Source organism: Thunnus thynnus, chromosome 22, assembly GCF_963924715.1.
Source record: "Thunnus thynnus chromosome 22, fThuThy2.1, whole genome shotgun sequence".
Lineage (NCBI taxonomy): Eukaryota > Metazoa > Chordata > Actinopteri > Scombriformes > Scombridae > Thunnus > Thunnus thynnus.
In genome coordinates this window covers 15,226,114-15,334,527 of record NC_089538.1, presented here as the reverse complement: position 1 = coordinate 15,334,527, position 108,414 = coordinate 15,226,114, and the positions used below count along the sequence as shown (strand labels likewise).

Here is a 108,414-nt window from a genome sequence, read left to right as displayed (position 1 = left end):
ATGCAAATGTAACATCGGTATACAAGATAGATTCTCATCTTCTGATAGTCTAAAAATACACTCTAATGGCTGGAATCAAAGATTTAAATCAGCACCAACATGTTATCACTTGTTTCTTGACTCTCGTCCACCAAATTTCATGGAAATCTGCTCGTCGTTATGAGGCAGCAAACTAAGAGCAATACAAAGTAACTGGCAAGGGCTTAGACATAACTTTCTTAGTAAAAGTCAATTATGCTTTCAAGGAATAAACATGTGGCGACATGTCACTTCTTTGTCACCAGCATTCATCCGGTAAAAATGAATCACGCCGAGCTGCTGTTTTACCCTCATGTTCATATGAAATGTACAGTACAGTGGGGATGTTCTAGGTTTACCTCAAAATGTCCCAAATTATATGAACTCAAAGCATCAACTAACACTGAAGTCACACCCAAAAGCAGCGATATGCAGGAAAATAGCCCACATGAAGCTGGAAAGCAAATCATTTGTCATGTTATCAAGAGGAAACACCTGAGCCAGCACTGAAAATAAATTAAAAATCTGACAGTTTGAAACACGAATATGCACACATACATGAAGCGCTATTATAGTTTCTAATATTAAGCACTTCACATTCTAAAAACAGTTGTAATAATCGTAATTCATCTTGCTTGGCTGAACTCGTCTACGTGTCCATTTATAACATGCTAATGGATGCAGCATTGTGATCTTGGCCACTTGGCCCATGAGATGTTTTACTGCTGTTTATTAGCTCTCTGGCCTGAACTCACTGAAGCTTATTGAGGGCGGTTCACTGGTTGGAGGGATTTGTCCTGGTGGAAATTTACCCAGATGAGTTCTCAGAGTGAGTCTGAGCCCGTTGGTCAGAAATCACCCAGGAAACAGTCTGTGTAACAGCAGGCACGTTTCTAAAGCCGATCCCGTACTGTGAACTGCAGCAGGGACTTACCCGCATGTAGATGAGCTGTTTATGGCGTTGATAACTCATGTAAATGACATTTAAAGTGGATGCACATGCACAAGTTGTAATTATGAGTAAAAAGATGACATCTTCCATATATTTTGCGTCATTGCACTGTTCAGCAGATGCTACTTAATCATATTGCATGCATATTGCAGCATGTTATAGCATAAGCATATAGCATAAGTCACAATATTACATAATTCAGTTCTTATGCAACAAAAGCTTTCCAGTTAAAATCCGCAGAGGTTCTCTGAAGTGGAATTACAACATACCATCGGTATTTTCCCACATTCATTACCATAGTTTGACCCTAAAGGCACGGACAGACATCCTGTTTGTTCCTCCAAATCTACATGATATCAAACCAAATAAATTAATATGAACAACCTTTTTAAACACAGTGTAAGATAAGATGCTTATTAATTTTACATCCTGCATTTTTCTGGCACTAATTTTAGGTGTCCTGTGTGCCAAATTTGAGGTGAAAACGCTCTTAAGTGCTGCTAAGCTAGTTACCGTTAGCAGCCTGTTAAGCTGGGTTTTCTCCATCATGATTGGGTGTAACTTCTGCCTCGTTTAGTTATGTGGAATAACTAACTGAATTAAAATGTTAGTTCATCAAAATTGGTATTTCTCATTTACTTGTAATAGCTAAATCAATAAGTAAATTTAGTTTTAGCTTAAACTAAGGCTAGCTGTGGCTATCTCACCAGCTAGCTACAGCTCCCTCTGTTGCAAAAAAATAAAAAATCAACATTTAAATATTGGTTCCAACTTGGATATTTGCAAAATCTGTTATTTAGACTGACATTGAAATGTACTGAAGCTGATCTTTAACAGCCTGTCAGTGTTAAAAGGTTATAACCCTAACTGTTGCACATATATTCAAAATGTCTGCCTTCTCTTTCACGCTACAAGAGCGTGTGAATGTCCAGTCTTTCCTGCAAAGACATGCATTTGTATTCATGCAGTGCATGTTCACAGTCACTCATACAGATTTATACCTGCAGATGTGGGTGAAAGGCAGACATACTTCAGTGGGACATTGTCTCTAATTTTAAATCAACCCCATGTGGATGATTAACAGCAGGGCAACAGATTTTTTTTTCTTTTACTTGGTCCTAAACTGGTGTATAGAGACATTTCATGAGGAAAGAGGAAATATTAGATTTTATTTCAAAGTATAGACTAATTCTTTTTTACTTTCTATAATGAATAGTCTCATATAATTAAGACTTTTGAAAATTTTTTTAGTTATTTCCAACTTTTTTCCTTATTTCGCTCTTTGTTTTCATAAACTGAAAACTGGGACAAATTGCAAACTTGAGCAGTCGGAAAAAATAAGAATAATTTTGGGTGGCAGAAATGGTTTTTCTTCTTCTACCCTATCTTGAAAATCTTTATGCAACGCTTCAAATTGGTCTTACAACCCCCTTATGTTGTCCCAACTCAGGCTGGAAACCACTGCTTTAAATCAGAGGATGATTTGTCTTTCCCAGTCAACTTATTTTATGTGAACGGTCTAGAGCTTACTGCTTTTTATAATGAACAGTCTCGTATAATTCTGACTTTTACTCTATTTTTTGGGGTATTTCCAACTTTTTTCCCCTCTTTGTTTGTTATTTCATAAACTGAAAACTGGGAATTACGTAAGCGTATTAAGCAATAACTCTTTTTTCCAAACTTGCTCTGAGGTAATTGTCATGCCTTCACAGAGTCAACTGATTCCCTCTGTGCGTTCAGACACTTGTTCCTCTCCATGTAAGGTGTCCCTGCTAGTCTGCTGGTGGCTCAAGTATGATTATGAGCCAACACATTAGCTTCCTGTGAACCCATGAAGAGGCTCAGATATCAGGGACTGAATGACACTTCAAGTGCCACCGTGATATCAGACACTTTCAGCCAGGGGTACAAACTGGATGGCGACTGGAAAGCTGCATTGTCATAATACTTACATCATCCCTTGTGGATTTTTTGCCCCTCTGGTAATGTAATCCCTCAGTACTTCTGCTCCACTGGCCCAGAGACAGGAATAGCAGGGCTGTGACTGTGCAGCAAGATCGAAGACAGAAAAAGAAAGAGACAGGACAAGGTCACAAGGGTGACCTAAAGTCAAATTAGGTCTTCAATAATCAAAAAATAATCAATCTGAGGTAAGATATCCATTTAAATGTTTTGTAAAATTATAGATGTATATGTCTTACAAATGTAGTGGAGCAAAGTCTGCTGTACAGAGCAGATTAGCCATTTATTATATTGGGTTGGTGGTTTGATTCCAGGCTCCTCCTGGCTACATGTTGAAGTGTCCTCGAGCAAGACACTGAACCCCAAATTGCTCCTATTGTAAGTATGGGAGAAAACAAAACAATGCTTCTTGGGAGGGTGTGTATGTGGTGGAAAATGTAAGTTGTTTAGGTCAAATGATCAAAAAAAATGTGATGTAGTGAATGGAAGTAATCAAGTTAAATGTCAAAATCTCAAAACTGTAATTAAATAAAGATATTCAAATGCACAAACACTGGTGTTTTGAGGAAGAAAGGGTTCAAATTTCCAACCAAAGAAGCTGGAGAAGTGCACAAGTTAAACTAACTTTTAATTTAACTATTAATCACTTGGCTTATTCATGAGTACCATTAAAAAAAGTCTTCATCAGGGTTCAAAGCAAGAGAAAACACCTCACAATGACCTTTTTATACACTCAGTGAATAAGGGATGTGTTTTGATTGGAGGACTGGGACAACAGGTGGTGACCATGAGTTTCATTCAAACCCTGAACTCATCAAAAATGAAAACAAAAAGTAATCAAAGGTCTGAGGTCCTGAAGGTATCAAATATGTATCATGTAGGAATTGTTCTGACACTGTTTCATCAAGTTTAAATATCCAAAAACTTTTCTCTTTGGAAATGTGAGCAATTGCATTTGGTTAAGGAAAACTATTTGGTTAGTTTACAGCTTGAATCACAGGTTTATGATCTTTGCGGGTTGTAACCCTTAACAAGCAACCTTCCTCACAGTTTTTAGCCAAAAAGGTAAAACCCCCTTATGTTTTCCCAACTCAAGCTGGAAACCACTGGTTTAAATCAGAGAACGATGTCTCTTCCCAATCAACTTATTTTATGTGAACGGTTAAGAGCTTGCATTGCATCAGAAAAAACATCATTTACAGTCCACAGGGGGGTTTATGAGTTCTAGTAGCTCAAAACTGTAGTCTCACACCCATCTAATGACATCTAAATCAAGGTTTATTTGATTTTTAATTGCTTCCATACCTTTGAGACAAATATATGAATGCAGGAACTTTTAAAAGTGGCAGGGAAGGTCACCATGCAGGGTCGTCGACCTGTAAAAGCTGTTAGACTTCAGTTCATACTAAAAGCATTACAATCAGAGACCTATTATAATAATGTATATAAACACCTTGAAATCAAGTTATTGCAGGATCAAGCCAGCCTGAGCCTCTGTGTGAATGTTTACTGCTCCCCACCCAGATTCCCTGTTTCCCCCTCTTGTCCCCTCCCGCCTCTCTCAGACCTCCAGACATTCCCACACCCAGGGTTTGTTGATTTTCTGTTGATGTTGGCATGCTTGTGTGGAGCCGGGACCGGGACTGACTGGCTGAGGTCGCTTCGGCTGGTTCCAGCCTCTGTCACTCCCCTTGTTCTGCTCCTCTCTCTGTGCGCTAATGTCACTTATCTCGTGCTTCTTTACCGTGCCCTGCTTGGATTGCAGCCTCTTTTTGTACGTCATCAAGAGAAATTCTTGTATAATTATTGTTCTTAGTGATTACATTAAAGTGCACAGTGGAAGGGGGCGTAATCACTGTTGTTTCCTACATACCATGCAAATGAGCTGATAAAGCTGGATGTAGTAAATAGACAATCAGAGGACAAAGAGCAGCAGACTGTCTTTACTTCTCTGCCTTTTTGCCCAAATTCTTTTTCAAAGTCTCAAAGTCTCCATAAGAAACAGTCCTTAAAAATATCAGAAAGAGAGTATTTTCAACATAATATTACAGAGGCAAATAAGGAAGCAGTGAAGTTGCGAAAATAGTGTTTAAAGCTTTAAGGCTGGCAAGGAAACTGCATACCAGATGGAAAAGTTATGATTCATATGCCTTTTAAGGCTAATTATTTCACTCCCAAAAATCATAACTCCCAAAAAATGCAGATATTGAACTCTGGCTTTGGATATTCTTCAGTAGTATTTGCCAACAACATGTGTTTTTCTTAGCTCAGTTCTCTCTTTTGACTAGTTTGTTTAAGAAAATACATTTTATCTTGATTGTAGCTGGGAATTAAATGCATCATTCCTGCTACGTGTCTGTCAGTCCATCTACAATAAATGTGTATTATGAAATGTACAGTTTAACATATTAAAATATGTGATTTAAAGTTGGCTTAACCAAATCAAATACTATGAATTCAAAAGCCGTGATAGCACTTACTGAAATCTGCTAAGCTAGTTACCGTTAGCATAAAGTTTAGCTGGGGTTTCTCCATCGGGACTCGATTTAGTTATCAATCGATCAATCAGACTTTATTTGTATAGCACTTTTCATACAAATATGTTGTAACACAAAGTGCTTTACACAATTAAATAAAAAATAAAATTATAATACAAAATTGAAGTGTGAAAAAGATAATAAAATACTAAAAAAAAAGAAGAGATGTATTAAAGTGAGTAAAACCAGAAATAAAAAGTAGGGTATAAAAAGGAAAACAATCAACAGAATAAAAATAGAATAAAAGGATATACCAAGAAATAAAACAGGTTAAAACATATAGATAAAAGATGGATAAATGTATAAAATAAATAAAATTCAATTAAAAGCCAGGCTAAAAAGGTAGGTCTTGAGTTTGCTTTTAACAATATCAACATTCTCTGCTGCCTTCAGGTCTTCAGGAAGGCTGTTCCAGAGATGTGGACCACAGTAATAAAAGGATGCCTCATTGTAGGTTTTTGTTCTAACTTTAGGGATCGTTAAAAGGCCACTACCAGAAGACCTGAGCGTTCTAAAAGGTTCATAGGATAAAAGCAAATCTTAGAAACAGGTAGGACCAAGACCATTAAGAGCTTTATAAACCAATAAAAAGATCTTGAAATCAATTCTGAAGCAAACAGGCAGCCAGTGCAGAGACTTTAAAATTGGTGTAATGTGTGCTCTCTTTCTGGTTTTCATCAACACACGAGCAGCTGAGTTCTGAAGTAATTGTAATTGTAATATATTCTTCTTAGGGAGACCAGAAAGCAGAGCATTACAGTAGTCAATCCTGCAGGTAATAAAGGCGTGCAGTAGTGTGTCTGTATTGGCTTGAAAGACGAACGGTTGCGCTGATGAAATGCATTCTTAGTTATGTTTATAATGTGTGGTTCAAAACTGAGATCTGAGTCAAAGATGACTCCTAAGTTTTTCACCTGTTGACAGGAGTTTAATGACAGTGCTCACAGTTTCACATTGAGTTTCTCTCTCTGAGCTTCAGTACCAATGACCAAGACTTTAGTAAGTTCTCAGCCATCCATAATTTGATATCTAAAATATAGTTAAAAAGGGCATTGACTGGCCCTGAGTCAACAGGAGATTCGGAAATGTAAAGTTGAGTGTCATCAGCATAGCTGTGGGAATTGATGCTGTGCCTACTGATAATGTTTCCAAGTGGCAGCGTATAAAGATTAAAAAGAGTAGGACCTAAAATTGAACCTTGAGGAACACCACAATTCATTTTATAGCTTTTAGATGAACATTCATCAGTGCTTACAAAAAATTCTCTATCGTTATGTGGAATAAGATGTTAGTTAATCATTCACTTACATATAGTTAACAGATAAGGAAAAGTACATTTCATGTTAGCTTAAGTTAAGGCTAGCAGATCTCACCATAGACAGGTCTTAGCTCAATTTTGACCAAATATGTAGTTACTGTGTTTTTCCTTTCACACGCATGACTTGATTTAACCTATTGGACTTAAACCCCTCAGCTTCATGCATGCAAAGCAGAACTAGTGGATTTTTAACTCAGTTCTGTTGCACTTTGCCTGTTTCATGTGCAAGCTGCCATTAAGCAATGATGTAAAACGAAAATTGTGACATTATGTCTTGTTGGTAATGTGTGGTTTGAGCGTTGAATGTCACGTCTCAGTGCAAGTAAGGCAGGTACTGTCAGCATTTTTAAGCAATTATTACAACAGAAATTGTTCTTCCAACCAGCTCAACTCATATCACGAACTGACAGAGAAGCAACGTCTTCATCTGATGATACTTTATGTTTTTGTTTGTTTGATCCAACTGAAATGATGCTGATAATAAGTTTTGATGTTGGAAGCATAGACTGTGTATAAAGAAATTTATAAAGATGGAAGCAATTAAAGGAATGTAGTCAACATTTTGGGACATACACTTATTTGATTGGAAACAGGGGGAAACAGCGAGCCTGGCTCTGATCAACTCTGTCCAACTTTTTCCAACTTCCCCTGTTGCTAAGGTAAGGTAACTGGCTGCCGGCTATAGACCTATATTTAGCGAGATATATATTTAGACAGATATGAAAGTGGATTGATCTTCTCATCTGACTCTTGATATTTCCCAAAATGTCATTCCTTTAAGTCAAGTCAATGTGCTTAGGGATCATATATAAAAGTAACACATGTTGACCAAAGAGGTTAAAAGTACAGCTAAGTAAGTAGAAAGGTAAAAAGGTACAAATTTAGCTTGAAAAATTAATTGATTTTGGACTTGTTGGCTCACACACTTGTAGACAAACTGCTCGCAGACCTGCTGAATGTGCCTGACTGTCTACTTTGTGGCGTGGCTCGGGCCATTCGTAGTGTGGTTGATGTAATAACAGGGTGGTGGACACTGCTGACTTATCAGTTACGTGTGTCTGGGTTGAAATTTGTGTTTGGCCACCGGTTAAAGCATGACTGTTGCTTTTGAATGAGGCTGCGGTTGTGTTTGTGCTGAGGAGATCTCATCCAGAGATGAGACGAGAAAAGTAAAAAGGGAGCACAGTCATGCTATTGTACGAGCAGCAGGTTAATTAAAAACATAATAACATTATCATCATCATCAGCTGTGCTGTACAGTCGTCCTTCTCCGTCTAAATTCTGTTTAAACTATTCCAGTCCATACCGGCCAGTTCTGCCTCAGTGTCCTGTGTTTCTCTTTCGCCTCCAGTCTGTTTTGTTAGTCAAGCCTGAAAAGGGGGGATAAAACAGAGAGGAGGGGCTCGTTTTTGGGAAAGGGGTACATTTCTAAATAATGGCCTCACCACAGGGTCTAAACGAATTTCACAAGGCGAATAACAAGAATTTTGTGCTGAAATGACTGTCCTTTTGACCTGTTGTCATTCTTTCTTCGTCTTCTCCTCTCTGTTTTTGGGGAACCTCCTTCAAGTCTCAGCGCATGTGTGCACTTATATCAGTGTTTGTCTACCACGCCATTAAACCGCACTTTCTTTGCCTCTCTCCAGATTCTTTCAGAGTGGCTACGATTTGCATGAGAAGTGGCTGAGAATGGGCCCCCTTCCCATTTTCCTCCCTTTGTCCTACTATTCTTTTATTCCAAATTCTTCTCACTTATGCTCCTTCCTCGCTTTGTGCTGTGCATTATATAAGAGAGCTGCACCGGCCAATCAGTCAGCTAAGGTGGTCACAGTGTCGTGCACAGGCTTTTTTTTTGTTGTTGTTTTTACTCAGCAACATAATTTTTCTTCCTGTCCTGGAAGTATGTGAACACAGACATCATTCTCACTTAAGATCTGTGAGGAACTTTTGAATTTTAAAGCCAAACGGGGAACAGATGATTTCCTCTAAAAGAACATTTGTATGTCCACCAACCTGATTCACCTGGCTGCACACACAAAGCTCCTTCTTGCTGAGTCTGTTACTGAAAAAGGGTAAAAAATGAGGCCACTCAAGCAGTATTAATCTGTATTCCTGGGGAGGTTAGGCTTTAGCTTTGAGCCACAGCTTTGGGCTATTTGGTGTCTCTCATCTCACACTGTGTCTATATTTACCTGGGTGCAGCTCCGCAACAGGCGTTTAACTTGAAAGTTAGGTAACAATTACCACGAAGTCGCTCCATGGCAACAAAAGATTATGGGCTTAACCTGGACCTATGCTAACAGGCGCTTGTCCAGATTGTGTACTGTTTATGCAGCTGCAATGTTCTCGGTGTCCACAGGGGGCGTTCTGACCTTTGACCCTGTCTGGACGTGCAACAATCCTGTTAGATCTGGCTGTCTGGCTGCATGGGCACAGCATGAGGTGATTAATTTACAAAGAGCCTGATTCTGCAGAAGTTCTTCAACTAGATAATCAGAGTTAATGAGTGTGTGTGAAGGCAAATAACAATGGCAAAGTTCACATCTTGAAACAGTTTTTTAACTTGAACGACTAATTTGTTGAGATCAAGTTGTCAAATAAATGCAAACCATCATGTAAAAGAACTGGTTAGAAAGGTTTTTAAGGTTGACAGTTACACAGAATTGAAATAACTTGACTCCCCATGAGAAATCTCACTAGTCGTCCACAAATCCAGATGTTAAAACTTGGAAAATACTAAATAATGTCTTTTTATGTATCAGCTTTTATTGTATTGTTATATTCACCTGACATACAATAACTCAAGTTGGAAAGTGTATAAAAGAAACATAAAGGATTATTTACATCTACAGTTTAGTTCACCTTTGGTCCTATTGGACACTTTCAGAATGGAAATTATTTATTAATCCAGTGATTATTTAAGCAACACATTCAACCAAAACAAACAAAATCAGGCAATACACACAAACCTTCAGCCACAGTAAATACACACAATAATGGAGTAAGTAGTAAGGTAAGTAAGATCTCTAAGACACAATTAATGTGCGACAAATACATCAAAAAGTATCATGGAGAGGTTTCCCTGAATGTGAATGTTGGAGAATGAATGAAGTGCTGAAATGCGTCCTGGTCTTCGTGAAAGTACAGCAAAGTGATCCTCTCCAATTTCACAATCCACCGTCATCCTGCAACAGGTCAGAAGTCACGTGTTTATTTCATGTTTTGGACAGGAAGCAAGCTCTTGGATGACTGACAGAGCTGATAATAAATGTGAGCCGCGTGTTAATGTGTAGACATTTGTTGATACAATACACATGTGGATGTGTCTGTTCAATATTGTAGTTATACACAGAAGCCTGTACTGTAACTGCCATGTCCTTCAAATCAACATATGTCTTTTTAATTATATTTATCTCCATGATTCCTTTACTAGAGTGCATATATGTGTTGAAATCTATTTTACAATTCTGCAAATGAAAAATTAGCAATCCACGTCACTATATGTTCAACCATGTGTTAAATCTCAGCTTAATCTTCAACCTGTATGTGCAGATATTACAGTTCAAAAGTACATGTATACAGCTCATATGTAGGCATTTTTCACTATGCCAGTTTACTTATTGTTCCTGTAAGAAGGGTTGAGGTTAAAATTGGTCACCATATTGTGTCCTGTTTATCTTTAGCAAATCATCAGATTTGTTATAGTGTATGGGAAGGAATTTGAAAATATGATAAAGTTTAATGTGAGAAGCAAAGTTTCTTGGAGGTAGAAGAAAGCATAAAGCATCTCAAATACTATATCTTGGTGGTTCTAGTTTAAGATCTGTGTCTGACATCCAATAAGAAATTTTACTATGGTAGAGGTAAAATGGTACAAGTACTATGGTACTATTATACAGATACCATGGTATTTTTGCAAGTTCCACAGTACATTACTTAGGTTCCACTTTCCGTACATACCATTGCAAACAGTATGGTATGTACTACAGTTTACCATAATATGTACCATGGAAACATTTCTTTTGGGGTTTATGTGTGTACAGTTACTGATTGAAATAAAATGTGAATTCTTTAAAGTAATAATACGGCATTTTGGGAAATACGCTTTTTCGCTTTCTTGACAAGAGTTAGATGAGAAGATTGATACCACTCTCATATCTGTATGCTAAATTTGAGGCAACACCAGCGGCTGGTTAGCTTAGCTTAGTACTAAGACTGAAAACGGTGGGAGACAGCTAGCCAGGCTCTGTCCGAAGCTAACCAAATCCACCTTCCAGCAGCTCTAAACTCACTTAAGTCTTGTTTGTTTAACCCATATAAAAAGAAAAATGTAAAAATGACAATGCTACGGTTTTAAAATTTTCCCAAAACACCAAACTATTTCTTTAAATGAGTGCAATTCCTTTCACAAGTAGGAGCAATCTTCCTGTTTAGTGTTGCTACTCTGTTTGCAACAGTCCCATTTAAACACTTCCTTGAATGTTTTATCAACATGCGATCAAAACTACACAGAGCAAACTTTTCCCTTTTCCTGTTTCCATCAGTGGGAGACCTGACAGAATCCCAGGATTGCAATCAAAACAGCAGTAAAGAAACACTCATCTTAGGAAGCTACTGTAAGGCCAAGTCACATATTGAGCTACAGAGTATTTGGCTCACTCCCAGCAGCCAAACCAGTTACTACAGAACATGTTGGTTCATGTTGGCTTGGTGCAGTTCTAATGAAATAGTTTATTGTAAAGTTGTATTGTTTCACCCTTTTATTAACTCTCCAGTTAAGGTTTCATGACCTCCAGGGCTCAGAAACACCATTCATATCTCCTTGTGTGCATGCATTCTCTCATCCTCTCCTATCTCAGTTTACTTTTTTAGAGTTTTTCAGATTTTTTTAGGGTATGTTCACTTACATCCTTGCTGTCCCGACAGTCCCCGCACACGCATCCCAAGCAGCCATTGACCACCTGGATGCCACAGAGCACCATCTGCACCAAACCCATAGCCAGCAGTATGGAGAACAGAACGACGTGCCACTTCACTGCATTCTTGGGGAACACACAGATGTCCCACTGATCTTGGTTTACAAGGTAGCTGCCGTTACCCCTGCGAGGGAAGACAGAAGTAGAGCATAAGCTTATACAGGACAGCATTAATAAAGGTTTCGGGGCGAAGCAGGCCTAGTTTGGAGTGCAGGAAGACAATGTGTGATGACTGAGTTGAGGAAAAAAGGAGGTAAATGTAAGGAGGTAAGGAGGTAAATGGAACAAGTGAGGAGTGGAGAAAGAAAGCATGTGGAAAGTAGAAAGGAGAGGAAGTGATGGGAAAAAAAGAGTTTTGTTGGACATTTTGGGAAATATGCTGATTCTGTCCAAAGGTAACTCCTTTGTTATAATATTGTAATCCACGCAGAAACTGTTGAGGTTTCTGTTAAGCACACATGGTAGATAAGTCAGTAAAGTAGCCAAAAAATAGAAAAAATTTTCAACATCTACAATTGCACTACAACACAACATTACAACTCCATTGGCTGATGAATCATGTGATCATGTGGTATGATTGGAAGCTCCAGACACCTTGTGGTGGGAATATTTTGTTGTATTATTGATAGTTTAACAAACAAGACCCAAGTTCAATATTTTGCAAACTGATATCATTGATAGATATGATCCTTGAATGAGATTAGGGCTACAACCAACAAATATTTTCATTAGCAACATCTCTCTCAAGCTCTAGATTTCATTTTTTTGTCTATAAAATGCCAGAAAATAATGAAACATGCCCATCACAATGTCTTAGAAGCCAAGGTGACATCTTCAAAATGCTTGTTTTTGTCCAATAAACAGGCCAAAACATAAAGATATTCAGTCAACAATGATATAAAGCAACAAATCCTCATTCTTGAGAAGCTGAAACAAGCAAAGGTTTTGCAATTTTTCTTGATAAATGACTCAAAACCACTGACAGTAGAAAAGGAGATCAACATAGCAGAGGACTACATAGAAAAACAGAAACAGAAAAAGGGGAAACTGAGGTTTAATATAGGAAGGATAAGCTGAGGTTCAATATTAATATACCACCATGTATTGTGTAACCAAACTTGTTTCCCTTCCTGTAAACACTGGTGCCCTTTAAACTGCTGTCATCATGGACTTCAGTAGCCTACATATTAACAACATGTATTAACAAATCTCCCAATCAAATGTTGGCCCACTATCAGGTGATTCACTTTTTCCTGCCATCACATGCAACAAGGTTTACCTCAGTAAGCATATCTTAATGTTTTGGAGCCAGCAGCAAAGTCACAAAGTATTTACAACATCAACTGTCCCTCAACTTAAAGCTGTAGAGTAATGACCTCTAAGCAAGCTAGAAGAGGGTTAAGGTTTTAAAGCTGAAGTGTTAAAAACAGAAGAAGACTTTAAAAGAACAGTAGTAGCTTGTTCTGAGCTGCCAGGCTCATTGTAACAGATTTTTTCTATACGAAGCTGCCGAATGCCACTAAATGAGACAGAGCGGGTTCAGTCTGCCACCTACTGGAACTTTATGCTATTACATTATTCTGTTTGATAATCAAGAACTGAACCTGTTGTGCAGCTCTAACAAAGATAAGAGAGGTAAATATGACTGAATAGAAGATAGCACAGATAACAGGGAAGTGTGGGTACACGGCAAACCTCAAAGAACAAGGAAGGACTGCAGTGAGAGATCAGAGATTTTTAGTCTGGTTAATATAAGGTTGCATGCCTAGAAAAAGCACATTTAAATGACTCGTGCTGGGAGAAACACTCACGTGCCAGAGTTTTCAAAGGGGTATGTCCATTCGCCACCCTCGATCTGACACTTGGGTCCAATAGCCAGACCAGCTGAGGAAACACTGTTGCAGTAGATCGCTCCGACCAGGCCGAAAGCAGAGGAGAACACTGAGTTCAGCATCTGGGGGAGAGATGGGAACACATTGTGACATTAATACATTATTTATATTATTTGGATTCTCTCTTCTGGGATGTTTTTCTAGATATTTTTCTGTTTTACCATTATGTTGTTTTCTTTTGAGTATTATTTGCCTCATCTGTCAATATTTTCTTGTCTAATGTGGGCCTATGATGCCCTTTAAGGCTGTTATTGTGATAAAAGTCAATTTTTTTTACTTTTTCTTGACTTGACGTGATTAAGCACAGACATAAACACACTTACATGCAGCCTGGTTTCATTAGTAGAAAGATCTGAAATCACAACTGAATTAAATACACTTTTAGTGTGTTGATACTGTAAATACAGTGGTGGAAAGAATAGAAGTACTGGTGAGATAAGAGAGGTAACTTTTGATCTATCTCCCTGACAACGAATCAAACTCGGTTGAAAGCTCCAGAAAAAGCTAATAAGTGGATGATGAGTTAATGTTTTAATTTTTTCATGGTCGAGAATGAATTTTCATGCTCAACAAGAATGTAGAAAAATGTAGAAAATTAAAGAGATAACAGAGTTCAAACTATATTTCGTTCAGAAAAACTTGAACATTTCAAAATGCAAAGTAGTAATGCAAGTAGTAAAGGCACATTACACTGTTTTTTTTCTTTGCTGACTGTCCATTCACTGTTAATGGCTTAACAACCCGCAAATTAGCAGCCCGGTAGTTCCTGATAATTCAACAGACGTAAGTAATTTTTCACTCTATAATTGAGGTGATTTATTATTGAAGTGAATGTGCACTGTACAGCAATAATCCATATGTTTTATTGCCAATAAAACATACATGACGCTAGTTTGTCCTCGCCTTTGCCTTCTTTCACCCATCATTATCTAAATTGTGCATACACCCTGTCCAGTCCCTACAGCGACAAGTACAGTGATTGTAAATCTTTCAAATGACTTTACTCACCCGGCAACGGTTGCCACAGCAACCTGTTCCGCAGCAACCCTTGCCCCCGGCCCTGATAGCTGAGCAGCTCGGGCACAGCATCTGAAAAAAATTGCAACAAGGAAGTGGTGACTCATTTATCAAGGGAGAAAGTTTGGAGTATCACAAGTAAAGTCCAACTTTTAAGTATTTTAAATGTAAGTTTGAGCCTCTCAAAAGCATTTAATATGTAAGTATAGTGTGTGTGTTTCACTCTCATACATCTGTGAGTGTCTGTTCTCTTATCTCTTTAGCCAAATATTTGTGAATCCTGCATCGAATTTTACTGTCTTGTCCCAGAAGGCAATGACATCCACACATAGTTGGACCAGGGAAAGGTGAGTAATTAATCTTCCTGGTGACTGTTCCTAACTGTGATAACATGGTCATAAAAATGTACCACTCAGACAGACAAAGGTCACTTTGACGCATTTATGAGCTTATATATTTATGAATTATTTATAGTCGTTGTTAAACTTTCAAAAGTTGATGTAATGTTGGTGCAAGCCCAGATGATCATATCTGTGTGGGAGGAACTACGTTAATGTTTTAATAGTCAGTGGTTTCAAAATTTCCCAAAAATTTCTCACACACAGATCCTTTACTAGAGTAAAAGCAGAAATAAAATAGTTTAAAAATACTCCTGTACTAGTAAAAGACTTGTAAATGTAAGTAAAAGTATGTAAGGATTATCAGCAACATGTACCAAAAGTATCAAAACTAAAATGTACTCCATTAAGAGAAATGGCCATCTGTGAGTGTTACTGTATATTACATTATTTAGTCATTCTAACCATTAATGTGTAAGTTGCATTTTACTGGTGTAGTTGGTTGAGGTGGTGCCAATTTGATCTGTTTTATATACAGTATGTTGGATAGTTTAATCTTACGCTCTAACAATGCAACATATTTTCAAGGTTTAATTACATGTTTTGTATGTAAAAGCTTATTTTGTAATGCGAATAGTAACTATAGTCGACATATGAATGTATAGAGGAGTAAAAAGGACTCACTATTACAGTAAATGTACTTTGTTACACTTCTGTACATATAGTGTCAATTTTCTTGTTTCAAGTATGTCACAGAAGCAAAATCTTGCTTTTGTTAAGTTTGATATTCATTTTCAAGAGGGCTTTTTGTATGACAGCATCATTATATGAAATGGAAAATCCTCAATACCAAATTTGAAATAAAGTTTTCTTAGTGTGGACTTTGCTTGACTGCTCAAAACGTCTTTTTTAAAAAATATGTAGTTTAAGTTTAAGAGTTATATAAATGAAGAATGTGGCAGTGAAATATTTATACTCCACATGAAGTCAAAACCAAGATAAGGCAACGGTTGTTCCCCCAGAAATTACAATACTCAATAAAAAAAGCACTTAGACTTTACAGGTTTACACAGAGCCAAGTTAATGGCTTAAAAACTCAATAAAACACACAATAAACCATCAAACCAGACTTTGTAGATGTACACAGAATCAGAATTACTCACAAATAGGCCTCCTCCGATGAGCCCCCCCATGAGCCAGGCCTGGAGGGAGATCTGGTCATTGTCCAGTTGCTCCCCGTTAGGGAAGAACAACAGCAGGTTACAGATCATGCAGACGAACGCTGAAGGCAGCAGGATCAGGCCCACCAGGCGGGCACATTTCCCCGTACAACACATGGTTTTTTATCTTTCTTTTCTTTCTTTTTATTTGAGAGCTTTTTCTGTCTTTCTCCTCTCCTTTGGACTATCTTCCCCTTCACTCAAAGTCAAAAGGAAATCAGTGAAAAGCAGGTGAAACAACAAAAAGGAGGCGAACAAGAAGGAGTCCGCTCACCACTGTCAAGCTCACCCTTTTACACTGCGAAAGTTAAATACAACCAGTGACAGTCACAGCAGGGAGGAGAGAAGGAACAAAGGCCACGTGTTGGTGTGGCTGCCTGCAATCTGATTTCAGACCTGCGTATCTTCTTATAGGTTTCAGATAAGGATGAAAAACTTGGGTGGACAAAAATTGCCTCCCTCAGCAGTGTCAAAGTTAAATGTAGGACAAGTACAAAACCTAAACAAACTAAAGACCATAGAAATGAGAGCGGTACATGTGTGTGTTTGTGTTTCAGGGCTCTACTATTCATCTGGACGCCCTTTGTTACCTGTAGATGATGATACCAGTCTGTTTGTTCTATTTGTGGCCTACTGCAAACACGAGAGAGACCTTGGTTTATACAGGGCGGCTTAATATGAACTAAAAATACAGCAAACGACTATCTGGTTTGGTATAAGAGCTCATGTGTGTATATGATTGATTTTAAGCATCAGGGGTGCGAGAAACGTGCAAACGTTTACTTTATCTGCGATCAATACACTAAATTAATGTCATAAATGTCTCCTCCCCTGGGAGAAGTTAGTAATCAGCTCTTTCGGTGTGTTAAGGGCTGGGCAGGGGATGCAATATAATCATGTATAAACATCAATATTGTGATGACATGACACATCATTTTGTCATTATATAAATAAATACTGTCCAAGCAAGCTAGACTGTAATTATAAACTGACAAAATGAGTTATTTCACTTTTTGTTTTGCATATATTAACGGATCGGTCTTGTGTAATGCATAACAGAGGAACATGGTTTATTTATTGAGGTTTGGTACTTCACTAAAGCACAATATAAACTAAAAGGATACAGGCCTTGAGATGGCTGTTGTATCTTAATACTTTCATTATTTCAGGTGATCTTACTGTTACTTACTGCTCACTGTGCCTAGTCCTCAATAAATCTGTGTTTACCACAGACTAACTGGGCAGGTAGACGTCCAGCTAAGGAGTGCTGGTTGAGGAAAATACAACAAGGCTGCCATGTGTACTGCTGCCACCACGATAAACACATATTTGCTCAGTTTCTTGTTATAACGATCCTTTTCATGTTATAACAAGTTAATTTCATGTTATAATGACATAATTTTCTGGTTTTTACTAGATACTAGATATAAGAAACTTTTTATCTTCTTATATAGCAAAATGTTCTTGTTATTTCACAAAATGAACGTATCTCATTATAGAAAACTTTTCTCTTTATGACATGATAAGTTGTTAACTTGTCATAACAGGACTTCCATATATCATTAAAACAAGAAAAAATCCACTCAGTGCTATGATATTATAGCCTACATCAGCTGGAAAAAGTGAAAATTACAAAAATCTATATCATGAAAACGACCATGTTAAAATGAGAAAAGTGTCTCATTATATAAGAAACTGAGGAGGGGGCCCGCTGCTTATTTTTGCACTTAGCAGGTTATTCCAGCACTACTCAGTACGTCAGAGACATAAACTGGTGAAACATCGATAATACGTACATTAATGATACTCATACCTGATCATCAAAAGCAACACTGACTGTGTCTTTTGCCATAAGAACCCTGTAGTTGTACTCTGAAATCAGGTCTGTTTTCTTATTTTGTTATGTTTTAATAACACTATTTGATGAAGAATTCATCTTTTCTCAAGGTTAATGGAAACGCATACAACAACCACTCAGCCTCTTCTACTTGAAGCCTGTTTTTGACATGCTGGTTACGTTACTGCCTAAAATAAACAAATGCTATTTTAATCAATTTGAAGTAAAAAAAAATCTGCTTTTGGTCTCTTACACAACACTCTCCAGCTGCAATTCTTAACTTTGGGGAATTTAAGAGGGAAAACAAACTTCTTTTTTTAGCTTTGCTTGAATTAAGAAAATGAATTTATGTACTATTACTTGGATCATGTTTGACTCATTATTGTATTTTTCATTCTCTAAAGCAGCTCCATATTCTGACTAATTCACTCTCTGACTCTGCTTCCTTAATAATCTCAACCCGAACACATTTAATTGTAACGATTCTAAATGTTCTTGATTTTGGTTGAGATCCAGTACATATAAAATCTCTTTAAAGGAATCATTTTACTTTCACTTTAATCGCAGTGTTGACGTGAAAGGCACCATGTAAACACGCTCATCCTGTTCAGTGGCAAACCCTGTATCAAAACATCATGTGTTAGAAATCCCCACTTGTTCCCGTAAGTCTCTTTTTAGCTTAGTCATTTGACAAATTGTTCAGGAGGAGGAAAGTTCGTCAGCTGCAGCAGCAATGGCAGGTAAATGAGTGTTTCTACGATTGTAAATATATCTTTGATATCAATATTCACTGTTACTACTTGAGTAGTTATCTAATAATACACAATATTCAGATTAGGAGCAATGCACTAAGTCAGTGATTCGCTCTTTTCATTTGTCATTTCATTTGCATATATTTGAGTCTTAAATGAGCCATGCACAGTCCCTCTGTTTAACCTTTAAGAGAGATCTACAGAGATCAATGATGTCTCATCTGACAATAAATCATCCAAGATAATTTTACTCTCCAGTGAGAAAAGTCATATCATAGTTAATAAACAGCTCACACTCGCTTTCACTTTTAGATTGAGCGTGAATGTTATAAGAGGATATAAGATAAGATATAAAAGGATATAATAAAGACATTGTAGTTGGTTATATAACGATGGTAGTGATTGTGATAACAATACTGTACCTGTCATCTCATTAATGATTAATAGAAAAAAAAGACAATGCTGTGTTTCTATGTCCCTCCCTCTTCTCTTTTTTTTCCTTTCAGTTTCTGGCTTCTAACATGAATTTCAATCTATTAACGAACTGTCTCTGTTGTTTGTTTTCCCTCACAGTTAAAGCAGATTCTCACATTTCTAATTCTTTAATCTAACTCTTCTGGTTTCATTTAGATATTTTTATTATGAATTCTTAATACATGTCAATCAATCAATCAGTTTTATTTAAAGTGCAGAATCACCATGCAGCATGGTCCCCAATGCATTTTACAGTTAAAAAGAATACATAGGACAACATACAGCAATCAATTTACAATAATGAAAATTAATGTTAAATAGGTGTTAAAAGGTGATAGGTCTGGCTTAGTTTTAGGGGAGGTTGTAATGTAGTGAATAAATATAGGTTTTCAGTGCTTCTTTAACATGTAATGGAAGGCCATTCCAGAGAAAAGGGGGCACGGTAGGCAAATACTCCGAAGCGAACTGAAGGAATGACCAGGAGACCAGCATCAAGAGAGCGATGAGGGCGTGCTGGTGTATATGGTGTAATAAGCTCAGATAAGCAAGGTGGTGCATGCAAGACCTTATAAGTTAAAAGAACCTTAAAATCTGTTTTTTGTCATGTGAAAACATTATGAAGAATGAAAGAAGAGCCATGCTTAAACTCTAATGAAACTGAATCATTTTATCTGTTTATTTTGCACCTTCATGCCTTTTGACCATATTATGTTCATGTGTAACATGTCTACAGTGCAGCAGCTGTGGGAGGAGAATTTAAACTAATCTGAGTTTTGCTCTCTAGCCCCCTCTGCACGCCGCCCCATGACAGTAACTACTGGTATCGTATGGAAGTTTCAACTGGACCCCCCACCACCAAAACCCCCGACATTAACAGGCAAGTATCTGAGGGTGTAAATCTGTAACATACTTAAGTTACAAAATGTTTTAACTATTTACATGAAAATAAAAAGTAGTGAGATATGGAGTTGAACACATCTCATAATATATAATAAATACCAATTACTCAACTTAAAGTATCTGCTGCCTGTTTGAGTTATATTACAATTAACTGGCCGTCTATTTAAAGGTGAAATTCCCTGTAATTAGGCTGAAGTTGCTGATTTAAATCTGAAGTTTTGTTTTATCTCACTCTATTAGTTGCTGCCACAGTATGTGCTGCCGTTGTGATTCTGACTCGAACCATCTTCGGTCAGTATGCTCTTCCTCAACTACATGTTTGACTTTCAACAACCCTCATCTGTTCTGAAACTAAACATTTCCTGTCACTGCAGGTGTGGTGTATTTCAACGACTGCCCTCAGCAGCCGAACATCCCCAACTACCTGTTAGGGATGGCTTTAATACCTCTGATAATGGTCCAATTTGTGACCTTCCCCTGTGAGAGAGATGCACCTCAGCCATACCAGCGTCCTGGTGTTCTCAAAGCCTGTCTGCATTTTTTAGCAGCCGTGTCTATCCCTATGTGGATCCTGGCAGGTAAAGATGAAAAAATGCTAAAAGAGTTTTTCTAAAACACACAAAATCCTGATTACTCTTTTATAGCCTGGATGCTTTATTTGTATGAAGATGATGACATTTTTCTTTCCAAAAAAGGACAACAGATTACAACTAAATGTTTTTGCCCCCCCCCCCCTGTCCCTCATCTGCACCCACATACAGGTGACATCTGGATCTTTTCGATCTACCAGCCCAACTATGATCCTGCAGCTGCTGATGGTCTTTACTGCAATAAGACCCTGTACACCTTCGCTTTCTGGAACGCAGTGTGGGAGACGTTTGTAATGTTCGCCTTCCTGGTTAAACTCTGCAAAGGGCTGCTGTGTTACGTGATAATGAGTCCTGCACCAACGCACAGAGAGTTTTATGGGAATGTGTAAGGCATGGACGGAGTAGGAGTGTTTAATGATCTACACGATTATCTGCGAGCTTTAAAAAAGATAAAATACTATGCACTTTCAATGTGAAAATCAGTGGTTAATCTACAGTTTTATTTGGGACTGTTATTTTCTATACATGGATCTCAGGTTTGATCTAAAGTAGGTGCATCACTGTTTCCTTCTTTCTTTGCGTTAAAGGGTAAAGCTGCTATTATTCTGTATTTTTCATATTGTCAACAAATCCCATGAAAAGACCGACAATGTGTTGTCTGTCTCTCAATGCTTACCAAATTTCCTTCAGCCTTTTTGTCACAAATCAGGTCACAAATATACGGTTTCATCCTTTAAATTAAGCAGTTTATTAAAACAGCAGGGTACTATGTCTTTATCAAATGTTACTCAAACAGGAGTAAACTGTGCATTTGTAGGGACTATTTTCAGCTGTGGAGTTTTCATTCCTGGGTAGTAAGTATTATTTCCTAAATGCTTATGCTTGAAAAGTATAAAAAATGACTGTTATTCCCTTCAAATTTTGCTTTTGTGACCTGAACAGTGATATTTTGAAGGGAAAACAGGCAAATTTGCACATTTCCATTCACATAAAGTCAGAAAAACAACATATGAATCAAAATTAACATGTATTTATACTAAAGTTATAAAAAAAAAAGTCACCACAGAAGATTTAGGAGTGAGTGGGTTTTTTTTAGATTTTACTGTAAATCACTTTCACTTTCACAAATAAGGCCCCAAATTTAGTCTCACATCATCGTATTCAGTGATTCATGTTGTTTTTTCTGAATGAAAATGTGCAAAGTGACCCATTTTCCCATTGGAATTAGGTACATTTTTAAAATATCACTGTCCTGGTCACAAAAGTTAAGTTTGAACAGTCATTTTCTATACTTTTTAGACTTAAGCAATATAACACTTACTACCCAAGAACAAAAAAAAGTAAAAATGTGTTACACAGGTTTATTGTAACACACATTTGGTGCTGGTGAGTCTTTATGGTAGCAGGATGTTTATGTGGGAATAACTCAAATTATCTGGTTTTGGCCATACAGACAATATTTGTTAGTCTGATCAATTCACTGCTGGTTTTGGTCTTTTGTTGTTGTTTTGGATTTGTTGACATTAAGAAAAATAATAAGAAAAACTACTTGTTTGTTTTTTCCCCCAACCCTTTCTTTTTCAAAACAATTGTAATTATTTTTTTTATTATTTTCATGTAGGTGTTGACTGTTTTGACCTCAGGAAGTTGTGCAAATCTGCAAAAAAAAAAATTTGCTGTATATTGATATAAAATTGTCTATTGCTTGTCTTATTATTTATTTTACATTTGCTTGAAAATTTCTTGTTATTTTAAATAAAATTGTGCATTAATGTAAATGGGACAAGATTGTGGTACCGGAAGCCTTCTGATTTCCGTTTGCCCCCTTACCCGGTTGCTCGAAAATTTCCTGTAACATGTCACAACTTGTAACTTGTAAGTTGTGTCCTACGTCAGTGCAATTTTGTCTTAGTAGTGCAGTTATTTTTTGTCAATATATGACGTTATATTGTCATAATATAGCTCCCTCGTGTTGCAACCAAGTGATTTTCAAATTTTTTTGGCTGCAGAGTGGTTTTGTCATCGTTACCGTTAGTTCAACAACCGTTTTTCTCGCGAGAAACTTTGATAAAACACAGCTGGTCCCATCTGATACGGTCACAGTTCAGTCCCAAACTGGTCGATGACGCTGCGTCCAGCCGGCCAATACCGTGAAGGTAAACAATGCGCGGCCAGCTGGTCTCGCTCCGGTCAGCAAACTTGGCTGACTGAGTCCACATCAGTTTTAAAACATTAACTAGTAGCCTGTCATCCATTTGTCCATCACATGACGCTCCAGTTTGTCAAGGTGACATTAGTCCAAAAACTATCCACCGTCTTCTTCTGCAATGACAGGCAAGTCCACTTCTCTCCACCTCAAACTTGTTTATGATTGCAGACTTTTCGTTTCATTTGACACATGATGTACTAACTGTTAGCAAACCTTGACTTGTTAACTCATGGTGGTTTATTTAATGCGTAGATAAAGTAAAAGAGCTCGTTTCCAAGTGCCTGCAGGCCCGGGATATGGCATACTGCCCCTACAGTCGTTTTCCTGTCGGTGCTGCCATATTAACAGCAGATGGCGCTATAATCACAGGTAATAACCCAACTGGTGACTTCTTGCTTCCTATGGTTTAAAGGACAGGTTCACAGATTTCAAGTCTGTCTCAAGACAACAGTCCGGAGCCCAAATAAACATTGAAATAGGTTTTTCTTGTTATAATAATTCCTCCTGTTCATACTGACCATTAGAAGATCCCTTTATAATGCACTTACAATGTAAGTGATGGGGGGCCAAAATCCACAGTCCTCCTTCTGTGCAAAAATGTATTTTAAAGTTTATCTGAAGCTAATGTGAAGCTTCGAATAAGTCAAATCAAGTAAAAGTCCCTCTTTTTGTTACTATACTTCCACCGCAGCTCAACAGGGAAACACAAAGACGGAATTTGATGCTAAAAAGACTGTAAATGTGGCAAATATCCACTTGATATGACTAACTCAGACTGCTGAAGCCTCATAAAAGCTTCAGATAAACCTTTAGATGCAATTTTGTGGACACACTGTGGATTTTGGCCCCCATCACTTACCCCTGAAAGCACATTTGAAGGGGATCTTTTAATAGCCAGTATGAACAGGAGGAATGTTTACTTTAGTACAATTTTTATTGCAGTACTTGTTATGGAGTCATTTTAAATTGTAGTTTTAGTACTTTTATTCAAAGAAAAGTAAACGTCTTTCACCACTGAAGTACACCCATCAAGTATATTAATTTACTCAAGTACTATACTATTGTACTATAATAGTAACTGTATTTCTCATTACTATTAATGTTGGTGTACATAGTAATTACTATCGTATTTTTGTGTTTTTTATGCTTCATTTTGTGTATAGTAAATCCTCATAAAGTCCATCCAGTTACATATTCATATCAAGTTACTTATCCTCACTATGCATCTGCTCTGTGGGATCAATAAAGTTTATTCTATCTCATTCCATCTTATTGTATCAGTAAAAATTTTGAGGTGAACGATGTGTTGTCACACAGTAAATTCAACTACTCAAAAGTATATAAAATAGTTCAAATTAGCTCCATCTCAACCAGCTATAGTATTAAAACCCTGTGTACACATTAATGCTTCAGTATTAATAATTCAACAATGTATATTAACAATTTTTACTTTTGATGCTTGCTGATGATGCGTCTGTGCTTTATTTATTTTTCTTTTACATGGTAGTATTTCTTTTTTAAAGAGTCTGAATTGTGAAAGAGTCCAGTGTCTTAAGTATTTCTGTATTTTCAGGCTGTAATGTGGAAAACGCCTCCTACGGTCTGACAGTGTGCGCCGAGCGAACGGCCATCCAGAGAGCCGTGGTGGAGGGACACAGGCAGTTCACCGCCATCGCTGTGACATGGTGAGTAATGACATGATGAGACATTAACATTAAAAGTTTCACGCAGCACGTTTTCTTATCTGTTCCCTCTGTCCTCTCCTGTCTGTAGTGATATCAAAGACCGCTTTGTCGGGCCGTGTGGAGCATGTCGACAGGTTCTTTTGGAGGTGAGACGCCTCTTTTATGACCAGTGCAGACAATCATTATCTCATGATAAGTATGATACACTGTAAAAATGTCACAGCTTATCAAGACATTCTGTTGATAATTGCATCCTAAAAATCTTATTAAGGATGCAGAATCTTGATTTACAAAATACTTGACAGAAGATTTGCTTTTGAAACAGGCTGAAATATTATTTCTGGACTTTTTACACTTTTTTAAAAGAGAAATAAACTTTACGAACTGAATTACAAATAAAAATGATTTCATAAAAGTAGATTTTGTAGAGTTTATAAACAAGAAACACTTACTCGTCCATATCAAACACATCTTTGGATATTGCAGCAGGCAGTGGTTGGGCTGTGTGTACAGCAGGAGCCATTGTATTTTACAGGCATGTTAAACATTGACATAACTAATAACCAAGCACAGTAAAATCTGATAACTCTCCTATAAAGAAGGGCTGCTTTGGTCAGTAAATTAAATTATCATTTGAGGCAATATATCAAAAATTAATATGATTTTATTGTCTTTTTCCTCCTATCATAATTAAGTTAACTTCAATAGGCCAACAAAAAAGTCAATTTTTTCAATCATGACTAAGCAAAACTATATAGAAGGAGGCTGAACACCATTCAGAGAGATTTTTAACATGTCAGCCCCCAAATTGTTCTTGTTATGGAATTATAACTGATCAGTAAAGCAAAATGAATCCATTAGTTACAACTTATTTTAAAGAAGTGGTACCCATAGCTCAGCTTGTTGGGGGAAAAAAATGTACATTTACTTATTCTATATAGCTTTCATGTCTGTATTCACAATTGTGCATCACTCTCTCTTCTTCACTAGTTTGGAACAGACTGGATTGTATACTTGACCAAGCCAGATGGATCTTACAAAGAAACCAGCCTCAGTGAACTGTTGCCGCTAGCCTTTTCACCAGCCCACCTCGCAAAGAACTGATGAAGCCACAACAGCCACATTAGGGCTTTTTTTTAGTATTTTTAGTGTTGTACTGTAATGTTTTACCCGCAATGTCTCTGGAACTGTAGTTATAGCAACATTGAAAATTTGGTAAACAATAAAACATTTTTTCCCAAAAACATATGTGAGTGTTTATGTGTATTATTATTATTATTATTATTATTATTATTATTATTATTATTATTATTATTATTATGAAGAAGAAGAAGAAGAAGAAGAAGAAGAAGAAGAAGACAGACGTTACTAGAAAGCTCTAAAGCGACGTCACGTATCGTATGTCACGTGGTAGGAGTGGGCGGCTCCGAAGCCTGTTTCCGGAAACATGGAGGCTGTGCTAAGTGATGTGGTGGCCCCTGAAGACCTTTTAGTAAGTTTTCACGTTATTAAACCTCTTCTTCCTTACATAAAACATACATATCAGCTCCAGAGCGACTCACACTGAGTCGCTCACAGTATCTATTTCACTTAATAAATGCGGAAAGTTTGATTAAAACGCGACGTGTCGGAGCGTACTGTGACGCGTCACTTAGCCAGCTAATGCTAACGATCATGTTTTTGATCAATAACTGATCACAGTGTCGTCGTTATTAACTTTGACAGAATTACTCATGTCTCGTGGTGACAACAGTGTCGGAATAATGTGTAATTATGTGAGATTGACAGTAAAAAAGAGCCCGATTACACAATTAATGTCACATTTGCGAAATCACACGCACTTAGTATAATGTAATGTTATCCAAAGCAACATGTTTCTGTTTTACTTTCATGCCCTGATATTGTTATTAACTATTACACAAATTCAGTTCTGCGGTCGCTTCATGCTTTGTTTTGTCAGAAATTTGAGAAGAAGTACAACAGTGAGCTGGCGAAGGGAGCTGTCTCCAAAGAAACAAAGTTTGAATATGCTTGGTGTCTGATCAGGAGCAAATACACAGATGACATCAAGAAGGGGACTGTACTCCTGGGGGGTAAGTTAATTTAAAAAAATGCATGTTTTATTGGAGTATTTTATTATTGCTCGAAATGGATAAATTCCTACTTGTAAACTCCAAAGACTGCTTTCCCATAAAAAGTAAAACACTAAAATCATTATCTGTAATCACCTCCATAACTGTATTTCATTTATTACTTTCTGTTTAGTGTAAAGTAATGTAACGTACTGAGTTTCTGGTGTGTAAATTGTGGTTTTCTGTAGGGTTGCAACTAATGATTATTTTCATTATAGATTAATCTGTTGATTATTTATCCAATTAATCAATAAGTTGTCGTTGAGTTGTTGTTGGTCTATAAAATTTATTTGCTATTTCCCAAAGCCCAAGTTGACGTCCTCAAATGTCATCTTTTGACACAAAGATGTTCAGTTTATTACCAAAGAAGACTGAATCAACCAGAAAACATTCACATTTGAGGAACTGGAATCAGAGAATTTGAACATTTTACTTTAAATAAAATGATTCGAGATGATTAATTGATTATCAAAATAGTTGGCAATTTCATTTTCTTTTGATTGACTTATCGTTGCAGCCCTAGTTTTCACTTTAAAGGGGACTTATTATGCTTTCCCTTGTTTTCAGTCATATATATGTTCAGTTCAATTCAATGCAGATTTTATTTTGGACACAACTCATGGGGGGTCCATAGCACAATAAAACACAAAGTGTAAAACGAAACAAAAACAAGTAAATTAATAAACAATCTCTCAAAAAAAAAAAAAACACAACAACAAAAGGCATTCCACAATTATCAGGTATTTGTATTTAGGCTAGATTTCATATTACAGCAGAGCAGGTAGGTATTCCAACATTAACAAACATTTAGCTTGCACTGCAGCCTCTTAGAGCTTTAAACAGCAGCCTCATACTGTCATTATAAGCCACTGTGAGTCTCTGCATGCTGTCTTTTCTGTAGCAATGCCACAGGTGGGCAGTATATACTGTAGTGGGGTACAAAAAGCTTTAAAAAGAGAGATCTTCACAGTCACTGAACACATACTAAATTTACAAGCCAACATGTTTGCTTGTGCGTACAACTTTCCACACTGTCTGTAAATGTCCCTATCATCATCATCATCATCATCATCGCCATCTGATAAATCTTTAGTTATATAATGGCCCAAATATTTATCCTCATTATACTCTTTAAGGGCAATGCCAGACAGGAAGAAACCAGGAAATACTAATTTTCTGTCTTCTCTATTTCTGACTATCATAATATTACTCTTATTTTCATTATATCTGATGTCAAAATCTATACCATATTGTGAGCATATCCTCAATAACTGTTGAAGACCAGCACTACATGGACAGAAAATCAAATCATCTGCGTACATGAGGTGGTTAATGATAGAATTGCCAACTATAGACCCTGTTCCACATCTTTTCAGCTGCAGTGACAGATCATCCATATAGATGTTAAAAAGAAAGAGACAGAATACTGCCTTGTCAAACTCCATTATTCACATGGAACTGAGCAGATACAGATATATAATGTTACAATGTCAGATGTTCATATTAAACGTGGCCAAAGTGTCAAATAATGAGGTAAATGTATGTAGAAGTAATCCCTGTGAGCAAAGAGGACCAGCTTCAGACTATCTCTGAACACTCGGTTTCCAACTGTTTTTTCTACTTTCAGCCCGAGCCAATGTCGGCTTGTGATGGATTTCTTCATATGGTCATCTGCTCCACGCACAGCGTGCGAATGCACTGCTTTGCTCCACTAACATTATAGCATATTTCTATTGTTTTGGGGGTAGTCATGCCGAGCGATGACTGGAGTCAAGCTGCCACGCTGTGAGTGTTTTTCCATTACACAGCAGGGCAAAGTAAAATAAGTTGTTTACCTGTTGGAGGTGTGCTGGTCGTCTGCAGCTTTTCATCTCACATCTCACTGTGGCTGTTTCTGCTTGTACTATTCCTCCCTGCATTATTTCCAACTGATTGACTGAACAAAGTAAAGGTCAGACACTAGACGTCTATAGATCTACACATATATTATTGTTCGGGAATAGGGTAAATCATGTTTCCTGAGAGCCACTGATTGTTTTGTCCTAAGAAAAGTCCAAAACCTAAAGATATTCACTTTACTATCACAGACTGCCAAAATAAAACAAAAAATATTTACATTTACAAACATTTAGCATTTTTCTTAAAAATTAACTAAATGATGATCATTTATTGTTGTTCATTCATTTTTCTGTCAATTAACAAATCAACAAACAAATCAAATCATCTTGTTGTTTCAGCGTTACTTGGTTGATGTATTTAATAGTGATTATATTTATTTTTGATATTGTATTTTTGGTCTACTGGATGCTGTTTCAGAAGGATTTGAATTGAAATATTTTGAATAACAATTACTGTACAAACAGTTTAATGCATAGAACAGTAGAAACTTGAATTTTGTGAATGATTTTACTGGTAAATATCACACAATGTACATAGCAGCTTCACTGTTTGTAAAGTGATGACTGCTGTAACATATTAACTTGTATTTTTTCATAACTCTCTGTTGTTGTTGTTGTTGTTGTTTTGTCTTGTAGAGCTTGTTCAGAAAGCATCAAAGGACGACTCCCGCGACTTCTTGTTCTATCTTGCAGTGGCCAACTACAGACTCAAAGTGAGTAGCATTTCTGAAGCCATTACAGATGATTACATCTACATTGTTACATTGTAGGGGTTTTTTTTACATTAACACCTTAATATTGTTAATTAATTTAGCATTTACAGTCATAACATCGGTTCAAATGAAACCGTGCACACATCTGAGAGTATTTTCTATTTTTGTTTGAATTACTCCTTTTTTTGTCTCCCTCTCCCCTTGTTCTTCTTCAAGGAATATGAAAAAGCTCTGAAGTACATCAGGACTCTTCTAAGGAACGAGCCGGGGAACAAGCAGGCTCTGGAGATGGAGAAACTCATCGACAAGGCTTTGAAAAAAGGTAAGACAGAATAAACCGCTCGCTCAGGTCGGGTTATTTAACTCTGCTATTCGAGCGAATAAATCCAGACTGCTGACCCTCACATGTTGTCATCTAGATGGCTTGGTCGGCATGGCGATCGTCGGGGGAATCGGTCTCGGTGTGGCCGGCTTAGCGGGCCTCATCGGCTTGGCCGTGTCGAAGGGAGCTGCCAAATCCTAACCTGGACATGAGACGGCGTGTCTTCATTTTGCTGGACTGATACACTGATACACCCTCTCCCCGCATAATACATTTAAACGCTGTGGAGAAAGCTTGAAGGATGGAACATTTTGAAGTTTAATAAGTACTGCTACACATTAAAGGGTTTGAATAATGCCAGTGAATAACCTGTTTGCATATTTTAACAGGGTTGAGATTCACCATACATACGACATTACTCTGTTGTCTAGTCACAAACTAAAGCATGGCACTTTCTCTGTATTTGTGTAAATAATAACAATAGACAAGGTGCAGCCGACTTTTATGTAATTTCTTAGTTATTATGCACCTCAGCCTAAACTTTCTAAGTTGACATTTACATTTTGTAAAAAAATATATCTCTTTGAAAGTGCAGTTGTGGTTCTGTAAATGCCTGTTTAATTATTTTTGCCATTAAGAAAACACATTGTTGAGGAAAGTGTTATTGGTGCAGTGGGACGTGTAGCTTGTAACGCCAGAAAGCAACAGTGTGTAGTTTGTTTGCTGGTGAAGTTGGAGTGACTCTGCTGTAAGAAGTACTGTACGTCCAGCTGTGAAGGCCACAACCACGCAGAGAAATTTAATTTTGGACACGAGGTTTCTTTGTATTTGTGCTGATTGTAAGTTGAAAGTAAGGAAGGGAACACACTTATTGGGAATTAATACATTCACATGTCATGTGAGGCGAATTTCTGAACACTTACCTGTGCTACATTTAATGGGCTGTGTTTTCCATATTGTTAAATAAAATGATTTTGAGCTGACAGGAAATGATTGTGGAGCTGTTGAATGACGACCGCCTCGGTGTTTTGAGTGTCACACGCTCAGGTACGTTTCTCTCCACAGATCTCTGAGTGCCGCAGAAGAAACAATCAGACATAATCATAAATAGGTGTGACGTAAGTTAAAAGTTTTAAATCTCCCAGTTCGATGAGACGATCAAGTTTTAAAATCCCTTTTTGGCTCATGCGGTTTATGTGGTGTAAATACTGGGAAGCTTTATTCCCAAGATCAGTATTTACTCCTGAGGTATCAAAAGTTCTTCTGTATCAGCTTTATCAACAAAACACTGTGGTTCTCTTTTTGTTCTTGTCTTGTAAGGACCAGCCCACTTTTTTCATAAAATACAGTGATGAAAACAATCTTTACCTGTTGTAATTAAACACAAAGTGCAGTGGTGAACTGCATCTAGTTGTTTTAAAGTGGGATGTGCCGCTTGTGAGTACAAGACGTATCTATAGTTTATTTGAATGTGTAGAATAGACGGTGTCTCTCTACTCAGAGAACACCATCCTTCCATGTTTGAGTGTCACACGCTCAGGTACGTTTCTCTCTACAGATCTCTGAGTGACGCAGAAGAAACAATCAGACATAATCATAAATAGGTGTGACGTAAGTTAAAAGTTTAAAATCTCCCAGTTCGATGAGACGATCAAGTTTTAAAATCCCTTTTTGGCTCATGCAGTTCATGTGGTGTAAATACTGGGAAGCTATATTCTTAAGTTCAGTATTTACTCATGAGGTAAATACTGAACTTTTTTCATAAAATACAGTGATGAAAACAATCTTTACCTGTTGTAATTAAACACAAAGCGCAGTAGTGAACCGCTTCTAGTTGTTTTAAAGTGGGATGTGCCACTTGTGAGTACAAGACGTATCTATAGTTAAAGCATAGATATGTTCTCTATCATATCTCTTCATTTGAATATTTGGGATAGATGGTGTCTCTCTACTCAGAGAACACCATCCTTCCATGTTTAACAAAACACAAATAAATAAGCATTATGAAATAAATCATATGAATAAATACAGACAAATATATAATATGGACATGGAATTGTGAAATAATCCTGCTTCTCTTTGCAACACTATTTTTCCTCACTTGTCTTAACTGACAGACAAAGCTTTTGTAATAAAAATGACCCGATGAATAAACTTGACCCAATAATAAGCTGAGTTTTAAATAAAATATTGGATAATTTCACAATTTCATGGTTATATATTTTGTCTGTATGTATTCCTAGAATTATTTATTTCATAACATCTTATTTATTTAACTGATATTGAACATTTTGGGTCTCTATATTCTGATAAAACAAACCCATCTTTCATCTCGTTCTGAGTCGCTGCAAATGATGATAATGTTTTATTGTAAGACTGTGATGGATGAATTCACAGAGAACAAGTTTTATTGTTTTATTGAGTTTTATTGTCAATATCCAGAAGACACATTTGCAAGTGCAGATGTTCCAGTTCGCTATGTGGAAGAGATACTGTATGAAGTTCGCTGTTGGTATTTGTACATACAACCACATAGGTCACGTCACCCTAATATGTTTCTTTTAATTAATCTACCTTCTCTTTGGGGAGTTTCTCTTGGTCTTCTGCCTTATCTGCCTGTCCTCCCTAATACCTTTCTCTCTCTGCCTCTTTTCTAATGAGCAGTAAGGTTACAGTGACCAAGAGCTCGCCTTTAATGGTACCTGTTAGGAACATCTTCATACAGGAAGCAGAGATCATAAACTCATATAATGTGCTTTGACTTTAAGGCAATAAAACATAATTAAAAGACATTAACACAAGGGTATAAGTTTCCATTTCAAAGACAATATAAACTAATTCCCTGATTTTTATAAGATTCAACAAATTAAATTTCCCTCCAGACATGACAAGACATATAAAAATACTCTGTTTTGAATAGTAATTTGTGTCTAATAAGGTTTTTTTTTCGCATACTGGACCACTATTAGCTTCCAGACTAGTTGTGACATTGCAAATCCTGCTTGTAGTTTCACCCCTTTAACTCAGATTTACGTCGAGCTCGGAGAAACTTTCTACCTTTAGCAGATGAACGTGAAAACAGCTCTTTAGTGTCAAACTGTGCACAGTGAAGCTCAAACATCCAGCTGTAAGTAACAATAACTAAAACTACATGTATAAATGTCTATATTGACTTTTCGGTACACGTTCGGTACAAGGCGGACTGTAATCTTGGTAATCTTGAGGACAAGAGAGAGTTATCAGTCTCATAAAATAACGCTGAGTCATCCACATATAATATAGATAAGTACGTCTTGTGTTTTCGCTTCTCATGAATGACCAGGAAACTGTGATTTTCCATTTGTGTAAACGTCGATTTATCAAAGTAATTTTCCTACGAAAGTTTTATTGATGGAGCAAAGTCCAGTATACTGTAATCCCATTCTTATCACTGTCATTTATTGACTATTAAGTTTACAATTAGGTTTTAATGGACACTGTGTAGGAGGATGTATTATAATCATTATCTATGTTTGAGTCTTTCACACAAATACGTTTGTTTGAACAGAAAAAAAAAGTGCCCGGCCTAGTTCACTCCCTGCCGGTCATCCTCTCATCTTGACTCAAGATTCAGACACCTTTTTTTTTTTACAACAGGAAGACTTATGGAGGCTATCAGTTGTGTTTGGTGTTATCAGCCTCGTGGGATGTTACTCATTAACTCACCTGACAGGACCGAAACTTTGCTGGAAACGTATCAGTGAAAACAATAATCTTCTTTGGTGTGAAAGAGGTGAACAAAGAGAGAAAAACCAACAGATATCAGGGCTGGTAAACACCCCCTAGATAATTTATCTAATATCCAGACAGAGGAGCAGCATATAAATTTAATATCTAACCAATGTCGCAGTTGTCTTAAGACTTGTCTCTTGCACAATTTAAACACCCTCTTAACAGCAGCGTAATTCAGATCAGCTTCAGTGAGTTTCAGTTAAGAGGGCCAATGTTCATTGAGTATCAACTGGCTTGCACACGCATGGCTGAGGGATATTAATGTGTAATCACCGAGAAAGTCTGGGAACACCGTGTATTGGTTGAGTTACACCCTGTATACATGTCATAACACAGTAATTGGAAGTTATTGTATAATCCAGGAGAACAGAAGTTTATTGTCTGTCACCTTAATGTTTCTGCTCACCGCCTGTCACGTTCTCATACGCAAGCTTTGATTGTTTAGTTCCATCTTATCATTGTACTGTCCTGACGTTCGAGTTTATTTGCAGAGCGTCAAGGCTTAAAGAGGAAAACAACTTTAAAAGGTTCTGTATGCATTCAGTGGATTAATATCCATTCACTTGTTAGACTTCTGGATCTGACTGTACACAAAAAAGATCTTTTAGGAAACATGAATTTTGTGATCTTCATGAGCACAAAAAGAGATCTTTTGAACAGTTGACATGCTTTTGCAGGGTCCAAATTCTCTCAGACATGTCATGAAGGTGTGAAAGAAAACTTTAAAGATCCCATGAAATCAAGTTTAAACTGTTTGCTCATAGGTTTGTGGGAAACAGCAATTTCCCTGCGTTTGTCTGCATGTTTAAGCCCCCTGACTCAACTAAATAAGCAAGAGTCAAAGTTAAAGTTTGGGGAAAAAAACATCCTTATTTATTGTTTATTTAGAGTTTAACACTAAATTTAGTCAATTATATGCACAGTCACTTTATTACACTATTAATTTAAACTGGTCCCGTTCTATAGTGTTCATAATAACACATTATTTTCCTTTTTGGAAAGAAAATCCATTAATTTTGTTGTCTCTCTAAAAATGTGTACTCTAACTAATTTGAAGCCTTGCTGAAATAAACTAGACAGTCCAAACGGCTCCGAACCAACGTTTGGATTGTCAACTAATCAGCTTGATCACATTGTGTGGGTGTTGTTTGATCAGATCTGATTGACATTGACCTGACAATATACTTAAACAACCTCACAGCTGTCATCAGATTATCATTCAAATGTTGCTAAAGCCTGATTGGTGCATGGGACTTTGTGACATCATGTTTTTCAGCTGAGCCCCACCAGCTTTAAACTAGTGAGAGAGGCACAGAGGAAAAACACAAATAGAGAAATCTCTCAAATGAAATAATCAAAATTGTTCCAACTTTGGCTGAAAATTGTGTGTTTGTTAAAATGTCAAATTCGGGGTTACATCTTAAATGTTTTCCTACAACAAACACCTGAACACAAAGTTTCTAAACCATGAATATTTTATGAGTTGCATTATTATAGTTGCAGAACAATAAAATCAACCTTTGTGCACTTTTTAAGAGACCTGGACTACAAGATGGTTTCTACATTAAGCAAAAACTGTTCCTATCTCTGAAAACAGCTGTTTCAATTTCAGTTTTTTACATTAGTTCTTCATATCCCCTCTGTAAATAAACCAGAATACACAGACATCCTTTTTCTAATCTATTCTGTGCCATCTTCCGTGTTGTCGCTCCTCGTCACATGTCCATCCAGCGTCTCTTTAATGAGTTTTTCCTGGAAAGCACATGAAAAACTTCTTTTCAGGTAACACGTTAAAAAAAATCACATAAAGTTTTGTTTTCACAGACTGTGACATTTACATCTAATAACACAAACACATCAGGGACCGAAGCAAATGCTCAGTAAAATGGGTTTTGCAAACAGTTTGGCCATAAAATGAGACATTTATAGTGGGGCAGGGTCCACTTTTCATAGGACCTCAGGTGGAAGTGAAGCAGATGAAGCAGGGCACTGAGTTTAGATTCATCTGTGAGTTCGGATTTCTGCTTTTCTCTCACTGATCAAGTGGCGAAAGAAGGCTGACCTTCAAAATGACACCTGACGTATATCCCACCGATCTATATTCGTGAACATGGATCATTTTTTCTCCAGGTACTCTCATGGCGTCCATAGTGTCTGATTGCTGAAACTGATCAATTTTCATGTCACTGATATGTTAAAAATATCAAAACAACAAAATCTTTTTCTTATTGTCAACAAATCTCATGTGCAGAGCCAAACCAACAATGAATTGATCAAGTATTGTGTGAATATCCAAAGCCTGATATATCTGATTTATCTGTGTAGACTGTAGACCTCTGAAGTCTAAAAGCTATTTAAAAACATGTGAGTGAGCCACACCGCTGCACTGGGTGCAATGTTCCTTCACCACAAAGAGTTTGAGCACGGTAGTTTGTTTTGGAAACGGCTCCAAAGACAGCAATCACGTTTTCAGTCTCTGGAGAGTAGTTCAGTGTTTGTACAGTTCTTTACAATTTAGCACAAAGTTTTGATTTTTAGCATAACAAGCTAGCAGCATTATAAACACAACCGCATTCCTGCACATGCACAGTGAACTGCATTTTTTGGAATGGACTGCATTTATAAAGCGCCTTTCTAGTCTTCTGACCACTCAAAGCTCTTTACAATACATGTCACATTTACGCATTCGCGCACACATGAATACGCTGATGGCGGAGGCTGCCATGCAAGGTGCCAACCTGCTCATCATCTAATCATTCATACACACACTCACACATTGATGGCGCAACCTTAGGGAGCAATTTGGGGTTTAATATTTAGCCCACTTACTCAAGGGCACTTCGACATGCGGACTGGAGGAGCAAGGGATTGAACCACCAATCTTCCGATTAGTGGACAACCCACGCTACCTCCTGTGCCACAGCTGCCCTGTAGTTGTCCCGTAGATGCCCCATAAATGCCCCGTAGACACTCCCTTTAGATGCCCCAGTGGCATCTACAAGGAACTACTCTCCTGAGACTGAAAACATGATTGCTGCTTTTACTTTTTTGAACTGTTTGTAAACAAACCATCATCTTGGTGGCGAAGGAACATGTGACCCAGTGCAACAGTGTGGTTCATTGACATGTTTTTACCACTTTTTGGACAATAACAGAGGTCTACAGCCGAGAGGAATAAGATATATTGAGATTTGGATACACATACAATACTTGTAAGTAGGATGACTTCATTGTTGGTTTGGCTCTGCACATAAGATTTGCTGACACCAGCCAAATACCTCTAAGGATGAATCAATTTTTTAACATTCTGAATACTTGATTCAATCGCTTCCATTAACAGTTTTACAATTTCAAACAATGATAGAGACAAAAGAAACCTGACCTTTACTAAATCAACAACACTGCTGTTTGTGAACTCTGTTTTTTTGTTTTTCCAATATATCTTTAAGAGACATATTGGATAGATTTTTTAAATTAATGCATATTTGCGGCACAATAATTGTTCTTTGACTGAGACGAAGCCTTCTCGTCTTTCCATAATGTTTTGTTTAGCTAAATGCTGAATGTAACTTACTCATCCTTGAAACAAGACTGAGTCTACAGCCATGCTAACTGTTCTGTAAGTGCAGAAGTGCTTTGAAGATAATGCTAACGTCAGCATGCTAAGATTCAACATTCAAGAAACTTTATTGTCTTTCACATAGTAACAGAAATTCCTCGAATCTAATATGCTCACAACAACAAAGCTGAGGTGTAGCCTAATGTTTACCATGTGCACCATCGTAGTTTTGTGTGTTAGCATGCTAACATTTGCTAATTTCCACTAAACTAGTTTCACAGTTTAGGGATGATAAACATACTCCAAGACCAAAAAAGAAGAAAGAAAGAAATCAAAGAAGATAAAAATTTAGAAAAATCTTGTGTGCAATCATGTATACGAGGTACTTTATAGACTTGTCTGTCAGTTATTTGAAAAATTTAATTAAATTTCACAAGACAATCAACAAAGACAACAAAGACAATTACAATCAACAAACTTCCTTTGCTCCCACTTCCTTCCAGAAAGCTGATGAACAGCTTGGGTCAAGTTTACCTTTAATGAATTGAGTCTATTTTTGGAGCCTCGGTCATCACCTTTATACAAATGAGTTTTGCCAGGTTACAAATCTCCTCACCTTTAAACCCAAAGGCTTTGTCTGACATGCAGGCTAATATTTATCTTAATATTATCAGTTTGGCGAACCCAGTGTGACCTGGATTTTGCAACGCTACCCAGCTATCAGGAGGATTATTAATCAAGACACACAAACACAGAAACTACGGGATGAACTGCCTAACTTAAGACCATTGTCATTTGCTTGTAGCTGTGACGTCCTTGAATTAAACCACATGTCGACATCTTTCTAAAAACATTATAAAATGCTGGGTGTGACGCTCAGTGATTGTGACCTTGAGTCTCATGGCCTTGAGATCATTTAAAACAATAAAACTTACATGTTGCAGCTGGCTATATTACAATGACTTCAACACAAACTGTATGAAATTTTAGGTTTTAAGACACAAAAACCAACATTTTCATGATGCAATAACACAAAAAAACATTTCATAGACAGCTTATAATGTTCGATTGTTCTTCCAATTGCATCAATTGTCAAAATCTGCTCATATTTCTGATCAAACCTTTGTGATCGAATGCATTTTAAAAGAAGGTACATGCACTGCTAAACATGACTGAAAACATACACAGCACAGTGTCATTAAGAGCAACAGATGACCATTGGACCTTGGGTAAGCCGATAAACACCTGTTCAGTTTCAGGGGTGTAAAATGAAAAAAAAAAAAAAAAAAAAGTGTGAGGCGAGAGGGGTGGAGAGAAAGCAAGTCATATAAATCATTATAGATAACTGTTGAGCTGGACACATCTCACAGTTGCAGACCAGACACCAAACTTCTCAGACACCCACAGACTTTCTGTCACAACAAAATCGAATATTCTGGCTTATATTAAAAAAAAAAGTTTTATTGAATTATAAAAACCGAGATCTGGATACATTTTTGTTTGGCTGCTGGACTGAGGGGGGGTCATGGATCCGGTTGTGGAAGTAGTGGCTTTGTTGCTGGGGTTCATTTCCTGGGTGATGGTAGGGATCGCCCTGCCGAACCGTTACTGGAAGACCTCCACCGTTGATGGGAATGTCATCACCACCTCCACCATCTATGAAAACTTGTGGATGTCCTGTGCGACGGATTCGACGGGGGTACATAACTGCAGAGAGTTCCCCTCGTTGCTCGCTCTGAATGGTATGTCGACCCATCAGTGACAAAAAAAATCTTATAAGTATGCTGAAAAGTTTTTAATTTCTGACCCATCAATTGTAGATCATTTTAAGTTTTAAAAAAAGTTGAAAGTAGCTAAATTACATGAAATGCTGATGTTGTTTGTAAAGAAAAAATGCTTATGCAATGATGAGTGACTGTTAAAGGAACATTTCAAGATTTTAAAAGTTTAAATATTCTACTTTAATTGCTATTAAATTGATTGCCAGGCATGTTTATGGGCAAAAATCTAATCTTTCAAACTGGAAATTATCTGATGACCCTTGTGATTATAAACTGACAGTGAATTGGATGGTTTATTTCCTTCCTGTGTCCAGGTTACATCCAGGCATCTCGTGCCTTGATGATCACATCGATAGTGCTGGGCACCTTTGGACTGCTGGCGGCCATGATAGGAGTACAATGCTCCAAGGCTGGAGGAGAAAACTTAGTCCTCAAGGGGAGGATTGCTGGCACTGCTGGAGTCCTTTTCATACTTCAAGGTAACAAAAAGACAAATAAAGTGCATAAATAAAAGTCCAAAAAGTGTATTTTTGGAGTAGTTGAAGCAGTGAAGTGGAGTCAAAATGGAGAGAAACATATTTTTGATACAGAAATGTACCTGCTTTTAGCTTGTAGCCTTTCTGTCTGAATTATAATGACTCTCTAATATATTACCCTATAAATACCTAAAGGAAAATCCAACTAAATTATGATTTTTATTACACGGTCAAATAAATCCTTCATGAATTTTTACTGGCTTCTTGCATCACTGAATCTGTATCTGGCAGCTTCCCCACTGCAATGATTAAAGAATATTTGTTTTTCTTTTTTCTTCCTCCATCAAAAGGTGTGTGCACAATGGTTGCAGTGTCCTGGTACGCTTTCAACATCACACAGGAATTCTTTGACCCTTTCTATCCTGGCATAAGGTAAGATGGTGGAGGTGGTGGTGGTGGTGGTGGTGGTGGTGGGACTGGAAATTACCCAAAAGACGAGTGTGTCACTGATCACACTGTGCTGTGTGTCGCAGATATGAAATAGGAGAAGGACTTTACATCGGCTGGTGTTCTGCTGTGCTCGCCCTCGCTGGAGGAGCTGTTCTCACCTGTTCCTGCAAACTGGGCACACAGGAAAAATAGTAAGTTCATACTAACATAATCTGACCAAAATACAAAACAATGTGCACGAAAAGTGTGCATGAAAAGTGTCTGTAAAGATCTACATCAGTTAAGAAATGCTTTAACACTGACCTTTAATGCAACTTTAATGGAGGAAACATGATAAAATCTCTGATGTGATTAAAGAGACGCATTGATAATAGACCTAATGAATTAATCAATCTGTCAATAAATACATCATGTTAGAAAGGGATCTACATATAAATAACTAAAACAAGATGGATTAATACATAAACAGTGTAATTTGTAAATCAATATGCAGTTTTAAAAATAAATATAGAAGGTACATGCATAAATAAATGTAGGACAAATAATTTACAAGTAAAGTTTACATGAAGGAAATTAAAAGGAGGATTCTTTTTTTTCACTTTTCATGGTTTTTACTCAAAGTTTATTTAACATTTAACAAATCTTTTAGGATTTACATGCACACACTGAACACCTGTCATGACTGTTTTGCAATGATATACCTTGTGAAACTGGTAGGAAAGCATGTCATGGCTCTTTGGTGCCTCGTCGTGGTAAAACTGTGTTAACCCACCAGTGGGATGTAACATGAGCTCTTGTCAGATATGATCACCTGAGCTTGTATGTGTCCGCCCATCTGAGTTCCTCTGTTTCTGACGTGTTGGATGTTTTATTGGAGCTCTATTTTAATGGTACAAAATATCAGCTTTATGTGTCATATGCAAAATGAATGAGAGCGTAAGAAACCAGTCAGATGACCTGTCTCATACATTTTAAAGAGCTGTGCCACAGACACATCCTGTTTAAAGCCACTATGTGTAGGATATACAGGATTTGAACATTTCCAACTTTGGCGCCCCACAGTGGAAAAATCAAAATTGACACTTTTCACTGGAATTGCACAGACTTCTTATACTTTTATAAAGAGATGGGACTTTTTCACAGAAGGCATGTCCCACTATGAAAAAGCACAAGTTTAAATAATAAAATGAATGATGGCTGGATCCCATTTAGCTGCTTCAGTTTCAGGACCCTGTTACTGTGCATGCTGGATCACTGTCACATGATCAGGACTTACTGGGACACCTAACTGGGATGAGACATCATTAATGTTATTAGGTGCTTTTGTCAAAATGTCTGTTAATTAACAGACTAATCAATCAAATGTTGTCAGGATTGTTGATTTGACAACATAAAGCCTGTCTGAGGAACTGAGAGCAGCTGAAAGTTTAGAATATTTTATAGGCGTTATTTATTTTATTTAATCACCTATCTTATTGTAGTGTTTTAAAATGTTTTATTCCCTCTTATGTATTGTATTGGTTGTTGTCTTTTATATGTTTTATCTAGTTCTTGTTTTATTTTAATCCATTTTATTGGTTTTATTACATTTTTATCTTTTTTGTGTGCATTAGTCTGAGATTGTTTTTATTGTTTACATTGCTTCTGTCTTATTATTAGTTTGTCAGTAATCTGTAAAGCACTCTGATTGATTAATTGAAATGCATCCTATGTGACTGATGTTTTTGTTTTACCGTCTTGTTTTGCAGCCCTATGCCTTATCAAGCCAGGGGAACCGTATATTCTGCAGCTGCCCCGACTAGAAGCGTTGCAGCCAGTACTTACGGACGAAACGCCTACGTTTGAGCAGGGAAGGAAAAACGAACTTTATCGATTAGAACGGGCATCTAACACCTTTACATTTATACTAATGGGGCTTTTTGTCCACAACTATGTATGAGGAAAAAGTCCATCACACTGTATGTCCAGTGATGAAGGTAACATAGCGCCACTGTATTGTATATAACTACAATCAATCAAATGTGAATCCTGTACAAATGATTAACCAGTACTCTGCTGCTTATTCAAAACATTAGGGACATCGACTCAATTAGTGCAGGTGATCCATTATTGATTTGTTATTTGCCTCGCTGGACAAAAGAGGAGATGTAAAGACATTAAAGAGCTGGAGAAGGATTTTTAAAATTGTCCCTGATATTTTAGCATTGAAGCTGTACAGACATACTGTTCGCTTGCAATGATTTTTTTTTTATTTATGTTCCCCTTGTGATGTCAGCACTAAATACATTTATAGTCACTTGTTTTCAAAGAAATCTATAAATCTAATGATCTGCGCAGGCTTACATTTTTGTAGACATTTTTTACGGGGAAGGTCAAAGTCGGGTGATCCAGATGTTTGTGTGTGTTGTTTCATACAGTTTTATAGTTGTATAAGAAGACGATGGACAAGCTATCTTTGTTTTGATGTTTTTTTTGGGGTTTTTTCTACGATTGCGCACAATAACATGTTTTATGCTTAACATCCCAGTTTGGTTTCTTGTTCCTCTTTTCAGTAAAGTTGTGACTATGTTCTGTTGCAGAAATGTCTTGATGATGGGGATGTTATATGAATGTATGTATTTTCATCTGATAAGTTTTCACTGTTAAAATTTGCTACAAAAAAAAGGGTTTTGTCTTTTTCTATGTATAAAATTTTGTGATTAAAAATGTCATGATGAGATAAAATGTCATTGGAAAAATGGTGTTGTGAAAAAAGACTTTGGAAAAAGGATGTTTTTAAATAAAAAAAAACTGTTGGAATGAAATAAAAATGTGTTGCAACAAAATCTGTTATTGTAAAAAGAAGCAGGATTAAATAATATGTCATTAAAATCATCCAAGGCCAAAATCCACAGTGTGTCTGCACAGTCGTTTTGTGCAAAAAATCCATTTAAAAGTTGATCTGAAGCTTATATGAGGCTTCAGCAGTCTGAGTTAGTCATATCAAGTGGATATCTGCCACATTTAAAGTCTTTTTAGCATCAAATTCCCTCTTTGTGTTTCCCTGTTGAGCTGTGGTGGAAGTATAATAACAAAAAGAGGAACTTTGGCACTAAAAAGACTGTAATATTGAAAGATGTCTACTTGATTTGACTCATGTGAGACTTCATATTAGCCTCATCATCATCCACCACTTCGATTCTAAGTGGATTATGAAAGGATCTTCTGATGGTCAGTATGAACACGAGGAATGATTACAGCAAGAAAAACCTGTTTCAATCATCATTTGGGCTCCTGACTGTTGTTTTAAGACAGACTTTAAAAATCATGAACCTGCCCTTTAAGAGGATGTTTTGATGGCGTAATTTGGCTTCCGTACAAAACCACACTGACAACATAAACTTTTGACTTCTCTCCTGCAAAGACTTGACCTGCAGCTTGTTCTGCTTGCTCAAATGCAATAAACAGTTAATACCTCTTAACAGTCAAGGCACATAAGATAAGAAAAATAAATTACATTATATAAAATAATATTATAACAACATAAATAATTAAAAAACAAATTACTACTAATAAAAATAACAATAACAAGTCTGCAGTCTTTCATAGCTTCTCTAGACCACTGGTTCTCAAACTTTGTCACATCAAGGACCCCTAAACTGACAAAAATTAGACCACAGACCCTCATCTGATAAGATTTTTGCTTTTAGATGTTTTATTATAGAAAATATATTAAACCCATGACCAAAATAGTCATACATTCTGTCATTTTGTTATTTATGGATGAAATTATAGTGAAAACAAATGATTCCCCTTTCAAAGACCCCTGGGGGTCCCCAGACCGCACTATGAGAAACACTGCTCTAGAGGTCATCAGATATTTTCAGTTCTTAAATATTAAGCTCCGAGGGGAGACACTGCCTGTTTTCTTTTCATTAGTTTAGTGAATTTATTAGTCAGTCAAAACACTGAGATGAATGTCCACAAGATCCCTTTTAAAAACAGCGAAAAGGGGGTTTCATTCTCCTCCACTTGGATGTTTGGATGAAAAAATTACACCAGCAGTATCAGGTTGTTCAATATCAAGTCACTCTTAATTAGAGATTCATCAATACTGACTCAAATAGCTCGTATGAGCGCATCCCTACTCTTCATGTCTTTCATGTTACTACCAAACACAATATTTTCTTATGTGAGAGGAGCAAGTATTTGTATTTTGGTTGACATCCAGGCCTCTAAACCCTCCCAGAATGTCACAGAGTCCATACAATGGAAAAGGCTTTAGTGACAGTGCATGCTGTGTGTCCATGCAGGGACATGTGGGAGTGCCACTAGTGTTAAAATAGTCTCTCCAATGAGAGCAGCACACGTCTCTAGACCAACACGGATGTGCGCTGCGTGGACCAACCACGGAAATGTAGGACAGAAAGAGACACCAGACAGGAAGGTTTCATTTTACAAAGTGTTTAAGCGCGTCAGCTGTTCGACTGCTCCATCATCATGTTGAGTGGAGGTGTTTTAACTACAAGTAAAGCCCAAGTGATCCGCGGCTCAGGAGGGAAAGCGCGCCTTTAAGGGGGTGGGAACCTCTGAGCTGAGTGTCGCCTTTTCCACACGGAACACAGTCAGACCAGGACCGTAAATACACCGTCGTAGCTGTCCCTGCGGTCTGGCAGAAGGAAACGATGAGGATTTAACAGATATTATCGCCGTTTCAATGAAACAAACCGGCGTTTTTCGCCCGACGTGAAAGCAGAAGAGAGTTAACGCTTGCTAGGTGTCAAAAGTGTGAATCGTTTTAACCATGGAGACGTGCCGGCGGGGCGGAGTCAGCGGGGTCCTGTGCTCCCTGTCACTGCTGTGTGTCATTTTGGACCTCCAGCTGGATGGTGAGACTGCGTTTAAAGTCAGAAATGCTCTTTTAGAAACACCTCTCCAACATAAGTATTGTTTTCAGACGTTTTTAGCTCGTTTCTCTCTGTCTAATCGTTAAAAAAACGCCCATGAAAGCTGATGTCCCGCCCTTTCTCAGACTTCCACAAAAATGAAACTGAATTTGCATCTGGTCGCATTATTGCACTTATATGCAATAATTATAACTTAAATAACTACCTGTAGCAGCTTTATAATGTGTTAAAGAGTTGAGGAAGTAGTTGTGTGCATTGACAGAGGCGTAGCCAGGAATGACAGTCTCTGGGCCCCCACCCCCCTCTCCTGTCATCACCTTTATTACCTCTGTAAATATGGTTTATATACAGAAGTTTAGAAACGAATATCACGTATTTCATGCTTAAATTAATCAGTTTTGTTAATCAGTTAATTTCAGTTGTGGAAGAAGTATTCAAATCCTTTACTGAGGTGAAAGTACCAATACAACAATGTAAAAAATACTTTATTACAAGTAAAAGTATTGCAGTAAAAGTAGTGTTTTAGTCCCTCTGACTGATATATTATTATATATGACATCATTAGATTATTAATACTGAAGCATCAGTGTTAGATCAGCATGTTACTGTTGTAGCTGCTGGAGGTGGAGCTAGTTTGAGCTACTTTATATACAGTTAGTTTAGTTCAGTGGTTCCCAACCTAGGGGTCGGGCCCCTCCAAAGGGTCACCAGATAAATCTGAGGGGTCGTGAGATGATTAATGAGAGAGAAAAGAAGAAAAAACAAAGTTCTGATACACAAATCTGTTTTCAGTTATTTGGAATTTTTCTCTAATCTTTGATTTTTGGTGAAATATTGGATCATTTGAACATTTATTAAAATGAAAGCATGTGAGAAGTTTAGAGGGAAAAGTCACTATTTGTTGGAGCTGTTATCAACTCATAGACATCTGAAATGTGACCCCGACTGCACACTGCTTCTTGTAAGACGTCAAAATCCAAAAAGGTTGGAAACAACTGGTTTCATCTTTAACAATGTGTTGTATTTTAAAAGCTTGTTATATTAACCATTGTGTCAAATCTTCATCTGAAAAGTAACTAAAGTTGTTAATGTATTGAGTTACTGGTAAATCGTTTAAGAAAAGCCAAACATTCACCGGTTTCTTCGTCTCGGATGTGAGGATTTGCTGCTTTTCTTTGTGTTATATTTACTATAAATTAAATATCTTTTAGGTTTGGGCTGTTTTTTCAGACAAAACAAGCAATCTGAATATGTCACCCTGGGCTCCAGGAAGGGTGATATTTATTAGAGCTGCAGCAATTAGTTGATTAGTCAATCAGCAGAAAATGAATCTGCAGTCATTTTGATAATTGATCAATTGTTTTTAGTCATTTTATTCAATAGAAAACGTCCAAACTCTCTGATTCCAACTTCTCAAACGTGAATATTTCTTTATTTTCTGTGATTGTAAACTGAATCTCTTTGGGTTGTAGACTGATGGTTGAGACAAAACAAGACATTTGAGGATGTCACTTTGGGCACTTTGGACATTTTTCAGTATTTTAACTATTGATTTAAGAATATAATGTAATAAGGAATGAAGCGACATCATGATCTGCTTTAATCATTATGCTGCTGATCCGTTGACAGCGACGTGTTTCCGTCGTGGCTGAATTAACACTTATTTCATGCTTCAGGTGTCTTGGGGGCGACTCATGTCGAGATCGAGCACCACTTGGAGATGGGCCGCAAACTTCTGGCAGCCGGTCAGCTGGCTGAAGCCTTGTCCCACTATCACTCTGCTGTGGGTAAGGTTACACACACACACACATACACACACACACATTTATATTCTCGCTGCTGGCTGACATTTTCAGTCTTGTATCTCTGCTGAGTTCTTCCTCGTGAGTGTATTCACACTCTGTAAGACAAAATAAGTATTCTTTGACATTTTCCAGAGGGAGACTCTAAGAATTACCTGACGTACTACAAGCGAGCCGCGGTGTTCCTTGCTATGGGAAAATCCAAATCTGCCCTGCCAGACCTGACCAGAGCCATCCAGCTGAAGCCGGACTTCCTTGCTGTGAGTTCCCCTGATCGCAAGTAGAGAGAATATTGTTTATTAAGTCTTTATTTTGTGTCCATGTGCATCTCCTGGGTACTCTCATCTGCTCTCCCACACTTCCTCCTCCTCCTCATGTCATCTCATCTCTTCATTTCCAGGCTAGACTCCAGAGAGGGAATATCCTTTTAAAGCAGGGCAACACACAGGAGGCCAGGGAGGACTTTGTAGCAGTGGTAGGTTCACTAATACTGTATGCCGCTACTTTTGCAATCAATGTTTTCCCTGCCTGACTAGTTGTTTCCTTTATAGACTTGAATCACATAGAGGTTAATAAAACTGTCTTATTCTCCAGCTGCAGCGCTCTCCAGACCACGAAGAGGCTCAGGACCAGCTGATGAGAGCTAATGAGCTGGAGGAGCTGCAGGAGGAGGCTCATGCTGCGTACCACCAGGGGGACTACAGCGCTACCATCTCCGTGCTGGAGCGAGTCATCGAGGTACAGTTCATCAGCTCTACAGTGGGGCCTGTTTTTGGGGTCAAGCTGCCTCACTGCAGAATCCTGCGTGTAATTTTGGAAGCTTGCTTTTGCATTAAAAGGTTTTCCAGAGATTTAAAAAAAGCCTTTTCCATGTTGTTACCCTGTCTGCCTTGCTGTATCGTTCCGTTATTTATCATTACGGCTCAAATGTATGTGAAAAAGTTGTTGTTTTTTGTACATCTCCTCCATCATGTAGTTAAAAATGTCCTCCAGTAATGCGTATTAAGGATTATGGAGGAATCCCTGACTGTCTTTTCAGTCAAATTAGCATCTTGTGAACATTAAAAAGGATCTTTTTAAGACAGATAATTATTGTCTGAGAGTTACTGCTGTTGTCTGTTCATTCTTTTATAAAAGTCGCCATCTTCCCTCAGATCTCTCCTTGGGATCCGGAGTCTCGGGAGCTTCGTGCAGAATGTTACATCCGGATGGGAGATCCTCAGAAAGCCATCCAGGACCTGACGCCGACCACGAGGCTACGTAACGACAACCGCGCCGCCTTCCTGAAGCTCAGCCTGCTACACTACGGCCTGGGAGAACACCACGAGTCACTCAAGTGAGCCGGCACTTACTGGAATAAACAAACTACTCCTCAGCGTCATGCAAATTCAGCATGATTTTACATCTCGAGAGCAGTCTCGGTGCTTGCCGTTGTTGATTTAGTTTCAATCCTTTTCTTTGCAGTCACATCCGAGAGTGTCTGAAGCTGGACCAGGACGACAAGGAGTGTTTCAGCCACTACAAGCAGGTGAAGAAGCTCAGCAAGCAGCTGGACGCGGCAGAAGAGCTCATTCAGGAAGAGAGGTCAGTGTCTGCGCCTCTGTAACTGACCGTCCTCCTTGTGTTTTTACGAGAATGTGTACTTCAAAGCATGCAGCAGAAAACAAAAAATGATTTTGCAGATGCCTGTGCAGCCTCAATAGTGGAATCTAGGCACATATTGCACCTTATTACCCATTCAAATCTTATTCACAACATGCATGCTTTCCTGGCTTTTAGTATCTTGTTTCCTGACTCTCCAAAAGAACAAGGAGAAGTTTTCTCTTTATTCATCTATTGTGTTCTCTTCTTGCAATCAGGTATCAGGAAGCTATTGATAAGTATGAATCGGTGATGAAGACGGAGCCTAACGTCCCGCATTACACCAACCTGGCCAAAGAGAGGATCTGCTTCTGCCTCGTCAAGGTGAGAGCGATGATCATCTCTGTGTATTTTGAAGCTCTGGAGCAGGAATTCTAGCCAAGTTTGATTAACCGATTTACTAGACCGTTAATAGTTCAGCTGGCATCAAACTTGCCGGTCCCAGTGCTCCGCTGGTTCATATTTAAAGTGCTTTTTCTTGCCAATTCTAGGTTAGGCTGGCTCAGGAGGCGATCGACGTGTGCTCAGAGGCCCACCAGAGAGACCCGCGCAACACCAACGTCCTCCGAGACCGAGCGGAGGCTTACATCCTCAACCAGGACTACGAGAAAGGTAGAAGCACTCATCTTCGTCAGCAATAAACTGCATGAAGATATTATATTTGCATGCACACACCTTTATATTTATGTTATCTTTTTCATTTCACCCGTCCTCAGCTGTGGCAGACTACCAGGAGGCCAAAGAGTTCGACAGCGAGAGTAATGAAATTAGAGAAGGGCTGGACCGAGCGCAGAAGCTGCTCAAGCTCTCTCGCAAGCGGGACTACTACAAGATCCTCGGAGTGGGCAGGTAACCGGTCCAGCTAGTTTTGTTTTTATCACAAACAGTGTCATCTTCTCTTTACTTGACTGACCTCCAACACTAAATCCATCCATTGTGGATCACTTTAAAGAGTAGAACACGTTTTGATTGTTCTCCTCAGGAGCGCCAACAAGCAGGAGATCATCAAGGCGTACAGGAAGCTGGCACAGCAGTGGCATCCTGACAATTTCCAATCAGAGGCTGAGAAGAAGGAGGCGGAAAAGAGGTTTATCGACATCGCGTCGGCTAAAGAGGTCCTCACCGACCCAGGTCAGGAGCTGAGATGGTTACATGTGACACCACTTAGGTTTTAGGAATTTGAGAGAAACGTATTCAGAGAAAACTTTAATTCACAGTGACAACACTCAGCATGGCAGCACGACCCGTAGATAACTAATTGCTAACGGATAATTTAAAAGAATAGTTTGACGTTTTGGGAAGTAAATAGGAAAGCAGCCGTTAGCATAGCTTAGCACAAAGACTGGAAACAGGGGGAAACTGCTAGCGAGTGAGCTTCACAGATGCTTTTAGGTGGATTTAATAGCTTCAGACAAAGCCAGGCTCGCTGTTTCCCTGTTTACAGTCTTTATGCTAAGCTAAGCTAAGCTAACCGGCTACTGGCTGTAGCGTCATGTCAAACAGACAGACATGAGAGTGGTGTCAATCTTCTTGTCTAACTCTCGGCAGGAAAGTGAATAAGTGTTTGTAAGAGGAAACTTATTAATGTTCCTCCAACTGTCTTTCCAGAAATGAGGCAGAAGTTTGACGCAGGCGAGGATCCCCTGGACCCGGAGAGCCAGCAGGGCGGAGGCGGAGGACAGGGCCGAAACTGGCCTTTTCACTTCAACCCCTTCGAGTCTGGCGGCAGCTTCCACTTCAAGTTCCAGTACAACTAGAGAGGAGGACTTTAAGAACACGGCGGGGGTGGGGATGGGGAGGGTACGGGGACGTTGGGGGAAGATCGATGAAGGAACGCTGGAGTCTTCCTCACAATTTGTGCTTCAGCTTGGACGCAGTTTTGTGGGTTATTTGATAATTTCACTTTTAATGCAGTGAAGGCACAGCCGAGGTTTGTGCCGTACCGTGAAAAAAAAAACTTGGGACTTCTGACCACAATAACTAAGGACTTAACTGCAGCTACTGTTTGAAAAACTTCTCGCTGCGGTTGAAGAAAACGAAGTCTTCACTTCCTTTAGGAATGAGAAGGTGGTGGTTGAAAGCAGTCAGTGTGGGACAGTTTCTCTCATTTCATTCTTTGTGCCATTCTTTGAAACTTTACCAGGGGGACTCTTCTTCTTCTTCTTCTTCTTCTTCTTCTTTTTTTTTCTTAAATGCAGTAACGTTTCCTTGGAACATTACATTTGGAGGACTTTCAATTGGTTTCTGCTCACAGTATTCTCTAAAGTGGGAATCTAAAACAAAAAAAGGAATCACGTTTACTGATCTTCTTCTATTTTTGACCATGTCGAATCTTCTCCATACTAGAGAACAAAGATTTTTTATATTCGATGACCATCAAGAGACGCGTTTTGTTGAGCTTCTACATCGACGGTAAGTAGGTGAGACTTGAGCACTATTACATGAAACTTGTGGGTGTCTTAAATCGACGTAGCCGCTCTCTGTGATCGGTTTTCTACAGCTGTATAATTGGAATAACGTGTGAATCCTGTATTTGCGTGGATATATTATATTTTCAACTGGCTGTATATTCAGCCGCAAACATGGATGTAATTTAATTTGAAGACTTGTGGAGTCTATAAGAACATAACGTGGGGGGGGGAAAGCGCCTAATATTCTGGACAAAAGCATAGTAACCGATGACTGAATCAAGAGTTTGTAGCTTTTTTCGCTCGTTTCCCTTTTCACTCATTTCAAAGCACGTCTTTGAAAACTTGCACTTTTACCCTTGTTTGTTTTTGAAAGAACCACTCCTCTCTCTTGTTTCTCTCCACTCCTGAAATGTTACTGCAAAGACTCTTTTTACAAACCAAGTGTGTCTTCAACAGCTATCCAAGAGCCTCATTTCTGAAAAAGGTCTGACAGACACGTGTACTTGAATATTATAAAACCACACAGAAAGAAGTGTGTGTGTACGCAAAAATGTTACTGTAGTATTTAAAGTAGCAGCACTGTACCTGAGTGCGGGTCTGTATACAAATCAATTGGGTAGAAAAATACTTGATTACTCCACCGATTCCTGATGCATATTGTATGAAACTCATAAACAATTGTGTATATATATATATTTGTTGAGCAGGTGACACTGAGGTACAAATTCAAACCATTAATTCACTGATTAAAAAAAGTGCAACTCAAATTTAAGCTAAACAACAGTATAACCATAAACAGAAATGATATTCTTTGAAAGGTTTTACTTTTTCAGCACAAACTAAGTTATTTTGTCAGTGACGACTGAATCTTAAATCCTGCTCGACTGTGTGAACCGAATGTGACAGGCTCTTTGTTCTTAAAATCGACTGTTTCCGGGTTTCTTTTTTTTTTCTTTGTCGTTAGTGGCATCAATTCTTCCGTTGCCAAACTGAATCAGCTGACATGCTCAAATGTATTAAAATATTGAAACAATGCCAATTTGTCTGATTTTTTTTGCTTGGTAATGCATAATAATCATAATAATAAAGGGAAACAGCTACAGAGGAAGCATTTTAGTGGTTTTCTCATGACACTAAACTGCCCTCAATTCACCAACTGTCTTCACTTTACATATTAATATTTACACTTACAAATAAATCAAAATAGAAGAAATATCAAACTACTTTTAGTCAATAACAAACACTAAGTCTCAAATACAGGGATTTATTTCAAAATGTCCAAGAAAGACGTTTACTGTACACGACACTGAAACACCATTTCACACATTGAGCAAGCTCGCTCACGCACACACACACACACACACACAAACACAAACACACACATCACATGTGCTGTATTGTACAGCTGTTACTGCAAAAAGGAGACTTCCTCACATATGAAGGGAATGGCTAAAATCCAGAACACTGACGCAGGATTTCTGCATCTGTAGCGGAGAAGTGACTTGATTAAAATCCACACAGTCAAGACGTCCGTTGTCCTTTGAGCTCTGCCGCAGCCGTTACATCAGGCTGAGTGGGAGTCAGTCACGCTGAACGCTGCTGCTGCTCCTCCTCCGGGCAGGCGGGGTGTCGTCAGTGGTTAGCCCCGAACCCTTGCGTGTCTTCCAGACTGTCGGCCTCCACCTCGATGGATACCACATGGTGACCGGGGATCATAGCCAGACCCAGGACTCTGGGTTCACCCTGGGAGAATGTGTCTGTGGAAAAAATGAGATAAATAAAAAAAAGAGTTCATTTTCTTTGGTCACACGCAAGAGTGTTGAGGGATTTACCTTCTTTTATCCTCTGCTGGTGATTCACACAATGTCACGAGCAACGACAATAAACACAGTTACTCAGATTCTTCTATTCTAGATCAGATTTCGCAACTAAAAGTGCAAACTAATGAAAAGCCCTGAAATGACTGAGCCTTTTCCATAGCTGCCCCCTCCCTCTGGAACTGTCCCCAAACACATCCGACACTGCACTGACCTGTCTGTGTTCAAAACTAAAACTTGTCTTTGAGTACCTTGAAAAGCGCTCTATAAATAAAAATGTCTTGTTATTATTTAACACTTTGTTTGTGTTTCCATCAGTATTTAACTTTAAAGGATACTAGCTGGCATTCAAAAGTACTTTTTGACACCTACATGTATGTGTTTCCTCTGAAAAAAGGCATCAAAGCTACAGTAACTCATTTAGTGTCCTACAGTGGTGGAACAGCTGGCACAGTGGCAGCAAAAAAACCCCAAAAAAACAACATTTTAATGGTCACAAAGGAAGGAAGGAGGGAGGGAAGGAAGAGAAACATAAAACATACCAGGGCCGTTTTCACAAACATTCTGCGAACCCCTTTCACAGAGCTCCTGACTTAGCCTAAAAAAGTTCTAGCGAGGAGTCCGAGCTCAGGAGTGATTTAGGAAAAAATTCTCAGAGCGACTCTGAGCAAAGAAGGGACAGAAACTTTTACCTTAGTGAGAAGGTGTGGTCGACCCCGTTGCTAGGTGAGCCTGATAGGCCTAATAATAAAATTTAGAATTTAGAAGACATGGTGTAATATAAATACTATTTTATGTAATGAACATGAATAAAATGTGAGCCATACTTTCAAAGTAGCCTATGAAATGTTTGCCATGTTGTTATATTTATTTACTTATGTTTATTTACCATGCTGGTCATTTTAGCACTTAATCTATGTGATGTTAACGGGGGAAAAATGGCTTTCATCAATCTCTGTGATTCATGTGTATCTCATGTGTATCTTTTTTTTCCCAGCTGCCAAATATCTCAGTGATCACTTTCATTTCTGGCATTATAGTGTTATTATGTCGAGTGGGAGATGTGAGCGTATGTCTAATAAGATCGACTACAAACATCCCTGCACGATCTGATCTGTACGTTTCATTAACTCATTCATTCAGCGTTTGGAGAATATTTCTCCTACCTACCTTTGTCTTTCCGCCACTTTCTCTTCTGCTTAAGGATCTCTAAAGCCTCTTAAAAGTCTGTTTTTCACCTTAAGAGCTCTCTTTAAGGGCTAAGATGCTTTGTGAATAACTTCTATCTTTACCAGGATCTAGTCTTAACTGTAAGGGGGAAATTCTTAGCGTCATCATTCATAATAATAATTTTCTTAGAATTTCAACAGTAGGAGCAACTCTGTGTACCAGGGAGCTTTATTAATACAGCCCCAGGATGCTTATAGTATGTTCTCTCAAACGGTTATAGTCATTTTCTCATCAACATTATCATTATCGTACACGTGCTGCAAGGCTGCTTGATCCGCTCTGGTCTTCACCTACCTGTGGATTTGAGGAATTCCTGAGCTGAGCCGAGGATGACGTTGCAGTCCCGGTCTGTGCAAAGAAAAAGCCCCACCAGAGTCCGTCCGTCTGTCATGCGGATCCTCATGTTCTTGTTCAGGAGCCCCTCTAGTTTCTGCCTGGCCTGGGATGATGAGGACACATCAGACTGCTCCTGGGTGTGAACAAAAGGACAATAGATTAAACTTAAATTGATTTTAATGCTGAAACAATCAGTCTCATCTTTGATTGGCTGATAAACAACAAATATATTTGATTCTAACAGTCAATTACTTCATTTTCAGGATGCAAATATACCAAAACAATTGCTGCTCATAACACAAATTTGAAGAGTTGTTTGATATTTCTCGTTTTATATCATTATGAATTCAACACATTAGGTATTTGGCTGCTGGTCAGACCAGATGAGCAATATTGAGATAATATTGGGACTCTGGTGAAGACATTAATCGATAGTGAAAATATTTTTAGATGCAACTTGCAGCCTAAACACATCAGGCTATCTGGCTTATGATAACATTATCGTTTGAGAAATATCTTGCTATGTTAGAGGATTTTAATTAATGAATACACGTATTAAAATGTATGTTGCTTTGACCAAGATAGTTATATATTCAGATGCTTAACTTAGATAATAGTATGTCTGTAAATATTGTCTGATAAATCTAATATTTATTTACTTTTAACAGGTGACAGATGAGCCGCAGCAGCTAATTCAACGTAAAGCTAGCACTGAAGCCTTGATAAAAATGAAATACAGCGAGCTTTAGAAACCTGACGAGCTTTTCTTCACCACTATTACACGTCAAACAACATGAGTAACGATAAAAATGCTACAAGTTAAAAGAAAGAAATACATACACGAATCGAAGGACCATTTTCCGCGATCATTGTTGCCATACCTCTCCCTTCTTCTTCTTCTACTACTACATTTGCTGTCGGAGGACTTTCTCGGACGGACCAGCTGAACCGGAAACGGTGATTTTTGTTTTGTTTGTTTGCTTTTTTTTTTTTTTTTTTTAAAGGGAACGGCATCATCGAAGATAGAAAGATAAAAAAAACAAGTAAATTATTACACTGGCAGCACAAGTGGTTAACAGAGGAGGCGACAAACAGCGGAAAGGAACACTATTAAATGTAAGACTCTATTGTTAAAGCTGATATTTTTACACCTGACCTGTTGTGTTGTTTCAGCGAAATTTATTACAGCCACATGCTGACTCTGACCCTGCTATTAAATGTATTATTTTGATGGACTTTTTGAAAAATTGTATGATATTTTAACTATGTAACTGTTGCTGAACAGCGGCCTCTGTGGCCACAAGTAGCAATTACAAGTCATAGCACAGAATAATGTTATATGTATATATTTCCTTAAATTTTCTTGAGACAGTTACATCAAAGGACTGGTTCAGAATTTTTCAAGTCTGTCTTAAAACAACAGTCAGAAGCCCAAATGAACATTGGATTATATTTTTCATGCTGTAATCATTTATTCTGTTCATACTGACTTATTAGAAGATCCCTATACTGTGTTTTTTTTTTAAATCTGTGTTTTTAACGGTACCATGCTCGTAATTTCGTTCTGCTTTGCATCACTGATGTTTTGCTGAATGACAATAAAAGGATCTTGAATCTTGACCAAATCCACAGTCCTCCTTCTGTGCAAAAAATGTATTTAAAGGAATATTTGAAGCTAATGTGAAGCTTCAGCTGTCCAAATTAGTCAAATCAAGTATATATCTTTCAACGTTAGCCTTTTTAGAGCCAAAGTCCCTCTTTTTATTACCATCCTCCCAGCGTAGCTCAACATGGAAACACTGTCCAAGGACACACAAATAGGGAATTTGATGCTAAAAAGACTATAAATGTGTCAGATATCTACTTGACATGACTAAGTCAGACAGCTGAAGCCTCATATAAGCTTCAGATAAACTTTTAGATGCATTTTTGCACTAAATGACTGTGATGAAACACTGTGGATTTTGGCTTCCATCACTTAAAGCATATTTGAAGGGGATCTTTTAACGGCCAGTATGAAGAGGAGGAATTATTACAGCGAGGAAAACCTTTTTCACTGTTCATATGGGCATCTGACTGTTGTTTTAAAACAGGCTTGGAAAATTGTGAACCTATCCTTTAAAGGCGTCAACATATATTCTTTAAAAAATAAAACCATCAGAATTGTTATCTGGCAGCGGTGTGTGTATCCTAATTGTTTTTTACACATGCCCACACACCAGCTGACAGACTCAGTAATGTCAGTTAACACAGAAATATCTGTCCAAATTTAGTGGCTAACTATAGCCACTAAAAGCTACTGGTGATACCAAACCAAGTATAAGACTGTAGCAGCAACACCCCTGAGTTTATTGAGTAAGGTGTTTTATTGCTTATGAATGCAACTTTCAATTTGTATTATAAACATTTTATTTCTTCTTTCAAAAGTAACATAGTGTTGCTTTAATGAACTCTCAGATAAGATTTTACCCAAAACAATGGTGAAATAATGGAAAAGACCTTAAATGTCCCCATTATGATGTGTTTATTCACTGACTCTTCCAGCTGTTATGTCTTTGTTTCTGTGTCTTGATAAATAAAACTAAAACGAATATAGTACTTTAGTTTTAGATGTCGCCATTTTAATGTAGAAAATGATATGTTAAAATATAATTACACCTTGATTTGTGGAATTACACCATGATTTTGTACGTGTCATTCCTGGACAAGATAAGATAAGAATTTCTGGAGTGAGCTTGAAAGGACATGAGCCATTGGTTTGACCCTTGAACTAAAGTTGTCAGTGTTAATCGGCCAAATCAATCAATTAGCCTAACATTTTTATCTGTATTCCTGATTCAGATTTACACCCTCTCACTACAGGCTCTGACCCATGTGATCCGCTGACTGTGTGAAGTGTACGTGCCCCCTCCTGGCTCTGTCACGTGCCAGGCCGATGACTTCGGAGAAGCCTGCTGGAAAGATAAACAGCATGAGGGAAGAACTGCTTTGGATACAAACTCACACCTTGACGTTACGAGAGCTACAGATGGGGGTGAGCGGTATATGCTGGTTTGCATCCCTTTTTTTGTGTTGTTGTTTTGTTATCTGGACTCCTGTTCAAATGAAGCAATGTCTACTTGCAACACCTTAGTTGCACATGTTTACCATTTGTCAATGTCAGTTCTTTCTATTACATATTTGAATCATTTTTAGATGCCTGAAGAAACAAAATTATCCAATTTTACAAGAAAAAAAGCAAACGTTAGAGGAAAGTCAGATTATTGAGTAGGAGAAATATGTCTTTTCTGCATTTGTATCCTTTTAATCAACTTGCGATCCCTTGTGGGGGTCCAGATCCTCAGGTTGGGAAACACATTAAAGCACTGTTACTATTATAGCTCTTAATGTGCCAGTTAAAAGCTTTTAAGACATCATAGCTCTTGAGGCCAGTCTGGTGGCGCTGTCTTGTATCTCGCCTCAGGTGTGGACAGATCAGCTGTGTTTGGGAGGTTTGTTATGCAATCAGCAGAGTTGACTTGAGTTCCTGCAATTGTACATGTACTCTACACATCATATTAAAGTGGAAATGTAAGAGACTCCCTCCTTTGTTGTTCTCAAATTAAACGCTGATGCAACTCCTCCAGAAACTGTAAATCTCAAGGGAAGACAATTGGAATCCATTAAATGACTCACGCACGCCTAAACACAAAAAAGAATAAGTCATACTTGCATTTAAAACACTGTCAGGACGTGTGAAGTGTGAAAGGACGAGCGGACACAGATCAACGTAAGGCGACTTCCTCTTTTCTCCACAGGCCCCCTGCTGCATTATCAGCTCTCTGGGTTGCCTCAGTTCAGACAGCTGAGCTCTGAATGGAGAACAGGAGCTGGTGTCTTCCTCTGTGTGTTGTGTCACACTGCATAAAATCTGGGTTAGCTAGAGCGCAGCACCCAGGGGAAGCGCTTCTCCCTCTCATCCTCGGTGTATCTGGGGTGGGGGCATGGAGGGAAGGGGGGGGTGGTGGTGGTGGTATTCTCAGCACAGACAGTAGTGCAGTGTGTCAGGGCCTGCAGCATATGAGAGTCCTGGCTAGTTTCACCCTTTTTTTTTTTTGCACAGTCATGGCTGTAAATACCTCACACACACATGGATGCTGTGGGTGAGGGTATGTGAACTACACACACACACACACACACACACACACATAGACACACTGCAGCCATCCAATCTGGCAACAGCAGTCTCCTCAGTGGCCAGAGGCTTAGTAGGGGGCTCCAGTCGCACACTCAGATGCACTTTCCCTGCACACACACACACACACACACATCTCCTCCTCCTGTGTGTCTTGCATTGCCGCCGTGTCTCTCTTGGCAGATGTGTCCATTGGATCAGGCACTAACAAATTCCTCTCGCCTCATTTGTGGGCGCGGGGGGGAAGCTGAGCCGGAGCGGCTCAGACACCTGTTGCAGGCAGGGAAAGAGAGAGTGAGAGAGAGAGAGAGAGAGAGAGAGAGAGAGAGAGAGAGAGAGAGAGAGAGAGAGAGAGGAGTGGTGCACGGGAGACGAGGCGTAATTGAAATGCTTGTTTACGTACATGATATCCGGTTATTGGTGTGAAAGCCGCAGATGTCAGGGTTCACACATACAGACAGAACGTGGGGAGGGATAAAAAAACAAAACGGATGCGTTGCGGCTGCGTGCCACGCGCTCAGGATGGCTCAATCCTTGAGCTCTCACCCTCTGTCACATCACTGCTCTCTTCACTGTTTCTAGGCGGCAAAATTAAAACCTAAATCCAACATGCTCCCTCTACAAATGTATAGTCTAGTTAAAAGTACTTTTGAGGGGGTTCAGTTATTGTGCCAAAGGTCTGCCTGCTTGCAAAAGTATGAATAACTCACAAATTAGGGCACAGAACTTATGATAATTACACTTACAGTGAGTTCAGGCTCGTTAAGTCACTCGTTAAGTGTTCCTCCAGCCAATAAACTGATTGTGTCAGATACAATAGCTCCCTTAACTCTGTAGAGAAACTGGAGTAATAAGAATTTAAAAACATCTAATTTATTCGACTTCTACATGAGTTAATAGACAATATTCAACGGACAGATTCGTGAATGAGGCAACTCGGCTTTTGTCTGACTGCACATATTTTCTGCTTTAGAAATTCGGAGCGAAGATTGTGAGTTTATTTGTTAGAGTGGAAACTAGATGAAATCCTCCAGTTGCTTCTTTGTTGTGCTCTCAGGTGTAGCCGGAGCCGTAATGGAGTTATGACCCTGAGAGCATCCCGGACAAGGACGAGGACCCTGAGCTTTTCAAACCTGCTCTTCCTTCTCCACTTCTACAAAAGGCCCCTTTTTGCACAACAGACTTTTTGACTCGTCACGGTAGGAAAAGCACAGGTGTTATTTATAACATTAAGCCGTGACAGTGTGACAGTGAGCCAGCACGCACAATACCGCGACCCCTGAACCCGAAGCAGCTCCGAGGAATTCATTCATTGTCAATTTTTATGATTTACACCTGCAATTTTTCCTACTGTGACATATCAAAAGGTATTCTGTGAAAAAAGACCTGTTGACATTGGTGCTAACCTCTAAGGTCACTTCAGGCTGCTTTGGACATGATCCTAACACAAGAGACTAGATTTCTTTTTGAGGTTTCAGCCGCATCTCACAGTCTTCTGCTTTGCTCTGAGGGCCAAAAACCTCACCTTGTGTTCAGATTTTTTACTATTTACTGTTTCCAACATCAGTAATTTATTAAAAAAAACAGAAAAGCTGTCACCTTTTCCCCCAAAAATCCTGACATCTCTTTGTCATTCAGCCTCTCTGTTGCTGCTTTTATCTGACTTTTTAAACAGTTTTGAATGAATGCAATAAAATAAGTTCAAACCGTGGAAAAAAAAAAAAAAAAAATAGCCCCTGGAGATTTATTTAACTACATACTGCACATTTTTAACATATTCTTTTCTTTGTGCCGAGAAGCTCATTCGGATGCAGATGTTTTAATACAATCCGGCTCTTTCTTTCTTTTTTTCTCCCTTCCTATTTTTACCTACAGCCGAGCCACCGGTTTCTCCTGTCTGACCCCTGTTTCGTCGTGAGGTTTAAATGCGAAAGGCAAATCAAAATTCCTTTTGTCAAAACAAAAGTGCCCCTGAGCAGCCACTGAGGGCTGGCTGGGGTCTAGGGATTCCCATGGCCTTACTGCCATCCAGTTGACACAGCACCGCTGCTCCTGAGAGGACTGATATTACAGTAAAGTGTTGAGAAAAAAGCTCATGTTTGTATTGAAACGTTTGCACCGCAGACGGATTGTATGCCTCGAGCTGTTTAATAAGGTGATTTCAAAGTGGGGAAGTGTAGTTTGCATATTCTGAATTGTTTTCATCCCCACCACAAGTAGTTAATTTTTAAGCAATACAATCTGATGTAAGTCTGGGCATGGCTGCGGCAGATTTTCCCAACCCCCCTCTCTCTCAATCCCTCCCCAGCTCTCTGACACTCTCACACACACACACACACACACACAAACACACACACACACACACACATACACACACATACACACACACATACACACACAACCCTGCTGCTGCTGCTGCTGCTGCTGCTCCAAAATATTTTTTATACAACGGTGGGGGCTCTGGAGAATATAAGGTGGCCATATTTGATAGATTTGTGTCGGGCTCTGCAATGCAGAAAGCGAGAGTTGTTGCGTGTGATCTTGCAAGTGACAGTGACACCAGGCGAGTGTGTCGGATTCGTGACTGATCCGGACTTGGGGAGAGAGAGAGAGAGAAAGAGAAAGAGAGAGAGAGAGAGAGAGAGAAAAGAGAGAGAGAGAGGGAGAGAGAGAGAGAGAGAGGGAGAGAAAAGAGGGGGGGGGGGGCAGACAGAAAAGAAACAAACAAGTAACAATGTAACTTACATGCAGTCACACACCCCTTTTTCTTGTAACAATGTGTACGTTTTTAAGGAGGGAGGGGGCGCGCAGAGGGAGAAAGAGAGACGGAGAGAGACTGAGAAAGGAGGAGGGGGGTGCGTTCTGAAATAATATAGTCAGCCATTTTTTATGTAAGGGGATTTTTTCTTATTGGGGGGGTTGTTAAAAAATAAATATAAGAGGGCGGCCATCTTTGTTGCTCTGCCTAGTGTAAAATATTCCAAAACGCCCCCCACTTTTTTCTGTGCCGATTTGAATATTAAATAAATATCATATATTCGGGCAAGAATACGCTTTTTTGAATACAAGGACGGATCCAATGACAGGAGTATAATGTCCTCTCCTCTCCGGTCCTGTGAGGAAGACGAGGGCATGGTGGTTAATTCCGAGGGAGGAGATTTTGATGAAGAAGACGACGACGGAGACCTAGACGAGAACGCAAGCGACATAAACTCGCCGGCGGCGCCTCGGGAAACTGCAACACCAGCCGCGCCAGGTACAGTAAAAAACTGGCGGACAAAGTCGGGAGCGCGCACACCAAATAAAAACACTCTTTTAGACGCACTAAAAATGTGGAGAAATGGCATGCTGGAAGTAGCCGAAACCCGCAGTTTGTGCCCCCCATATCTGGGCTTCTCCAGGTCCTGTACGGTACAGTAGAGAGCTGAGGACTCGGGTGCGCGCTTACAAAAGAGAAACATACTTACTAGTCCAGATTTTTTTTTTTTAAAGGAGGTTTAACCATCTAAAACCCCTATTCATCAGGTATATGTTGCACATATATGTCTCTCATCATAGTCCCGTATTTGCAGCTATATGAGCGGCTGAGGGGGGAGAGAAAAAAGACGAGAGCGCGCTTGCAAAAACAGAAACTCCAGTCCAGTTTGTAACAAAATGCACAAAACCCCCAGCCTGCCAGATGTGTTTCTGTGTTGTTTCACATGCTCAGTCTCCCTACTCCACTTCCTCTTCGCCTCCAGCGCATCCCGACAAAGTTTAAACTAACTTGGCACAGCTGATTTTTCGTTGCGCTTCACCACAAAAAGTTGCAGCTCGCGTTTTATCTCTTAAATCCCTCTGACAGGTCCTAGACATGCATGATCATGTAAATGAGCTCGCTCTGCGGGGTAATAAGGTCACCCTGAAGGGTAAAAAAAAAAAAGGCTCACGGCAAAGAAACACTGGCATAAACATGGACTCCTCTGGCCGGAGGCTACATTTGATACCCATGTCGAGGAGGAGATGCTGCGCTGTGCCGTGCAGACATGAAAGCCGGGTGATGGTGTGAAAATTGTGGGAGACAGAAACTTGCCCCTCTACCCCTCATTGTCGCTATGACAGGTCAATATAGGACACTGCTGCAGCTGCATGCTGCTCACTTATTACGGGACAGAAAGGTGTGACTGTTTTCCTCATTTTTAGCCCCCTCTGGTAGCTTTGCATACCTGCTCCATAATTAGCTGAATAACATTTTCATGACGTGTTTACTCTCTGGGTTTGACTCCACAGAACTGGACGTTTTTGGGGTTTTTTTGCTGCAGCATATGCAGCATTAGTTGTCAGTATTGATCATTTATAAAAAAAAAAAAAAAAAAGGTGAAAGATTGAGTGCATTTGGCATTCTGGATGTTTCTGTGACAGTGAAGTTGTTGCAGTGAAACTAAAGGGTGCAGAAAGTGGTGGTTGGTTAACCACATTGCTACATTAGACATCAAAAATAAGTGCTGCAGCCTTAAGGTTGCAGTTTATTCATAACAGGAGTATAATAACTAGTGATATGTGGTTTGGATGCGATGCAGATGTGACAGAAAAACTTAAAAGTCACAGTGCAGATGTCACAAGGGAGATAATTATGCGTAATTTCCCTGTGTGAATATCATCCTTTGCTTTTACACTTTTATTAGCCCGACTCCGGAGCTGCCGCTATGCCGTGTCAGACAGATAAATTAGTGTCGGGCTTCCCGTCGAGGACCTTAACCCCCTCACGACCTCTAGCAGCGGTCACAGCGGTGGTCGAGGTCCCGGTGTGGGAATTGCAGGGCGGGAAGGAGTCGTTCCAGTTCATCGCACCGTCCCGCTGGCGGCCTTTGAATCACCGAGTCCTGCGTGCGTGCTGCTGCCGCCCCCGGCGTGCCTTCGGCGGCTGCACGCTGCACGGATACGCGGGAAGCGGGGTTGGCTGGTTGGTTGGAAGGGGGTGGGAGTGAGGAGGTGGAGGTGGAGGTGGTGAGAGGGGGGGGCTGTTTCTGCTGCTGGTGGGAGCGCGCACCAACAAAGGCAGGCAGACAATAAAAATCGGACAAAACGTAGCCGATCAAACAGACTGTTTGCATGGTGGAGACCGCAGCCCATATTTTGGTTATGCTTTAATGCTTTGCTGCATTTTCTCTTAAGCTGAGGCTGCAGCTGTCTCCCTTGTGTGTGTGTGTGTGTGTGTGTGTGTGTGTCTCTTTTTCTACTCCTAAGCCAGGTCAGGTTGCAGGTTAAATTGCTTTCCCCGTGGCTGTGATATTACCCAGGTACCATGGGGAATAACTGGCCTGATATTTTCACATCATTTGTTCCCTGAAAGCAGTCATGTATTTTAGATGTACTGAGGCTGAGAGTCTTCTATGATATAAGAAAAGTGAAGGGTTTAAACTCATTGTGTTTCCCTTAAATCAAAAGCTTTTAAAAACGAATAAACACTAGATTTTTATTGTTATTACACATCAGGACTTTGCCATAAACCAATTATCCTCCATGCTATTGAGCCACCAACACCAGCTGTCAAATCTACTTAGAGCACACTGACAAACTGTATCTAATTCAGCATGTGTCACAATTCAGACAAGGTCAGAGGTCACTGAAGCCACCTTGGGTATCATGCAGCTTTTGTTGTGTGTAATTATGTTCAGCGGGGATTAGCTGGAAGCGTTTTGAGAAGATTATTGTTCATCTGATTCCGATAGCTGTCTTTCTTTTAATGCTCTCTTTGACCTGTCTCTCCTCTGCGCTTCCCTGCGAAGACGAAGAGGCGGAAATATCTGACAGGGAAGTCCCGTGCAGGAAGAAAGGACGGCCGAAGAAAAAGAAGGACACAAAGAAGAAAGACAAAGAGGGGAAACCCGTCAAAGCAAAGAAGCGCAAGAAGATTGTAAGTCTGTTCAGCTGTCACGCTCTTGATTTCTCACTTTGCTGACTATCAGTGTCTTCATAATCAAACATCTTCCTCTCTCCTCTTCTGTTCAGGACAGTGATGTAGAGAGAGACTCAGACAGGGAAAGAGACTACGGTGACAACTCAGACAGTGTAGCCAGTGACTATGGATCTGGTGAGAAAAAGAAAAAGAGGAAACATAAAGAAAGGAAGGAGAAGAAAACCAAGAAGAAGAAAAAAGACGATGGGGACCGAGACAGCAGTCAGGAGGAAACAACAAAGGTAAAGACTGAAATCTTGTTGTTTCTTTAAAGCACTAAAGTCACATTTGTCCGTGAACATATAAAAATTGCTCTGACAAGCGGTTGATGATCTTTCTCGTCTCATTGGTGGTTTCTACTCAGCAACCGATAGAGCAGAAGACCTCAGCCCAGCTGGCAAAGGAGTGGGGTCTGGAGGATGTTGATCATACCTTCACTGAGGAAGACTACAGGGAACTCACCAACTACAAAGCCTTCAGCCAGTTCATGAGGTATGGCTGTCGAATTGTCAGATTGTGTTGATGTGGACTGCTGGCTGTTGCTGTTTAAAGATTTTGATGAGGTAATTGAACTTAAAAAAACACATCACACACAAATAATATGTCTTAAAACATGTCTGGACGGGATCATTAAGCTACAGTTTTCAATTGTAAATAGCTCAAGAAATATCTTAAAGCCTTGTTAAGTCTTGATTCAAATGAAACCTCTTTAAATGCCCCGTAGTGCTTTCAAAACTTGTTAAATATACTATAGCTCAAGACATGATTAGGTTGGTGAGTTGTCAGAGACTTTGCAAACTGATTGGAAAGATTTCAAGAATCAAAGGAAGGTTTTGCTGCAGACCATGTGGATGTGGAGTCTGCGCTCGAGGCCTCGGCAATCCTTCAGATCTAAAATTTAAAATTCATACTAACAGAGAAACCAGTGTTCTCCTGCTGAGAGATCATATCCCGCAGTGTCTTTGTGCACTACTGTACATTGCATGCAAGGTTAACGTCGATGTCCAACTCACAAGGCGAATGTAGTTTGGAGAGTGAGCATGTTGATGTGAATACTTGTCACGTCTGCTGATTGAAAGCAAGCACGCGTGCATACCTGACTAATGTGAAAACACAGACATTACATGTACTTTTGCAGTACACAGCAGCTCTGCTCTGCTTGGTCACCAAATGTAGCAATCACATCACTGTATATATGATTTCTTTGCTGGTTATAACAGTATTAGCCATGAAGATGAAAATAACTTTTAAGTATGCTATTTAAGACAAAGAGACGTCAGCACAAAACTTTGAAAATAATCATACAAACTTTTGCTATGTTCTGTTCTCACTGATAGGAGGCCCAGTGTAACAATTCTCTAAATATTAATAATCGAGTGTTGTCTCGTAGCCACTTCCCTCCCCACCATGTTTTCATTTCTTCAACATTAGGTACAGGTGCTTTCCTGTTTCTGTTTAAGTTTGTATAAAGTTTCAAGCCCAGGGCTGCCAATTTTTGACTTGAGTTTGGAGTGGGATTTGTTCCCGTTGGGGGTTGGGTGGGGAGGTTTACGTTTAGGGGAGGGGGATATTTTAGTAGTACTTCTTTTTGTTCATGATAAAATGAGCATTATTCGTGGTAAACTGACCCACTCAACCTCTCTCTGGCCTTGTTTAGTGCTGCAGTGCTGCAATAACTTTACTAACCTTGCTCTACATAGACCAGCTCTACAACTTTACACCAACAGATCCTGAGTAACACCCGACGAATTCATAAACTTAGACAAATGGCCAAATGAACTGTCAAGTTAACATGACTAAAATCTGTGAGGTCAATGATTGAAATACATGAGCCATCCTACAGCCCACACACACACACAAAAAAGACAACACGTGCAAGTATGGGTGCCTGGATATGTTTTAAAATAGGGGAGCAAACTTGGAAAGATACATAATTGGCAGAGGGTCTGGGGGTCCTCGCCCAGAAAAAAAAAGTAATTTAAAACAAATTTCCTGCATGTCTACACAACCTAGCCTCTCGGATTAAGTCAAGAAACAGCCACCTGCACTAGTCTAGATTAGTCAGATTGAGGGTGCTATGAAAACCAAGAATGCATCAAGAACAGTGTATAATTGAGTGGATCAGGACAGGAAATGATTATTAGAAGATTGACTATTTTATATTTTAAATTATATTGATAAAATGTTATGTAGAAACCTATTGCTGGGAATCGCAAGAAAGTTTCAGAGCGACAGAGACACAGAGCGTCTCTGTAATCATAGTAACTCACTTTCACTCCTGCAGGCGTGCACACAGCGCAAGAGGAGAGTGAGAGACACTGTGCTGCTGCCAGAAGAGCCACTGACAGAGATTACTCTGAGCAGCACGCATGGGAATAAATTACAATATAATAGATGTGTGTATATTTCTGGCTTTCCCCCCCAATGGTCTGAATAACTCACTGCTGTACGGCGCTGTTTTAGCGCTGTGCTGCTCTGTCTGGTCCGTCTGTGCGCTGTCAATGTCCTTTTTTCCCGCCATGACATTATCAGTTATAAATTTGTTTTTCACCGCGTGAGAACATGGATTTGTGGCATGAAAGCGTGTGAAAAGTGTCACAGTCTCACGGTCAATGTGTGAGAGTTGGCAGCCCTGCAAGCCTCTTATTCTCACACACACCAATCTTCTTCTACTACATTGGCATCACCATTCAAAACACAAAGCCTCAATGGTGAAACTTTCCACAGCATATTAACATAGATACAGATGGCATGGGTTGGGCATAACAGAAGTACTATTACTTGCATTTGTCTTCTCCTGGCATCCCAGACAGCCATGCTAACCATGTAGCAGTCAGTTTGTCAGTGTCAGCCTGAGCCTCTGCCTCTGTGGCTGACTCACCTGCTTTGACTCTGATAACATGAAGTAATCCATAACATCCAACGCCTGTATCTGTTGGGACATTATTTAGCCGTCTCAATACCGTCAGTGCCCGTAGAAGAAAACTAAACTCTTCTCAGCCAAGTCAACCATGTAGTGTTTCCACCAAATAACTGTAGTTACTACAAACAGTTATAGACAAACAATTCCTATGACTAATACATGGAAGTATGATTAATGCTCACACACGTTTAAGTTGACTGAAAAAGTGTTATGTCACAGCTGTTTCTTCAGGGCCTTTGTCAGATTTCTGCATGTCGCCTACATAGTTTTTCTCTCCAAAACATTTCAGTGATCCTAACCTCTCGCTCTCAGGCCCATGATAGCCAAGAAGAACCCTAAGATCCCCATGTCAAAGATGATGACCATCCTGGGGGCTAAATGGAGGGAGTTCAGCTCCAACAACCCCTTTAAGGGCAACGCAGCCGCTGTTGCTGCGGCTGCTGCAGCCGCCGCCATTGCTGTCGCCGAGCAGGTCTCTGCAGCAACCGCCTCGCCTGAGCCGCCACCTCAACCGCCGCCAATCCGAAAGGCCAAGACTAAAGAGGGCAAAGGTCAGTGGGGTCAGCTGTAGTCCGTGCTTTGGTTGAATGTCCACCTGCAGTGTTATTTCTTCTATACCCCTCATGGCGTACAATCCAGCAGTTTCATTAATAGGATTGTTTCTAGTAGTGATTGTTGACCTCAGACTTTATCTTAAACACATGCTGATGTCTTGTGACCAGCTGATGTTTGCCTGTACTGTAGTTTACATGCAATATAAGACAATAAACCAAGTGTACTATTTGTCAAAATCCTCCTATTTACTCTTACTTTTTTGCTTATACAGTACACTCACCATCTTTTCTTTCTTTTATGTCAAATGTTGCACGCTCTTGCTATCTGTTCAGGCCCAGGCTACAAGAAACGCAGTAAAAGTCCTCGAGTCCCAGACAAGAAAAAGGCTTCGGCTGTAGCCAAGGCTAAAAAGATGGCACCCATTCGTATTAAACTATCGCCCATAGGCGCCAAGAGGAAGAAGAGCTGCTCAGTGAGTATAAAAAGTTTGTAGGGTGCTGAAAACAGTGGGGTCTCTCGATGTATCTCACTGAGCACCCACTCTCTATCTCAGTCTCAGATTCTCTTTTTTCCTGTTTCTTTCACTCACCCACTCGACTCTTTCTCGTTCTCCGTCAGAGCGAGGACATGGACGAGGATGAGTCTGAGCAGGAGGACTCCAGCGTGCACAGCTCCTCAGTTCGATCTGACAGCTCTGGCCGTGTGAAGAAGAGCAAACGAGGACGGCCGGCCAAGAAGAAGAAGAAAAGTAAGGACAACGTGCTCGTTAAGTATACTATACAGGACATAATTATAGATGATATACAGTGTTCTCAATTTGAAACATTTTTACCTGTATACATGTTTCCGTCCTTTGTCTCCTATCTTTTTACACGCGTTGTCCTCATACCTTCCAGTTCCAGGTGGTGAAGAGGAAGGTGACGGCTATGAGACCGACCATCAGGACTACTGCGAAGTGTGTCAGCAGGGTGGCGAGATCATACTGTGCGACACTTGTCCCCGAGCTTACCACCTCGTCTGCCTTGAGCCTGAGCTGGACAAGGCCCCCGAGGGCAAGTGGAGCTGCCCGCACTGCGTGAGTCCAACCACACGAGAATGCATCTGTTCCAGCTTCATTTGAATATTTATCTCAGAGCTACATGGCTAAACCTGAGTGAAAAAAATAACAGTTAAAAGTGGTTTGTTTTTACATGCTTGGAGGACCAGATGAATAGAGGCTTTGTATTACAGTTGCATTACAGATTTCAGCAGAACTGCTCTCACAGACAAACACAATCCTGCCCAGACAAAGACAGACACCTGAAGCGTATGCGTGGGTGTAAATGCATTCGGTAATGTCACAAATATGAATGCTCATTTTTTTGGTTACCATGACACAGTTGTTTTTATGCTGGGTCTGTGATGCAAAACAACTTAGATTAGTCAGCACAATTAGGCCGAACTGGATCAGCACTTCAGCACAGCAGGCCTGAAACTGCTGAATAGCAGGCTAATTTAACAAAGTAGCCAATGCAAAGTTTAACATTTGCTTGCTTGCTGTGACTAATGCCAACTTCTACCAGATCAGATTTGTTCATTGTTGATTGTTTTATACCCACTAATGTCCATCACTGGTTAGTAGCTGTTGTTGCAAAAATGGTAGGCCACAAATATGACTTTTTTTTGCTTGAAAGGTGTTACCGAATGGTGTTACATAAATCAGGTTGTTTTTTAACCCCTATTCTAAAGCCGAAACAATTAGTCGATCAACGGAAAAATAATCGGCAACCATTCTGATAATTTATTAATCATTTCAGTCATTTTTAAAGCAAAAATGTCAAACATACCCCAGATACAGACAGTCCTTTGTGAGGATTTGCTGCTTTTTTTATGTGTTATGGTTTATGTGATAGTAAACTGAATATCTTTTGGGTTTTTGACTGTTTGTCTAATAAACCAGGCAGTTTGAAGACACCACCTTGGATTTAAGGAAACTCTGGCAGACATTTTTTACTTGTTTTTAGATGTTTATAGACCAAACGATTCACTGATAAATTGAAAAAATAATTGCCAGATTAATTGATAATGAAAATAATCATTAATTGCAGCTCTACTTTATTCAATCCGGGTTGTGTCAGTGGAAGCAATGCATCTTTTTTTTGAGGAACACCACATTCAACACTCACAAGGGCACCTCAGCAGTGATTACAAAGGAAGAGCAACTGCCGCTCTTTCACTTTCCCCTCTAAATTTATCCTCCTGGTCTGGGGATCGAACTCATGACCTTTCAATCACAAGCTGGCTCTGAGTTTTCCTCCCCTTTATCTATTTCTCTCAGTCCTAGTTAATCAAACCCAACAAGAAATCATAGTTATCACCTGGTTTCACCTTGACAGTTAAAGTCATCAAAGAAGAAGTTATAAAATTCCTGTATTCATGTATTCAGGATTCTAATGTTTCCCTTCCCATCCCCAGGAAAAAGAGGGAATCCAGTGGGAAGCAAAAGATGAGGACTTTGAGGATTTCGAGGAGGACAGTGAGGACAGAGTAATTTCAGAGGTCGGGGTGGGGGTGCCCACCGGCACGGAAGAGGAGGATGACGACCACATGGAGTTCTGCCGGGTGTGTAAAGATGGAGGTGAACTGTTGTGCTGTGACACCTGCACATCTTCCTACCACATCCACTGTCTAAACCCTCCGCTACCAGAGATCCCCAATGGAGAGTGGTTGTGTCCGCGATGCACGGTTAGTCACTCTTGTGTTCTCTGTTTTACTTCGTCACTGTTTGAAAGAGCCTGTACCTTGTTTATTGTCGGTTTTCTGATTTGTTCATTGACTGTTTCTGTTGCTTTACTAAACTGTTAGGTCTTAAAAAGAGCAAATAAGTATAAATAAGTTTAAATTATGCCCCTAGATGGTGGATATTGTTTGGTGAAACCTTGAAATACATCACATCACTTTGGGAAGCTTTTACGTTCATAAGTTTTACCAGGATAATACAGTCAGTCACATACATTAGAGGGCAGTTTCACCTAATTTAAGTAAGTATATTACAATTAAAACTGTCTATTTCTCCTTTATGCAGTAACTATAGCAAGGTCTGATTAGTCACTATATTCCTCCTCTAGTGTCCGCCAATCAAAGGACGTGTCCAGAAGATCCTCCACTGGCGGTGGGGTGAGCCTCCGCCTCCCATTCCCGTGCCCCCGGCTCCTGACGCCCCACCCGACGCCCCCCTGCCGCCTCCCATGAAGGGCAGAGCCGAGAGGGAGTTCTTTGTCAAGTTGGCCGGGCAGTCATACTGGCACTGCACATGGATCACTGAGCTGCAGGTGAGATGATGAATGCAAAGTGACGGTCAAATCCGAGAATTATATGAGGAGAGAGTTCAAGAACAAACTCAAGAATACAAGGATGAAGTGTGGAGGTTTAATTTTCTCGGTACTGCCATTTGGACATAATGGGTCATTCTTGCATTGTATCTTAGAATTCAATGCAAGAACCATTTTCAACCAATTTCTCTCTAATTTAGTTTATTTCTTAAAATACTGGATACCTCTCAGGTCTCTAAAAATAAATCAAATGAAACAGTCTAAGAAAGAATAGTGCTCATATCTTATGTCCATACTAAAGCCATAACCTGCAATTAGGTGTCCCAAGTATATTTATTTTGCTTAATTTTAAGTGGTCACAAGCCAGAAACTTTGGGAACAACTGATGTAGTGCATTCTCAGTCTGCAAAAGAGGAACGGAAAAGGAGGAAAGTAAATGTGCAGTACTTTAGCCATTAGATGTTATATTTATCTTACAAATGTTCAAGAATATATAATGCAAAAGATCAAGAATTACTTTGAATTTTGGCAGAAACGTTCAGTCTCCTTCTTCTCCTTCTATATACTTTCTTCCCTCCAGCTGGAGATCTTCCACTCGGTGATGTACAGAAACTACCAGAGGAAGACAGACATGGACGAACCTCCAAGCCTGGATTACGGGTCGGGCGGAGAGGATGAGAACGGAGTGGGAAAGAGCGAGAAGAGGAGGGCCAAAGACCCCCAGTACGCCATCCTGGAGGACAAGTACTACAGATACGGCATCAAGCCTGAGTGGATGATGATCCACCGCATCATCAACCACAGGTATGGGGCCTGAGTTGTAATTGATTTATCCTGAGTCAGCCAATGTGATGTATTTACAGTATATTTATAAACTTGCAGATTACAGATGTTTATTTTTCATCTGTTAAAAAAGTTAAAAAATGATGGATGACAAAGATTGAAAAACATGACATCACCACTCACTGTACTGTATGTGTCTACCTGTAAGTGTGGACAAGAAGGGGATGTACCACTACCTGGTCAAGTGGAGAGACCTGACCTATGACCAGTGCACCTGGGAGAGAGACGACATGGAGATCCCTGACTTTGTCATTTACAAGGCAAACTACTGGAGACACAGGTAGGATCAGCAGTGAATGCATCAACCCTCACCGACTTGAGTATAGAAAAAAAACACTCCGGTTTTGATTGTAAGATGAAAGCAGTGCTCCCAATGTAATTAAAAAAAGTTTCAATTATGGCCGAAATATTTCTAGAAAAAGGATGTATGAAAACTGTGCATATTCTGTATTTATTGTTTTTTCCTTTATTGCAAAAAAAGTGAATAATTGTATAACATTAGATGTTTGAGCATTTTAAAGTGTGGAAGCCAAGTTTAATGTAAAGGTGTATTAAAATATTATTGGTTAATTAGTAGCTTCTCTGGACTTGTATGTAAATTCATATACTGTAAAATACTCTGCTCATACAAACCTATTTAATACTTTTTTTTGTTTACTTTCTTGATCGCCTGATTAATTCCTTGACTGAGTAACATCCGTGTTGCTGTTTAACAGAGACGCCATAATGAAGGACGACCCAGACAAACCCAGGAAGATGAGGAGCAAGAGCCAGGAGGGTGATGACGACTCTCCTGCCTCTCCGGTCACTGATGTGAGTTTGATTTGTAGCCGCCACCAATCTGCATTTTTTATTTCCTGTTAAAACACACCACATCTCTGTCAAAAGATTGTTTGGGATTTTGAATGAAATCACTGTTTTTCTTTGCTTTAATTCCTTCATTTACTACTTTTATTTTGTGGCTGTGGAGGAGGCCTTGCTGTATTTTTCAAAAATCTGACCCCAGTAAATTAGCCTCATTATATAACCGCCTACATGATATAAAAAGCTGGATGTCCCAAAACTTATTAAAACTTAACTCTGATAAGATGGAAGTTGTCATCATTGGCCTTGAATACCTCTCAAAATAAATACAGCCACTCCTCGGCTCCCTCACTCCTAACATTAAGTCAGCCACAAAAAATCTGGGTGTTATCCTCGATAATGACTTTAGCCTGGAGCTACATGGAAAGAAAGTAGTCCAGTCGTGTTATTATCAACTGAGGAATATTTCCAAAATTAGATGAGTTCTAGATAAGATTACTGTAATGCCTTGTTTACTTGCCTGACCAATCAAGCTATGGAGCAGCTCCAAATTCACATCACACCATCACACCAATCTTGGCTTCACTGCACACGCTTACAGTCTCTTTTAGAATCCATTTTAAAGTGCTCTTAATCACATACAAGGCTCTGAATGATGTGGCGCCGGAGTAGATTACTGAGCTCCTTACACTGTACTGTCCAAATAGGCCCCTCAGGTCTGCCAATCCGGTTCTTCTAACTTTTCCGGAGTTCAGGTTAAAATCAAAGGGCGATCAACTCTTTGCAGTACCACATATTTTTATAGAATGGCTTTTCCCAACAGCTGATTGACTGCATTTCTCTGGTCATGAGCTGTTTGATTGAGAGTTTTTGTCTTTTATTTGTGTAGATATATGCATATATGTGTGGATGTGTGTTTGTGTTTCATTGTTTTATCTCTTGCAACTGTTCCTAATGTTGTTATGTTTTGAATTTCCTCTCCTTTGGAAAGCACTTTGTGGTCATTGCTTGAAAAAAGCTCTATAAATGAAATTATTCTTATTATTTTCTTCTTCTTCTTCTTCTTATTATTTTGCATAAAACTCAAAAAGATGCATGTTCCCTTAAGTATGTTTCAATTTTTTATATGTATCTCATCATTTTTGTGTCATGTGTGTATTTTGTGCATATTCCTTTTATGTGCACATTCATTTTTCTTTTTAAAACTATACTTTAGGGAATTTATACTGTTTTGCAGGAAAAAAACTATTTTTACTTCACAATTTCAGTAACAGTAGTTTATGATTTGTGTAAATTCTTCACATCTCTCCTCTTTGCTCTCTACTTTGGTTTTTTCCAGCCTACGATAAAATACGAGGAGCAGCCAGACTTCGTCACATCGACAGGCGGTACGCTGCACCTGTACCAGCTGGAGGGTCTGAACTGGCTCCGGTTTTCTTGGGCACAGGGCACTGACACCATCCTGGCAGATGAGATGGGGCTGGGCAAGACCATCCAGACCATCGTCTTTCTTTATTCCCTCTTTAAAGAGGTGATGGTTCTTGTTAGTGTCTTGTTCCACCTCCTTACGGAAGTTGAGGTTGAAACGTTAATGTGAATTTTCCTTCCCTTTGTCCCATCAGGGTCACACTAAAGGTCCGTTCCTGGTCAGCGCCCCGCTCTCAACCATCATCAACTGGGAGAGGGAGTTTGAGATGTGGGCGCCCGACTTCTACGTGGTGACATACACAGGAGACAAGGACAGCCGAGCCATCATCAGAGAGAACGAGTTCTCCTTCGACGACACGGCTGTCAAACAAGGAAAAAAGACCTTCAAGCTGAGGGTGAGGAGGGAAGACAACTAAATGAAATACAAAAAAAAACCAAAAGGAGTCGTCAGAGTTTTGTTTTACAGAGTGATTTGATTGGAAAGTGGATCACACCTTTGTTTGCAGTTGTAAAATGATTTACACACAAACACTCTCTCCTTCCTGCAGAGGGAAGCTCCTATTAAATTCCACGTGCTGCTGACCTCCTACGAGTTGGTGACCATTGACCAGACGGCGCTGAAGTCCATCGACTGGGCCTGTCTGGTGGTGGATGAGGCTCACCGCCTTAAGAATAACCAGTCCAAGGTACAGTAGTTAGTGTGTGTGTGTGTGTAAATGTTAGTATAATTGTAGAGCCTGATTGAAACTGGATGTTTTAGGCTGATTATCAATATTTAATAGTGTAAAAATCCTGTAACAGTTTAAAAGATAAAACTTGTCAGTGCTCTCTGGTGGACAAACTATGTAAAAGCAACACTGTTTCTAAATTAACTATCCTTAACATATATTTGCCATTTCTCTACTGCAAATTCTTGTTACTTCCACTAAATTTACTTACTCTACTAGAATTTAGATTTTATCATTCATTTTAATTATGAGAGCTATTTAAATACTATCCCTAACTGGACTTATTTATGCTGCTTTTATCTGTTTTTGACTGATTTGCTTGTTTGAATTGAATTTGAATAATCTTCTCAGTATCAGTAATGCCTTCAAGATAGTCTACGTACACTATAAACAAACAATAAACCTATAAGACAATTAAAACATATCAGACTCTTGTAACAGTCTGCACAGTCTGTTGATCAATTGTACTAATTGTACTATACGCAGATAGATCGATATATATCAGCATTTAGATAAATTTAGCCAATAATATTGGCTATACAGATGTATCAATTAGGCTACAATACAGCTCTTATCAATGTGATTTTATATGAATGTCATATAATTTATAGAAATACGTCCTTGTTTCCAGTTTTTCAGGCGTCTGAACGATTATAAGATCGACCACAAGCTGCTGCTGACAGGAACTCCACTACAGAACAACCTGGAGGAGCTGTTTCACCTGCTCAACTTCCTCACCCCCAACCGCTTCAAGTAGGACTCCTCTCTCTCTCGCTCTCACACACACACACACACACACACTTTTCTTATTTCCTTCAGTCATCACTGAGTCCCTCTCTCTTTCTCTGTACAGTAATCTTGAGGGCTTCCTGGAAGAGTTCGCCGACATCTCCAAGGAGGACCAGATCAAGAAGCTCCACGACCTGCTGGGGCCTCACATGCTGCGGAGGCTGAAGGCTGATGTCTTCAAGAACATGCCCGCCAAGACGGAGCTGATTGTCAGAGTGGAGCTGAGCCCGATGCAGAAGTACGATACTGGGGAGGGTTGACGGGGGGAAATGTGGATGTCATGTAAATTAACATGAGCTAGCTGGGAGAAACTTGGCAGTGAACGGTCTCCTCTCCATTAATACCTGTGGATACCAGTCGTTCTCTTGAGCAAAATATTTGTCAACCAGTCAGTTGTTACTGTGAAGATGCTTAGTGGAGGACTCTGGCACTTCCTAGTCCCCAGTAAGCATGATTTAGGTGATTTGTAGGTGAAAAAACATCTATGCTACATTAAAAAGTGAAAGGGTTTTTTTTTTTTTTAGATTTCCAGGTTACATATAACCATTGTTTCGACTGTATTTTAATGACCATATAATCAGTAGATTTGCCCTGTTACTTATTTAAATATGGTCATTGTCATGTGTTACTTAGGCATCTAAAATACGTCCACTTTTCAACCTAATCTAGGCCATTTGATTACCTAGATGTCCAGATATTTTTTGACCTGCAAACCTGAATCATACTTAATCGGTTGTGATTGTTTGTATTTGGATGAGCACAATGGATGTCTACTTTGGAATAGAAAATAATTATCACAAACAATGGAAATAGCATTGAAATATAACTTGTAACTTAGTTATTCCATCACAAAACTTTATTTGCCACTTTTAAGCTGATTAATGTGGTTTAAAGGGACCCACACCAACCTTTATACTTCCAACAACCAGTACAATTGTGAGTACGATTGCAAATGTTGGCCTGTGAATTTCATTATATTGTATATTGTAAATGTAACTTATTATACTGAAATAGAAAGTGAAAATTCTTAACCAACAGTAAGAAAATAACCAAAACTTTTCTAGTTGTTTGATGTGTTTAAATATTGAACAATGTAGGGAAGAGAGTAGAGAGATTGAAGAATTTTCTTTGCGCTGAACTCAAAAATCATGACATTACTCAATGATTTATACACCAGAAGACAGGCAAGCAAAGCAGAAAAAATGTGTTACACATTTGCATTTAGATTATCTTTTTTAATGTCTTTGTGTTTGAAAATAGGAAATACTACAAGCTTATTCTGACCAAGAACTTCGAGGCTCTGAACTCGAAAGGCGGAGGAAACCAGGTCTCCCTGCTCAACATTATGATGGACCTAAAGAAGTGCTGCAACCATCCCTACCTCTTCCCGGTCGCCTCCATGGTGAGAAAAGACAAACACACGCTTTTGTCCTTGACAATAAAATATAGCCAAGCCAAGTTTTACAGAAATGTAAGGGGAAGAAATATCAGTAAACAATTTCTTGTGTTAAATTCAAATAATTTGCAGCTTTGTTTGATCACACAGACAGTTTAGATCCTCTATACATCGCTGGAATTTCACTTCTTTTTTAACAATTTTCTTTGAATTACTCCTTAATTGCACAACAGTGACACCTTGTGGTGATGTAAGGTAGTGTTCTTGTATTATATTTGTACTTTTAACAGGTATTGCAAGGTTCAAATAAAAGTTGAGATGCATTATTATAAGACACTACATCATTTTTTTAAATCAATGTTATTGTTATTGATGGTATTGTTTGTGTGTGTTTGTAGGAAGCCCAAAAAACACCGAGCGGTGCTTACGAGGGGTCGGCCCTAACCAAGGCTTCTGGGAAACTGATGCTGTTGCAGAAGATGCTGAGGAAACTGAAAGAGCAGGGGCACCGAGTACTGGTCTTCTCACAGGTACACACTCACATGGACACACACAACAGATGGTCACCTCTCTTCACAGATGTTAAATTAGTCCCATGCTACCTCCAGAAGGCTCAATGACAGCAGGCTGTCATTCCAGCTGTGTGTGGGCAGTGAAGTATAGATGGAAATATACACACATGAGCAGCTTTCTCTCTCTCTTTTCTGTTTGTAGATGACTAAAATGTTGGACTTACTAGAAGATTTCCTGGACTATGAAGGTTATAAGTATGAGAGGATCGATGGCGGCATCACAGGAGCGCTAAGACAGGAGGCCATCGACCGCTTCAACGGTGAGGTGCTGGATGTGCAGCTGGATGTCCCTGTCCTCTATCGACCTCTATTGGTGACGCAGACAGTCTGGCATAAATTATATACTCCTCATGTTGCCTTGAATCAAAGTTGCAATGAATTGACAGAACTAAAAAAGAAAACAGAAACAGCCAGCTAAATAAGGCAGAAATCCAAAAGAAATTTCCAATGAAGAGCTAATAAATCACTGTAGCGATACTGCATTGCTGCATGTTTTTCTTGCTTGATAGTGAGACATTAAGAAGAATCCGTGATGTTTTCATGTGAAACTTACCCACTAATATGCTTAAACTCACAGTGAAATGGAAATTAGAGCGTCCCTAGCTTCCGTAATGTGACATATTTCCGAGAGAATATGGGGGTGGAGTGTAGTTATGAAAGGGATTTGATCTGATTAAATTGATTAAATTGAATAACAGCGTGATGCTGTTGAGAGATATAGAGCAGTCGACTGTTTGCCTCCGCTCATACCTCCCTACCGGCGTTGTTAGATTAAGAGTTGGGGGACGAGGGAGAAATCAATGAATTAGACCTCAACCGCATGTAAACAAAGTTTATTGAAACTGACATCAGAACAAACAGAATGTATGTGTAGTTCAAGAGGAGCCTTCGGAAGATTTTCACATTTTACAGGACAAGAAAAGGGAGATTTTGATATAAAGACACGTGATTCAATTCATACTTGGAAAATGTATTTTTTATTTCAGTGTATCTTTGTGAATTTGTTGGCAATTAGTGATATTAAATTATACATTATTAAATATAGATTACAGTGTTACCTCAGGTGAACTTGAATATTGAAATGTAATGAACCATAGGAAAACTTTTTTTCTACTTCAGATCACCTTAATTTGGTTTAGAGTACTGGTGGTTTATTGGTTTATTGGTTTATTACTGGTGGTTTTCTGTGCAGAAGTGATTAGAAAATGTTTCAGTAGGATGTTTAAGCTTTTTGCTCAACAGAAATTGTGCAAAAAAATCTACATTAACACCATAAAACCTGCATTTGTTCTTCGCTTTTATCTAAAAAAGGATTGATAATGAAATTGTTAAAGAATTAGATCAGATGTAAATATAACAGAGGTTGTGATTGAATTTTGAATTGTATAAATTGTATAATTCACTAAGTGAGGTACTCGTTACAGCTATTTTGTGTTACTGGACATAAAAATATAAGTTTATCTTATATAAGCTTATCACCCAAAGTGAAAACCATATTGCTACCATAAGAATATCATATTTTATGAATTAAGTTACTGATATCAATAGAGCTCTGTCATTAAGGACAAATTGTTTTCATTATTGTCTATATGTCTCTCTCTCACATTCTCTATCTCTCTGTTTCCAGCTCCTGGCGCTTGTCAGTTTTGTTTCCTGCTCTCCACCAGAGCCGGAGGTTTAGGTATCAACTTGGCCACAGCAGACACCGTCGTCATCTTCGACTCTGACTGGAACCCTCACAACGACATACAGGTACTGTAGACCGGCGGGTTTTGGAAGACGATTCACAAAACTTCAATCTTTCTGTGTTTAAAATGAGTTCCTTGTCTTTGTCCCTCTCTGTTCAGGCATTCAGTCGAGCTCACCGCATCGGGCAGGCCAACAAGGTGATGATCTACCGCTTTGTGACGCGAGCCAGCGTGGAGGAGCGCATCACTCAGGTGGCCAAAAGGAAGATGATGCTGACCCACTTGGTGGTCCGGCCGGGCCTGGGTTCCAAGGCTGGCTCCATGACCAAGCAGGAACTGGACGACATCCTCAAGTTTGGAACAGAAGAGCTCTTCAAGGATGAAATAGAAGGTAACAACATTCATTGTTCAATGTCAAAATTAAAAGTCAAATGAAATTTGGATTTTCAGTAAAATATAATAATTTGGAGCTTTGGATGTTTCATGTTTGGGTCAAAGTTTCGAGCGTTTGGCAGGCTGCTTCCCCTGAATGAAATTATTTTGTCAAACACACTCACTCTAATGTCCTTTCATCTTGACAAATCTGGCCGAAGGACACAGTTGGCTTATTCTTGTTTTATTGATGATATAAATGATGATGATACGACAGAACAGGACAAATCATTTTCACTTTTCGTCCCCGCACATGGCAGGTATGAAGAATTCTTCAGGGGATAAAGTTGAGGATGAGGGCAACGTGATCCACTATGACAGCACCGCCATCGAGAGGCTGCTCGACCGAAGCCAAGACGCAACGGACGACACCGACGTCCAGAACATGAACGAGTACCTCAGCTCCTTTAAAGTGGCCCAGTACATGGTCCGAGAGGAGGATAAGGTGAGATATGGAGGGGAGAAAAGAGGAAGGACATGAGGAGATGTGGTGGAGAACAGAATTGCACCAATAATACAAAAGATTTCATATTTTTTATATGACCTTTTTAGACATTTTTTAAAATAGCTGTTCATGTCCTGACACCCGTGGTCATCCCGTTCTAGCGTGCAAGAAATCCAGTTTCTGGATAAAGCAAGTAGAGGAAGGGATGATTATTTGGGAGATGGTGAGAATTAAAAGTGTTGCTCTTGGTTTGTAGTTCATTGTTTCATGTGAAGGAACATGTTGTGAATGCATGTTCATCATAGGGTTGAGTGATACGAAGATTCTGCCATGCCGTATTGTATTAGGCTGCCCTGCTTTATGACAGTATTGCAGTAGTTACAGGATTTTTTGCACCAAAGTGATGAAATACCTTGATTTGCCAGGTATTTCAGTGTCTGGATTAGCCAAAAACAGACATTCCCATCTGGTTATTTTATCTATAATTTTATAAACTGTCTCTCAGTTGAGTTTCCAGAAAATGTACTGTATCAGCATACTTTCTATATCTTTATGGTGCAAGCTAAAAATACATATGCCTTATCTACTGGCCTATTATCAACCTAAGAAGTTGATATGACTAACGCGTTAGCAAACAGTAGCTTATTTACACATTCAACAACATTAACATTTATTTGGAATCTTGTTTCTGGTCACGTGACAAATGTAAGTCCAGTATTTATCTTTCTTTCAGCTCTGATTTTGGTCTCTTCTCACTTGTGAGAAAAATATCTATCTCTTTAGCTGCTCTGCTATGTTCACCAGCTAGTCGCTAACTTTGTTTGTCTGCCGTTTGATGCTGTGCAGGTAGCGTACAGCAGGTGTATCAGATTTTTCACTTAAAACAGCTGATTGCTGCTGCAGCTGGAAACAAGGTTAATGAGAGTGATAAGAGTATAATAAATAAAATAAAAATAAAAATATAAAAATGTTGATTAGTGCAGCTTCAATTCATACTAAATCAAGAGCCCTGATTTTGATATCTTGGTATGATGTTTTATGAAGAAGTGTCTTATCCATATATCAAAATTTCAATAACAATGTATATTGTAGTATCCTAACTGGTAACCACAGATCATCAGATTCATCTAAAAACCCTGGAGACATGTGATCCGTGCACAGAAATCTGAAAATAGCTTATTACAACATCAGAAGTGTGATCATTGCAACATCTTTCATCTTTGTTCCATGGCCAAGCACTTTTTGCAAATGTGCACTTTCTGCACTGATGCCTTCCTTGCCCTCCAACCTGTTAAGAATATAATTGCGTCCATGTGTGTATGTGTCTGAGAAAAGACACATAAAAAGACATCATTTCTAACCTTTGTGTACTTATCTGACTCTCCAGATCGAGGAGATCGAGCGGGAGATCATCAAACAGGAGGAGAACGTGGATCCAGATTATTGGGAGAAACTGTTGCGGCATCACTACGAGCAGCAACAAGAGGACCTGGCGAGCAAACTGGGCAAAGGCAAGAGGAACCGCAAGCCCGTCAACTACAACGACGCCGCACAGGAAGACCAAGGTAGGGACTGGGTTTGGACCTGGTTGACCCTTGGGTACAAAGCCCAAGTAAGCTGTGTAAACTCATCTGAGTTGCTTTACGTCTCTTACACCTCAGTGTTACGATCATATTAGAAATAAAGGAGCAGTTTAAGATTATTTTGGGTAATCCAGGATTTAAAAGTGAAGCCTTACTTTTTCCTAAGATGATGATGATTTCTAGCATGAAAGTAAGTATTTATTGAAAAGATTTATTATTTTAATCTTATGATCTTACTAGAAAAATGATGTCTTCTGTTTTGAGTTATTGCTTGCACAGTGGAAGTGAATGGGCCTGGCCTATTGACAAACCACCATGTGCTGTTTCAGAGTGGCATGCTGACATTTCAGATAACCAGTCCGAGTACTCAGTGGGCTCCGAGGAGGAGGACGAAGACTTTGACGATCGGCCAGAGGGTAAGGAGAGATTTAAAAAAAGAGACATCAAACAGAGCTGCTCATGAACAATGAAAGACGGCTGCTGTACTGTAACACACAAACACATATTCAGGTCTGTGTTGAATTACAGGTCGAAATTGATTTAGTTGTTACAGTTGCCTGGCACAGCCGAACGAATCCGGTTGCCAAAAATTGCGAACCGCCATCCACCTTCAGACAGTTGGAACTCCAAGTAACTATAAATTTCAAGGGAAAGATAGAGTTGTACTTTCCGTTCTATTTTTTTTTTTTATAATCTTACTTTCATGAAATTAGAAAATCTGGAAATGCGAGAAATTATTGCTACCTCTTTTCTGTTGCCTCCTTTTACCTGCAGGTCGAAGGCAGTCACGTCGCCAGTTGAGGAATGAGAAGGACAAACCTCTGCCTCCCCTTCTGGCCAGAGTCGGAGGCAACCTTGAGGTCTGTACATCTCGCTGGAACCAGTCCTCCTTTCATTTTTGTCTGTCAGCTTTATTTTAAGTAGAACTTGCACTCTTAGATATTTTTATAACAATCTACTAATCTTTGATTTGAGATGGCAGCAAGGCTATTACATCCCCGACAACTCCAAACCTCCCAAGCTCATCTATCATCCTGATAATAGTGGACATGATTATAATGGCCTGCATTGTTCATGCTAGTTTATTTTAGCATTAGGCAGTTAGACCTATTCACAAAGGCCTTGGGAAGTTTGAGAAACGCAGGGATGTCTGCAGGAAAATGAAAAATGAACCTTAAGTTCTCTCATCCTGACGTTTTCATTAAAGGTCTTCCAGAATTATAATAATACAGAGATACATTTTAACAGACAAGGAGTTTTTCCACTTTCCAGACAGTGCCACTTTCACTCTGTAATACCTAAAATATACTGTAATTTCCATCGATAGGTGCTGGGCTTTAACACACGCCAGCGAAAGGCTTTCCTGAACGCAGTGATGCGCTGGGGGATGCCATCTCAGGACGCTTTCTCCTCTCAGTGGCTGGTCAGAGACCTCAGGGGCAAGACTGAGAAAGAATTCAAGTAAGTGACAAATAAAAGGAAAAATATTCAAGTATAAGCTACCTGCAATTATGTCTGTCCTTTAACCACAGTTCCTATCTTCTTCCTCTCTAACAGAGCTTACGTGTCTCTTTTTATGCGTCACTTATGCGAGCCGGTGGCCGACGGGGCCGAGACGTTCGCCGACGGCGTACCGAGGGAGGGCTTGTGTCGGCAGCCGGTCCTCACTCGAATCGGTGTCATGTCCCTCGTCAAGAAGAAGGTATGGCTGACAAATGCGCAGAATCAAACAAGTATTGTCTAAACAGAGTATCCACAAATCTTTAATTCAACAAACTACAAAGACAGTAGTCTTTGTAGGCTTTAGGTCTCAAATAAAATGTCAGAGCTCTTTGAATTATGTTTTTCTAGTGAAGAAATCAGCCATGACATCTTGAAAGATTGAATTGCCCTACTACTTTCAGTTTGCCGGCTTATTTTAGTTTATCCAAACATCTTAAATCCAGTCTCCACTCCAACTTGTTGAAACCTGCTGACATCCTGATCTGCTATCTATGCCAGGGGGGACATATGATATACTGCCAGGCAAAAAGGGCATGTGGGTGGTGAGTTGAAGTAAGGTGGTATTAGGTAAACTGAGTGTGTGCCAAGCTTTTTTTTTTTCTTTTGCTGAGTGCTCGCTGTTTTGTGTCTCTAGATCCAGGAATTTGAGCACATCAACGGGCGGTGGAGTCTTCCAGAGCTCAAGCCTGAGGTCAGCATAGACAAAACCTCTTCCAGGGCCTCCTCTCCAGCCGTGAAGACCGCCACACCCACCCCCGACGCCAGCTATAACACCACGCCATGCACCTCCAAGCCAGGTAACCAAACATACACAATCACACAGCCCCAAATCCAGCAGGGGGCACTCCATGTACTGTACAGGGCACCAGATGTTCATTTGGATGTGATCTAGTGTCCCGTGCTTGTGCGTTTTGATGTGTCTGATTTGTCTGTGCATGTGCAGCGACCCCTGCTCCAGCAGACAAGCTAGAAAAGAACGGGAAAGAGGGAGAGAAAGAGGACAAAGAGGAAGGCGAGGCCTCGTCGGAGAAAGAGAAAGCGAAGGAGAAAGACAAAGATGAAGGGAAAGAGGTGGACGGCAACAAGGCCACTGACCCCGAAGAGGTTGGACGTGTTTCTGCAGTCTTGAGTGGCCAGTTACAGTTTCTCCTTAATCAGAGAATTGTTTAAATACAAGTTTCTGTTTTTGCAGCTCTTTTTTTTAACCCATTTACCATGAAGGAGCCATTGGTTTCCACTCACTTTCATGCAGCATCAATGAAATGTAGAAAAACCTGCTTTAGCAAATGGTCATCCATGATGTAAAGTATATGAAACGAATAGCATAACAATATGCAAAAACTGTGGTGTGATGTGTCCTGTTATAATAACCTGAAATGCACTTTAAAGCTGACGAAACAGAGCAAAACACAGCTCACTGTCTGATAACATATTTGGCTGCTTCCCTTTAGCTTTCCTCATCACAAAATGCATCTCCCGGTCAAAAAACTGAAGGCAAAGACGAGAGCGACGTGAAAGAGGAGGAGAAGAAAGAGACAAGTGACGCTCCAGCCGCCACAACAGAGGAGAAAAAAGTACAGGAGGAGGGCAAAGAGGAGACAAAACAAACAACAAAGCAAGACACGGAGGTCAAAGAAGAGAAATCAGGTGAAAACAAAAAAAGGAAACTTGATAAGCAGATAAGGCAGAGCTTCACCTTTGCTTCTCAATGAGACAGAAACAGATGGTTTATGGTGTGTATGTGTAACATTCATCGTGATTTTTTTTTTTCTCCTGCAGAAGCAGAAAAGTCAGGAGAGGAGAAGGACAAAGAAAAAGAAAAGCGAGAGGAGACGCCCACCGCAACGGAAACAACAGACGCCAAGGATAAGAGCGAGGCTGCTGACATGAAGAAAGGTACGTCTCACAGTTTAAAGACACTCATGAAACAAAAAAGCGCAAATTTTCTGCTGAACAATACCTTTGCTGTCTTTCTCAATAACAGAGGAGGTCAAAGGTGAAAAGGATGCTGGGAAAGAACTCAAAGTAGCAAAGGAGGAGGTGCCCAAAGGTAACGGGAGGCCTCCCATTGAGCGACCCCGCTTCATGTTCAACATCGCTGATGGAGGCTTCACTGGTTAGTACCGACGTACCTTCATTCATCTCTTTAACCATCTATGTTTATTTCCTCAACATTCATTCTGGGACTTTTTAGGTGGTCAGCTAGTAATAAGTAGGATAATCAAAAACAGAATTCTCCAGTGCACGTGCACAAAAATATTCAGGTACATCTCCATCTGTAAAAAAAAAAAAAAAGAAAAATGAAGTACAATATTGACAGGAGCCTTAAAAAGTCTACAGTTTACAAGTCCACATCTAGTAGGTAGGTTGAATGCTTGAATGCTTTATGCATTGTATGCTTGACAGATCCATTTACAGATGAGGCAGGACTCCAAGTTACGAAACTTCCTCTGATCTCATGGTTCTTCAACAAGAGCCCCGAGGAAGATCCCTGACAGATCAAAACATTGTGTGCTAATAAAAGTTCCAAATGCAAGATCCAGACAGATAAAGGTAGCTTAGTTGTATTTTGTACTTTAATATTTCAAACAAAGACTCCAGCCCTAAATATTTAATATAAACTGTGCAGCAAATTGTATAAATGATTTAAAAACATTACTGTAATTGTATCAGAGACATTGAGATTAAGAAGATTAGCTTTTTTTTTTTCTTAAATAACAAAACAGTTTCCATGAAAGGTGAGGAGAGAGATGAGGTGAAAAAGTAAGTCGTCTAAATAACAAATTCACTGCTAAAACCAAAAAAAAAAAAAAAGAAAAAGGAAAAACATTCTCTTTGCTTTTCAGGGCTTCCGTACAAAGTCAGCACTGAGCCGAAATTATCCTCACCTTGATCACAAAACCAGAAAAGCTCTGCGCTCTGTGGAAACACCTGCAGCCAGGTTTCAGCTAGCTAAGCACTTTTAGACCGACTTCATTTTTACCTTGTGCTGGCTTCACTCTGCAGAGCTGCACACTCTCTGGCAGAACGAGGAGCGGGCTGCCATCTCCTCAGGGAAGATGAACGAGATCTGGCACCGTCGACACGACTTCTGGCTGCTGGCGGGAATCGTGATGTATCCTTGACAGCAGTTGCCCGGGCGATGACCCCAGTGTGTTTATTTTTCTGCCGGCCGGCAGAAGCCCAGCGTAATAAGTCAACAAGTCAGCCAGAGCTCAGTAAACAGCAAACTGTGTCTGCTGGAAGCTGATGTAGTAGGTCATTTAGTTCATGTTGTTCCCTCTATTATGTTAATTAAGGGTGTGTAGTATTCACATAAAACTGTGTTTTCATTACTCTGCAAGTTAATGCTCAGGCTCAGTTACTCTAAAATAAAAAGGATACATTTGTCATTTCACAAACTGCCTGAAAACTATTTTCTGCCCAAAAAAAACACCCATTTTGAATTTAAAGAGGATGAAGATGAAAGATATCGCCCTTAAATAGCAGTTTTCAACTAATGTTAATTCTAATGTGGTTTAACGTTTTTGCACCAAAAAAAATGCAGAAACCCTCAATGTTTAGATTCACTGTAACGGTTACAAGGCAGGAAGACAGCTTCAGTGTGTCACTTGATGGACATTTTTTGATATTTTGGGAAATACTGTGATGAAAAGTTCAATACCACTTGCATTTTTTGTGTTTAGTATGAAGCTAGAGCCAGGAGCTGATTAGCTTAGCTTAGCTTAGCGTAAAGACTGGAAACAGGGCAGCTAGCTTGCCTGAAGCTCAAAAATACACCTGCCAGCACATCTAAAGCTCACTGATTATCGAGTTGTATCTCGAAATGTAAATTTAAGAACAACAATTTCTGGTTTTATGCAGAGTTATGTGCTATGCTACATGTGCTACTAAATATCTCATGCAGGCTTAGTAAGTTGGATTATTGTCAGAACCACAAATTGTCAGTTTTACTTGTCAGTTCATGTATGGATGAAACAAACAAGGTATGTGTTAATTGTTAAGCTTGAGAGATGTGTTTAAGGCTAGGCTTGCTAGACTAATTGCGTCCTGGCTCCAACCTCAGATTTTATAAGAGAGTGGTATCAAACTTCTCACCTAATTCTCAGCAAGAAGGCGAATAATATTTCCCAAAATGTTGAACTATTCCTCTAAGTTCATGTGTTTCATAACTTTTTCATTGCACAAAAAAATCTGAAAACCCTCCCTGTTATGCTTCATTGTCACACGATGATGTTTGGTTTGGAAGGATGACCCACAGAGTGCTGTTTCACACTGTTTCTGTGTTTCATGACCCTTGACCCCTGCGTAGGAAGACGGCTTCCATGTGTCTCTTGAAGGACTTTTGTTTTTTTGACATTTAGAGCAATACTGTGATGAAAAGTTCAATACCACTTGCATTTTTTGTGTTAAGTATGGAGCTAGAGCCATGAACTGATTAGCTTAACTTATTTTAGCTTAGCTTAGCTTAGCATAAAGACTGGAAACAGGGCAGCTAGCTTGTAATGTAAGAACAACAATTTCTGGTTTTATGCAGAATTATGTGCTATTTTGCTATGCTACATGTGCTATTAAATATCTCTTGCATGCTCAGTAACTTCTTGGATTATTGTCAGAACCACAAATTGTTAGTTTTACTTGTCAGTTCATGTACGGATGAAACAAACAAGGTATGTGTTAATTGTTGACCTTTAGAGATGTATTTAAGGCTAGGCTAGCTAGACTAATTGCGTCCTGGCGTGGTATCAAACTTCTCATCTAATTCTCAGCAAGAAAACGAATAATGTTTTCTAAAATGTTGAACTATTCCTCTAAGTTCATGTGTTTCATAACTTTTTCAGTGCACGAAAAAAATCTGAAAACCCTCCCTGTTTAGCTTCATTGTCACACGATGATGTTTGGTTTGGAAGGATGACCCACAGAGTGCTGTTTCACACTGTTTCTCGACTGGTGTTTTATGACCCTTGACCCCTTGCGTCAGTCACGGCTACGCTCGGTGGCAAGACATCCAAAATGATCCCCAGTTCGCCATCGTCAACGAGCCTTTCAAGTCGCAGGCGAATAAAGGCAACTTCCTGGAAATGAAGAACAAGTTCCTGGCTCGGCGCTTCAAGGTAGGACTAGCCGTAGCTACAGCTTCAGCGTGACTCTTACGTAGTAAAGACACACATGAATAATTTGTCTGTTTTTATTTTAGGGGAAGGCCTCTTATATAGGGCTGGAAATCAACGATGTGCTTGATTCTTCTTCTTCAATATCTCACTTTGACAAAAGGAAACATGTTTTTTTTAATGCAAAATCTATTTTTAGTGGATTAGTCTTAGTAAGCAAACGTTCTCAAATGTTATAGTCTAAACTAAATACAATAAATCTGGCAACATTTTCATTTAACTGTCTGACCACATGATATGGAAACAGCATTATAAATATCACCAGACATTCGAAGTTGCAACTTTTGGTACTTCACAGTGTCTTCGATCACCTGACTTGTTTGATGGGTCGGATGACAGATGCCCCTAGACCCACATATAGGGTGGATGGTATTGCTGACCGCTGCATTTCTGGAACAGCTCTCATCCTGTTTTTGACCGGCTCACATGTTTCAGATCCTGCCCTCAACATCCTCATTTACTGTATCCCTTTCTGTCTCGCTCTCTTGATTCCTCGTTATCTCTCTGCCGTCTCTGTCAATTTGCTGTCAGCCAAAACAGCACAAAAATATTCTTTCACCAAATTACAAGTCGTAATCAGTTGTGCAACTCGATAACCTCTTTTGCAACACATTTACAACAAATAACCCTGTTTTTCCGAGAAACACACACACACACACACACAACACACACACAACTGAATCACTGTTTGACGCTTGATTTCCCTTGCTTGAAACGCTTGCTTTACTGTCGCCATGCCAACAGAGCCATTGATATTACTTAAAAACATCAGAAAGAGATGATGAGAGATGACTGGAGCAGTTCCCAAACAGAAAAGAATCAAAGTAGGGGGCAAAAACTATAAAAAATTTATAGTTTTTACAAGAAAAAAGGAGATTACTTTTCTGCATATGTGTTTAAATGTAACGTAAGAAACAAATTTATCAGTTTTCCTTTGATGAGAGATGTGGTTGAGCTCCATCTAAAATTCCTTTATAATATATATTGAACATGAGTTGAGCTGTTTTTGAAGCAGATTTTTTTTTTAAAGAATATACCAAGTAGCTCATGTTAGGTTTTTTATTATGAGTGTAATTTGTTTACTGGTTGTTTGATTCCCTGCGATATACGGCTTCTCATCTTTTGCTTTGTTTTCACTCGAATGCCTCTGAATGCAATCAGTAGCTTCAGCTGCACGCTATGACACCTATCAGTGAAATCAGCTGTGCAAAGGCGGGGCTTAAGTTATATATAGCCTCTAGAAATCATTATCTGATGAAGGTTTGAACAGGTCAAAATGGTAGTTTGGTGGACTGATTTGATAAATGTTAGCCTCTTTTCTGAAGCACCTGCATAAAAACTACTGTTTGTAGTCTTCGCAGTATTCACACCCGCTATAAATACACCTATAGTACATATCAAAAATAAATCACAGCAGCAATACTTTATACTTGCCCTTTTTTGCCCAAATGAAACAAGAGAGTATAGAAATCTCTCTCTCTTCATACAAAGCAATGTTTTAAATCTTAAGACAGCAGCTGAGTCCCAATTCCATATTCTGCACTAATTCTAAGCAGATTTTAAGTGTGTAGTGTGGTGACACTGGGGGGAAAAAAGACAAAGTTTTTTGAGTGCGCTGTTGATGGAAACTAGCATCCCACAATGCAATGCACGAGAGGAATAGAGGAGCTTCTCACAGCTGCTAAACATTAACTTGTTGATGGTGGTGAGACAGCTTTGAACGAAAAACATTTTAGTTTCTGTCTCTTTTGGTTTCTTTTTTGATTTTTTTTTTTTTTTAAATCAAACTAAATTGATCATGACATATTTCCATTTATCATAAAAAATCTAATAGAGCTGGAAGGTTCAATCATAGCTTTTATATGTAAAAATAAAAGAGGAAAAAAGAAATCAAGAAAAAAGCAGTGTGGTGTATTTTTTCAGTTGTGTAGATTCTTCCTTTATTTCTTTTAGTTTTAGTCAGTTTAGCACACGTAAATTAAAGAAGGTATTCTTCTAGTAAATGGACATTTATCAGTGAAACATAATAACATTTACAATGAAACTTAACTGTGGGATCTTATATTCAAATTACATTAAGAAATCTTCTCTACACACAGATGTTAATTGTGCTCATATTGTAGGAAATTACACAAAAAGCTGACAAAAAAATGCAAATCAGAAAGAGACAAATAAAAACCTTAGTTGAGAATCTTATCACAGCACAGGTAAAATGATTTTTTTGTTGAGTCTCTCTCTACAAAAACACTTCATCAGCTGTGCACCACTCTCGTGTGTTGTTCCTGTCTCTGCTCTTTGTCTGTCTGGCAAATAACAACATGTGACCATGACAGTTATGTTTTTAATCTAAAGCTGAAATTTGATGATAAGAGCAATTTCCTGCAAGTGCAGAATGATTTTAACAGCAAAAACAGAATATGACAAATGGCAAATTGACAAATATGTAGTACGGTATCAGGACACAGTATCAGGCTCAAGTAGTAAGCAAGCCCTCAGGGAAATGTGGACTCACAAATGTAATATCTTGCAACTCCCTTTTAATAAGTGTTGATGTCAAGTATTGCAGATTAACTGGGTTGATAAATATGTGTGTTGTAATGTCTTACAACATGATTTCTTGTGTTGAAGGACAAATCTCTTCTATTTTTGGAGTCCAAAGTGTGTAAAAAAATACTCACACATTGCGCAGTAGATAAACATATATTAATTTCATTGACATTAATACATTTATTTTTGTATTTTCTCCTGTTTTTCTGTGAATCCACCTCCTCTCCCCCCCTCCTGCCGTCCAGCTGTTGGAGCAGGCGCTGGTGATCGAGGAGCAACTGCGACGGGCGGCGTACCTGAACATGACTCAGGACCCCAGCCACCCGGCCATGGCGCTCAACGCACGCTTCACCGAGGTGGAGTGCCTGGCGGAGTCGCACCAGCACCTCAGCAAAGAGTCGCTGGCGGGCAACAAACCAGCCAACGCTGTCCTGCACAAAGGTCAGCTGAGATGGGGGTGATGCCTGCACAAAAAAAAAAAGAAAAAAGTGTCTGTTCAGTTAACAACAAAAACAAATGTAGTGTAACCGAAAGAAGTAAACAGACAAAAGGACACAAACACAATTAGAAAGGGGGGGAGATTGGCAGTCAGATAATCACGAGCACACACAATGAAAAAGAGAGAAACATTTCACCAGCAGCGTTGTGCAATCGCAGTCTTTTCCTGCTGCAGCGACAGTATCGCTCTGCCTGGAGCTGACTTTAGTAAAGCCGAGCAGATAAGCTTACACGATGTTAAGTGATAGCTCCAAACATTTCCTCACTGGCTCGCTGGCAAGTCTGTCCATGTTTATATAGTTTTGTCGAAAGGAAAACATGCACAGCACACTACTGTTCTTGTTCCCGTCTCGAATTTCCACATGTAACGGCACTGAACTTAACGAGCGCTCTAAAACTTTTTTTTTTTTTTTTTTTATCAAACTTGCAAAGTGACTCTGATAGTCTGATAGTCTGAAATCAGCGGTTAATTCCATGTAGGGATGTGATAAGAGAGGCGAGATAATAAAGGAGAGGAACAGTAATCTTTTGTAAAAATAGAAAGACATGCACTATTTAAACATGTAACATTTTTTGGAAGACCCAGAAATCTATCTAGATGGGACCTTTTTAAACAGACTTCACATTGAATTTGAAAGTATTACTGTATTTATTTTCCAGTGTTGACACTGCTTTGCTGAATCCCTGCCATGACCTTTTGGAGAGACACAGACACATTTTTGTGAATTACGTAAAACATAAAGCATCCAGAAGTTTTAAAAAAGAAGCCAAAAGAAGCTAGGATAAAAGCTAACAGAATAAAATATGGGGCAAGTTTTGTCCAATAATTGCAATAATAGTTGTAATACATTTTAGAGAATGTGTCAGTTGTAGTAGATGTTTGTTGTTGTCATTGCAGTGCTGAACCAGTTGGAGGAGCTCCTGAGTGACATGAAGGCCGACGTGACCCGGCTACCGGCCACGCTGTCCAGAGTCCCACCCATCGCCGCCCGCCTGCAAATGTCCGAGAGGAGCATCCTCAGCAGACTGGCCAGCAAGGGCACCGAGACGCACACACCCCCGGTCAGCAGCCTTTTTTTTTTTTTTTTTTTTTTTTAAACACACACACACACACACACACAAACAGCCACATTCACAAGTTGAAACCTGCTCTAGCTGCCTGCGCTTACTGGAAAAATAATAGATGGAGGATGGCCAATGAAAATAAAGAGCACATTATCTTGTCACCCACCTGCGCTTTTTCCACTCCACAACTGCTTAGTCAGCAGATTTTTTTTGTCAGCTTACATAACTTCAAAGTGGTTCATTGTTTTCTTTTTATATGTCCTTTTTTTTTTTTTTTTTTTAATAAATCCCATATCACATGTACATCTTTCCTGAAAAAAAACTTCTCCTCCTCCTCCTCCTCCTCCTCTGTGCAGCCCATCCCTCCAGGACCCTACGCCACCCCTCAGAACTACGGAGCACCCTTCACCCCCGCCCCCCCAAGCGCCCTACATATGGGAGGGGCCAACTACAGTCAGATGCCGCCTGGATCCTTCATATCAGGTCAGTGTACGCAGCTGCATTGACATCTTCTATTACATGAAATAATGGAGCGGTCAGCAGATGGAGCCTGTGGTAGGTCCATCATTACAATACAAGACATTATTCTGATCTCAAGTTAAGATCTCAGCAGGGAACATTACAGGAAATATGTGTAAAATTATGCCCTAGACATCTGGAATTATCCGTTTTTGTATAAAAGCACAGCCTTGGCCTTTTTTTTTAGCTTTTAACATTTCAATCAATATTTTTTTTATTTGAAGTGTGTTGTCTGACTTTGAAACTACTTAAAGGGAAATTTAAGAGGGGTTTTTGCAATATTATGGTTCAAACACAAGTCCAAAGTGTCTCTGTCTGTAAATCTGTGAGAAACCTGTGTATGTGTGAGTGTGTGTGAGAGAGAGAGAAATGCATGTGTTTGCAGTCAATAATAATAAAGGTTAAAATGCATTACGGCATCAATAATCACAGTGTTCAGGGTGATTTACAGAATAAGAAGAATACAAATTTGTTTGATTTGTTTGACACTTGGCAAGTGGATGATTAAAGCCAGATTTATGCTTCTTCATTGAGGTGTTTTTATGGTCTTACTGAAGATGCCTCTGGCGCAGGAACTGATTTATAGTCCACCGAAGAATTTAACCCGTTGATTGTCACAGAGCTGCTGCAAAGTTAGATTTTCCACATTGTTGTGCATTCCTCATATAACCGAAGGAATCCTGTGCACTTTCTTTGATTTATTTGAGGATTGTGGTGAAGGTTTTGCAATAAATAAGTCAACGTATTCATGTTTAAAGGGGCATTACACCATTTTTACAGGTGAAGTTCAGTTTATTTGTCATGAAGCGTACTAGTTAGCCTGTTAAAACTGTTATATAGACAGTAAGCTGTCTTCTGTGGCTCTAGAGGAGCTTTATAAAGCCTGAGAAAATAACCTTGATGATGGCATAGTGACGTCATCGGCAGGATGCAACATTTTGTGGAGCTTGACTCCTACTAAGGACAAAAAATTAGGATATCTCGGCCTCTGATGCAGAGATTTTGACCATTTTTAGCATGTTTCTTGCAAGTCTCCTAACTTTTGTAAGTGTGATATCAAATCTTTTAAGTCTACTTTGTGATTTGCACCCAAAATGAGTTTACTACATCACAGAAACTTTTTTTTGCACGGCTGAAAAAGAGAGTATCATCGAGCCTTTCTTCGAGTCGCTCCGTATTTTCTTTACCATCAATAATCTCGACCAGCATCAGGAACCTGGTCTGTATGTTGCATTCCTGTAGCTCCAGCGCAGTTAAGTGCACGTCACCCCGAGAGAGGACACCCTGACAGAAAAGCACAAATCGGGCTTTAGAGATCTGGACTTGATTACTTGGCAACCTGCACCGATGGGCAAACCCGGTCCAAAATATTGCACTCTATTTAAAGATAACATCTGAGGAATTCCATCTTTATATGGTTATGCTGTTGTGGGAAAAAACATTTAGCAATGAAAATATTAAAAAAAAAAAAAAAAAAATGTTCAGGCTTCATCAAAACAGAGTGCTGACTCTGGGAATTTCAGGAACATTTTTATGCACTAATGTTAGCTTTGTAATAAAATACAGAAAGATTTAACTCTTAAATTTCACTATAATCCTTAAATGTGAGGAGTAAAGAACTACCTGATTGCTTCTAAAGCAGCACTGTTATAAGCACTTTGAATAGATACTTCAGCTCCCCAAGTAGCTTAGTTGTGAAACCCAAAATCCAGAAAGGAGTCCATATCGGAAAAAAAACATCTGTGGCAGAGTTTCTGATGTGGCTGCCAGATAGACACCTGAAATAGACATTACCAAAATCAAATACAAACGTGCTGCACTGCTATATTAAGGCATTTTCTCTTAACATGTCCGACCTCAAAACCTCAATACTCAATGCTCAGCAGTAACGCATTGTGCAACAGTGAAGCATAGTCTGGAGTGCTATCAAACCTGTCTGAGGAGTATTTTTCTATTTCAAGTATGTTTATTTTCTCGTGTGAAGTCCTATTGTGGCTCTTATTATTTATTGAGTTAAAAGCTTTAAAATTAAAATCGTAAAGAAAAAATGTTTGGGTCTCTTGTCCAACTCTCCTCGCCTGCAGTCTGTCAGAGCATACTGGCAGTTTGTGAATTTATTTTCTCATAATTAGATTGGTAACAGCATATGCTCACCAGACGCACACTCTCCGATCTGCGTGTGCATTCGTGTTCGGAGATGTTTAGATAGCAGAGATGTGGCAGAGATAACTGGTAAAACCTGATATTTCCCAATAGCTCTACCCTAAAAAACCACAACACCCAGCTCTCTCAGTGCTGCGTCTGACTCTCACTCAGTGTATCTTGATTTATGTAATTGTAGACTGAGACATCTGTCAAAGGCATTGCATTTCAGAGAGCCAGGGCCTATCTCTGAAAATGTCATTATGCTCAGCCTGTCTGAATCTGGTCATGCCAAGAAAACATTCGGACTTTGTACCAAGGTATTTTGAGAGGGGCAGAAACCGCAGAAGCAGTTTGGTTGTGTAAACGTTGTGTTGTGACTTGTGAACCGGCGGGAGGGCTGGGCCGAAACGCTGGCTGTTCAGAAATAGTCGCGCACGAGTTGTGTTGCCCCGTGGGTGCGCTTGCGGGGGCCTCGAAGCGAGCAGCTGAGGTGAACACAGGCCGAGCCGCTCCGAGTGCAGTCTGAACATCCTGAACTCTGGCAGGGCACAAGCATGCAGCAAATGAGGCCACATTTGTGGTCTTGATTGGGGTCGCGCTGGTTCCTGACCTTTTTAGACTCAGCCATAGAGGGGAAAAAGTGAGCAGGAGGAATGGACGGAGTTAAAACAACAAAATCCTCTGATTTGGCGACCTTCGAGCTCCCCTCGTTTTTAATAGCCCTCTCCTGAGAGAAGCTCCAATCTCACCGCCTCACTTGAGTACACAAAACATGTCCAAAAATATGCATGTCTGCCGTGGCACTTTTTAACTACACATCTACTACTTTAGCTGCACTCTGTGAACCTCAAAACAAAATGCGATGATGCACCAAAGGCTCCAGTGAAGGACTGTTTTGTGCTGCAACACATGGTGATTTCTCAGCATTTGCTCAATACCTTGAATTGCATTTTGGAAAACCTGTTTCATCCATCATTACAGGCATGAGGAAGCTACACATCTGCACTAAAAGGAGTCCCACACTCTAGACAGTACTTCATCTTTTAGTGGCATAAAAGTAGGGAGATTCCCTTCACGTGGAGCACATGGGCTCAAGCCCTCATGTCTGCAAGCACCTGCCCTGCTGAAGTGTCCTTGAGCAGGACGCTGAACCCCCCCCATCCCCCCCCCTACCCACCAGGTCCAGTAGCTCCCCCCTGACCTCTGACCTCCTTGCAGAGGAGGGAGGCAGACTTAAAGAGAATTCCCTACAGGGATCAGTAAACTGTCACATTATCCTGCTCCCCCTCTCCAAGTCTCCACTACAGTCTGCCGCTTGTCTGCCCCCACAGAAGCCGCCGCCGCTGCTGGGGCCACCGGGGGAGCTGCTGGGGGAGCTGCTGGAGGGCCAACCGCCGCCGGCGTTTGCCAGAAGACCAAGGAGCACGATGTGGGGCAGAGGCAGAGAGTGGTGGACCTCTGGAAGGACGGCAAGTCAGAGGGGGCCATCGGCCTGGAGCTGAGGATGCCCAAGTCCACGGTGCACAGCATCATCGTCAAGTACCGGCTCAGCAACACCGTGGAGAACCTGCCGCGCAATGGGCGACCAAAGAAACCCTGAAGTGGGGGGGTGGAGACTCACCGGACATTTGGATAAAACATGCACAATCCTGGAATGTAACAAAAATAGAGACTGAAAAAAAAAAGACAGTGAAAGCTGAAAAGGAGAGACGAAGTAAAGTCCAAGAAGGACCGAAGGAGAGAGCACTTTGACACTGCTGGAATGTGAGGAATATAAAGGGAGACAGAAACCCAAGCAGAGCAGAGAGGAGAGTGGAGAATGCCGAAGTAAAACTCACTGGATAGATCGAACAAAGACGGGAGGCAAGAAAGATGTGGCAAGCACTTTGATCCATAAAAGAAAACAAGCAATCAACTGCAGAAAGAGAGAGAGAGAAGGGGGGAGAAATGTCCAAAATAAGTAGGGAGAGGTGAAAAACTGGCCTTGAGATCAAGCACTAATGATGCGTGGGGGGGGAAATGAGGCAAAAGACAGAAATAAGAGAGATGACCTGTCTGGAACAAAGAAATCCTCAAGCAAAACGAAAAAAAGGGGGGGGGGGGGAGTATGTTAATGCAATCACAGGTTTTCAGGAATTCAGAGAGAAATTCAACAAAAGAGGATTTTTTTCTTTATTCCTCAGACAGATTTCTTTCTTTTTCTGTTTCTCCTTCTGTGCCAAGAAGATTTCCCTCCGGATCAATTCTTCATCCGCCGACTGCCTGAACAAGCCTGTCGCCTCACTCTGACCCTGTACTCCCTCATTCCTCCACAGTCCTCCACTCCTCCGTCTCGCTTTCTCAGTCTCACACACACATACATATATATACATTTATATATATGTATGTATATATATATACACACACACACACACACTGTGGACCTCACACACAACCTGAAAACCTGCAAAGAACTTAATTTATCTGCTGAGCACAAGCAGACGAAATGCCAACTCAAAATAGAAAGGGACGTACTCACAAAAAAGGAAAAGAGAATGAAGAAAAGAGTTTCCTGAGTTTAAAACACTACTTCCCTTGGACTCTGTTGCCCTGGCATTCCTAAGCCCAGCCACGCGTAGAAGCAAGAACCATAGACATAAAAACCTGAGACGTTGCCTTTGTCCAACTTTCAATCAGTAGCAACATTGCTCTGACCCAATCTCACGGGCTGGCATTGAGATATGTACTGTATTACAAAGCATATTTACTAGTGCACCTTTTTTTTGTGGGGGGTTACTTAAAGGGGAAAATCCATCCATTGAAGAATTTTTACATTTCCTGTTTTTTTTTTTTTTTTTTATGCCTCCTCACAGCAAAAATCAGTATTTATGAGCAGCTCTTCTCCAAAGTTAAAAACTGTAATCTGTCATCGAAAGAAAAAAAAAAAAAAAAAAGGGAGACTCACTTTGAAGCCTAAGGAGAAATTTTCTCGTTCGTCGAGCTTCTTTATTGTGACAGCGTGATGGACTCCACGCTGGAAAATGTCCCCTGATCCCCCAGAAAATAAAACACTCTGGACTCTGTCATCGTTTTTCCAGCTCAGTGTGTGTGTATGTGTGCAGTAGAGCTGTACATCAGTGTGACATCCCTGAGTACTGTAGGGAGCAGGATGAACTCTACTGCCTGTCGTTTGTGGAACAAAAGAAAAGTGGACCATCCGTTACAGTCCGTACTTTTCTTTCTGAGTATTTTTAAGCTAATATACTGACTGGGATATAAAGGCAGTGAAGTGCAGCAGTAGTGTGGCCTGCAATGAGAATATACTGTATGTGTGTAGACTGAAAAATACTGTGTACAGGTGTGTTTTTGTTCTGTATGTGTGTTCTTTTGTACATGTGTTTATGTGTGTGTGTGTGCGTGCGTGCGTGTGTGGTAGCACTGCCATTTTTATCAAAACTAGGGCTCGGTATCGTTAAAAACATTTCGATATTGGCACCAATACAATAACTGAGGGTTTTTTTTACTGATTCCAAAACAATACTTTTTTTGGATACCTTACTTTCAGGAATATGAAAACAGTTTTTCTACAAAACCAGTTTTTCTATTGAACAAATAAGCTAAACTTCCCAAATGCATCAGTGTTTTTAATTTTGTTTTAATGCAGCCAGACAAGAATTTACCTTAAATAGTCTAAAAATAGCAGAATTAAAGCCGCACATATCAATATTTTGATGTTAACAATAGATCAAATCATTACGTGTAATGTCAAAAATGTCACTCTAGGTGACGAACCAACAGAAAATAATCCTCCGACTCTGCAGTTTCCCTCAGCTCTACAGAGCGTGTTAGCGTCTTTCAGCTCATTGTTTTGGTTTTTGCGCCCCATCACTTTACTGTGTTAATTAATTTTCACTGCTTTCATCAACCTTCCAGCTGCAGGCAGCTGTTTTCAGTGAAAAAGCTCAAATAAACCCACTGTACGCTACCTTCCTAGCAAAGTTAGCGACTAGCCGGTGAACATAGTTGAGCATTTAGCAGCTAAAGAGCCACACATTTCCTCAGGAGTTGGTGTAGACCAAAACTGGACTGAATATCAGACTCACATTGGTCAGCTAGCCAGAGACACAATTAAAAATGAATGTTAGTGTTGCTCCGTGTCTGCTGGATATGTATAGATGTGTAAATAGGCAACTGTTTGCCTCAGTGTTGTGTTTACTGCTTGATGTGCCAAAAAATCACATTTAAATGCACATTTAAATCAGGAAATACCTGATCAAAGAATACATAATTAAGACTGAAAATATGAAGTATTTCCATGTCAACTTCCAATAGTTGACAGTTTTCAGTACTATGTACTTTAAGCACATTATGATCAGAATCCAAAAATAAAGTATTGTGGTATGATAAACAGCCCTTAATAGAAAATATAACAAACATGTGCATGCACACAGAGGAGCGTAGACATGCATGCAAGTCACTTGAACCTGATGATTTTACCTCCAGTTGAAGGATTTTCTGCTCCTCCGACCGACTGAAAAACTCCTGCAACACATGGATTTATGAAAGCACTTTTCAAGTCCCAGTTGGACCGACTCTTAATTCTAAAATCAAGCCTGTGCTTTTTAAGTTCCTGCACAGTTGACAGTTCAGAGACACAAGGTTGTTCCTGATGAAAGGTTTTGGCATCAACACACTCACGCAAAGCTTTTCAGCAAGCAAATATGCTGCCTTTTCTGCCAAGATGGCAGTGCTTGCTTCTATCGGATAGTAGGCAGGACCCACAGGGGAGAGACTCGGGCTGACATGTTGGCCGGGAATGTTTTTTATTGCTTTGTTGGACTTGAAATGCCTCATCTAGAGCAACCCCAGAGTTTTAAGTCTTGTAGAGGAGTTTAAAGAATTCTTAGAGATATGTCCAAGTGTGTGCTCTTGGATTTATCATATTACTGTAAGTACAAATAACTCACTGCCAATATGATTTTGGACTAGAAAACGTTTATGTCTAACAATGTCTCCTGCTACTGTGAGGGTGCAGGCAGGCTGGCGAAAGAAAGAGATTTGCATGAAGAAGAGACAGAGGAGGATTTGGACAGAGGTGAAGTATCACAGAGTAAATCTGGCAGCAGAGTGAAATGTACAATGTTGGACGTCACAGAGGGAATCTTTTATCTGGTATAATAACAAGCTATTTGTTTCATTCCTCCTCCCGTTTTATCTTCATAGCTCTTTTTTTTTTTACCTTATATGCCTTTTTTAGAGTCCGGTGCAGGGCTGTTGTGAGGCCAGTGCAGATGTCAATATTTAAAGATATAATCTTTAAGATTTCAGTCCCGGTTGATTTGGCGACACCTGTGAACAGCTGGCAACAAACGGCTCGTGCTTCAAAACACTAAAGCAAACATTTACTGAGCAGGTATTTTATCAGAAATGCAACAAAAGAACAAACCATTTATCTGCCAATTTTATAATCTGCATTAACCACGGACATAAATACATTACATTTCATGTAAATTAATACACATCTGACACAGTTTTAAGAAAGTAAACAGTAATACAGTTACAGTAATGCTGGATTAAATGCATGCATCATTTACTGTGGTTAAGCAAGCAATTTGAATCCAGTGCAGAAAAGGCGGACTCCACCACTAAAAGTAAAATCTAATCTATATATTACTGAATAGATTAGCTATTGCTGAAAATTTCAAGACCATAAATACTATTTAAAAAACGGGTTTGATTTGATGAAAAAGATAAAGGATTTAAGAAAAATCAATACATATATATAATAGCTTATTTTTTGATTATAAATGCATAAGAATCTCTTAAATTAGTGCAAAGAATTATGACCAAGAAATGCGCTGATCGGGACATTTTACAGTTGGTGCCCTCTGGTGGACAAACTATGTAATGATGAAACTTTAAACGAACTCAAACACATTTTTTTGGCATTTCTGTACTGTAATTTCTTGCAGTTATATTTGCCATGTTGACATATCGGTCAGGCCATTTCTTTTTTTCGCCTTCCTTTCCAGAATACTCTATCTTCCCCCCCCTTCTCTCTCTCTCTCTCTCTCTCTTCTAGTTCTTTTATTTTTTTTTGGTTGTTTTTTTGGCCGTGCACCCATATTTCTTTTGCTCTTTCACCCAGTCTTTACCTCGATTTGTTTTGCTTCTTATCAGATTTTGTCTGCCCCACTACACTCACATACACACTTACTGACTCTGTCTCTCTTCTTTCCCTGCATCCCTTGTGTTGGCCTCCATTGGCAAAATGCCATATGTTTTCCCATAAGTGGTCCCCCCTTCTGATTCTAGACACACACACACAGTCGTACCCCCCTCCGCCCCCCCCTCCACGAAACTCTTCAGCTCAATATGCTCCTTATCACATCTTTGATCTGCACAGGGGTGTTATGACAGTTTATCTTTCCCCGTGGCGCGAGTGAGAGAAGAGCGCTGTTGGTCTATTCCTGGCTTTGTTTTGAAAGGAGCGCTAAACTCGCCGTTCCACTCCCCGAGCAGATTCATGATAGTGCTCAAATGTGGGAAGCTCAGATCCCTTTGCTGGCCAGCTGTGCAGTCGTGTAGAAAGAAGTTAATTTTCATGCATGTGTGCAGTCGTGTGTGTGTGTGTGAGAGAGAGAGAGAGAGAGAGAGAGAGAGAGAGAGAATGGATGTGTGCTTATACTCATTGCCAGCCTCACTTTCTCCAGGTCAAACAGTTATGCATTCTGGGGTTTTATCATTATTGTAAACATGATACTGTATATGTAATATGATATATTGATGTACTGTATTATGCAAGTTTGCTCATTAAAAAGATTATCGAAGCATTATCAAGCACATCTTGTTTACTCATAGAAAGTCAGTGTGTTCACCATGATTTAAAGGTTTAACTTTGAATGTTTTAATGTATTGTAAAATTAATGATGATACTTTGGTCGACATGATCGTAAATAGAGATGATTGGCAGGCTTCTTATCAGCAGTAGTTTTTCTTGGTGTTGCTGTTTCTTCAAACTAAGCCCAAATTTCCTATAAATAATATTGTTTCACGTCACAAAGAGGACTTTACTACTTGTTACCCCAGTCTGAACCTCCGTAAAAGATTGCTCTTTTGCTTTCAGGAAGAGGATAAACACATATGAAGTGTTTTTCCATTGATAATAAATCACTTACATGACTTACACATTGTCATTTTCAAAACATTCCCACAGTTGTTTAAAAAAAGCAGATTGGTTGTGAAGAAGAGGTAGTGGTGTGCTCAAGGACTGTCATCATATCTATCTATCTATCATATAAAACTCAAGAAAAACGCAGGTGGTTGAAGGAAAGGGTCATCACATAGAAGGAAAAACAAACTTCAGGCACTCATGCGTGGAGCAGGAATAAAAAAAACTCAAGGATTAAGTTAAAAAGCGTTTATTCAACATGGCTACTGACAATAAAAACCTACTGGTTTCGACCATCATCGGGGTACAAGGGTGAACAAACATCAAGCAGACGTTCTATAAACTTGGCAGGGGCTTGGCAATTTTACCTGGATTTAATGTCAACAAGTATCTAAAAAGTGTTTATGCCTTCAAGAAGACACCCGTCACAAAAACCCTACACATTTTGGGGTATTTTACGTGTTAAATCGTTATTTTATACTGAGTGTGATAACTTTAACCGTCTGAACTGAACCCGAACTCTGGCGTCTCTCTTTTTTTTTCCCCCCCCTGCAGTTCTGAACGGGCCTCCCATGTCTGTAAAGAAAGAGCGGGAAGTCGAGCTGCTAGTCAACCGACGGGAGCAGCGCAGCGGAGAGGTCATCTGTATCGACGACTAGACTACATGCACACACACACACGCACACACACACGCACAAATACACGCTCACACACACTGAAACCCATCTGCTGCAAAAGGTATCTCCAATTCCTCTCTAAGAAAGTTGAGTTTCGGTGGTAAAAGCTCGTCAAAATGCCACCTTTTTTGAACCACACATCCAGTATTAAAAATTACTGACTGACTGAGGGTGTACTTATTGACTTATTATTGACTAGTGATTGTAGTAGCTTCAGTTGACACACACAGACACACACACACACAGAAAGAAATGTACATGTCTCCACTACACAAGTCTTCTAAACTTTTACTCCGCTGACTGGTACTCCCCAACCACACATGCACATGTGCACTTACTGTCCACGGACACACACACACATAAACGCACGCACGCACTCACACACACATACATCTAAACACAGTCCATATTGTCTCATAACTTCTTGTGACCTTTTCTTGTCTGCCTCAAACCATTATACTCCTCATAAACGGCCTCTTCACACAGGCCGCCTCCTCCTCTAGGGATGCTTCTAACCTCTACACACACATAGATACTTACTTTAAACACACACACACACACACACACACACATACAACACTCACTTCACCTCAATCCTACAACCTTTAGATCTCAATATTTCCCTTCTCCTCCTCCTCCTTTCCCGGATCCTTAAACTCTTGACAGGAAGCTGCATGTGAAATTAAACTCATTTCTACCGCCACACTCCGCCCCCTGAAGCATGCTCTAATCACAATAATGCTGTCTCGTGGAAAGGATAAAAAAAAAAAAGAGAGAGAAGAAGAAAGAAAAACTTGGTATCAAGCTGTGCCTACAGTCATTTCTAATTCTCAGAGAGGCTGAAACCCCGATTTTGTCAGTCCGAGCAGCTCCAAGCACAGCTCCAGCTTTTGTTTCGCTTATTTCAATGGTACATGTTCATATAAACACACGCAGCGGGATGTGAGACTCATATTCAGGACTTGTTTGACCACATAAAGTATTTGCCGCCATCCTATCCCTCCTGTCCCGATGACGGTTGGTTAACGTTTGTGTACAGCTTTGAGGTATTTTTTTGGGAGGGGCGTTTGTTCCAGAAAAGGTCTCGCGACAACGCTATTTTTCAGAAACCTCCTATGAATGTTTATAACCTTTCATAAGCAAGTCAGTGTTATTAAAACCTATCGATCACCCTGAACACCCTTCTCCTTCCTCTCTCCCCTCCCCCTTTTCCTCCCTTCCTCTCAATCAATCTTTTCTCCTGTTTTATGTTTTCCAAGTTTCTATTTCTTTCTACAAAACTCCTGTGATATACTTTGCATATTTAAACAGCTCATTCGTGTTCTCTTGTGTTTTTACTCTCTCGCGACTTATGAGTATTGTTGTCGTCGATGTTGCTGTTGTTCTCGCTGTTGCTATTCGAGAAAGAGCTTCTACCAAAAGAGACATTTTTTTGTAACAAGGAACTATGAAAAATGATACCGTATGTGCGACACACGATGCACCTCTTTGCAATGTTTGTCCTATAATTACAAGAGAACGAAGAAGTTGAGCTAACTTCAGAAGTAGATATATTACAAGAAAACTCATTCTTCTTGCTTACATTTTAGATTTGGGGCTTGCAAATGATATATACATATATAGATCATAGGCCATATGTAACCCTAAATGCTTCCACGAGCAAAAAGATAATGTATACTATCTAACCCCAGTAAAAGTACTCGGTTAATATCTGGAAAATCAGAGGCTGGAAGTCCATTTTATACACTGCATCATTAAAAAACGCCTTAATTAACATAGCTGAACAAATGTAAAGTCATCAAAGTGAATTAAGAACCTGATGTCAACCTGTAAATCCTCGTCAGATTAGTCCGTTTTAAGTTAAGAATTTAAAAAAAAACAACAAAACAAGATAGCTAGGAGTTAATTTATCTCATAAACCCTGGATGTTTTACACTGATCTACCCAGGAAATAGTCCGTTTTTAAAAATTATGTTTCATACAAAAGTTTTGCAACCCCCGAACTAAAATGTTTTGCGTCAAAAACAAGCACTTAGTTCTTTTTCCACTTTTAGTTTCGTCCTCTTTCCAGAATTTTGTGTTGATTTCTGGGTATCTTGTGTCACTGTGTATGTAGTGGTGCCGATCAAATGATGAGTGGCAGTGAAAACATGTCAAGGATGACGCATCTCCTTTTTTTCTTTCTTTTGTTTTGTTTGTAATAAAACTGAATGAAATTATAAAAAAAAACAGAACTGTGTGGATTTTTTTGAGATGGTGTTTGTTTGTTAGCGCTGGGTATCGACACTGATTTCCCAATTCGATTTAATTTCGGATTTGATGCAATATGGATTCGGTTTGGGCTGTTTCAGTTACAATACCAATTTTGCTTGTATATGAAAGAGATTCTCAAAGAACTAATGCTGTAAATTGTACAAGGAACCCTCTAATCTGGTGCGTTATTAAAAATATTAATGTTTACATCAAGAATTGACCCCAAAGCAGTTACATTAATGTACTTTTTATTTAATATGACCAACAATATATTTATTCTATGTTTATTAATATTAAATCAAATTTGACACTGCACTCCCTTTGGTCCCCAGCCACACACCCACCAAGTGTGGAGTCCATCGGATTAATGGTTCAAGAGATACATGAGGGACATACATACATATACATTCATGCATACATACAGAGATTCCTTTAGTAGAGAGATGGCCAACACACGACAGCTGTCAACACAATATAGTGCAACTCTACAGACTTTACAGTCAGCGAGTATTGAGTGACCAGATAAAATTAGTACAAGTGCTTTCTTTAGTGCAGAGGGTGCGGTGCAGAGAACGTTCGCGTCATGTGGACACAAGTGTGTTATGATGTTTAGTTCATGTCAGGATTATATCTGTATATTATGTCTGATACGCAACCGTATATCTGCCTTTTAGGCACAGCGGTGCCTTCAGTGGAGAAGCTCCTGCCATGTTTTTTTGAGGTTCACTAGTCTCTCACGTGGCTAGATGTCGTTGAACCAAAGTCTGGCTGTGCAAGACTAACGAGGTTAAAGCTTCACACATCCACAGGAAAAGGCGTATATTAAAAGATTGATCCTGCGATTTTATGAATTTATATTGGATCATTCAAATGAAGATCGATTTGAATCGGAAGATCGATTTGAATCGGAAGATCGATTTTTTTTTTCTTTTTTTTAAAAATCCAGCCTTTCTGTTTTCTTAGCCATGTTATAGATTGAATTTTTAATTTATCTCATTTATAATAAAATTAATAATTTGATTTAATTTTTAATTTAAATACCTAATTACATTTTTTAAATTTTATATTATAATTAAATTAATTTGATTTAATTTTTAATGAATTTCTTGATTACATTTTTAATTTAATTTAACTTATTTATTATTATTATTATTTAAATCATATTAATGAATTTAATTCTAAAAAAAATTGAATTCATTTGAAATTTAATTTGAATTAAACTAATTTAATGTAATTCAATCTAACATTTAATTTAATTGACTTTCATTTAAATGAATCTAGTTCAATATTATTCATATTTAATTCAATTTATTTCATAATTTGATTTAAATATTAATTAAAATCAGTTTAGATTTTTTGAACCTAATCTCATTTAATCTAATTTTATATAATCCAGTGTAGTTCCTTTTCACACTCTTGTGTATTGATGAATATTATTTCACATTTACTGACAGACAATCCATTACTGTAGACACAGTGCATAGTAAATAATAGCAAGCAACTTATTTTGATGAAACATGAAATAAATATGTTGTCACCATAGGAACAGGGTAAACCTGTTGCTGCGGTGACAGCATGGTAATTCTGAGTTGCTCAGCTCTCAGCAGCTTTGTGAAAGGCTTTTAAGAGGAAACTCTTTGCTTGAAACTTTGCTATGTACCTCATTTGGTTGGACTCCTGATGGAGATAAAATAAGACACTTCAGCAACTAAATACTGCAGTTTGTCTGCTGTCATGGTTACGCAAAAGCAGAAAGATGTAAATGTGGGAGGCTGTGATAACGACAGTGATTCAGTTTCCCCTTTTCACAGGCCTTTATCCCACTTTTCTCTGTCTCCCACACACACACTCACACATACTCACTCACATGCGCTACACCCAACAACAACCTTGAGAAGCAGATGGTTAGTGATTCATGATGACTAAAGGTGAGGAGTCCTCCTGTCACAGAGTTTACTATTTACTGTTATCTCAGCTTTATGATTCCTTATGGAAGAGTGGAGATTATGTCAACTCCCTTTAAGCGCATACTGACAGTCTCATTATTCGTAATATATTCACTGTCTCGGGTGAATGCTCTTCTGTACTGTACATTAATTTTACTTTTAAATCTCAAGCACGTAGCTGATGTTTTTATGAGGAGAAACTTTTTGAGGAGAGTGCTTTAGTTTCTTACTTCGGGTCACTGCAGAAACTGATAATGTACTTAAATGTCAAAATAGAGGAAAAAATTAAGCTTATATTGTTGAAAATGTGATTAAAGTTCACAAATTCACCCACATTCTGTAACAGTCTCTCTTCAGAGACTATCAATCGGTAATATTTGCAATATAAGAGGTATAACATCTACATTATCTATATATTATTGCAATAAATAAACATTACACTTGCAGACTTAACAGATTCTGGAGTAAAATCTCATTATATTACTTTACAGTAAGGCTTAATATATACTGTATATTCCAATAAATCATAGTCATGTTTATCTCAATAACAATAAATATAACAATAAGTAGTGCGTGACATGTTTGCCAGAATTAATTACATTGGTGATTCTTAAACTGGGGCTCTGAACCCCTCCAAGGGGTCCCAAGGTCAATCTGAGGGTCACAAGAAAATAAAGGGATAAGATAGAAAAACATTTATTTCTGTTTTTTTGGGGTTTTTTTAAATACCTGTGACTTTTAGCTCTTTGGGGCCTCTAAAAACCCTCCAAATGCAACAATCAGAGTAGCAAAAATCAATCCTTGGTTGAACTGCTCACAACTCATGCCCGCCCTGAGGACATGACCTGTGATGAGGCATCAAAAGCCAAAAAAGTTAGGAACCCATGAATTATAGTATGACCAGTTCAAGTATTTGGTTAGATTTTATTGGTTGTTGTATTCCCAGTTTAGATGTCACAAAGTCACAAAATATATTTATTGAAAACTGCAATGAGTTTATTTATGATAAATAACAAAAGTTTACAGCCATACTTTACACTATGTCTACTACTATTTTTAATTGACATATTGTTCAGTATAAGGGTTACATATTATTGACTGCTATTAAAAGATTTCTTAAAGCAATATTAATTACCTTTTGGCCACTTGGGGACAGCAAAACAAGCTGTAAACACAGTTGACATATCATCTTATAAAGTTGTTATGCTAACTTGTTAGCGAAGAGTTGCTATTTAGACATCCAGCAGACATGAAGTGACATTAATGGTGCATTCCATTTGAACTGGGAAGTCTGAATTTCTGAGTTCCCAGTTGGAAATGTCAACTAGAACACCCCCTGAAGTCGGATTTCCAGCTCGGAAAGTCGGAAGAACCTCACCAACCCCTCTCAAAATCCAAGATGGCTGCTCTGTGCAACAACAGTGTGAAA

The 108,414-nt window shown here is 39.3% G+C and overlaps 7 protein-coding genes across 10 annotated transcripts; 5 read left to right on the top strand and 2 right to left on the bottom strand.

Annotated features, from left to right (window-relative positions):
- Positions 1-9,531: 9,531 nt before the first annotated feature.
- tm4sf5 (transmembrane 4 L six family member 5) lies at positions 9,532-16,542 on the bottom strand. The gene is made up of 5 exons (XM_067580211.1): positions 16,174-16,542; positions 14,664-14,744; positions 13,575-13,717; positions 11,695-11,887; positions 9,532-9,972 (listed from the first exon to the last, which is right to left on the bottom strand). Exons 1-5 carry the CDS (start codon positions 16,345-16,347, stop codon positions 9,955-9,957), a joined length of 609 nt encoding a protein of 202 aa, XP_067436312.1. The 5' UTR covers positions 16,348-16,542; the 3' UTR covers positions 9,532-9,954.
- Positions 16,543-22,700: 6,158 nt separating this feature from the next.
- Positions 22,701-25,923, top strand: zgc:103586. Its single transcript, XM_067580179.1, has 5 exons — positions 22,701-23,117; positions 23,245-23,361; positions 24,566-24,677; positions 24,766-24,823; positions 25,668-25,923. The coding sequence occupies exons 1-5, from the start codon at positions 23,111-23,113 to the stop codon at positions 25,779-25,781; spliced, it is 408 nt and encodes a 135-aa protein (XP_067436280.1). The 5' UTR covers positions 22,701-23,110; the 3' UTR covers positions 25,782-25,923.
- Positions 25,924-26,054: 131 nt separating this feature from the next.
- On the top strand, positions 26,055-30,099 carry fis1 (fission, mitochondrial 1). Its single transcript, XM_067579689.1, has 5 exons — positions 26,055-26,169; positions 26,638-26,770; positions 29,344-29,420; positions 29,637-29,742; positions 29,840-30,099. The coding sequence occupies exons 1-5, from the start codon at positions 26,125-26,127 to the stop codon at positions 29,941-29,943; spliced, it is 465 nt and encodes a 154-aa protein (XP_067435790.1). The 5' UTR covers positions 26,055-26,124; the 3' UTR covers positions 29,944-30,099.
- Positions 30,100-38,417: 8,318 nt separating this feature from the next.
- cldn15a (claudin 15a) lies at positions 38,418-42,099 on the top strand. The gene is made up of 5 exons (XM_067580044.1): positions 38,418-38,814; positions 39,168-39,332; positions 39,680-39,761; positions 39,863-39,970; positions 41,528-42,099. Exons 1-5 carry the CDS (start codon positions 38,598-38,600, stop codon positions 41,622-41,624), a joined length of 669 nt encoding a protein of 222 aa, XP_067436145.1. The 5' UTR covers positions 38,418-38,597; the 3' UTR covers positions 41,625-42,099.
- A 2,057-nt stretch (positions 42,100-44,156) lies between these two features.
- On the top strand, positions 44,157-50,746 carry dnajc3b (DnaJ (Hsp40) homolog, subfamily C, member 3b). The gene is made up of 12 exons (XM_067579309.1): positions 44,157-44,647; positions 46,342-46,452; positions 46,603-46,727; positions 46,868-46,942; positions 47,062-47,205; positions 47,622-47,803; positions 47,932-48,051; positions 48,327-48,432; positions 48,600-48,720; positions 48,825-48,957; positions 49,091-49,239; positions 49,717-50,746. Exons 1-12 carry the CDS (start codon positions 44,563-44,565, stop codon positions 49,863-49,865), a joined length of 1,500 nt encoding a protein of 499 aa, XP_067435410.1. The 5' UTR covers positions 44,157-44,562; the 3' UTR covers positions 49,866-50,746.
- A 711-nt stretch (positions 50,747-51,457) lies between these two features.
- On the bottom strand, positions 51,458-57,777 carry naa38 (N-alpha-acetyltransferase 38, NatC auxiliary subunit). 2 transcript variants are annotated; one of them, XM_067579311.1, is made up of 3 exons: positions 57,615-57,777; positions 53,861-54,035; positions 51,458-52,276 (listed from the first exon to the last, which is right to left on the bottom strand). In XM_067579311.1, the coding sequence occupies exons 1-3, from the start codon at positions 57,711-57,713 to the stop codon at positions 52,152-52,154; spliced, it is 399 nt and encodes a 132-aa protein (XP_067435412.1). In that variant the 5' UTR covers positions 57,714-57,777; the 3' UTR covers positions 51,458-52,151. The 2 variants fall into 2 exon arrangements, with proteins under 2 accessions (XP_067435412.1, XP_067435411.1); XM_067579310.1 differs by lacking the exon at positions 57,615-57,777 and adding an exon at positions 54,743-54,854.
- Positions 57,778-60,473: 2,696 nt separating this feature from the next.
- On the top strand, positions 60,474-104,935 carry chd3 (chromodomain helicase DNA binding protein 3). Of its 3 annotated transcripts, none has more exons than XM_067579307.1 (40): positions 60,474-61,332; positions 63,845-63,972; positions 64,068-64,256; positions 64,379-64,506; positions 67,250-67,488; positions 67,825-67,964; positions 68,111-68,240; positions 68,389-68,567; positions 69,947-70,216; positions 70,600-70,803; positions 71,384-71,607; positions 71,795-71,926; positions 72,363-72,459; positions 73,790-73,981; positions 74,073-74,273; positions 74,427-74,564; positions 75,238-75,359; positions 75,460-75,633; positions 76,656-76,797; positions 77,190-77,321; positions 77,506-77,623; positions 78,991-79,115; positions 79,211-79,442; positions 79,744-79,928; positions 81,316-81,493; positions 81,862-81,927; positions 82,286-82,371; positions 82,839-82,972; positions 83,069-83,213; positions 83,649-83,811; positions 83,958-84,118; positions 84,466-84,661; positions 84,794-84,910; positions 84,999-85,130; positions 86,021-86,129; positions 87,996-88,128; positions 90,978-91,173; positions 92,129-92,292; positions 92,652-92,778; positions 96,291-101,638. In XM_067579307.1, exons 1-40 carry the CDS (start codon positions 61,170-61,172, stop codon positions 96,557-96,559), a joined length of 6,360 nt encoding a protein of 2,119 aa, XP_067435408.1. In that variant the 5' UTR covers positions 60,474-61,169; the 3' UTR covers positions 96,560-101,638. The 3 variants fall into 3 exon arrangements, with proteins under 3 accessions (XP_067435408.1, XP_067435407.1, XP_067435409.1); XM_067579306.1 differs by having other exon boundaries at positions 60,476-61,332; positions 81,841-81,927; XM_067579308.1 differs by lacking the exon at positions 96,291-101,638 and adding an exon at positions 102,665-104,935 and having other exon boundaries at positions 60,480-61,332; positions 81,841-81,927.
- The last annotated feature ends 3,479 nt before the right edge of the window (positions 104,936-108,414 follow it).

Bases quoted from the DNA above. Each gene is read 5' to 3' on its own strand.
- zgc:103586 (XM_067580179.1), top strand. The intron at 24,678-24,765 runs GTGAGTAATGAC...TCCTGTCTGTAG, and splicing joins ACCGCCATCGCTGTGACATG to TGATATCAAAGACCGCTTTG. The intron at 24,824-25,667 runs GTGAGACGCCTC...CTTCTTCACTAG, and splicing joins GTCGACAGGTTCTTTTGGAG to TTTGGAACAGACTGGATTGT.
- fis1 (XM_067579689.1), top strand. From the start codon at position 26,125: ATGGAGGCTGTGCTAAGTGATGTGGTGGCCCCTGAAGACCTTTTA. The intron at 26,771-29,343 runs GTAAGTTAATTT...TTTGTCTTGTAG, and splicing joins GGGGACTGTACTCCTGGGGG to AGCTTGTTCAGAAAGCATCA. The intron at 29,743-29,839 runs GTAAGACAGAAT...GTTGTCATCTAG, and splicing joins CGACAAGGCTTTGAAAAAAG to ATGGCTTGGTCGGCATGGCG.
- naa38 (XM_067579311.1), bottom strand. From the start codon at position 57,713: ATGCAGCAGGGGGCCTGTGGAGAAAAGAGGAAGTCGCCTTACGTTGAT. The intron at 54,036-57,614 runs GCAAGTATGACT...GTTCACACCCAG, and splicing joins GTCCTGACAGTGTTTTAAAT to GAGCAGTCTGATGTGTCCTC. The intron at 52,277-53,860 runs GTAGGTGAAGAC...TTTTTTCCACAG, and splicing joins GGAATTCCTCAAATCCACAG to ACACATTCTCCCAGGGTGAA.
- cldn15a (XM_067580044.1), top strand. From the start codon at position 38,598: ATGGATCCGGTTGTGGAAGTAGTGGCTTTGTTGCTGGGGTTCATTTCC. The intron at 38,815-39,167 runs GTATGTCGACCC...TCCTGTGTCCAG, and splicing joins CTCGTTGCTCGCTCTGAATG to GTTACATCCAGGCATCTCGT. The intron at 39,762-39,862 runs GTAAGATGGTGG...TGTGTGTCGCAG, and splicing joins CCTTTCTATCCTGGCATAAG to ATATGAAATAGGAGAAGGAC.
- dnajc3b (XM_067579309.1), top strand. From the start codon at position 44,563: ATGGAGACGTGCCGGCGGGGCGGAGTCAGCGGGGTCCTGTGCTCCCTG. The intron at 48,721-48,824 runs GTAGAAGCACTC...ACCCGTCCTCAG, and splicing joins CAACCAGGACTACGAGAAAG to CTGTGGCAGACTACCAGGAG. The intron at 49,240-49,716 runs GTCAGGAGCTGA...CTGTCTTTCCAG, and splicing joins AGAGGTCCTCACCGACCCAG to AAATGAGGCAGAAGTTTGAC.
- chd3 (XM_067579306.1), top strand. From the start codon at position 61,170: ATGTCCTCTCCTCTCCGGTCCTGTGAGGAAGACGAGGGCATGGTGGTT. The intron at 67,965-68,110 runs GTGAGTATAAAA...GTTCTCCGTCAG, and splicing joins AGAGGAAGAAGAGCTGCTCA to AGCGAGGACATGGACGAGGA. The intron at 68,241-68,388 runs GTAAGGACAACG...CATACCTTCCAG, and splicing joins GGCCAAGAAGAAGAAGAAAA to TTCCAGGTGGTGAAGAGGAA.
- tm4sf5 (XM_067580211.1), bottom strand. From the start codon at position 16,347: ATGTGTTGTACGGGGAAATGTGCCCGCCTGGTGGGCCTGATCCTGCTG. The intron at 13,718-14,663 runs GTGAGTAAAGTC...TCTCTCCCCCAG, and splicing joins GCTGTGGCAACCGTTGCCGG to ATGCTGAACTCAGTGTTCTC. The intron at 11,888-13,574 runs GTGAGTGTTTCT...CTTCCCTCGCAG, and splicing joins CCCTTTGAAAACTCTGGCAC to GGGTAACGGCAGCTACCTTG.